Genomic DNA, 142,707 nt, shown 5'->3' on the forward strand with positions numbered 1-142,707 from the left:
TATTATAAATAAATCATTGCAATATATGTAAAAACAATTTAAAATATAAAAATTTATTAATATCTATTAATATATGTAAAAAAAACTTTTCCGGAAAATATTTTCAGGAAATCTGCCAAACAGCAGAAAATATTTTCTAGTAAATCATTTTACAGAAAAATAAAACATTTTCCAGAAATCATTTTACGGAAAATATTTTACTGACAATTAAACAGACCCTTACTTTTTATGCCATCAGATTATGTAACGACATTGGTGTCAGCATTGGTACTGATACTAAGCAGAAGGTATCGATGTTTAGGTCATAATATCGATATCTGATAAAAAGTAATGATATTTTTTTATACATTTTGAAGCATTTTAGTAATGGTGACTGGCGTTTCTTCCTCAATCTTCTTGCTTTCCACTGTTTGATTTCAACTTTCCCGACATCAACTTTCTTACTAAGGCCACATTCCATCGATTGAATCAAAATGCCATGGCTACGCCATTGCCAACTCCAGCTAAATTCCCTTGCAGCTGAAAGCTCTGTACCAGCACCACCCTTTTCTCATCTTTCCTCTGAGTTGTACCTACACCACCCTTTACTGCTTCGCTTACCATGTTTACTTCTTTTCTCATCTTTCCTCTTATTTTTCCTATCTCTAGCTTTTTCTTTAAATTTGTGCTTCCTATTGAGCTTTTTATCTGATCTCTCATGGTGCTAAACTCGGTTTTTGAAAAATAGAAGGCTTTAAGTATTATATAATATATATTCTCAGTCTATTTTGTACTGCTAATTTAAGGTTTTATTAATTATTTATGGATGCTACTTGAGTTTGTTTGAGTGTGACTTTATTGCTGGGTGAAGAAGTATGAGAGTCAAGAAAATATGTCATCACCATTACTAGATTCCATAATAAAGCTTAAACAAATATAAAAAGTATCAATACCCTCTGCTTGATACCAATACTTACAATAAGGAATCGATACTTTCTGCCTAGTATGGAACCAATTTGAATTTTTAGGGCCAGTTCTTCATTGATTAAAAAAACACTTCTGACTCCAAAAATACTTTTGGGAGAAAAGCTGTGCAAAACAAGCTGCTTTTGGCTGAAGTTTTTAGCTTTTCAAAGCACTTCTATAAAGGAGAAGCTAAAAATTTTAGTTTTTCATCTCCCAAAAACACTTTTGGTGCTTAATTACTTTTTCACCCCTCCAATAACATGTACTTTCTTTTTTTTTTCTTGGTGCCTAATTACAAATGTGTTAAAATCATTGATTAAAAATAAAAAATATTTTTTAAAATACTAATTACAAATATTTAATGGTTATATTTAAATATTTAAAATATAGTTTATATATTCTAATTAAATTTTATAAATGATTAATATTTATTGCTTAAAATATTTAAAATTTATATTTCATATATTAAAATATTAACAACAAGTTATAATAATTTTTTATATGCTTACTAAAATATAATAATATTAACTAATTTAAATATTATTTAAATGCATATTTGTTATTTGATAATAATATGTCTAAAATGGACATTTTATTTCTCAAAAGTACTCTTTAACAACAATATTAAACACTCAAATTTTAAACCAAACTTTTTAAAAATACTTCTAAAAAGCAATGAAGAACTGGCTTTTGGAAAAAAAGTCTGACAAAATTATATTTAAAAAATAGAAGTAAAATTCATATTTAGTTTTATTTTGACCAAGAAAGGTCAAACTTGAAAATGGAATTTGCTAAATGAGCCGACAGGCAAAAGGCTGCAATAATGTACTTTTGTTATTTTTCATATGGAAATTCTGAAATCCACGTTAAAAGTTTTCTATATAATTTACTATTTGTTTTGGGAAATAAAAAATATGACGACCTTTTGAATGTATTATGGATCAAACAAGGGGGCTCAAGCCATGCCTAATTTGGGGCCCAGGCCTTTGAAAGTTAGCTTATATAATACGATAAGCAATTACTATTTATGGTCTGTGATAAGTGGATACTATTATTACTGACGAAAAGGAAAAGATAGAATGACTATCATTTTTTGTACTCAATTCTCATCTACATCTTTACATTTATTTTTATATAATGTTTTTACAATTTGGATGTCAACCAAAATTATAACCATAATTCAATAATTTTTTATTATTGAATTGAGTTATTTTAATGATAGTTTGAATCGCTAATGACAATTTTAATTATGTTTATTTTTGGATAAAATTTTTAAAAACAATTTATTTTAAGAAGTAATTCTTATTTACTAATCATAAAAGAAAATTAAAAATAAATTAAATAAAATATAAAATTGAAGTTTGAAGTTTGAATAACCAAAGCAAATAGCATTAGTTTGGATATTTCTCGATATTTTACCCCAAAATTTAACAAGGAAGCAAAGCAAAGCAAAGGGGGAAGCTGCCAATTGGCCATGTGGGCGTGGTCGGTGATGTAAAATAGAATCTCTGGTCCAAAACAATGGCTTCTAAAAAGTGGGCACTCATCAAATCATCTTAAAATACTACAAAATTTTGACATCACCCTTTCCCCATTCATATAAAGTTTCATTCACCCTTTTCCTCCACGCTGCATACCTCTCTCCCATTGGCCCATTCTCCTTTACAAAGCCCCAAAACCAATACCTATTTTTCCTCTGTGTCTCTCTCAACTCACGGTACCCTCTGTCTCTCTTCTCCCTCTTCCCATGTAAAACTTGTTTCGTTTTCTTATATTTTGTTGTTTTGGGTGATTGCAGAAATGGATGCAACGATCAGTCCTGGATTATACCCTTTGCACCGTTGTAAAACTCTCCATCTGGTTCGTGTCGTTGCTGCAAAAAATTCATTTCTGTTTTGATTGATTTGGATTTAAAAGTCGATTGGCCAATCTGGTTTTTTAATAAATGGGGTTTTTTTTCTTGCAGGTGAGGCATGCTCAGGGGGTTCATAATGTAGCAGGGGAAATAGATCATGCTGCTTATTCATCTGAAGAATATTTCGATGCCCATCTCACTCCTCTGGGCTGGCAACAGGTTTATAAAGCAAAATGATCTGTTATATCATTCTGTTTTTTCCTCCAAAGAGAAACGATTGGGTTTATTTAGGATTTGTGTTTTCCTTTTCGATTGCTAAAATCTGGTGCATTAAAGTTAGTTTTTAGAGAGTTATATTCTTTAGAATATACTTTTGAACAATGCTGTTGTTTGGTTTTGGTGGGAACATTATTGCTTTAGTATAATTTCTTTTGTAACCGATATCATATCAGGTTGATCATCTGCGCAACCATGTTCATGAAACTGGGCTTTCTAAGAAAGTGGATTTGGTCATTGTTTCCCCTTTGCTCAGGTATTATAACTTTTCAATTACTTTTGTTTGTTTCTCGAGAATTTCTGTTTCGGTACTTTCTTTTTGTCCTTCCCGTCCTTTTTCTTTTACTAGTACTACTAGTTTTAGGGAAAAGAGAACTTTTTGACATCTTCTTTATTGTAGTGTTTCTTTTGTCAAATTATTTATATTTCCCTTTGCTTTTCATATAGTAAAAAATTGAAGTTTATACCATTTAGTTGGTATAGGTGGTACTGGCAGGTACTTAATATTTCAGTCTTAAACTAGTACCAATTAATTTATATTCTGTCCCCATTAAAATTTCAATAAGTTTCAGTTATTTCAATATGTTCCGGTCCTTTTATTAATATCAACTTGCACCTGTGCGTAGTAGTCCATATTGATTGAGACAAAATTTTGATATTTTAATCTAATTTTAAATTTTTTACCTTTAATTATTTTAACTTTTCTATAATTTTATTTAAAATTAGTAGTTATTAAATTGAATCTAATTAATAATTTTAAAACTTATATTTACATATAAATGCATTTATATGGATATAATTGAGATGCATTTACATATATATATATATATATAATAGGGTAAACTACACCTATGGTCACTTTTGTTTACCTTATGTTACATTTCAGTCACTTATGTTTGAAATGTTACGTTTTAGTCACTTACGTTATCGTGTTTTAACATTTTAGTCACTGAGCTGTTAATTATCGTTAATGGTGTAATCGTAAGCTGACGTGGCATGTTAAATTATCATTTCAAACAAAAACTTTAGGTTAAATTATACAATTTGTCCCCATAATTTTTCGTTTTGAGTAATTTAATTCTTTTATGTTCTTTTAACTTTACTCTTTTTTTTCTTTATTTTTCATTCTCTTCTGCTTCTCCCTCTGTTTTCCTACATTCTTTATTTCTTTTAACATACTAGAAAGTTGAATTGGTAGTGAAGAAAGAAGCATGGTATGGGTTTATGGGTTTTGGTTATAGGCAAACGATGACAGTCGACTTCCTACTTCTTTTTTCACTGCCAATTCGACTTCCTAATATGTTAAAAGAAATGGGAAAGGTATGAAAACAGAGAGAGAAACAAAAGAGAATGAAAAAAAAAGAGGAAAGTTTAAAGAACATAAAAGAAAAAAATTTAAATTACTTAAAAGGAAAAAATATGGGATCAATTGTATAATTTAACCTAAAATTTTGTTTAAAATGATGATTTAACGTGCCACTTCAGCTTACCGTTACACCATTAACGATGATTAATGTCTCAGTGACTAAAATGTTACAACATGATAACATAAATGACTAAAATGTAACATTTCAAACATAAGTGACTAAAACGTAATTTAAGGTAAACAAAAGTGACCATGGGTGTAGTTTACCCTATATAATATGTAATTTTTTTTTACCAACATAATCTATAATTTATTATGTGGAAAAATATTTAAATATATAATTTATCAAGAAATTAAAAATTAGACTATAAATATATATATGTGAAAATTATTAAAAAACGTGGTAAACCTGAAATGATACTCCAAAACATACTGGTACCGGTACATACCAGTATCAAAGCAAAAACGTTACATCCGGTATTGACTACCTTGGTCATATCCTACTTGCCTAGGCATATTTGTTCAGACTCCTATCCTAAGAACAATTGTCTGCTTCACGTAATAGGTCAGTGCAAATTCAACAATCTGTTTTTGTAAATTTGAACACTGGGAAAAGAACAGGACTAGGAACTAATCCAAAGGGAAAATGAAAACAATTTTTTGTATGTATGTAAGAATCATTGTTATTGTTTAATAGTGAATGTTTGCCCAGAAAATGCTTATATATTCATGATGTTTTTAATAATGTATACCTAGTTTATGCTTCTGGTTTTCCTCAGATTTCTCATGCTTGAGTTGTATGTTCTGGGATTATAGGACCATGCAAACTGCAGTGGGAGTCTTTGGTGGTGAGGGGTATAAGGATGGGATAGAAGTTCCTCCACTAATGGTGGCAAATGCAGGGCAAAGTGACCGTCCTGAGATTTCAAGCTTGAATTGCCCACCATTTGTAGCTGTTGAACTTTGTCGAGAACATTTGGTATGCCCTGCAACTTAATGTGTTTCTGCTCGACACCAATGCACCATACAAAAAAATGCATTTGCAACTTAATATGCTACTGCTTATATTTTCATGTGCTGTTGCATACAAGGGATATGATAGCCAATTTCATGCACAGATTGCTATCGTAAGGAACTCTGTTTTCTCCATTGAGAATGAAAAGGAGTAACCGTATATTTAACATGGATATTCAATATCCAAATTTACTTGCAAGCTTGATCGAACTCCTATGCTTTTGGAATAACCAATATCTTTTAATCATCCATTCTATTATTCTTACTTGCTGCAAGTTCACTTCCCACTTTTCTGCTTTGAAAATATGAACTTCTGATGCTCCGATGTTCAATTTCATGTCTGTATTAATGTATTTTCCCCTATGTCCTAAGGGAGATCTAGCTCCCAAAATGTATAACATGTTGCTAAATATCCATTGTAGAGATCCAAATTATGCATGAACACTTAAACATGCATTCGAAGATGCTTAGTATTAGTCACAGACTCATAGATGTCAAGACTGGAAGGAACAATCAAGGTTATGATAGGGCATAAAAAATTTGATGGTTCAGTCTTTATCATTATAGAAATGTTAATGGTTCAGTCTTGTCATTGTAAGTCATCTTTTAGATTGGTTACTTCTGAAATTCTGTACTCGGAGAATAATTGTTATTTAGATTCTGGTGTAGTATGGAAGAACCAACCATAAGTTGATATATATTATATGTTTACTTAAAAGAGTTGGTTCATGTTGTAGAATTTGCAGTTAATACCAATTGCCTAATAATATTATGCCTTTTTAGTCTCATTTTCATTGTTTCCTCATCGAACCATTGAACCACAGGGAGTCCATCCATGTGATAGAAGAAGAAGCATCAACGAGTATCGGTCTCTCTTTCCCGCAATTGATTTTTCTCTGGCAAGTGGTTGATGTCAATTCTTGCTCATTTTGCTGATATCAGCGATGATTATATAGTTTCAATTTCGATGATGGCTGATTGCAAGCATTCTTGTTTTATTTTCTCCTCTTCAGATCGAAAATGACGATGACGTTTTATGGAAAGCTGACACCAGAGAAAAGAACGAAGAGGTTGCAGCCAGAGGACTGAAGTTTCTCAGCTGGTGAGTGACCCGTTTCTCTTTCTGCTGTACAAGTTATACCTATATTTTGGACCTGCATAGCAAAGAAATGGAAATGTATGCTAAAATTGAACTGCCCCCATGACTAGATCATATAATATTTGCCGCAGGTTGTGGACGCGTAAGGAGAAGGAAATTGCAATTGTTACGCACAGCGGATTCTTGTACCATACGTTAAGTGCTTTTGGTAGTGATTGTCATCCATCGGTGAAAGACGAAATATGCAAACAGTGAGTTCCTCAAAATTGTTAATTTTTAATTCACCACTACGAAAAAGGGCGTGTGGCAATTATATGTTAGTATGAGGGAAACGTATTTCAGTAGGGATAACCTAAAACCTTAAATTTTTTTCACTGGTTAACTAGAAATTTCGGTATATCTTTTGCAGCTTCGCGAATTGTGAGCTCCGGTCCGTAGTTATTATCGATAGAAGGTATTCATGATGGTTTTAGAGCTTGAAATGGAATTCGTTTCATCACTGTGGGGCCATTGTTGAAAACTTCTTTTTCTAATATCTTTGGTTTTTTTTCTTCATTGCAGTATGATGGGATCAGATCCAGCAACCACGAACTATCCTGGAAAAATCCCTAGTGGCCTTGATCTTCCAAGTGATGTTGCTGATGAGAAGCTTCCGGATGAAGGAAAAGTGAATTAGTTTCTTCTTTTTTCGTGTTTCGAGGTGCGATCGAGCATTGAACACTCAGTTTGATTTCCTAACATGATTCATCACAAATTTACAGAGAGAGAATTTGTTAGGTACTCGGAACAATTTTTGTAAGCTCTCAATCTACATACGTTAGGCAATCTTTAAATGATTTGAAGAATGTTAGATAAAAATTGCGCTATACAGCTAAGGAGCTGTCAATTCTTTATAAATGAAAGCACATGAATTCCTACATCCTATTATTGTCCGTAAGACCATTAAATGACAACATGGAAGGCATGTTGAACCAGTCCACAAGTTTAACACCGATTTTCTTTCGAGCTGTCTGGATACATGCGGTTTCACCCTGCCCAAACGGATGGTTTAAACGATAGACATTGATATTGATTTTTCGAAATCGACTGTTGTACCGAGCACGGTGTGCTTGAGTTTTCACAATCAAGGAAAAGGGTCAAAGCTACATAATATGATTCTTATATCCTCGTTGTACCTGCTACATGAATGGAAAACTGAACGAGTAAAGGAAACTGTTTTGCATATATATATATATAGTAAATCCAAGTTTAGCTCATATATTCTTGGACCCAATTCAATTCAATAGTATTTTTTATTCACATTTTTTTCCACTAAAAACATTTTATAAAACTCTTGGATCCCCGAATTTGGAATATCTTATTTTTACGCGATTCACAGGATTCAACAAGCAATCAATATTTCACGATCAAGTGTGTAGTACTATTTGTAGTAACGGTCTTTATATATCGTATTAACAATCAAAATATGGTTGAAAGAAAAATCTCTATTTGATAGGGCTTTTTCCTATACTTAAGAATTCCATTGGACTCAGAAATAATACATTGAAAGAATATTTTAATTCTTTAAATATCAATAGGTTAATTGTTTTGCTCCTATATCTTAACGGAAAATCCAATATCAACCACTTTCGCTTTCGTTATTGGGCTGTAGCGTCACGCAACGTGGAAGCCTGGAAATTACCACAGTAGAGTTAAATTTTACTATTAACGGAAGAAGGTGACACGGAGAGCCTATCAAGAAAGGAAAAATTATAAAATTCGAAATTCCAACGTATGCAAACTTGTCCATTATAATCCATTTTATTTATTGCTTCGTAGAATAATCCTTCATTTTTTTCTCAGTTGTAGAATAATCATATTGTTCAATTTTCAACCAAGTAAAACACTGTGTTCTGGTTGCCTTCCACCAGCATGAACAGTTGACCGGTTGACCAATTTTATCTGAATATTTCATCCTATCAGAAACATTCTCGAAATTTCCTTTTAAATTCCCTCACTACTCTGGGTAAACACCCCATAAGCTTATGATTGATTTTCTTATCTTTGAATGATATCACTCTCTTTATAGACTAATTTAATAGCAAGTTCAGTTGGAAGCTCAGAAAAATCAAATACCTGCACTAGTTTCCTCCTCCTCTCTGCGCAGGCAATTACCTGGGAAATTTCCTTCGATCAGTAAGTAAGGATCATATTAATTGTCATGGTCTTTTATTCGTCAACGGAGTTTGGATTATCGTGCATGAATGAATGGGATGTGGGGAGGCCAAGTCAATTACGATGCACAGAAATAAATATGTATATTTAAATCTATACTATATAGTTTTCAACCTTGCACAGCTATTGAGGAGCTAGAGTTGTAATGGGAGATTAATTGCTGCAACAAACTTTTTCTATATTCAAGTACAGTAACATTAGCAATGCCCTTTTTTCGTTTTGTTCTTCTTTCTTCTTGTTTGGTTAATAGAATGTTAAAAGTTGTTAGCTTTGAGGTTGTCAACTAAGACGAAAGGGAAAAAAAAGTTTATATACGTTTATATACGTTGTCTGTGGGACTAATGACAATGGTTTTTCTTTTTTAAAACTTCAGGTCTCGAATTTTAATTTAATTTATTGCTTTCCTCGTGTCTAGTATACCTCACGCATTCAATATTTATGAGTCGTCTGCCCTGTTCGGTTTTGTGTTATCTTCCTCTGTTTTTCGCATCTGCAGAAAATGGATACAATTGCAGCATCTCCTCATAAAATTCTTCATCTGGTTTGTTTCTTCTGTTTTACTCTTTCGGTTTTAAACAAGCAATCAACTCAACAATTTTGAATAAAAAGATTTATGTATGAACAATTCATCAGGTGAGGCATGCAGAAGGAGTGCATAATCTAGAATCAGACAAGAGTCGTGACCCGCTAACATCATTCGAGTTTTTGGATGCTCAACTCTCCTCTCTGGGCCGGCAGCAGGTGAGTTAGAATCCGTACACAGCTCTCACACTTCAATTCAAATCTATAAATTATCCTTACTTGCTATGCTGGGATTAATGTTTTAGAGTGCATGGATTTGTTTTGAACAGGTTGTTGCTGAGAGGAAACATGTTCGTGAAACTGGACTGCTCGATGAGGTTGAAGTTGTCATTGTTTCCCCTATGACAAGGTGCCTTACACGTTTTCTCCTATTTCTCACCCACTTGATTTAACCGTTCTAAAATCCGATCGTTTACACATATCAACCGTCCTCTTTTATTTTCTCTAACGCAATACTTTTTTCCCTTTCATTGTTTCACCATGAAAATGTTTTTGAATGGCTCAACTGTAGAACATTGGAAACGGCAGTGGGGATATTTGGTGGTAAAGAGCAAGCGGATGCATTAGACGTCAGCTCATGCCAGGATTCAAATGTAAATAGCAATGAAACATCTGCGATTTTCAATAGTCGGCCACGAATTGTAGCATATGAGCTTTGTCGAGAACGAATGGTATGTTGTTGCCGTCGCAGTTTCCTCTTTTTTCGCATCATTTTAACAGCTATGCATTAATTATTGAACAGTTAATAACCTGTCAAACAATTAAGCATGGAGTTGGGCCACGTTGTCTGTTGTCTTATCCCCAGTTCCCACATGGAAGCTGCGCTCGTTGTTCGTCATTGTGTTTAGTTAGAATAAAGAGGAAAAAAAAAGATTTGAGATTCCTTTTCTTTTATTTGATATGATGATGACAAATAAATTAAAATTGATAAAATAAATAGATTAGATTTTTTTAAAATAACTCTATTTTTATTTTTCTCATCTTTTAATCAAAATCTTAATTCACCTTGTTATGGTTTGAACTGATTGTAGGGAATATTAGAATGTGACAAGAGAGCAAGTATTAGTCAGTATCGGTCTCATTTCCCTACAGTTGATTTTTCATTGGTAACTGCTATTTTGCTCCATAATTTGTCTTAAATATTTTGCAATGCCAATAACATGAATTAACATAAACAATTCACTATTAATCAGATTGAAAATGAAGATGATGTTTTGTGGAAATCAGATGAAAGAGAAAGCTACGACGAAATCCAAGCTAGGACAATTAAGTTCCTCAAATGGTGAGTTCAAAATAAAATTTTGTATTTATATGTTCAAAAATCGGAATCTTACTCTGGTATTCATTGGATTTTTTAATATTCTATGATGAAATCCAATGAAAAACCAATAACTTGGATAATATACTTGCTTAATACAATGGTTTAGGTTATGGGAGAGGAAAGAACAGAAGATAGCAGTGGTGAGCCATGGTATATTTTTGCAAAAAGCGATGATCGAACTTGTTAAGAATAACAATTTTTACCGCTTACCACTTCGAGGACATCCGATTAAATTAGAACGAAAAAATTGGTACCCTTTAATGGATGATGAGTATACACGCAGCCGGTCAGTATCCTTTTTCCCTGTCTACACCTAAACAATTTCACACATCATTTTTACATAGCTTATTATTATTATTATTATTATTATTATTATTATTAGATATAATGATAAATTTAGTCTTTAATGTTTATTTATTCTACACTTTTATTTTTACTTTTTAGTCATTTTGACCTTTAATTTTTAAAATTTAGTTAAATTGCTCGTTTTTAGACGAAAAACTGATTAAAATTTTAAAATTTTAATAGCATTGATGTGGCTACTTGTACGACAATCCATGTATAATTCATAAAAAAATCACTAAAAATTTCAAAAAAATTATCCATGTTAGCAAGAAAGTATACCTGAAATGTCACATGAGCTGCTACATCAATGCCATTAAAATTTTAACAGTTCAATCAGTTTTTCTATCTAAAAGCAAATAATTTGACTCAATTTTAAAGGTTGAAAGTCAAAATGAACCTAAAACAAATAAGGACCAAAATGACAAAATAAACAAACATTAAAGGTTAAACCTAATATATATATATTTTTGGTTACTTTCAAAACACACGTCTACCTTGGACCTTTCTTATTTATGAAGAGTTATACATAAAATATTAAAACGACCCTTAACGTATGATTGTAGCTTAGCCTCTTTTGGTAGTTACAAAGTGTTTAATCTCATGTACATTTCGTTTTTCTAAAATCATGACTTTTGTCTTTCATCAATACATGTAAAACACGTGATAAATTGTATATAAGTAAGTTTAAATTGGTAAGAACATCAACTTTATAATAGATATAAAAAAAAATTTTAAATCTCACGTACTACCAAAGACTTGCTTCAAAGTTATTTTCTGATAAAAGAAACATTTATTATTTGTTTACGCAGCTTTAAAAATTGTGAAATTCGTTCAATCGCCATTTTGCATGAAAGGTAATAAAACACTTGTTTCCATCGAATTATTAAATAATATTGTAAAAGCAAGATGAGAGAAATGATGTAATTGAATTGGAAAATTGGTAGCATGATGGAATCAGATGCGATGATCAGTAAGCAGCAATATTGTGGAAGAATTGGAAAAGAAATGCTCCAAATTAGGGATTCTAGCAACGACAAAATGGCAGTGGAGGAACTGGAAGTCACCATTTAATCATTGCCTCATCTGCAAAATGGGTGTATGATTTCAAGCTCCAACTCCCACCCTTAGATCTTATATTAAGGTGCTTTTCGAAGAAACTGTATCTACTGTTGTTTTTGTTTTGTAAGACTTTAAGGTTTAATGATCTGGAAAAAATAAACTGTTGGCAAAAACAACAGCAAATCAATAAATAAGTTAAATTCTACTGTTCTACCATATTCGATTTTAGTTTTTATAGTTTTCAAGTTTTAAATTTTCAGCTTCTAGCGCGAATCACATTCGTTAATTTATTAATTTAATTTTTCGTGAATAATATGTGGATACAATAAATTCATACGACATTATATATATATATGATAATATGTATGTCACATTATATTTTAAAAATAGTCAATTTTAACGAATGAAAATAGAAAATAGAAATATTAAAAAATAACTAAATTAAAATTATTACAATATACGTACAGTAGAATTAAATGTTTAATAAATAGAGGTGCAATTGGTGCTGCATGCAAGGTAGCTTAGGACGGCGGCAGGTCGGCTTATTACTTTATATTTGGACGGCTGTTGCATGATCTGGTTGATTGTGAGTCTAAATAATTAATTTTGTTTTGTTTTAGGGTGTATTTAGATGGGCGGTGCGTTTACTTGCTGTTAGTGTAAAAATAGTGGTGATGGTGAGATTAGATATTGTAGCAATACTGTAGCGTGAGATAAAAAGTGAGTTAAATGCATCGCACTGTACCCAATCGCCCAGTCAAATCCACCCTAAAAAAATAAAAAAAGAGATACTATTCATTCATATTTCACATCTTCTTTTTGAATTCAGCACATGTCCTGTTGAATTCAAATAAATTTAAGCTTTTTTATAGTTTATAGTTTACGTCTACAATTTTAAAACCCTTGCAACCACAATTTCATTATATAAAATAGAATTAAATTAATATAAAGTATTCATAGATAAAAACAAAAACAAAAAATTTGGTATGTAAATGAATACAAATCACATAAAATTAGATTTCAACATAGATACTCAAGAAATTAAGATGTTAATTCTTGCCAACAATATTTAAGATTTATTGACTGAGTGTGTGTTTGATAAATTAAAAATTTAAATGTTATAAAATTAAGTATTAAAATTTTGCTACTAAATTTTATAAGTACTGAATTTATATTAAAAATTATTTGGTAAATTAGTAAATATAAGTACAAAATATAATTATGTTGTTTGTTGTTGTTGTGTTATGAATTTTGAATGCTTGTGTTCTTTTATGGGATTCTTGGCGGTTGTATTTTGCTTCATTTTCTTATATTGTGTCTGTGATTTTTATTTTTTTCTTGTTCTGTTTGGAGGAAATTTTCAATATTTTGAGATTTCTTCCTCCTATTTGATCTATATAGATTCAAAAAATTATGGGAAATTTTGATTTTAAATTTTAAAAAATAATACAATTAGTAATATGAGACTTAAGGTCTATTTGGATGAATGGTGAGTTTTAACTCCAATGAGATAAAAATAATGGTAATAATAAGATAAATTATTATAACAATAAAATTAAGTATTGTAATAGTGGGATTAAGATTAATGTTGAAAGAAGTGTTTGGATTCAAAGTCAGTAGTGAAGTGAGATTAGAATAAATAAAAAGATCATCTTAAACATTAATTTACAATGTTTTATAAATAATAAATAATTAAAATTATATTTTTTACAATATTAAATCAAAAGACAAATGCGCTTAAGCACATTCAAATTCAATATTTTTTTTTATTGTTGCAATACTAATCGTGCCAATTAAACTAAAACTAAACCGAAATTAAAATTATGTTTATACATATATTTGGCTAGTTTATGTTATATTCATGATAATAAATATTAGATTGTTATATAAAACTTACATGATTATTATATAATAAAATTTATAACATATTTACTGTCTGTAAGCATATGAATATTAAATAAGCATACAATCTTCCTCTCGATCATAATTGTAATGGAAGGCTAATTAGAGCAAAATATTGGAGTGAGAAATTATTGTTCCACCTGGATTGAATAAAAGTAATGTTATTTGAAAATAACATTATACAACATTTGTGTAAAATCCATAAGTACACTCACTAAAACATAAGTTGACTCAATCCAAAAGAAGAAATTCTACTACACTCCATTCATAGAAGAATAATTGTGATCGCCCACATCGCTTTGTCTTGTTCTAATAACTGTTTACATCTTTGCTTTATTTTCATTAATTTCTTACCCTTTGTCTTCCCACGAGAGGGCAGTCATTTTTTAGTTACAAAACATGTCGTCTACTTTGTCCTATTCCTATTTTGTCATAATTGATTTAGGTTTTATTACTTTTCTATCATCAAATTGCTTCACCCTTTTCCAAAATTCATAAGCCTTATCATTTACTCCATTTAAAATTGACTTTTCCATGACTTCAGACACCGAGAGAGTAAATAAAGACTTTGGCCCCTGTCATCCACACATAGAATCAAAACGTGATTTCTTGGAAATGTTTAAATACAGATGGTTCAATGATATAGGATAAATGATTTGTTACAACATGAGGTTTAGTGCATGATCAAAATCGTAAATGGATTATTGAGTTTAGCAAATGCTTGAGAAATTGTACAATAACGTAGGCTTTGGGGTATTTTGGATGGGTTAAATCTTATCTTAGATAGAAGATTTGAAATGATCTTAATTCAAACAGATAGTTTCGAAGCTGCTACTGTCATTTAGGAATGTGCCTTTAGAATCTCAAACTCAACTCTCCTCAAAAGAATTCATCATATCTTGACAAAGGTAAAGCGGTGGAAGATTCAACATATCCCCTGAGAAGAAAACACAATTACAGATAGTCTTGTTAAGATGATTCGTAATAGAAAGTTAAGATTATTTGAGGATCTAGTTTTTTTAGTCTGTATCTTGTATTTTTCAAAAAAAGAAGAAAAAAAAAAGACTTTGGCCCTTTGATTTGGAAAATTTATTAGTTTGATTCCCTAAATTTATAATCTTATTAGTTAATTAAATGATTTCAAACTCATAATTTATAAATCAATTTTTATTTAATTTGGATTTCCTAAATAAAAATTTATTAACTTCTTCCTAAACCACTCAAACAATCCACTAAAAACAAGGTGGAAATTGGTGTTTGCATGCGCCACCAATGTTTAATTTCCATAGTGCAATGACATGAGAATAGTTAGGTTGGCCAACGGAATTAGGAGTGGACTACTTTTGTTTAGCCATTTGTTCAATATGGGAACTAATTAGTAGGCTGAAATATTGGGTTCATATGAATCATTAGTCAAGTCCTCTTGCAATTTTGGGGGGGGGGGGGGGGAAGGAGGATTAGAGTTTTTAATTTTATTTTATGGATTACACATAGTTTGTCACTATAACTGTAACATTGTAATAAATAAAATTTTAAACTAAGAGATTTTTTTTAAGGTTGAGGATTCATTCTTTAAGATTTGTTTTCATTTTTTTATATATAAAAAAAAAAGGATTTGCTTACATCTATACTTCCTAGTTATGGTGTTTTTACTTCTTTTCCCTGCCATTCAAGTTTCTAGATACTAGTTATTTAGAGGGTTGGTAGATAGCCTTTGATTATCATTAGTGCCGGTCACAAATTTATTAAAAGTGATTCAAGTTTTTAGATTTAATTATAGGAACTAGGCGAGATGGTAAGGGTCTTTTTTTATCTTAATCAGTGGTTGATGTTTTATCACAAATTTTTGATCAGCAACTACCTTTTTAACGGGTTTACAAAATATAAATAACTAATTATCAGACTCGCTCCAATAGATACATTAAAATATATATATATATATAAAAAAGAGATTTTTACCAAAATATTACAAAGAAAATAAAAAATACCAAAATAATATTACTTTTTTATTATTTACCAAAATAATACAAAAAAAACACAAAACAGTAGAAACCCGGATGCCACAGGCGGCACCAAAGGTGCCTGTGGCAGAGGCGGCACCACTTGTATTATAAGTCCAACATCCGTCTAGCTGAAGGAGAAGAAGAAGAAGGAGGAGGAGGAGGTGGTGCCGAAAAAAGAGAGAGAGAGGGAAAAAAAATAAGGTATTTTTTTTTTAAATAATGGATTATCTTGTTATTATGTTTTTTTGTATAATTTTTATTTTTTTTTGTTGTTAGTTTAGTTATTATTGTTAATTAGATTAATAAAAACTCAAATTGATGGTTTTAGTTAGTATTATTATTGTCGAAACCGATTTTTGAAAACAAAAATTTAATTGCCGACTTTAAAAATAAAACTGGAGTCGCCACCGATCCTTTATTAAGGTGTGATCGGCTCACCTTAAAAATTATTTTGGTCCACGAATTTTGAGAAAATGAGTTCGGGAGTCAGTTACGCACGAGGAAGGATTAGCACCCTCGTAACGCCCAAAATCGGTACCAAATTGATTATTTAATGTCTTAGTGTCGAAAATTTGAAAAGATTTTAAAAGAGAACTTTTAACTCGCAAACGAATCAAAATAATAAAATATTCTTATTTCAAAGAAATAAAACATCACACCTAGTAAGTTAGGGCACAATATTTTTAAATCTCCAAAATACCGAATATTGCCTTTTTGTTTTTGAAATTCTTATTTCGAGAAAAATGCCATGACCAGTAAGTTAGGACCCAACATTTTTGAATTCTCGAGAATGAGCCTTATTTGAAATTTGTAAATTTATTACAAAATAAATACTTAGCTCTCTAAATTCATCGAAAAATAATCCCAATCCAGTAAGTTAGGACACGATATTTCTCGAGAATCATGAATGCCAAATATTTAAAAATAAAAACAATTTTAATGCTTTGACGAAACTAAATATATATTTGCTTCGAAAACATGATAAAATGTTAATGCATATATATACCTATACAAAAATCATGAGAATGAATCAATAATACAATATACATACATTTTAGAAATAATAAACATAAGAATGTATAAACACAATATATTAATAAATTATGAGAATATGGATATATATAAAAAATGCCTATAATAATTTTGAATGATGCATGAATATATATTTACAAAAGTAAAAAGAATTCTGAAATCAAAATATAAAAGTATATATATATATATATATATATATATATAGAAGTTGGAAAATAAAAAATATATGTATAAAATATATAGGTAGACGTGCAATGTAAAACATGCATATATATTTATATATATTATAAAAACATGCAAGTATACTAGAAAAAAAAATGCATATATGTATTAAATAAAAGAACGACGCATGTATGAATAAAAATAATTATAATAATAATAATAACAACAAAAATCATAGTATAACATAATTATAATAAAAAATGAATAAAATAGTTTTAAAAAAAACTAAATTGAACTTAAAAAGAAAAAAAATGGGTAAATTCAAAACAAATTTAAAGACAGGACCACATTGTATATGCGCGCAATAGTGGAGGACCAAAAGGGAAATTATTCTCGCCTTCCTAAATGCTGCGCAGCATGGGACCGAATTGAGGCAAAATTAAAATGTACGGCCCAAATTTAAAACAAGTAAAAAGGTTTAATTGAAGCGCGTTGCAGAAGAAAGGGGCCAAATGCGAAATTTCCCCTTTGAAGCCAAACGCGCGGATCCTCCCCTTCGGGTTGGGTCACCGCACGGGTCAGGGCCTGGACGAAACAGCGCCGTTTCGTAGTTTCTACTTAAATCAGTTTTTCTCTTAAAAAAACAGAATGTTTGGGAGAAAAAAATTAAAACAAGCCTTCTGTTGGGGTTTCTTAACCCCCAACCCCGTGGCCGCCGCTCTTAACCCTCTACCGTGACTCCGCGTAATCGGAGACCGGAGGCGTGCCGATTTAGGTTCTTAAACCCTTCTTGACGGCTTTCGAGGGCCAAGGTAAGTTTCTTGCCTTTTTCTTTTGTTAAAAAAAATAGTATAAGAAAATAAAAATGCAAATCACCTTAAAAAAAACTTTGTATTCAAGATTTTCTCTGTATTTTTCTATCTCTTTCCCTCTGTTTTCAGTCTATTTTCCCCACTATTTTCGTATCTTTTTTACACTGAAAAATCCCCCCCTTTCAAAATCCCTTTACAATCGGTTTATATAACCGAAAAAAAGAAAAATAAAATACAAAATAAAATTATTATTTCTGTTATTGTTGCCTCTACTCTGGTGTTGGTTCCGTTTTTTCTCATAGGTACGGGAGTCGTGGAAGAGGCGCGCGTCTTGTGGAGGGTCGTCTTTGCGACATTCATGGCGTGCAAGGGTGAAATTGCTGCGGCGGCTACTAGGGTTTTTGATTTTTGATTTGGCTGAAAATTTGTTAAGCTTTAGGCTTGCTGGGCTTGTGTTTTTTTTGTTTGGGAAATGTATTTTTGGTCAATTAATTGGGCTTGCTGTTGTAATAATAGCTGGGCATTTATTTTTTTATTTGCATTTGGTTTTATTATTGGTAAGGCCGGGCAAAAATTGGGCCCTACAATTATTGTTAATTTTTAGGGTTTAGTTATTAATAATTATTGTTACTTAGTATTATTGTTAGTAAAAAACTAATATTATTATGGCTAGTTATTAGGATTAGTAAAAACTCTAATTATTATTTTAGTTAGTATGATTGTTAGTATTTTTTTCCGAATTTTATTACTTTAAAAATATACTATTTTTCAATTTTATTATTTTACATTATTTTAGTACATTATGTTTGAAATTTAAATAAATTTAGTGTGTTTTTAAATAAATTAAAAAACCCTTATTTCGCCCTTTACTCGTATTTTTCTCGAGTTTTATTACTTTAAAAATATACTATTTTATAATTTTATTATTTTACATTATTTTAGTACATTATGTTTGAAATTTAAATACATTTATTGTGTTTTTAAATAAATTAAAAAAACCATTATTTCAACCCTTTGCTCGTATTTTTTCCGAGTTTAATTACTTTAAAAATATACTATTTTCTAATTTTATTATTTTACATTATTTTAGTACATTATGTTTGAAATTTAAATAAATTTAGTGTGTTTTAAATAAATTAAAAATCCTTATTTCGCCCTTTGCTCGTATTTTTCTCAATTTTATTACTTTCAATAAAAATATATTATTTTCGTATTTTATTATTTTACTTTATTTTAATACATTATGTTTAAAATGTATTAGTTAATTATTTTTTAACAAAATTTAGTAAAAACCCTTATTTCACCCTTTGTTCGTATTTTTTCCGAGTTTTATTACTTTAAAAAATATACTATTCTCTAATTTTATTATTTTACATTATTTTAGTACATTATGTTTGAAATTTAAACAAATTTAGTGTGTTTTCTAAATAAATTTTAAAAAACCCTTATTTCACCCTTTGTTCGTATTTTTTCCGAGTTTTATTACTTTAAAAAATATACTATTCTCTAATTTTATTATTTTACATTATTTTAGTACATTATGTTTGAAATTTAAACAAATTTAGTGTGTTTTTAAATAAATTTTAAAAAACCCTTATTTCGCCTTTTACTCGTATTTTTCCCAAAATTTATTACTTTCAATAAAAATATTATTTTCGTATTTTATTATTTTACTTTATTTTAGTATATTATGTTTGAAATGTATTAATTAATTCTTTTTTAAATTTAGTAAAAAACTCTTATTTCGCCCTTTGTTCGTATTTTTTCTCGAATTTTATTACTTTTAAAATATATATTATTTTCTAATTTTATTATTTTACATTATTTTAGTACATTATGTTTAAAATTTATTAATTTAGTGTGTTTTAAATAAATTTAAAAAACCTTTATTTCGCCCTTTGCTCGTATTTTTTTCCCAAATTTTATTACTTTCAATAAAAATATATTATTTTTGTATTTTATTTTTACATTATTTTAGTACATTATGTTTGAAATGTATTAATTATTTCTGTTTTTTAATTTAGTAAAAACCCTAACTTCGCCCTTAGCTCGTATTTTTCTCCACATTTTATTACTTTCGTGAATATACAATTTCCTTTTTTCCTTTTCGTATGTTATGTTTTCTCAAACATATTTTTTATCATTTTATTTTTAATGCTATTTTTCTAAAAAACTAATTACAACATGCTAAATAAATTTCATAAAGAAAATTGTAATCAACATAGAATGTACATAACATTAATTTTATCATGCTAAATAAATTTCATAAAATATATAGGCTAAATAAAATAATAAAACACATACAATGTACATAACATAGATTTTTACACAAATATTACAAAATAATAAATTAATACAAAAAAATTACCTTATTTTTTTATTTCTTTTTCCTTCCTTTCATTTTCTTTCTCCTTTCCTTTTCTTTCTTTCCTGTTTTTTTCTTCTCCTTTCCTTTTCTTTCTTTCTTCTCCTTTCTTTTTCTTTCTTTTTTCTTTCTTTCTTTCTTCTCCTTTCCCTCTCCTTCTCCACCCACCAGCCAGCCGAATGGTCCGCCCATTATAAAGGGGTGGTGCCGCCTGTGGCAGCCCCTCCACCAAGGTGCTGTCACATCCTCAGCAGCTTTTTTTTTAACTTTTTTGTTTTTGTTTTTATTTTGTTAAATAATAAAAAATAATATTATTTTGGTATTTTTTTATTTTTTGTAATATTTTGGTAAAAATCCCCTAATTATTACAAGGTTCCAAGTTTTGGTAAAACTTAGGAGAAGATAATCCCAAGATGATGAATAAGGTAAAAGGAGGCAAAATGGAAATGTTTTCATTAGAAATAGAGAAGAAAATTATACATAAAAATCAAGCTTTTTTCTCATTGGTTGATGATGAAGGAGAAAGCAGGAATCTAAAAACCCAAGCAGCCAAAGTTGCCCCAATCAAAGGACCCATCCAATAAACATAATAAAGCTCCCAAGAGTTATGCCAATTGTTAACATATGCCCATCCAAAAGCATTTGCAGGATTCATGGAGGGTCCTGTGTAATTAACCCCTCTCCCAACAAATACCACTGTTGATATCGCCATCAACAACAGCTTAAGTAAAGGGTTGTTAGGACCCCTTACCAAAATCACCAATAGAGCTAAACATAGCCCAAATGTCAACAACCCTTCAGCTAAAAACCCTGTCTGCATATCTACTTTCAAAGAAGGTCCTTTGATGGTTTCTTTATATTCTATTGGAAGAACCCCCAGAACTGTCTTCACGCCCACCACTCCACCGGCAGCTTGCAAGGGAAAACGCACTGCCATGGAAAGGGCAGACCAGTCTTTCTTGAGGCCAGCGGCGTAGAAAGCGACGGAGGCGGTGGGATTGAAGGTGGCGCCGCCGAGAGCGTTGCCAAAGATGGTGAAGATAAACATCATAAGGCTGACCAAAAGGGCGGTGATGAAGAAAGCAGCCAAAGGGAAGGGTCGAAGGCCGAGGAAATCTACAATTTCGAGGGTGAGAATCCTGAGAAAGGGCATGCTGAAAACCCACATGGATGTCAAAAAGGCGTCCGCCATGGCTGACTTGATATCTCCCATCTTTAAGCAGCTACACTCCTTCTAGGATTTGGGGGGGGGGGGGCTTTCCTTTTTAATGCTAAAAAATGCATAACAAACAAATACCAAGATACCAACTACTACTCATCTTCGGCTTTATGTGATGTAGTAGTAATTTCACGTGCTTCTCACCGGCCTTTTTTTTTTAGCAAAGTTACCGACCAAATTATCAATAAAATAATTAATGAAAATATGTTTTAAAATGTTTTATAAACTTTGATTACTTAAAGATTTTTACTAAAATATTACAAAAAAAATAAAAATAATACCAAAATAACATAAACTTTTTTTTATTTACCAAAATAATACCAAAAAAAAACAGTTAAAAAAAAACATGTCTGAAGGAGGGCCTGCCACAGGCGGCACCATTTGTTCTTATTTTGGCCCTCTGTTCGTATTTTTTTTCAGATTTTATTACTTTTAAAAAATATAATATTTTCTAATTTTTTTATGTTATATTATTTTAGTACATTATATTTTAAATGTATTAATTTAGTGTATTTTTTATTGAAAGTAATAAAATCTGAGAAAAAAATACGAATAAACGGCCGAAATAAGAGTCTTTTTAAAATTTATTTAAAAACACACTAAATTAATACATTTCAAACATAATGTACTAAAATAATGTAAAATAATACAATTAGAAAATAGTATATTTTTAAAAGTAATAAAATCCAGAAAAAATACTGAACAAAGGGTAAAAAAGGGTTTTTACTAAATTTATTTAAAAACACAGTAAATTAATACATTTCAAACATAGTGTACTAAAATAATGTAAAATAATAAAATTAGAAAAAAATATTTTATTGAAAGTAATAAAATTAGGAAAAAATACGAACAAAGGGTTGAAATAAGGTTTTTTAATTTATTTAAAAACAGTAAATTAATACATTTCAAACATAATGTACTAAAATAATGTAAAATAATAAAAGTAGAAAATAGTATATTTTTAAAGTAATAAACTCTAGGGAAAAAATACGAACAAATGACCGAAATAAGGGTCTTTTAATTTATTTAAAAACACAGTAAATTAATACATTTCAAACATAATGTACTAAAATAATGTAAAATAATAAAAATAGAAAATAGTATATTTTTTAAAGTAATAAACTCGGGAAAAAATACGAACAAAGGATCGAAATAAGAGTTTTTTAAAATTTATTTAAAAAACACTAAATTAATACATTTCAAATATGAGGTACTAAAATAATGTAAAATAATAAAATACAAAAATAATATATTTTTATTGAAAGTAATAAAATCTGGGAAAAAATACGAACAAAGGGCCGAAATAAAGATTTTTTTAATTTATTTAAAAAACACACTAAATTAATACGTTTAAAATATAATGTACTAAAATAATGTAAAATTAAAAAATATTATATTTTTTAAAAGTAATAAAATTCGAGAAAAAATACGAACAGAGGGCCAAAATACGAACAATTAGTGCCGTCTCTGCCACAGGCACCAAAGGTGCCGCCTATGGCAGGCCCTCCTTCAGACATGTTTTTTTTTTAACTTTTTTTTGTATTATTTTGGTAAATAAAAAAGTTTATATTATCTTGGTATTTTTTATTTTTATTTTTGTAATATTTTAGTAAAAATCCAAAAAAAAAAAGTTGATAGGTAACCTTTGATTATCATTAATGCTAGTATCAATATCTGTTTTTACTTATTTTTATTTTTATTTTTATTTTGGGTTAAATTCAACTAAATCCGAATTAGAGTTTTCCCTTGTTGGGTTTCGCATCATCTTGGGTCACTATAAATGTCACAGTCCACAAACATTAGTCATGAGCCCATGACTAGGGTGCACCCAATAGCACAAATTGTTCATATAAATATTGAGCTTATTTAATACGTAAAAATTCAAAACTCCAAGATCATTTTAATTCTAGAAGGTGGGAGTTAAGAGTGCGATAAGTATATTATAAGGTATTAAAAAATAAAAAAATTTAATCACTTATAATATAAAAGTATAAGTTTGAAAAAATTTTGCACTAATGAAGATACCCTTTATTTTTATCATATTACTAAATTCACATTTAAAAATATTTATAATTTAATTTAAAATAATTAGTCCTGAATTAAAAAAGTTGAGATTTCTTTAAAAATAAATTGTGATTATTTTATCGAGTTTAAAATAAAATTATAACTTGAATAAAGTCTAAACATACTTATTTCCAATAAGTAAGGTTAAAGTATTATTTAAAAAAGTCTAAATTATTTTCATTTTTATAAGTAAACTTTATTTTCATATTTATTAGCATGATAAAACAAAATTATATCTTGAATAGAAGTTTAAGCATACTCATTATCCATAAGTCAAAATACTAATAACTAAGATTAAAATATTATTCTAAAATTTTGAATTATTTTATTTTTATAAGTAAACTTTATTTCATATTTATTAAGATAATAAAATAAAGTTATAATTTGAATAGAAGTCTAAGTATATAAATATAGATTGATTTTATCTTTTAATTATCATTTAATTAGAGTTAGAGTTATATATTAATTAAAATTTGAAATTAGATTTATAAATAACATTAGTAGCATCTAAAGAAATCATCAATAAAAAATGAAAATTGTTAGCATTAATAAGTTAAAAGTATTTCAAAAGAAATATTCGAACAACAATGACATTGGAGAACACCGAAAAGACATGTAAAATCGGTTTAATTGAGCGATAACATAATATAATATTATGTTATTTAAAAAATTAAAAGTTGTTTATTCAGTATAAAACAATTACTTTTTATATTTTCTTTTTACCTTATCATCATCATCATTTTATTATTATACATGGAGTTGTAAATAGATGAGAGAAAGATTTAAAATATATATATATATATATATATATATATATATATATAATTACCATATAAGATTTTAATAATTATTTTTATTCATCATTATTAATTGTGTTTATTAGTTTAACCTAAATATCTTTCATATTTAATCAATTTGATGTAAATATCTTTCGTGCTTATCATACATCATTATTATAATTGATGCATGTTATTTTATTTTTTTATTTTAATTTAATTTTAATATAGTTCTAAATTTTTATATTATTTTCAACTTTTTATTTATAAAATATTATTTATTTTAAACATTACTTACATTAAATATGTTATATATTATATATTATATATTATATATTTTAATTTATAAAGTTAAATGCATTTGTTCACCAGCATTGTAGGTGAGAAAGAAATCTAGTATAAATAAATGTGACACTTATTACACTTTTAATTCACTTGTGGAGTCTAAAAACTTTAATGGTGTATCAAATAATTAACCGTAAGTTATAGCTTATTAGGTTTGTTGAGTGTTTTGTGAGTCTGTCTCTTAAGGAGGCTAATTTCTTTATTTATATGATACGGTTCTTAGATGTGACGTCCTAGGTAAGCTCCCATCCATGCCAACACATACTCTATTTTAAGACTAACACGTGTTCCCCAAGTGTGAGTTCACTTGTATAGTGATGCGAATCCACCACATATGAACTCATATAAGCGAACTATGCATGCGATCACTACTGAAGTAAAGAGGATCGGGTTGGTCCCAGTTAGGTAAGCGGGTAGCGGATCAATAATGATAAACAACGATTAATTTAATTTCTGAAAAAAAGTTTAAATGGTTTAAAACTTAAAAATAATTGAATTTTAGTAGTTGATGCAATGGAGATTTTTTATATCATTGTTAATAGTAACACGAGAGAATTGAGTTTTCATGTTATTGGAGTTATTAGGTTTTAGGTTGTTGAAGTCAAATCCAAGCCCATTAGGCAAACAGGTAATGGATGTTTTAGACTCATTAATCTAAAGCAAATGCCTTAAATATGTGAATTGGAGTCACATAATTTAGTACATTGGATGGTCCAAATAATTATTTTTGGGAAAAGGGTTTTAGCTCTACCATCAAAGATACATGCTTTGGCCCAATTATGTAAATAAATAAAAAAATACCATACAATTATTTATAACTTAAAGCAAATAGGCACATTTAAATTTAATTTAATTCCTAACATGATCGAGAGCCAAAGATGAAATTTCAGTGTATTTAAGGATAAGAAAATAATGAATCAAAATCTGTCAAATACAAAGCTGGATATATAACCTTGTCAACAGACTAACTACCAGTAATACATTATACAATCGTAATGTTAAGGAGGCCCATCTCCACAACCAATGAATGAAGAGTAGGATAACGAAGAGCTTTGGTAAAAATGTCAGCTAGTTATGTTTAATCCTCTCGTGGAGTGAATGGTAGTTTGATTGTCACAATGTACAAAGACACATGAAGGATATTAACATTGAATGAGGATAACAGAGCTACTAAATATAAGATTTTTTTATTCAAACTAACGACGACCCAGGATAAATGATGTCACACTCAATATTTACGAACATTTCATTTATTCATCCACTTATAAACAATCTTAAACCTATCAAAACTTTATGCAAGTGTAGTACACCCTTCCAATGATCCATTTAACAACTAATAACGCCAAGTACATAGCTTATTTAGTTATCATCTTTTTAACTAAACTCTTGTTTCACTACTTATCCAAATTATGGTTTCAAATTAAGATTCTCATCGTAATTACTTACATTTTGATACCTTACCAATTCATAGGTATAGTTTGATTGTAAATTATTGGTTAGCATATTAATAAATAACACGGAATACAAAATTGGATATACGAAATAACATCCTCATCTAATCTGAACATTGTTGAGAATTACTAATCACACCCATTTTGTACAATTCGTACTTATTTAAACGTAAGATATAATAAGGCAAGCACTCTGATGGTGAAATTTCAAACACATTCATCCAATCCGAGATTAGCAAAAATTAATATTTTGTAATCAATCACAACATTGCTATTTTCTATTAATATGTCAACCATATCTAAAACAACTTCCTATCGGATTTACCAAGACTTTTAGTCAATGTTCTTATAGTTTCTCACTTCGGAAGGGTACACAATTTCATTCTTTTTTGTATAGTACAATCATCCTCATTTACTACTGCCACATAATTACTCACTTAAGGACCACACATTCATTTCTTTCTTTATTGCATAGTAAGAATAATCTTACCTTGACCAACCAAGTACATAATCATTTCTATTTGATTCTCCTACTAGTTACTACATCTTTTAATCATGCATTTTAATTGTTGGATTTAGTGCCACCCTACTGTTTTTTTTCAAATTTAATCACCTTTCACAAATTAATTTTCTCATTTAATTATATTATTCAACACCTAAAACATAAATGTTCATACATCTATTCACTCCATCATACTCACTTTTTTCATACCACAATCACTCATAAGTTATCATGTTTAGCTGTTTCTCTTACCAATAATATAATTGTATATTATTTCTACTGCGCTCACATGTTCCACATTTTTCAAGATTTAGGCATAAAACTCTAAACTCAATTTAACATTTCAATCAAAAGAAAATATATATTTAAGTATACACGAACCACGCCTCCTATTATTACAATAACAACAATACCAATCAAACTAAAATTCAATAAATTATATTATTTATCAACTACTAATTCTCATAAATAAAATTCATTTTACCATTTAACCCCGCATATAACATTACCATTAAATTCATCATCTACCTTTTTCATTTTAACTCATATATTATTTCCATATTTATTAATTTCTTCTTTAGTAAATCAATGTTTATATATTTAAATATTAGGCAAGTATTACTAAATGTCGTAATTCTAACATGTATAAGTTCATAACCAGTTTTCTCATAATTTGCATAATTTAACCACTTGTTACCAATTTTAATTCACATAATAATTCTTTTTAAAATTATTATTTTATTGAAAAATGGGTGATGAAACAATGCCTAAGTAGTGTGCATTGTTTATAAGTTGGGTTTTGACAAAAAATTTGTCCAATATTTGAGTTAAATTGGGGTTGAGCAGATATAAAATTATTAGGCATAATAATTTATTTAACCTTTAAACATTTCAAAAATTATATTAGCCTTTCATTTAATTTTTTTGTCTTTTTAACCCTTAAGCTTCCAATTGTTGGTCAAATCATCCTAAAATAGATGAAAAAGTTAATGTTCATTAACTTTGTTGATGTGGCATATATATCAATTGCCATGTGAATGCTAAGCCAAAAATTAATTAATTTTTTAAATTTAAAAATTCATAAAAATTATTTTAAAAAACTAAAATTATTAAAATGTATAAAAACATTAAAAATTATTTTTAATATTTTTAAAAATTAATTAATTGCTAACGTTGTGGAGTGCCACGTAGATGCCACATCAACAACGTTAACAATTAACTTTTTCATCCACTTTGGGTTGATTTGATAAAAAATACAAGTTCAATGGCTAAAAGAGGCAAAAAATTAGATGAATAGCTAAAATGACTTTTTTTTTGTAAAATTGGAAGGTCAAATAAGTCATTATATCAAAATGATTAATATCTTACTTTGACTCGACTTATGAACAGGTTTAAAATGGAGCAATTCTGATGATGGTTTATCTGATCCTGATATATAAAATAATGATTTTACCTTTATATATAATAATTAAAAAAATAAAACTATAATAATGCACTGTCGAATACATCTTGAAGTTGTCTAACTTTCGTATATTTATTAAAATGTAAAATTATCATTTTACTCTTATCTAATGTATTTTTTTATATAATAAGATTGTATTATATACTAGATATCTTTAAAAAGATTGAAGTAGAGCAGTCATGATAATTAATAACATCTGATCCGACCCGTATGCATCAACGAACGTACTCAAGTTGGTGAAGCGACTTTACTGGGTCAATGAAGTCCGAGGGATGGGGATTTTCTGTGGGCTTTCCGTTTCCCTAGTGGAAACTGCTTTGTATTTTCCACATATTTGCTAAGCAAAAATAATAAATTATAAAAAGAAATACTTTTATTTGGACCGACTGACTTAGTCGTCACTGTTGTTAACACGTGTACGTACCCAAAATTTTCCTTAAGCTAAGAGCCTAAGACCCACTAATTAATTGTTCTCATAAAAAAAATGACCGAGTAATTTCTTTTAATTATATTCACACACCCTGGCTCGTTTATTTATTTTTCTTATGATATAATATTGTTACTGTATTTAATTTCATCATCATTGTTATTTTCATATTAACAATAAATAAACGCATCGTTCATCTAAACTCACTTTAAGAATTTCACATTTTAATGGTTGCTTTGAGTCTATAATTACTAAAATTATAATGATTTACATATAATTTTTGGTAAGGTATAAATACAAAACAAATTTGGAGATGGTGCAGACTAGACCTGTCCATGGGCCGGGCCAGGCCAGGTCGGGCCCATAAAAAATTTTAGCCCATTTACTAGGCCCGGGCTCGACCCGGCTCGAAATATGGGCCTGATATTTTGCCCAGGCCCAGCCCGGAGAAAAAATATGGGGCCTGAGCCCGGCCCGGCCCGGCCCGTTTTAAATTAAAATTAAAATTATTTTTTTAATAAAATTAAAACTAATTGTTATTAAAATTAATTGTTAGTAAAATTATCAAATTATTAATAGTTAATTGTATTAATTGTTGTAATAAAATCTAACATTTGATTAGTAAATTTATCAAATTATTAATTGTATTAATTGTATTAATTGTATTAATTGTTGTAACAAAATCTAACATTTGATTAGTAAAATAAACTTGATGTTTTATTATTATTATTTTGTAACACTAGTCAAGGAAATGAAAGTAAATAAACTTAAAATAAAAAACTATTATATTTTAAAAATAAAAAATATATATTTAATATTTTCCGGGCCCGGGCCAAAAAAGCTTACCCGAGGCCCGGCCCATTTTTTAAACGGGCCTAAATTTTTGCCCAAGCCCATATTTTGGGCCTATATTTTTACCCAAACCCTCCCATATTTCGGGCGGGCCATCGGGCCGGGCCGGACAACCCGTCCCATGTACAGGTCTAGTCCAGACATTGAGGAATTTAAGGGGTTTTTGCCAACAATATTGTTGTTATTTTTATTATAAGTAATAATCTCAACCACTCTACCTCTTTAGGGAATTTTCATTTCTAAAAACAAACTTTAGACATACAATTTACTCAATCATAAACCATCTTTATATCTCCCTATGTAATGATGTTCATTTAGCTTATGAAGGTTATCATGAGCGGTGAAGTCAAACAAATTGTATATTTTTAATGAACTATATTTTCTTATTTAATTTTATTATTATATTAACTCATAATTCTACCATTTTAAAAATTTAATAATTGGATAAATTACATTAGTAACCACTCAACTATATTTTTCTTTTTGGTTATCCAACTATGAAAAGTCAAAATGACCACTCAACTATCAATAAATTTCTTTTTCAGTTACCAAACAATAAAAAGTCACAAAATAGTCACTCAACTATTCAATTTTATTTTTTATCACCCAACTATCTTGGATTTTTGGGTATTTCCATTTTACGTTAGCTAGTTATTGATTAAAAAAGACAAAATTAAAAGGTTAAGTGATTATTTTATAATTTTCATAATTAATGATCAAAAAGAAAATTGTTAATAATTGAATGACTATTGTGATCGAAAAAATTATAGTTAAATTTTATTAATTTTGGGTGCCAAGCAGCAACTACCAAGCAGCTTTCTTATCCTACCCTTAGTTACCGTAATTTGTGAAGAAATTAAATATTTGTTTAATCGAGGTTAATTTCTGTTAAAATTTAAAAAATCATGATAAAATGATAAAATCAAGAGCACATTAATTTAATTTAGGTTAAATGTTGAACATAATGATACATATTACAATTATGTAGGTATAATTAAACTAAGAAATTTAGATTTGATATATTAATAAGATGGGAAATTCTTAAAATAAATTCATTTAACTCTATTTTAAATAACGTGACCAACAATATATAAATTCGTATATCAAACATTAAATAATACACGTAATATAACAAGTAAATAGCAGTTGTTGAGAGTGGTTGACCGTTCCCTAAGTTGTCAACAAAACGGGTTTCCAAAAGAAAAACAAAAGGAAAACAGTCGCTCCACATCTATTCACGCGTTGAAAAAGGAAACCATATAATCCCTGTTTTCACGTTGCATGGATTTGATTGATAAACAAAGACATTTCATGAATTAATTAATTTTATCATCGTCAGAAATTTTAATATAAATTAAATAAAATTATAAGTAAGCCTTTCATCCCGCGGTTGGCGTTAATTAAACCAAGTTCTCAATTTTTCCACGGCTTTCCTTTGGTCCCAAACTCTTTCCTTTGATTTTTATTTTCTTCATAATTTTCTTGGCAAACAAGGCCAAGACTTGCAGTTTGCATGCCAATTTTCCTTCTACGGAATGTTTATGCATTTTAATGGTATTATTATATAAGTTAGTATCAACTAAAGATGGCTAACGAAACTGAACTAGTATTAATTGAATTAACCGAACTTTTTAACTGTTAATCAAACCGAAATATTTCGATTAATTTAGTCGGTTAACCAAATTAACCAAAATTTATATATATATATTTTGTTAAAACAAGTATAAAACATATCAAAAAATAAATTGATAATATCCATTTAACCAAATTAAAACTACATATAATTTGTATTATTAATTATTAAATTTGGTTAATTTAGTTAATTCGTTGATTACTCCATTTCTAATTGAATTAACTGATAACTGAACTTCTAAAAAATTATTATCCGACCTCCGACCGATTAATCGAATTAGATTGACTCAATTGGTTAATTCGATTTTAATCGAAATTTGAACACCCCTAATATCAACCAAAGTAATTCTGTAGGGGATGGATCATTTACACTAATATAAAATTTAAGGTTAAAATGTTAAAATATTAATCATATAAAAATTATAAAAATATGCAAAATTACTTAAATTTGACACCGGTATAAATGAGTTCCTCCCAAGAATAGTATATAATATTATATAGAATTTGAAACTTGAAAGTTGTTAGGAAATTTATATATTGTAAGTCAAATGGTAACTAGTTTTCAAAGTCCTTTCCAGTTTCATTCTTAAGTTCCATACTTTTTCCTTCTTCATACGCTCGCATAATTCCACCATTATTAAATATTTAATTAGGAGCCACATAGCCATGGTCATATGAACCAACCTAGAAAAATACTCATCTCAATTTCTCTCTCACAATATATATATATAAGTAGTTATCCCCTGCAGCGTTTTAAATAACTTAATTTTGCATCACAATAAGCTTTCTTCTATTTCCTTAGATTTACTTGACATTTGCAGAAAGTTATGAACACCACGGCAGCTCAATTTCCTTACCCATGGCAGCGTTGCAAAGTTATTCACTTGGTATGAACTTGGTTTACATGTATAATATACCAACGCCAATAAAGGGCTTTTCTTTTTTATTAAACCGTAGACGTCACTTACGAGTTTCAGGTGAGGCATGGACAAGCAATGCATAACGTAGAAGGAGACAAGGACCGTAATGCACTGTTGTCTCCTCACCTATTTGATGCCCAACTCTCCCCGTTGGGATTGCAGCAGGTAATTTAATAACCAGTGGCTTCTTATATATGGATCGTCAAAAACTTATATATAATGATCATGTTTAATCTTTACATTTTTTTTTTCAGGTTTGTAAACTTCGCAAGGAGGTTCATGCTAGAGGGCTTTTTAAAAGGATCGAGTTAGTGGTCACCTCCCCTTTGTACAGGTAAAAACATAAAATTTTCAAACTCCTTGTAGTCAAAGGTTGATGAGATAAGTTATTGTCATATATATTTGGATCCGAAGCTAACGAGCGTTGATGGTATCATAATTGTTAGGACCATGCAAACTGCTATTGCAGTTTTTGGTAATGAAAGCAGCGCAGATGAAGGGAATACTGATAATTTTTCTGCAAAACCCGGTGGTCCCGATTGCCCCCAAATCATGGCAGTTGAGCTTTGTCGAGACCGCTTGGTATGGCTTAATTAAATCTATCATTTTAAATTAAACCATGTTATTGGAGTTTTAAACTGGAAATTTCATAATGGATGCAGGGGGTTCGACCTTGTGATATGAGGCGAAAGGTTAGCGAATGTGAAGCTCTTTTCCCTTCTATTGACTTTTCAATGGTAAGGTCGTTAGCCGCCGTTATTTTATCTTTAAACATTAATTAATTAAGATGATGTCAGATAGTACAAGTGTTCAATTAATCCGTATTAAAGTATGCATATCTTATATTTGTTTTGTATCGATCAGATGGATGGCGAAGATGACAGCATGTGGAATCCGGACATTCGAGAGCCTGAAGAGGAAATTGCTGCACGGATGGTCTTGTTTATGAACTGGTAACAACAATTGGATGTGAAATCTTGGCCCGGTTTTGTAATTACTGGTTGATGAAATTATATTTAATTCCAATTCCAGGTTGTGGACAAGGCCAGAACAGGATATAGTGATTGTCAGCCATGGCATCATACTTCAGCAAATATTAAAAGTACTTGGAAATGACTGTCATCAAGCTGTTAGCTCTGCCTTATGCCAACGGTACTCACCCTTAACCATTAAATAATTTGTATTTTGAAAGCTTTCAAATGTTAAATGTTTGTGAATTGTGACTGATGATGATTTAATTTTGCCTGATCTGATCTTTAGCTTCGACAATTGTGAACTTCGTTCGGTGGTCATTGTCGATAAAAGGTAAATTATGCTTTTTTATCTTTTTTTTTTTTTGGTTTGCAAATTTTGAGTTAAAGAGCGACATTGAACGACGCCGTATCTTATGCTTAATCGCTGCCTTCAACTATTGCAGCCCAAGGGCAGTGGATTCAATGCTTTGCTCACCAAGAGATGTTGCAAAGCAGCAGCATGTGTTAAGGGAGGAAGTTTCCAACTAATTGGACGTTACACTGTTGGGCTCTCCAAGAATTCTTTAATCTGTTCATCCAATTTCTATTCTTTGATCTTTCTTCATTTGTCTTCTTAATTTTAAAGGAAATTTGACCAAAAAAATGTACGCTCAATTGTTTTATTAATAAAGCTTCCGTGTTTATTGAATTCTTCTTATTCATGTTAAACTCAATGCAAAACGGCTTTTGAAATAGACATCAATCAAAGTTCAGAGTAACATCTTTTTATCGTGGCAAACAAGGAAAACTCAAAAGGCACATATCTTCATACAAAAACTATTGCCATTTCAATCAAAAGTGTCCAATGGCATCGAAAATGGTTCTCAGAACAAAATTTCCTTTTAAAAAAATTTGTTTTCTATTATAATTTGAAGTAATCAATCATAACACTACTTGATATGATATTGATTCTAAGAAGGCTCCTTATTACTACCGAAATGTTCACCCACTGCACTATGATTTTCTTACAAACACGAAACCTACTAATACTGAGAGGAGGAGGATGATAACAGCTGCAACGAAGTAGAGACTGGGTGACTTGCTAGTTTTCTGGCTATTTTCTTTGCCGGTAATTTCTATGTTCTTTTCTTGGGTAGAGCTTAATGTCGAACAGTAAGGGATGACTACATCCCAAAAAGATCTAGTGGACACTCTAATGGCTTCTTCTTCAGGTTCCAAAATTTTTGATGCATCATTTGGAGCTTCCATGGACATCAACTCAACACAATGATCTTTTAAAACCTACTAGCGCATGAAAACAACAAATTAGAAAGCACAGAAATATGTTACCCTCCAATTAAACAAAGAAGAAAAAGAAGAAGAACCTCAAGTGTCTCTGATGGTTGGAGATAGTCACAGATATATGTACCCGCCAACCATGGAACAAAGACTCTCCGAGGTAGTGAAAGATTGCAATTTTTCCTGTACCAATTTGTTTAGCATGCAGTAGAGAGAATCAATATTGCAAAAATATAAGGGGATTAACAGGTACTCTATGAGGTGCAAGCTTAGAAATGGAGGGAAAAAAACACGTATATAGGAAATGAAAATAATGATTTAAGAATGAACACGAAAAGCATAGGCTATTTTGGAAGCCACTTGTGAACGATGCTTTATTGTAATCAATAATGCAGCCACAACATAGCCAGATCTTGAATTTAATAGCATGAAGCCATGATGGTAATAATGTACAGAGAAAAGAGGAAACTAGACATTGGATGACAGACAGCAATCAGTATTCTAACTAGAGTTAGGTTCCTTTGATAAAATAAAGACTTATCAACAGCACAGCTAATGCACCTCAAGGAGTGTAAAACGAGTTGGGAAACCGGCTTCTCAGAAGCTAAGTCATTTCCTGCTTCCTTAATTCCATTGTCGATTGGCCCTGGGTCTTCATCTGCTTCATCACAAATAATATCGAGCCTGCTTCGCAAACTCCTGATGATATCATCCTGATCACAGCCATATACAGTTGCACAAGACAATATTATAAACCCATGTCATTCAAGCAAATAAGACAGTTTGTTTTTTGGATTGAGAACATACAAATAACCTTTGAACATTAGCGTTTCAAAAATGTTCTCATCACAACAAGGTGGTTTTGAAGAAATTGGGTAATTCAATAAAGACAAAGTGAAGACAAAATATGCTATATGCTTGTGTAAAGAACATCAAATGAACTATGCCATGTCAAATAAAATAAATTAATATGCTACATGAAAAGGCTTGCATCATAATAGGACACATAAGCATAGTTTAAAGATGACATAAGACTCAAAAAGACTCTTCAGACCAAAGTTTTAGGGGTAATATGCGTCTTTTGATGTGCAAGAGAATGTAAGAATTTAGGTGCATGTGTTTGTACTGAATTTGTCAACAGGCCTCCCTCAACTAAAATCAGATAATTTCACATATTGAATTCCAAATATTATATTCTACTCGTATCCATTTGGATAAACAATTGAAATAAACTGGTCATCGTTTACATTCATCTTGCACAGAGATGGCAACATCTAATCCCTTTTATTTACCAGGACAGGCATTTCCATGTCAACACTTCAAATATCAAAACGAGACCAAGTTATCATCTAAATCAAGACAAAAAGTACAAAATAGAAGAAATGGGTTACCTTTATATCAGCAACAGCTTGTGAAATTGGTTCCTTGGAATTCAAGAATGAAAAGGAACATAGAGAGCCAGTAAAATTGACAACACCTACAACATCTTTCTGGCTGCATGCTTCACAAATTTAAACAATTATTATACGTTAGTTTTAACAGTATAAACAACATGAAAAAGACAATCAAGTTCAAAATAGAAACGGCCAGATCACCTTCAATGTACATATCCTTCATAAATGGTAGAAGCAACTCAACTTCATGCAAACCCTCTGTGGTGCATGCTTCATCATTAACAACCTAAACAATAGAATAGCATCAGAAGAAATTACCAGTTCAAAGGTGAAGGAATTATTCAAGAAGTAATGGATATTGTTCCATAATTATAAAGATTAATGAATAAGATGCCTGGACATTTAAGAGGTTGATTAGAGCAATTCTCACCAGGTTCCCATCAATCACAGCTTTTGCACCCTGCAGCTCTTTAACATAATTAGAAATTCCATTACAGAGAACATCAACAAGCGTCTCAGATTTTGATGTTTTCTCTTGATAAATTGGCAGCCTGAGTAACATATACCTTTGTTGTTCAAAAATGACTAAAGACATACTTTTGATGCTAAAATAGCTAGCAAGAAAATATCAACAAATGTATCAACTATCAAGAGAAGCAAAAATGCAAAAGTGAAACTAAGTTCCAAATTAAGCATAGCTATATGGTAGCCTAATACTTTAGCGAAAAGACTGTAAAGAAGTTATGAGGAAGCAGGCAATAAGAGATGCTAATGAAAGTTTGGCGAACCCCATATGGAACAAAGAACAAATTCAACAGGAATGATCAAGCCAAACAATAGAAATCTGGGATGGGAAAGAAGTTTGAGAAATAGATAATAGTTACCTAAGATCAAAATTGTACAAACACTTAAAAGTTTGAAGAGAAGTTAAGACCCTTCCCATTTTGAAGTCACAAGGCCGTAAGCTGCTTGACGTAATATTTGATGACAGTGTACAATTCCGACATGTCCATCTACCAAAGAAGTGTAATTTTGAGGTCAAATTAGAAATTGAACTTTAACAACTGAGGAATATCAAACATCAATAACAAATAACGAGTACAGATACAGTTCTTGTAAAGTACCTCCTTGGGCTATAACATATGTGAATAAGCAACCTTACATCAAGGTCATCCTCCAAAGTGGAAGCTGCTTCAGCAACTCCCTTCACAGTCTGCAAAAACCATTAGATTTATTTCAGATCATAAATTGGTGAAACCAAAACTTTACTCCTAACGAAAACATGCCAAACTTAAATAAAAATGAAGCAAAGATAAAGTGAAACACCTGGCACAGCACCATGGTCGAATTCTTGAAAGCGGCCTCACTTGCCCACACATAAATACCCACTACTTTGATTCCACCCACCATCATTCTTGACACCTTGATTCAACAACATTTACATAATTTAAGGGAAGAAATCGAATTCAGTTCACTAATTCAAAGTAAACAAATAAATGAATGAATAAACGCACTTGGCGAGCATGTTCAGCGACCCAATCCTTGTCAATGACCAAATTAGAGGAAGAATCAGACGTCTGAGATTTGGATTTCGATCCCTTTTTCTTGTTGTCTTTTGCTGGCTCCAAAACCGAACAAGCTGGTTGTCCGGCGTCGTTTTGAGGAGTGGGTACTAAATCGAACACGAAGCCGCGGTCCAGAGCGGAGTTGAGTTTCCCTATCACCAGACCAACCTGCATTTAAACGAGCAAAAACGAATTTAACATGAAATTCTTCAGAATTCATCGATCTCTGTAATTTTGTTTCAACGAGAAAACGAAATGGACCTGAGCCGGTTCTGAAGATCGGGAGAGACGATCCTCAGCTAGCTGGAGTTGGCTTTCTTCTCCGACCACTGCTTTCACCATGTTTGTTTGACTTCAGTGAACAAACAGATCGAAGTCGAACCACCTTAGATTTCAGAGCTTAGCAATAAGAACCGGAGAAGAAATCATGAGACAGAAAACGGCGTCGTACCGCGATCATGGACTGGAAATGGGCTCTTGGTTAGGTCTCTCTTGCTTTGTTTGAGGACATTTGAAATGGGCTTCTTTTAGCCATTGTGCTTTATATGGGCTTCATCATCAGTCTCATAAACTTCTTCTTTTCTTTTAGGCCCTGATAAATAATTTTATATTTAGGAATCTTTTTTAGCTTTTAAATATGTTACTAAATACATAAACAAATAATTAATGCATTAACCTTTGTATTACAAAGTTTGGTCTCATTAACCTAAATGAATGGACGAATCCACACGTGAAATTAGGGGCATCAGTGGGGCGGGTTTCACGGGTCCCATCTCACTTCACACTCAATTGGGTAGCGATTGATACAAGTTTCGTAGGTGGATGGGCGAGGATGGGGACAAAAGTTAGACCCTTCGTGGGTGGTGAGGCAAGTGTGGGTATGATCTTGTACCCGTCTCATCCCCACACGCCGCGCATAATGTAATAATCATATTTAACAAATAAACATTTATAAAATTTTAATTTTGATAACAGTACTCAAATCGCGTTCACTGTTAGTTTTTTTAGAATAAAATAACAAGGAGAGCACATAACAGTTTTTCACCCAATTTTAACACACCTCACTCCTTCAGTTTCTCACTTTCTCTGTTTTACAAAAAACCCTAAATTTACTCACTATTGTTCCACGCCGCAACTTGCAAACTTGAAGCTCCTGTTTAACTGATACTTATAAATATATTATATGGAGTGGGTCGTGGGATAGATATAGCAGGAATTAGATGGGTCTGGGGACCCACGTGGGTGGTGAGGCGGGGATGATTTTGGGTTTTATGCTTGCAGCGAGTCGCGGGATAAGAATAGGGATGAAAATTCCCCCACACCCGTCCCGCCCAATTGACATCCCTAAGTGGAATTACGGTGCATTTGTTGGAGGCATTGCCTGCGGCCGAAAAGATGATAAATCTCCAAACAATTCTTAACTGGCATTGCCATTAATATTAATATTTTTAATTGTTGTGATATTAAATATAACAACAATAACTTTTGTTTTACCTTGAATCAATTTCTTTCAATATAAAGGGAATGCTTCATTGTTACCGTAGCAAAATTAAAATCATCTCAAGAATTTCAAATCAATTTCTCCAAAATGGAGAGACAACCTTTTATATTTTTCAAATTTAAAATTTAATTTTATATTTTTAATTTTAAGAGTTTTATTTTTATTTTTCAGTTGTTAACAAAAAAAGTTATAATAAATTTGAATTTAACAAAATAATTTTAAAATAATATATATATATATATACATATAAAACTTATAAAATAATAAAATGTTTAGTGAAGATATTTATATATATATTTTTATGTTTACATGTCAAATGCGTATTAAAAAATTTATGAATTTTAGTGTTTGGCCGTATTTAAACTTTATCCACATTAAAGATTTGAGTCACAAGAATTGTCTACTCATAATGAAGGTTAATGATTTCCTCTTGTTAATATCAATTTGAAATGGAATGAACAAATATATCTAACATTTATGGATTAGGTGATAGTATCATTTAAATTTTAATATTTATAATAAAGGAGGATGGGTGTCTGGATTTTAGTAAAGGTGTTGTTTCAATTTTATAAAATAAAAGGTGATTTTAATCTTTCATTTTATTTTTAAATTTATGTTTTTATTAATTTATTCAAAAATAAATAGAAAAGTTGACATTTTTAACTTTCTTGATGTTGTAAGTGATTGTCACGTGGATAACATGTAAGTATTTAATTAAATTTTAAATTTTCAAAAAAATATAAATTATTTTTAAAATTAAAATTTATTTAAATTATTTAAAATATAAAAAATATATTTTTAAAATTTTAAAATTCTAAAAATCAATTAAATGTTGATGTATCATCTATATGGCAATTCACGATATACCACATGAGTAAAGTTAACAAACGTTAAATTTTTCATCCATTTTTTGGGTGATTTGATAAAAAAATACAAATTCAAATTTTAAAATAAATGAAAATTGAATAAATGATTAAAATAATTTTTTTATAAAATTGAAGGATTAAAAAAATTATTATGCCTTTAACAAATCCCCAGCTGCAATAATAGGTGACCAAAACTAGAGTTGTCTATGAGTCGGGCCAGATGAAGGCTTGCTTGAAAAATGAGAGGGTTTCAGTAAAAATATAGAATCAAAAAATAGGCTTGGGCAAAAAAAAATTCATTTAGAAAATATATCAGGCCTTGAGTAAGGTTTTTTTGGGCCCGACCTGAATTTTTAATTAAAAAAAACCTTTTATTTTTCTATTTTTTGTTGTTGTTTTCCCATTTTTTTTACTACTATTTAACTATTATGCTACTCTTATTTTATTGTTAATATTTGAATATTGTATAACACTTTTATTATTATTTTTTGTTACTATTTTAGAGGCATTTACTTGTTAAATTACACTTACTTATTTGAATATAAAGACTCTTTTAATCTATTTTCAATTTGTTAGGAAACATTTATTTTAATATTTCTAGTGTATTTAATGTATTGCATTTTTTAAAAAAAATTATATAAAAAATAAAGTTAAAAGAATTAACACGAGTCGAACCTAAATTTTAATATATTTATCTGCTCTAGACTTAAACAAAAATTTAGAATCATCTTTCAGATCGAGTTAGAATCCGACCCCACCATCACAACTCTATATCAAAACCATTTGATAAAAATAATCTTGGAGTCCAATTTTAGAATAAAAAACCGTGATGCACTAATACGGGACCGAAACAGAAGTCATCATGTTGCAAAGTGACGAAGACCTTGGAATATGGGTTGGGTTAACGAAACGGAGCAAGTTCCAAATACCAAAGTTTAAGGAAATAAGGAGGAACTAGACAAGCTTTGGAAGATTGCAGGTTTGAAATTATTAAAGTGTGTAATATGTTTTTAAAATGATAGAATTTTGTTTTGGAAAAATAAACTGAAAGCCGTATTTAAAAAATGGAAAAGAAAATGCCGAAGCAGAATATTTGTTTTTAAATCCTGCAAAAATATGAAATATGTATGAAATCAAGAAACATAAAAAGCAGAGGGTGAAAAAGTGTTTTCAAAGTCCCTTAGGTAAACATTATGATACCTACCAATGATTAGCCTTATTATTTTTCCTTTTAACTTTCTGATATTTAATAATCGTATTACATTATATCTTAATTAAATTTAAATTTAAAATTTAATCGAAAAGTAAAATCTTCCTATACCATATTTTTATTTACATAATTCCATTTAAATAATATTAAATTTCAACCTAGTCTATGCGTAATTTCCACTATTTTTCATTTTTTATTTGTATATTCTAATAATTTTGGTTTGTTTTGGCAGCATATTAGTATTACCAGATGGGTCCAGTAACAACTACACTCAGCGGCAGACCAAAAGCGAATCCTTCCCGCTGCTCCATAAACTTTCACCCCCAATACAATCAAAAACTAATAAGTCGACAAAAAACCAAAGGCTTTTGCCGTTTGTCGTGTCTCCGCAGTTGATTTCTTCCGCCCACGGGTTTTATTAAAATTTAAGTATTTATATTCACTTTTTAAGAATTTTTGAACTTTTGTGTATTCTTCTTTATCCAGGCGTCGTTGATGTCAAATAAAAAAAATGCATTAATATTATGTTTAAATAAAAATTTTGCTTTAAATTATAGCACTTTTTCAATTACATAATTTTTATTAAAATAATATTATTTATAAAATTAAAAATTTTATCATACGTGTATGCATGTAGAAATTATGTATTTAGAACATAAATATGGATTTGAAAACAACATACAATAAATAATATATATGATTAATGGATGTAATAAAATATGCATAATAAAATTAAAATGCATAAATAAATTAAAATGGAAGTTTTAATCGAGTGGTAAATTTTAAAAAATTAATTTAATTGTTATAGATTCAAATCCTACAATATGCATATTTTATTCTTTTTAAAATAAAAAGACTAAAGTATCCTCAAATAATATAAAATACGGAAGATCATTTTGTAATTTCTTAATTGAATTAATGTTCGATTGACTCCTAACACTCACTTAATCAGGAATTTTATTAATAATATAAATTATGCCATTGTTATTCTTGTAGGATTCACAAGTGATATTTTAATTAAATATTTTTTAAAATTAAATTTTTATTTAATATTATATTTGCAACTGTCACTCTTTCTATTATCATTTTTTTCTCATTATCTTCCATTCATGCAAGGAGTGATGAAAACCCGTAGGGTGTAGATGCCAACCATGGAGAAACCTTGCTCACCAAAACTAGCATAAACACTTTCAAATTTAGCCACCAACAATAACGTATTATCATAATGTCACGACCCATGTACAAAGGAAAGTGACCAATGCATGCAAAACAACCTAAGGCAACCATTTGAGCAAATTAGAGTTACTTAACTTATCAAGACCAGCTCAACTCTTTACTTGGAGCCTAGTGACCTAGTGAACCACTATAGTAAATTGTAGTTATTAGAGTAATTTTGTAATCCTAAGGATAAGATTATTGAGAGTTTAAATTCCTTATGAATCTAACGTATAGATAGGTTTGAATTTGAGTCATTAATGTAATTCAATTTGTATTATTGGGGATGTAGGGGGCTTAACTATAAAAGAGGAATTTCCCACCTCATTTCTAATCATTTTCACTTAGAGTAATTAAATTGAGAGCATTCACTTTAAATGCTTTATTAAGCCTTATTTACTTTCTCACTTGTTTCGTCAATTACTTTTTTACCATTGGTGACTCAGAATTCTTTTGAGATTATCATATTTCGAGGGTTCAGGTTAACTTATGCAAACTTGAAGTGAATTTACCGCTTAAGGTCACGCAGTTTTCTAGGCTAGGTTCGTTAAAGTGCTTAGTTGAGATGACAAATCAAACAGATTGTCAACATGTCTCACTAGAGACCCATGGGGGCAAAGAAATGTAGAAATTCAAGGGATATTATATAGGCGATAAATGGAAGAGTTTCCAAACTCAAAGAATCCATGGGTGGTGTAAAGAAAAGCCTTGAGGTGGTTGAGGGTCGCATCATAGAGTTGGACTCTATAGTATGAGCTTAAGGAGCAAATACAGGATACACCCAATGTCACTGTGGAAGAGATGTAAAGGGCTCTTAACTCCATTGTGAATATGCTGACCTAGAGGGATAATGCTCTCGAAAAGCCATGATGGAGGCTTTGAAGAAACATGTGGAATAGCTCGATGGGGAACTTGTTCTGTGCAAAGCAATTGTGGGTATTGGGGTGTGAGTCGAGACACACAAACGCAAGATTAACGTCCCTAAACTGAAAGAGTTTAAGGGGACCGGGTCTATATATTTAATTAATGTTGCCCTTTTGTGGTGGCGGCGTAGTGCACAAACGAAAAGTGAGGTGGCATCAATATTGGGACTTGGGTGCAGGTCTAGAAAGAATTCAATGAATAGTTTTACTTTGAGTATGTTAAAGATGAGGTTTGGGCTAAGTTGCGACGACTTCTGCAACAAGGCACTATTTGGGAGTTTAGTGAATTAATGATCTAGATATTTGGCTAGCGTGAGATAAATACATTTTTCTATTTCATGTATAGGCTAAGACCTTGGGTTAAGCTTGAGTTACAGTGAAGAGGTGCCCAAGATCTTACCAAAGCTATGACGACAGTTGAGTCCTTGATTGAGCTTGACATTAAAAAGGTCAAGTTTGAATCTTCATAGGCCAAGGTGAAGGGCAATGGTAGGGGAGATCAAGGACAATCCAAGAATGGCAATGTGAAGTCATGGGCAAGGAAGTTGAAGTCTAATAAGCCAACGGAGAAAAAAAGGGATAACGAGCTAGTGAAATGCTTATTTATGTGATAGTTTACACAAGATGTGAGACTACTAAGAACGAGCCAAGCTTACCGCCATTTATGAGGAGGATGTCGAGCCAATGGATGAGGCTTTGATGCTTGATTCTTTGGTACTAAATTTTGCCAAGGTAAGAAGAGGTTGAAAGTAGAGAGGGTTGATGTTTATAGACATCAACATCGCAGGCAAACAAAAGAGTGCTTTTGTTGACACATGAGAATCCTGCATATATTGCTTTAATACTTAATTATTGTTTTCACTACATTCAAATAAAGCAGCCTAAAAATCAAATTAATATTAATATTTTATTTTTATTATAATTCACACTATTGTCAATAACTCCATATCCTTACCCTATGTTTCGGTAAATAATTATAAAGGAAAAGAAATGAAATGAAGGTTAAAAAAGGTTATGGTGCTTGTTTATTTTGTCTAATAGATAAAATTAGTAAAGTAACTCATGTAAAAAATTCTAATAGGATAAAAATATATTCTTTATATTCTTTTATAAAATAACTCATGTAAAAATTAATAGGATAAAAATATAATTTCGCATATAAAAGTAACATCACTTTTTTTTCCATAGTTTTTCTCCCAATTTGAAGTAAATAAAAACATGTAACTTGGGAAAGTAAGGGAAATTCAACTCTCTTTTGCTTTCCATTGCTTAAATAAAAGAAACAATTGAACCCCAAGTTCTAGTTTATTAGTCTGGTATTCATTTTTCTTAGGAATAACTTGCGTTCAAATCATTGTTATACTAAAAAATAAATCCAAACAAGAGAAAGGTTCTTTACTTTCCTCAAAATGTAATTTTTTTTACATGTCTAAAGTTTCCTTCATGTGGTGTCAATTGAGTTAGTGCTCAATCCTCTATGTTTTTTTGGTATGTCTAGAGCAAATGGTTACTTACTTTCCTCAAAATGCAATATTTTTAGGTATGTCCAAAGTTTCCTTCATATGATGCCAATTGAGTTAAGGCTTATTCTGCTATATTTATTGGTATGTCTAGAATGAAAGGTTATTTGCTTTCCTCTAAATGCTTGTTGGGTATGTCCAAAGTTTACTTCATGTGATGTAAATTAAGTTAAGGCTCAACCTATCAAATTTATTAAATAAATCAAGAGGAAAAGATTTTCCTCAAAATGCCATATTTTTTTTGGTATGGTGTAAATTAAATTAAAGCTTAAATTGCTATTTTTTTACGAATATTAATTGACAGTCCCTCCATTTTTTCTTTCCGTAAAAGGACAATATAGTTTGCCATTGTATCTATCTTTGTTGGTCATGGTAATATTATATTATTAAACTTTATAACAAAAGAAACAAATAAAATAAATAAAGGCATTTGCTTTCACGCTTCTAAATTATTTAATCCAATCCAGCTCCAGCTGGGTCCACCACGCCCACATTGCAAAAGTAATAATCAAACCTCCATTCTCCGCTGTTTTTCATTTTTCAATGGAACCCTAAAGACTAATCCCTCGAACCTCACCAGTTTCATCCCATGGAAAACTTCTCCTACTCTTCTTATCCTGAATCCGGCGATTCTTCGCCTCGTTCCAGAGAAATTGAATGCGAAAATCAATCATGGGACGAGTCGCCCTCCCTCAATGCTACTAATAATAATGTTAATTATAAGGTTAAGTTTATGTGCAGCTATGGGGGCAAAATCCAACCGCGTTCCCACGATAACCAGCTCGCTTATGTTGGTGGAGATACCAAAATCCTCGTCGTTGATCGCAACATCAAGTTCTCTGCTATCATGGCCAAGTTATCTTCTCTTTACGGTGGGGATTCTGAGGTTTGTTTCAAGTATCAGCTTCCCGGTGAAGATCTCGACGCTTTAATTTCCGTTACCAATGATGAAGATCTGGAGCATATGATGATGGAATATGACCGGTTGCATCGTTCCTTTGCCAAACCTGCCCGGTTGAGGTTGTTTCTATTCCCGTTGAATTCGCCGTTGGTGGCGTCAGGATTTGAAGGGAGTGAACCGAAGTCCGATAGGCAATGGTTCATTGACGCATTGAATTCGGTGCAGATTCAGAATCTCGATGCCTCTTCCCCTCCTACTGTGGCGGTTCTGGCGGCAAATCCCGATTTTCTATTCGGGTTGGATAAGGTGAATGTGCCGGATTCTGTTCCTCCGGTTGTGACGGTGGCACAGGAAGTTGTTGCGAAGGATGTAACGGCGGGATCAGACTGTGGATCGGAGGACCAGCATTTGATCACGGACCCAATGGTATCTCCAGCAGAGATCCAGAGGCAAATCCATGAATTACAGAGGATGCATATTGCTGCTACACAAGAACAAGGCATTTTGCAGAGAAAAATCGATGAATCAAATGCTAGAGCTTACAATACTCAAGATTATTCAAAAATGTTGGATAAAATTGCCACTTCACCGGTACCAGTATCAACTCCGCTGCAAATGCCAATTCAAACGGCGTATTTAAGCTCTGCTGCTTATTCGGTATCTGCGACCGCAGCCCCCGCAAACCAACCAGTTTACCTCATTCCGACTCCTGCAGCCGGAGTTTATCAACGGCCTCCGACAATACAACAGGTAACTGTACCAGCTGGTCAACCTTACTACGGGGTACAGCGGGTGTTTCAGGATGTTTACCGAGAGCAGTCGGTTTACAATGCGGTTCCATCCACGAAGGTTGGGGCGTACACTGAGGGAATCCAAGTTATGCAGCAGACGGGTGGGATGCCTGAATCAGGATATGTACAGGTGGGTTATGATGGGGCAGGAAGGCAGGTGTATTACACGGCGGCGCCATATCAAGGGATGCCACAAATGGCGGCATCTGGTAGTGTCCCGGTGTTAAGTCAAGATGGTAAGGTTGCTGCGAATGCTAATGCTCCTCCTCAAACTTCTTCTCTGTGATTTCAATTAACAATTTGCCAGTATCGTTTTGTTTATCAAGTTATAGTTATAATATAGTACTTTGAATAACAATAAATATTTTTATAGGTTTTGGTGAATTCTTCGATGTTTTATGGAACTTTTCAACAATTTATTTTAAAAATTTTCGGGTGATGTTACCTTTGACATTGTTTGATGTGTATAAGAAAAATGGATTTTCATAATGGCAGTAAATTAAGTTGCTGATTTCCTGATTAGTTTATTGCAATCGGGCAAGCTCCTTTCAGGTTAAACAAATCCTTAAAACCCTGCTGAAAGTAGAAAAGTAAATATTTTACATCGTCTTAACAAGTTCATTACTCCGATGTTGTCTGTTCTTTTGGAGAGAATTACGGTTGATGCTGGGTGTTATCTGATTGAAGTTTTAATTCAATGTTTGATTGTTAATCCATGTTACTTTGGGATCTTCAGAATTTTGGACCTTCTAAGGATCTGGATTGGGTTTATTACTGTATTTGGGCGGCGTATATTTGTAGCTATAGTCTTGCTTTGAACATTCTAATCAAGTTACCATGTCCCGACGCATCCATGTGATTTTGTTGTTTCTTCAATATGCATCATCCTTCATTTATACATATACTTGCTACCTTCCCTACGACGGCTACTAGTAATTGCTTCCACGCCTCCTTCCATAACCAGAACCTCTAGTTCTAACACTTACTGCTCTATATTCCACCGGTGTCGTGTTGTCTGGGGTGGCCATATCGGCATTTGGTATTATACACCTTTTCTCCTCCTATTCTCAAACTCACGATTAGATTCATGGTTGATTTTTAAAAGTAACTGAGCACCTGTTGCAGGAACCTAACGCACGCTGTGTGGCACTTAATTATTGGAGCTTTTCTCATTGTTTTTCCAAGCCGTCATTTATAAATCTCTACAATGACAGTGACTCCACCGTCACCCCCTTTTGTGACTATTCATTGGTCTGATGACGAAAAGTAAGATGAAGCTTGTTTCCATAACGCCAGGTATAAATAAAAGTTAAGCAAAGCCACAGCCTTCCCATGGAGAACTTTACAGCCACCATGAAATGGCCGTTCATTCTTGCGGTTATTAATCTCATACTACTATTTTTTTTTTCTTTCAAGAAAAGCAATCATGTAGAGCCACAATTTATAGATAAATTTGGGGTCTCCAATATGAAATAAATCTGGACGTGTTTGAACCATGTTCAGCATGTAGGATACCATTTGTCGAAGCAAACAAACATCAACGAATACAGAATAAATGAACTAATTAGATTACTCACCCATAAATGGCCCGGTCTAAGGTTCCTCTCAACCTTGGCTGTGAATCTTAGTTGTTGTTTGCCTGCTGCAACAAAGATCCAAGCTTATGGCAACAATTTGTGCATCCACTCATTCTACTTCTTGTTCATTAATTTAGTTTCGATGCTGAATCAAACTTTATACAGTCTGGGACCTCTTACCTAAAGGAAATTCTAAAGCTCAAAAGCATCCTTGTACTTTTTACAAGACAAAATGATGTGTCGGATTTGAAAATTATCCTGAGAATTTGGGTGACCCTATTTGAAGCTTTCATGAAATGTTACATCTCTTTTGCTTGAGAAAGGTTTCGTGATATAATTTGAGAAAGGTTTGCTTGAGAAAAGTGGAGCATAAAACGCTGATTCTCCGACCTGAATGTGTGCATCGAGGAAAAGACATAACTTCTTTCTTGCTTGCTTTGTTTATGCTAAGATGCATGACATATATTTTTCATTTATTCTTATGCTATGATGCTTCTTCTATTGATAATATTATTAATGCTGGATGATAATGTGAGAAGCTAGGATTGGATTTATTGGAAAAGCCTACTGGCTTGGGGTTAGATGCTCCCTTTATTTTATTTTTGTATTTGACTTGTCTTCCAGTTTGATTTTATTAATGAAATTGTCTTTTTTTTCAAATAAAAAATAAAAAATTTAGGCAACTATTTTTTAGTGTACAATTAAAATGTTAGCACTCATGTGCATTATATAAACACACATTATATTAAAAGAGAACTGTTCAAATAAAGATTTAGGGTTTAGGTTTACAACTTATTTTTTAGAAATTTGAACTTAGATGAGTTAAATAAATAAACATTTATAAATTATTGGATCAACCAGGACCGGTATAATGAGACTCGAGAATTTTAATAATAATAAATTAAAGAAGATTTAAAATAAAAAAGAAAAAAGTGGTAGTTGAGGCCTCTTCCACTTTCTTCCCACCTGAAACTTCCGTCTAGGGAGACATTCCCCATCTTCTCCACTTCTTTAATCTTTTATCTTTTCTAGCCCTGACAATATTTTTTTAGGTTGAGAGGGTTAATTAATGTCCAGTGACCTTGATCAAGATAATGATGTAGAAATAAAAATACAATGATTGTCTAATCATTAAGAAAACTAAGATATTTAATGTAATTTTTATATTAAAATGTAAATTATCATTCGACACTGACTAAATTGATAATAACTAAACACGTGGCTAATGTTTCACAAATGATCTTCTTCCCAAGACAATAATTAAGCCCATGGGGTGTGCATCAATGTTGTTCTCCATTCTCTTTTCTTCCCTCTAATGTTAAGAAATAGGACTTCTAAGGACTAGTTTGACAATGCTTTTGAAAAATTATAGAAAAGTATTTTTGAGAAGTGTTTTTAAAAAATTTGGTTTAAAATTTGAGTGTTTAGCATTACTTTCAAAAAGTATTTTGAGAAATAAAATGTCCATTTTAAACATATTATTATCAAGTAACAAATATGCATTTAAATAATATTTAAATTAGTTAATATTATTATATTTTAGTAAGAATATAAAATATAACTTGTTAATATTTTAATATATGAAATATAAATTTTAAATATTTTAAGCAATAAATATTAATTATTTATAAAATTTAATTAGAATATATAAATTATATTTTAAATATTTAAATATAACCATTAAATATTTATAATTAGTATTTTAAAGAATATTTTTTTATTTTAATTAATAATTTTAACACATTTGTAATTAAGCACCAAGAAAAAAAAAAGAAAGTACTATGTTATTGGAGGGGTGAAAAAGTAATTAAGCATTAAAATGGTTTTTGAAAAGCACTTCTGAAAAGCCAACAATTTCAACAAAAAACAGTTTGTTTAACACAGTTTTTCTTCCAAGAGTATTTTTAGAGGCAGAAGTGTTTTTTTTAAGCACTGCAGAACATGCCCTAAGTAACAATATAAAATTATGAATTCTCAATGGAACCAACAACCCTTACTGCTTGTCTAATGCTTTTGGTCATTTATGTTTTCTTAAATTATTATTAATATTAGAAATTTTATCACGTAAAAATAATAAATTTAAAATATAAACACTAGTCTAAGAATAAATTACAATAAAAACTTATAATTTGAAATTGATTAATAATAACATTAGAAATATGCACAATACTATAATGGAAAAATTTAGATTAAATTATGGGTAAAACGAAATTTAAACACATAAAACATCAAATTAAGAATATTAAATGAGTGCAATTGTTTATCATTGTATTAATTTGTCATTCTTTATTTTAGCATTGATCCAAATAATGGCCGTTAAATTTTGATATTTTTATGATAAACATATTATCACGTATATAATATCATGTCAATTTCTTATTTTCATATAATATTAAAAATACGTTATTTTAGTGAATGAATTTAATAACTACCATTTTAAATCGTGATTGAAATGTCAAATTTCAAAAAAGTAAAATTAAATTTTTTTAAATATGAATTAAACTCATAATTTTTGCATAATACGAAATTAATAATAAATTTTGGCCGAACAAATCTAACCGCTAATTAGGATTAAAATTTGATAACTATAAAATCAAAATTATTCAAATTAGAATATATAAAAGAAAATATAAATAACTTACATCAATTTAGTGAAGAAATTTATAACAGTGTAGATAAAAGGGTAAGATTGTTAACTAAATTAGACCATATAATATACCAAAAATAAATGCGTTGTAAATAGAGATTTACTATTTGAGCCATATTGAACCTTTAAAGATAATTAAATTGTTTTAAAATTGTTTTTCATAAATAAAATTTAATTTCGAGATGTTATTTAAGAGAGATTAATTTTTATTATTATTGCTTTTGGTGAATTATAATAATAACGTAAAGTTCGCATAATAAATGTGATAATTTAGACTGAATTTAACTTAATATATATAAGTAATTTATGGAAAAGTTAGGATTTCTAATTAAATATTAGTAAGTGGAAATGTAATTTCTGTTTCTAGATTTTATTTTCGAAAATGAAAAAACAAAAAGGAAAGCCCAAAAGTTGAGTCCATTAGATGACTTGTCGGCTGGCACCAGCTATGTAAAAAGGTAGTAGTCAGTTAGTCACCGCTAGGCGCTAACTTCCTAAAAATTAAAAAAAATATTCTATTTCATTTATCTATTTTCATCAACTCGTTTATTGTTACTTAAATTTAATATTTAATTTAATATCGAAATCATATCATATGATTCAATAAATATTTGATATGTGTATTTCAATAAGTATTTAATTAAAATAAAATAACTCATGTACTAAATTAAATATCAAAGTAAAATTCATGTGCTTAATTGAAAAACATTTAAATATTAAAATGAAAAAAAAATTAATTATCAATTTAAATATTAAAACAAAAATATACTAAATTGAACATAAAATTTAAGTAGCAGATGATATATTAAACATTTCCTTTTCAACTGTAACACTGGAATGTTATTTATTAGTAGTGTGGTAGTTTTAAAGTACAAAAGGAAAAGCTAAAAGCTTCGCGCAAACGCTTTGATTGATGTTTGCTTTACCTTAAACTCTTCCCTTTATTGTCCTTTTCCGTTTATCCTTCTGTTTGGTGAGAGAGAAAGTGGGATGCGGAGACTGAGAAAATCGGAAGAAAATTAGCGATGGTGGTCAGAAAAGTAGGGAAGTATGAGATTGGAAGAACAATTGGCGAAGGAACCTTCGCGAAGGTTAAGTTCGCGCAAAACACGGAGACCGGCGAAAGTGTTGCCATGAAAGTCCTCGATCGCAGCACCATTATCAAGCATAAAATGGTCGATCAGGTCAAATTTCCATCTTTTATGTTACTGGAATGAAATTTCGGTAAATTTATGAGAAAGATGATGAACTTGCAACAGAATAGTAGTTTTATTTATTTTTGTCTACTTTCTTTTATGTAATTTTACTGAATCAAAGGTGAAATCGGTAAATTATCATCGCTCAAATAGTGGCCATAGTTATCATTTCTTATAATTAAGCTTTATTATGATTTGAAAATTTGAATTTTTTTCAAGTTAAGAATCATGACTTTTGTTTTCCTTTTATATTTATTAATTAATTCAGATCAAAAGGGAGATATCTATAATGAAGCTTGTTAGACATCCTTACGTTGTTCGTTTGCACGAGGTAAGTAATTTAGTAGCATCACTAGACTACTGAATTTTTAATATCTCTCATGATTGGTTGGTTTCTAACAGTGTTAATTTTATTTATTTATTAGGTTATAGCGAGTCGAACTAGGATTTATATCATCTTGGAGTTCATTACTGGTGGCGAATTATTCGATAAATTAGTATGTATCTTATAAGAAAAGATCCAATTTTATCGGGTTTGTTTTAAGGGCGGATGGTAAATTGGTAATCTTGCAGGTTCATAATGGTCGTTTTAGTGAAGCTGAAGCTAGAAGATATTTCCAACAGCTTATTGATGGTGTGGAATTTTGCCATAGCAAGGGAGTCTACCACAGAGATTTGAAGGTGTTCTTTTTCTTAACGATCGAGTTGCTATTTTTCTTTGCATGGTTTCATAAATTCTGACTTGTTGGCTTCTATATACAGCCTGAAAATCTTTTACTTGATTCCCAAGGAAATTTAAAGATTTCAGATTTTGGCCTTAGCGCGTTGCCAGAACAAGTAAGAAATTAAGTGAAGAGTGAACTTCTATTTTCGCTTCCTCCCCTAACATCAAAATAGGCTGACAGAAATATATAATGATATTGGTTGTTATTTGATTATATGTATATTTAGGGAGTTAGCCTACTTCGGACCACGTGTGGAACTCCCAACTATGTAGCACCAGAGGTAAAATTATAGGATAGACAGCTTTTATGTTGAATGCGCCTAATTTAAATGTTTATTTTCTGTTGTTGTCTTGCTTATTAAACTGATATTTCATTTTTGTTGCAGGTTCTTAGTCACAAGGGGTATGATGGTGCTGTGGCGGACGTCTGGTCTTGTGGGGTCATCCTTTATGTTCTGATGGCAGGTTATCTTCCATTTGATGAGCTTGATCTCACCACACTATACAGTAAGGTATGAACGTTTTTATATTCACTAGTTTATATGAAATTAATGAAAGAAAATTTTCATTTTGACTTTATCATTTATCAGTACTGCATAGCTTTTTTTAATCTGCAGATTGAGAGAGCAGAGTTTTCTTGCCCTTCTTGGTTTCCTATGGGGGCAAAATCCTTGATTCATAGAATTCTAGATCCAAATCCTCAAACTGTAAGTACTTGTTGTCCGACAATTTTGAATTGCTTGGGCTGCCTAATTGCTACAATAAGTAATAAGGTTGTATAAATTAATGGTGTGGTTTCAAGGTATATGAAATGATGCCTAGCTATCGTGGAATGCACCATAAAACCTTTATGTCTAGCCCGATCACAAGTATACTATCACCTTTCTGATGGCTTCGGAGGAGCCATTATTTATTTGGTGTTAGTGTTCTGATAGCGCTCATGCAGAGCACTTTATTTTGCATAACTTTTAACCAGTAGAATCATGAAGGATTCCAATTCTGTTCTCTTTTGAAACTAAGTGCATTGGCACCTAGCACCATACGGTATTCTTTATATTGATATATTTGTTTCTGTAAATATAATAATGGTTTCAATATGGCTAGTCTCTTTCTCCCCTTCTGCACAGCGAATTACAATTGAGCAAATCAGGAGTGATGAGTGGTTTAAGAAGAGCTATGTTCCTGCCAGACTTCTCGAGTATGAAGATATTAACTTGGATGATGTAAATGCTGTTTTTGACGATCCCGAGATTGATAAGGTATTTAGCAGCTTTAATATAGTTAAATATGATGTAAAGGTATAATTTGTGTTTTCCCGACAATAACTTCAACCAAGTTTCCTTGTATGCATGTGCCTAAATTGAGTGAGTTTGTTTGAATGTTTCACTGTGATTCAAACTCTTATTTCCTAATATTATACTGTAGGAAGAAAGAGGTGATGAGCCATCAAGAAATGAGAATATGGGTCCTTTGAATCTTAATGCATTTGACTTGATCATTCTCTCTCAAGGCTTGAATCTTGCAACACTTTTTGACCGTGGGAAGGTATAGTTCTTTAATAAATAGTCAAAATTGCATTTCTACCTCTTTTGACTAGTTTTTGAAGGAACTAATTGTTTTTTATGGGTTTTTTCCAACCAAACAGAATGCTTGGAAAAGCTGCTCAGTTTTTTGTTTTTGCTTTTTGATGTCTAGTGCTGTCTGTCTATGAGCAGTAGTTTACTATCAGGAAATCATATATGGCGATTTCTAAATATCTTGTATTTGGGATATATTTCCTTGAGGCAGTCCAATACATGTTTTTTCCTTCCATTACTAAACTATATGAATGCGTTATTCTCCCTGTCAGGACACCATGAAGCACCAGACAAGATTTGTTTCACGGAAGCCAGCAAGGGTTGTTCTGTCTAGCATGGAAGTTGTTGCTCAATCAATGGGCTATAAGACACACATTCGCAATTATAAGGTAGATGACTCGGGCTATTAACAATTGCTTATTTCAGATTTTGCTCTTTATTACAATTTACATATGGCTATTATGCATGCTAGTAAGTAAACAAGTTCTCTAGTTCCTTAACAATTGTTTCATTCCTTCTGTTTGCCAATAATGTCATCGACTGGACTGGAGAATAATCTTGTTAAATCTGGTCATGTGTTGATTTTTTCAGATGAGAGTTGAAGGCCTTTCAGCTAATAAGACTTCTCATTTTTCAGTTATCCTCGAAGTAGGTTTTTGATCTCAACTCTTGCTGAATTCTTCATTAGCTTTTAAATAATTTTGTTTTTCTCCCCTATTCCCCTGATTGCTCTCGGGAATTCGAAGGTTTTCGAGGTTGCTCCCACGTTTTTGATGGTGGATATTCAAAAGGCAGCTGGTGATGCCGGGGACTACCTAAAGGTTAGTTACCTTGTTCCACTTGCATGCCGAGTGTTGTTTGGTCAAGTAATCTGCTTATAACATTCTTTTTTGACACGGTTTTTCGGGATATCCTTCCGGGTCAGCCTTCCCTCAATGCCCATCCCTCCCCCCTTGAATATAATCTCTCTTTCGCTCTCTGTTTTCATTAGCATTCGGATTCGAAAATAAAAAATGCACCTTCGTTTCACAGTTCTACAAGACATTTTGTAGCAACCTGGATGACATCATATGGAAACCACCTAACGAATCAAGCAAATCAAGGATCACAAAGTCCAAGAGTAAAAGACGTTGAACATTGCCCGTATTTTGAGTCCATAATCACTATGTATACGTAGGATTACAAGTTACAACCTCGACGTTGACGTAACGGCTTACCTAACCCTTCCAAACTCCTCTGCAGCCCCAAAGAGGAATAGGAAAAACATATATGTATGTATAGTATTTATCTGGACTTTCTGTGTGCTTAATGTTTGTAAAGCTTTCTTTGATTTGATCCATAATTTATTTCCTTGAGCAAAATGCTATATGTTGCAACCATGCTGTAAACACGCAAAGTACCCGAGTTTATCAAATGGAGAATGTCATTTTACGGTTCCTCAAAATTATAGAGCATTACGAATGCCAAATTTTTACTTGTAGGGCCTTTTAGAGTACTCATGATTTTTTTATTATTAATACTCATGAATATTAGATATATACGAATTTCTATGGAACGAATCCAGCTCTATTCATTTTCAATAATAAATTAAAACAATTTAATGCAGCTCGTTTTATTTATATCATCATCATTATTATTGAAAAAGCAAGCTGGATTTGATAACGAACACATAAAATTTAAAATTATTGGAACAAAACCTAAAATAAATTGCCTGATGCTTACAACTTAATGAAACGGAACATATTTTTGTAATAATTTGTGCAATTAAATAATATTGAATAAGTTTATAATTTGAAAAATTATTTGGTACCCAATTAAATTTCTAGACTCCACAAATAAAGTTAGAGGTTGATAAGCGTCCTATAAAGACATATTAAAATATTAAAAGAATAATACTTAAAAAGAAGGCATATATATATATATATACAAAATTTATAATAATTTATATGATTTGATTAACATTTTATGTAATTGGAACTTATTTTCACTCTATAGAGTACACGTAAAATCTTCCCAAGCTCATTAAGTTAGACATTTGGTTCGGGAACAGTAGGAAGCCGAACCTCTAGGTTTGGTTCGAACCTAGGTCGAACGAGAGACTATCCAATCATAGACTGTTAAAGGGACAATGGGCATCAGTTTGGATTGAAGCTAAATAATCTTAATATAAACCTCTTCAAAATTTTAAATTAGAATATGTACAATGTCATCCGATTATAATATATTTCTTTTGGGATTATCTCATAAATAAATTTATGAGAATTATAATTAAATATCACATTAATATAAAGATTATTAAAAAATATAATGATAAATTTCACTTTCAACATTTATATATATTTTAATTTGATCCTAATATTTTGCTTGAGTTAAATTTGATCATTAACTTTTTTAAAGTCAAATCATTTTTAACAAAAATGCTAACTGAAATATTTATTTTTCAACAATGTTTGCATGACAATTCGCGTGATAATTCATGTGTACTTAATATTGGCATAAACTGTTTGTTTTATATGTTACATCAATAAATAATTTGAAAGTATAAAATATTAAAAATAAAAATTATAAAAGTTCATAAAATTTTAAAAATGAAGCACACATGGATAGCCATGTAGGTTGTCATGTTTAAGCATTTAACGTTTTGTTTAGTATTTCGTTAAAATAATTTTTAATTTTTAAAAATGTGAGGCTAAATTTACATTTAAAAAATAATAATGATTAAATTGATAAAAGATATAAACATTAAGGTCTTAGTTGATCATTATGTCTTAAAATTGTCTTCTAATTTAATGTAATTGAAATAAAAATTAATTTTAAAATTATTCTAATAAAGAGATATTTATCAAGAAAATAATAAAAGAAAATATTTAATACATTGCGAGTTTTTAAGTTACATAAATAAAATTAGAGAGTTGATAAATATTCTACAAATTTTAAGATTATAAAATAAAAATAATGCGGATGTACCAAATATTCATTTATAGTAAAAATGATAAAAAACGAAAATTGTGATAAATGATAATAATAATTAAAAAAAGGGTAACTTCTTTTATCATTATTTGGGATTGAAAGGTCATCATATTCATAAAAAACCAAAAAAAAAAAAAAGAAAGAAAGAAAAGAAAAGAGGATTGAAAAGTTAGCCACACTAATTAATGAAGGGCAATTTTAGTAACTTCGTATACATCCAATCTTTTCAGTATCTTTTTATTGAAAAGACGTACGAACCTATTGAGAGAAAATTAAGCTTTTAAACTTGAAGTAACGAAAGAAATTGAAGTTTATATTATTTTATTATTTTAAATATTTCTATCACATTCAAATTGAAATTTATTTTGATTTAACTTAAAATTTTAAAATCTTGTTTGTCCCACTTTACAAAAGTCAAATTTTATTGTATGAAAATTACAGATTTAATCTTTATACTTTAATTTAATTATTTTTAGTGTAAATTTATTTGAATTTTAATTTTTAATTATAATCTAAATGATAACCATTAAATTAGGTTATAACGAAAAATAGATGAAGTATAACCTAATTTTATAATTAAAACTAGGTCATACGTCAATTATAATTTTTTGAAGTTGAAATCGGAATTAATTAAAAAATTGATGTATTATCTAGGTTTTTTTTTTCTAGATTTTCATTGAGAAGAATGATGAGGTAACTAACCGGTGAGTAAAGTTATTTGGAATCTATGGAATTTTAGAATCTTTAGCCGCTGCCTGCACCCTGGCTGGTTGTCTTACAACGTCGTCAAGCTACCTCCATGAACAGTGAAGTGATTGCCTCCCATAATTCATTAATTAATCAGACACTTTTTGAACGAAACGGCCTCCCTTCTGTGATTTACTTTTTATTTTATTTACAAATTGATGTCAAGCTTTGCCAACCAATTAAACAACCACCATTTATTACATCATATAGGAATCATCGTTCAAACAAAAGTAAGAATAAGAACTTGCCCGCCCCATCATTATCCAATTGTTTGACTCTCTCAATTACTTTTGATTTAAATTTAAATTTAAATTTAATTTTAAAATTACAATATTAATATACTGGTTAGATATAAAATGTTAGCTTGAATTTGATGTTGAGTATATCTAAAATATATTATACAAATTTTAAATATATCTATATGACTTATCGCATGATTAGTTTAGAAAAAAAGTGTAAATTGAGTAGTAAAATTGTTAGAAATGTAACATTCATGATCATTTTTAATTTTTTAATTTTTAATTGTCTATTTAGTAATAAATTTAATTTTTTTGTATTTGTCAAATCCATATTTTTATATTTTTCAAGTATATATCTAGCTATTTTATTTTTACTATTTACCTAATAAGCGGAAATCAAATCTAAAATTTCGCATCCATATTACCAAGTAGAGCTAAAAGGAAATGTTCTTAAAATTTAAAGATACTATGTATAGATTTTAGATATATTATTGGTGAAGCTAAAATTTAACCCCAAAACTTAATTAATAAAAATCCATACAATAATGATTTAATTCAAACATTTAAAAATTTAAACCTATTTAAAATTTAAGCTACGGAGACGTAAAATTAATAATATCAATAATAAGAAGACAACTATAGGTATAGTGGACATAAGGTGGTACTATTTAAAGGAGAGTCACAAACATATAAACACCCAGTAAAAGCAAAATATTTCCTTTAATTTTCCTTAGGACTAAAACATGTCCTATAAAAGTAAATAAAAGAAAGTGACATTGATGTTCTAAACAAGAAGCAGGCATTGCAGCTAAGCTAAACTCATTCAATAGTTTTTTTTCTCTTTAGTTTTTCGATTGTTTCTCAAAAAAATGGGAACTACGGAAATTGAAGCAACACCAAAACTAGCTGAGGAAGTGGTGAAAGAGGAGGGTGAAATGGACGAAAGCGAGGTGTCTCCGATTGAACAAGTTCGTCTGACAGTGCCCGACACCGATGACCCTTCGCTCCCTGTATGGACTTTCCGTATGTGGTTCTTGGGTCTTTTCTCTTGCGCCCTCCTTTCCTTCCTGAACCAGTTTTTCGGCTACCGAACCGAGCCGCTCGTCATCACCCAAATCACCGTCCAGGTGGCCACTCTTCCCATCGGACGCTTCATGGCTTCGGCTCTTCCCGCCACTAAGTTTCGTATACCTGGGTTCGGTTCGAAGGAATTCTCGCTTAACCCCGGACCGTTTAACATGAAGGAGCATGTTCTAATAACGATATTTGCTAATGCTGGAAGTGGTTTTGGAAATGGTACTGTTTATGCTGTTAGTATTGTTACCATAATCAAGGCTTTTTATGGAAGGAGCATCTCTTTCTTCTCTAGTTGGCTTCTTATCATGACTACACAGGTTGGTTTACTGCACTTCTTTTTGACTTTGAAGTTAAAAGAAGACCTTGATTATGGTATATATATCATATATGTTCGACTGTTTTCAAACAAAAGGATTAACTGATACTATAGATTGAGAATCGAGAATTTTTCAAGTTTAAATATTAATTTCCATTTTTTATGGCAAATAATATGTAGGGAAAGAAAACACAAAGATCTATCTATATATATATATACACATTTTTTCTAAGTCTAGCTAGAATTCTACTGCAGTTCTCGACGTGGATTTTTTTTGGATTCTCACATTTTAAGTTTTTATTAAGGCTTAGCATTTCATGGAATCAAGTGAAAATTTTTGATTTTATCGAATTGATGACTTTTATTTTATTATCCTAATTTAATTGAAAATTTTTCGTTGAGTGAATTTATTTGAGTTAAATTAAAAATTAAGCATGTCAAATTAAAATATTGTTATAATATAATTAATTTCATATTAGAGCACATAAATTTGAAATCATATATATTTGAAAATTTTTCAAAGCAAAATAATAATAAAAATATTTAGTATGATAAACTTGAATCATTAATTAACTTATTTAGATTCCAAAATTGTTATTCTAATTTTTTAATTTTTAACTTTCTTTATAAATATTTTATATTTTTTGAAATTTTATAATTTTTTAAAATATAAATTTTAGATTTTTTATAAATATTATGAAAATTTGAAAATAATTTTAAATTTTATTGTAATTTTTGTTGAGAGGTAGACTAATATGTTATTAGAATTATTCGAGTTATTAGAATTGTAAAATTCAACTCGAAACTCTAATTACCTATTCGAGTCTCGAATAACTCGATTCGATTAACTCAAAATTCAAATTTTTTTTATTTTTTCGAATTAAATCGAGTTTTGTTCACCGCTAATATAAACTTTAATTTATTTGGTTGTTGATAAATTAAGTTGTGGTGTGTTATAAGTGCAGGTTATGGGATATGGTTGGGCGGGGATACTGAGGAAGTATGTGGTGGAGCCGGCGCACATGTGGTGGCCCTCTACCCTTGTTCAAATTTCTCTCTTCACGTAAGTTACTTTGGTCTCCTTCCTATACATATATATATATATATATATATATATATGTTGCATGTATGTTGACGCTTTAATTGGTCAATATATATTTGTTATACCTCGGAAACATCTCACATGGAAATAGCAGTAATACTTCTATTTTCAGTTTGCTTCAGCATTCAGTATTCTACTTTGGAAAGGCGATAATTGGCATATATATATATATATATTATATTGTACACTTTTCATTTTTTAGCTACAAATTCAAAAAGTTATTGTACTGTACACTTGTGATGAATATGACATTGCAGGACTTTACATGAGAAGGAAGAAAATAAGGATGGCAAGCGCCCCATAGCACGAGTGAAATTCTTCGTGATTGCATTAGTGTGTAGCTTCTGCTGGTATGTTTTCCCAGGTTACCTCTTCCAAACCTTGCAAAGCATCTCTTTGGCTTGCTTGGTCTTCCCCCATTCGGTAACCGCCCACCAAATCGGCTCAGGCATGAATGGTCTCGGCATTGGGGCCTTCACACTTGACTGGACAACCGTTGCCTCTTTCTTGTTTAGCCCGCTTGTTTCGCCCTTCTTCGCCATTGTAAACGTCTTCATAGGATATGCCTTGATTATATACCTCGTGATGCCGGTATCTTACTGGGGACTAAACCTATTCAACGCGAAAACATTTCCCATTTATTCATCGGACTTGTTCACCGCACAAGGTCAGGAGTATAACGTTTCGTTGATTGTTAACAAGAAGTTCGAGATCGATTTCCCAGAGTATGAGAAGTTAGGGAGGGTCCATATGAGCACTTTCTTCGCTATCACCTATGGATTTGGATTCGCTACTATTGCTGCCACCGTAACACATGTGGCCTTGTTCTATGGAAGGTAAAAATTATTTGGTTATTTCACAAGGTGAAACTTCATTCTTCTATTTGATGTTCATCTTTTAAGTAAAAAAACATGTTGATTGCAGGGAAATTTATAGTCGATATCAAGCTTCTTCAAGGGAAAAGCCTGATGTTCACACAAGACTGATGAGAAACTACAAAGACATACCTTCGTGGTGGTTTTATTTGCTTCTTGCCGTCTCAATTCTTCTGGGCCTTGTACTCTGCATCTTCTTTAAAAAGGATGTTCAAATGCCTTGGTGGGGACTGTTATTTGCTGCTGCACTTGCCTTCTTTTTCACTTTGCCTATAAGCATTATAACAGCTACGACTAATCAAGTAAATTAAGATGGGAATTTTGCTTATCAACAAGGATTATATTTTTTTTTCAAAAAAAAAAAAAACTCACCTAATTGATGAATGTTTATGTTCTTTACCGGCAGACACCAGGGTTGAATATCATTACAGAGTATATAATGGGAGCAATATTGCCTGGACAACCAATAACCAATGTTTGTTTTAAGACCTATGGGTACATTAGCATGGCTCAGGCTGTCGCTTTTCTTAGTGATTTCAAGCTCGGTCATTACATGAAAATTCCTCCAAGATCAATGTTTCTGGTTCAGGTATTATAGTTTATCATCTGTATACTTAAAAATTGTTTTTTCAACTGAATCTTATTTGGATAATTCTCTTACATTGCTCGATTGTTGGTTGCATTTGCTTCTCAGTTCATCGGAACCATGTTAGCCGGAACGATAAACCTTGGAGTGGGCTGGTGGCTTCTATCTTCCGTCGAGAACATATGCCATAAAAATCTTCTCCCAGCAAATAGTCCTTGGACATGCCCCGGCGATAAGGTCTTCTTCGATGCATCGGTCATCTGGGGTTTGGTTGGACCAAAACGAATTTTCGGCTCACTGGGGGAGTACTCAACTCTTAACTGGTTCTTCCTAGGAGGACTATTAGGACCAGTTGTAGTATGGCTGTTGCACAAGGCATTCCCCAGTCAGGCTTGGATTCCCCTTATCAATCTGCCAGTGCTTTTAGGCGCAACAGGCAACATGCCACCAGCAACCCCATTGAACTATACTTCCTGGATTATCGTTGGAACTATCTTCAACTTCTTTGTCTTCAGGTATCGAAAGCGATGGTGGCAAAGGTATAATTACATTCTATCAGCAGCATTGGATGCAGGGACAGCATTCATGACAGTGCTGATTTACGTTGCACTGGGTGTTGAGAGTAAGAGTTTGCACTGGTGGGGTGCTAGTCCTGATGTTGTCCCGGAGCACTGTGATCTAGCAACTTGCCCTACCGCTAAGGGTATATTGGTTGAAGGGTGCCCAATATTTTAAGCTTCGTGCTCTGTTAGAGTCTGCTACTTTTTTAATTAATGTTCTCAAGGTCTCAGCATGGCAAAGAATTTAAAAAAAAAAAACTCAAGCATAATAAAAGAATTTGGTTGCAGAAAAGAAGATTCTAATTAGTATACAACATTTTAAGATTATTGCATGAATCGAAAGAAAACCCAGTTCAGTTATTTGGATAATTTATGGACAAGTCTACTCATATATATATTTAAATATATTATAATAAAAATTATTTTTGATGAAAGTAAAATATCATTATCTTTAATATCTATTATTAAATATTAAATATTTTATTATATTTAATAAAATTTAAATAATGAATATTAAATATTTTAAATTTAAATTTAAATAATTATTATTTGATAATCGTATTTTCATGTTATTTTAAATTTAAATACTCTTTCATTGTTCAATAACACGTGGTGCTCTCGCATTTAAATTGTGTATATATGTTTCAATAATTCGATCTTTGTCTTGATTATATAAATATAAAAATTAAAAATATAATAATATTAAAAATTAATAATTATATTGATTAAAATAAAATAATAATATTTTCTTACAATTTATAATTAGACGTTGGATATGTGTCTATGATCCAAACGAATTAAAAGCGTCGACATTTTTAAAATATGTGGCATTTATCAAATTAAATAAGATTAATTAATTTAGACAATGAAATTAACTAAAAATATAATATTATTAAATTAACAATTTATTTAAAATAAAATATCTTTAAACTTATTAAAAAATAAATTACCTCATTTTATTTGAAATCTTTGAGATGATGAAAATGGAATAAAATTAATAAATTAGTAAGGATAGAAAAAAGAGAGAAGAAGAATTTGAGAGATTAGGATAGAAAATTAAGGAGAAAGAGTTTCAAAATGAAGAAAGATGGATGAAATTGAATAGAAAAATGATAAGCGGAGAGATTTATTTAGGGTTAGAGTTTGGGAGCCGTTGAGTGTTTTTAATTTTCTTTTCATTTTCAATTTCTATTTGTTGGAGATTCAACTGTTTATATTTATTATTATTTTTTAAAAATTTCTGTGTAGAACATCGCTGCTTAAAATCAATTTATTTCCTTAAATTTAGAAAAAAAAAATCTATTCCCGTTTGAAATCTGAATACCACTAATTTATCCTGTTGGAATCTTATAGAATTTTAGAATTTTTAGCAGTTTGGTCCAGTAATTGCACCCTGGCTTCTTGTATTAACAACGAAAAGCTACCACGTTTGTAAACTGATAGCCTCCCATAACTGATGTTAAACCTTTACTTTGTATTAACCCACTAGTTTGTAACTTTGCCAACCAGTCTCATCGATTTAAACAACCTCAATAACCTTTGTTACATCTTACAGAAATGATCGTACAAACAAAAGTAAGACAAAACGCTTGCCCGGCCATTCAATATCGAAGAAGTTGACTTTAAAACTATGTAATTTTCTTCTTGTCTTATATAAAACTTCATTTGAAATTTTGTAAGAATTTCGGTTTGAAAAATGGGTAATTATATCAAGATAATAAAAATAAAAGGGACATTGTTGTTTTAAACAAGAAGCAGGCATTGCAGCTGGTTAAGACTTGTTCATCATTTTCTTTTTTTGGTTTCTCTTTCGTTTTGATTATTTATCACTATGGGAACTGTGGAAACTGAAGCATCACCAAAACTAGCTGAGAAAGTGGTGAAAGAGGAGGGTGAAATCGACGAAAGCGAGCTGTCTCCGATAGAGGAAGTTCGTCTGATAGTGCCCAACACCGATGACCCTTCACTCCCAGTATGGACCTTCCGTATGTGGTTCTTGGGTCTTTTCTCTTGCATCCTCCTTTCGTTCCTGAACCAGTTTTTTGGTTACCGAACCGAGCCGCTCGTCATCACCCAAATCACAGTCCAGGTGGCGACTCTCCCCATCGGACGGTTCATGGCTTCGGCTCTTCCCACGGCTAAATTCCGCATACCTGGGTTCGGATCGAGGAAATTCTCGCTTAACCCCGGGCCGTTCAACATGAAGGAGCATGTTTTGATTACGATATTTGCTAATGCTGGGAGTGCTTTTGGGAATGGTACTGTTTATGCTGTTTTAATTGTTACCATAATCAAGGCTTTTTATGGAAGGAGCATCTCTTTCTTCGGTAGTTGGCTTCTCATAATTACAACACAGGTTGGTTTACTCGACGTTTTTTTGGCTTCAGGGTTCAACGGTAAGACGTAAAAGGAGATATATAGTATAATCATGTATATATGAGAACAGTTTTCAAAGAATGGTCTATAGAATGAGAATTTAGAATTTAGAAAAAAAAAAAAAAAAACAAGAGATAAGATAATATTACTACTGTTATTGAAGTGGTTCTTTGGCTAATTTCGTGGTGCCTTAACTGCAGGTTATGGGATATGGTTGGGCGGGGCTAGTGAGGAAGTATGTGGTGGAGCCGGCGCACATGTGGTGGCCCTCTACCCTTGCTCAAATTTCTCTCTTTAGGTAATTATTTTGGTCTTCCGATGCATATATATTATTAATTTTTTATTTTTCAACAATGTATCAACTAGCTTGTAGCTTAATGATAAAAAACTTCTATATTTATTATCCCTTGGAAATATCTCACATGAAAGTTGCAGAAAATATTTCTGTTTCAGTTTGCTTCAGTCTTCGATCTTCTTTTTATCTCTAAGGCATTCAGTATTCAACATTAGAAAGGCGATAACTGGCGTATATATTGAACACTTTTGCATTGTTTTAACGTTGTACTGCTGTTATATATTCCAGGGCCTTGCATGAAAAAGAAGAAAACAATGATGGCAAGCGCCGCATATCACGACTGAAATTCTTCGTGATAGCATTAGTGTGTAGCTTCTGCTGGTATGTTTTCCCAGGTTACCTCTTCCAAACCTTGCAAAGCATCTCCTTGGTGTGCCTGGCCTTCCCCCATTCGGTAACCGCCCACCAAATCGGTTCGGGCATGAGCGGTCTCGGCATAGGGTCCTTCACGCTTGACTGGACAACCGTTGCCTCTTTCTTGTTTAGCCCACTCGTTTCTCCCTTCTTCGCCATTGTAAACGTCTTCATAGGATATGCCTTGATTATATACCTTGTGATGCCAGTATCTTACTGGGGGCTAAACCTATTCAACGCGAAAACTTTTCCCATTTATTCATCGGACTTGTTCACCGCACAAGGTCAGGAGTATAACATTACGTCGATAGTTAACAGCAAGTTCGAGCTCAATGAGGCGGAGTACGAGAAGTTAGGGAGGATCCATATGAGCACTTTCTTCGCTGTCACCTATGGATTTGGGTTCGCCACTATTGCTTCCACGGTAACACATGTGGCCTTGTTCTATGGAAGGTAAAAACTCTTTTTTTATTTCACAAGGTGAAACGTCATTGTTCCATTTGATGTTCATCTTAAGTGATGAAAACCATGTCGATTGTAGGGAAATTTATAGTCGATATCAAGCTTCTTCGAGGGAAAAGGCCGATGTTCACACTAAGTTGATGGGAAGGTACCCGGATATACCTTCATGGTGGTTTTATTTGCTTCTTGCCGGCTCGATTCTTGTCAGTCTTGCACTCTGCATATTCCTTAAAAAGGATGTCCAAATGCCTTGGTGGGGACTGTTATTTGCTGCTGCACTTGCCTTCTTTTTCACTTTGCCTATCAGCATTATAACAGCCACGACGAATCAAGTAATTTAAGATTGCAATTTTGCTTATCAACAATGATAATTTTATTTTTCAAAAATTTGACTTTGAATATTTTTTATGTTCTTTTCCGGCAGACACCAGGGCTGAACATCATTACAGAGTACATAATGGGAGCAATATTGCCTGGACAACCAATAACCAATGTCTGTTTTAAGACCTATGGATACATTAGCATGTCTCAGGCAGTGGCTTTTCTTAGTGATTTCAAGCTCGGTCATTACATGAAAATCCCACCAAGATCAATGTTTCTGGTTCAGGTATTATAGATTTATAGTTTATTATAGATCAATTTCTCTGCATTAACTTCCATAATTCTCTTACATCGCTCCCTTGTTGGCCGAATTTGCTTATCAGTTCATTGGAACCGTGTTAGCCGGCACGGTAAACCTTGGAGTGGCCTGGTGGCTTCTAACTACAGTCGAAAACATATGCCATCGAGATCTTCTCCCAGCAAATAGTCCTTGGACATGCCCCGGCGATAGAGTCTTCTTCGATGCATCGGTCATCTGGGGTTTGGTTGGACCGAAACGAATTTTCGGTTCGCAAGGCGTGTACTCATCACTTAACTGGTTCTTCCTAGGAGGGCTTTTAGGACCAGTTGTAGTATGGCTGTTGCACAAGGCATTCCCCAGTCAGGCTTGGATTCCCCTTATCAATCTGCCGGTGCTTTTAGGCGCAACTGGGAACATGCCACCAGCAACCCCATTGAACTACACTTCCTGGATTCTTATTGGAACTATCTTCAACTTCTTCGTCTTCAGGTATCGAAAGCGATGGTGGCAGAGGTATAACTACATTCTATCAGCAGCACTGGATGCAGGGGTGGCATTCATGACGGTGCTGCTTTACTTTGCGTTGGGGATTGAGAATAAGAGTTTGAACTGGTGGGGTGCCAGTCCGGATTTCTTTCCAGAGCACTGTGATCTAGCAAGTTGCCCCACTGCAAAGGGGATATCGGCTGAAGGGTGCCCAATATTTTAAGATTCATGTTTTAACATTTGTACCCTGTTGGAATCTGCTACCTTTTTTACTTAATTTTCTGAAGGTCTCAACAAGTCAAAGAATAAAAAAAACCCCTCCAGTTTAATGAAATGAACATGGTTGTAGATCAGGAGATTCTAACTTTAAACTTTCTGATACTAAATAATTTTAAGATGATTGCATTAATCAAAAGAAAATTGGATCCAGTTATTGCGTGAGTTGGTCGCTGTTTTTTATTCCTTATACATGCAAGTAAAACGTTACACTATGTTGGGATTTGGAAAAAAAACATTTTTCTCGGTAATTTGCTTTTAATTAAGAGAAAGAATGAAAAAAGAAATTGAGAATCTTCACTTTTCCTCACTTTTCTCTATTTTTTAGTATCTCAAATTTGAGGTAAAGTGGAAAAAGAAAGAAATTTGGTAAATTTTTATATTATGTGAAATTTTATATTTAACCTTTTTTAAAAATTTTTTCAAAACTTTCATTTTCTACCTACAGACCATTTAACATCAAACTTATCCCTTTCCTATTAACTTTAATAGAGATCAAACATTTGACTATTCATTATTATTCTTGTAAGTCTGAATATTAGTTAACCATGACAAAACATTTGGGGCAAAATAATCAATTTTTTAATTTTATGATAGCTAATATTTTACATTCTTTTAGATTATTAACCTCTTTTATTTTAATTTGTAATAACTTTATTTTTAGTATTGGGTAACCCTTTAATTATCTTTCTATATTTTATTTTTTAATTTAATTTAATTATTGTTATTGTTGTTTATGCAAAGTATAAAATTAAAAGTTTCATTCACAATAAATCATTTCCATTCCTTTCCATAGTTTACCCAAATAAAAATATATATTAAAATCACTTTCCTTTTATTTCCTTTATTAATCTTAATTATTCAAACAAAAACAAATTTAATCTTTCCTTTCTTTAACTAATATTTGTACTCATCCTCTTAGCAAATTTCTTTTTGTCATCTAATTATAAAAAGTTACAAAGTGGTCACTCAATTATTCAATTTTTCTTGTTTGGTCACCAACTATTCGATTTTTTCTTTTGTAGTCTTTAGACGTTAAATTACTAATTATGAAAAGAGGACTTGACAGATTTTAAAATTGACATAATAACAACTTTAACTCTCAACATTTATACATTGTGTCAATTTAGTCATGATTCCAAAAAATTAACCTTTGACATCTACACATTGTGTATTTTTTTTCAATTTTACTTCTAATTGTGACATTGAGGGTTAATTTTAAAAGAATATGAAAATTATTATCTTGGATTTCGGATGTTTCTATTTTTGTATATTTTCGATCAAATTTAATTAATAGATTTTTTAACTTTTTAGATGAAAGGGATACAAAGAAAATCAAAATTAAAAAAACCTAAATTACTTAATGAGTAAGTGTTGATAGTTAATTTTTTTAAATCAAGACTAAATTGATACAATGTATAAATGTTAAGAGTTAAATTTGTTATTATGCTAATTTTAAAAGTCATCAAGTCATCTTTCATCAACCATTTTAACAATTGGTGACAAAAAAACTTGAATAGTTAAGTGATCATTTTGTAACTTTTATTGTTGGTAACAAAAAAACTATGCATAATAATTTATTTAGCCTCCAATTTTACAAAAAAAGGGTCATTTTAGCCTTTATTTATAAAATATATATTTTAATATTTTTTAATTTACAAAATTAATTTCTAATATGGTATATGCATGACATTCCACACATATATGTCACACCAACAAAATTAACCAGCACTAGCTTTTCCATTCATTTTAGGAATTTGACAAAATACAAATTCAAGAGTCAAAATAAATAAAAATAAATGAAACGATAATTTTTTATAAAGTTAGAAAACCAGAAAAATCATTATACATCTAATTGAAGGAGACCACTAAATTTGATTACAAACTAACAACGTGTTTACAAGTAAATGCTAAAAAAGAAAATGAGATTACAAAAAATTCTACTAAAAATCTAAAATGCTTTAAAAATAAAATTTAAAGTCTCTAAATTTCTCTAAAAAATGATGAGAATAGCTAAAAAAAGGCATTTAAACAAAGGACTTTCGAGCATGAGCGACATCATGTGATTTTATAACATTTCCTAGGGTAGGTTAAGTGAGTTTTTTATTGATAATTTTGTCATAAATAATTAAAAGCAAAAAAATACAGAGAATAATTTAGTAGCTATTCCTGGCATGTGATTGGTATGTCTTGCCAACTCCAATCCCGATGAATGTACAAATTAAAATGCAATCCAAAAATAATGTTCGACAGCTAGAATTCTTTTTCAGGTTACAAATAAAATCAAGGAATATTTTTAAATTTAATTTAGAATGATCTTTACAAATTTAAATCAAAATAATTTTAAAATTGTATAACCAAAATATCTTTAGTTTTAAATAAGAATAAATAAGATTCATACATAATAAAATTTAAATTAAAATAAATTTAAAAAATTACCCATATTTTATATAAAGTGAGACTTGAAATTGGAATTTAAGCTTAGGATTTTAAATAAAACCTAGATTCCATATAAAATAGGATTTAATTAATAAAAATTTGTATTTAAATTTATATGTCAATAAGGTCTTAACTCAATAATAAGATTGTCCAATTAAAACCCATATTCACAAACATAACTCTAATTAATTTTTTATTTGCACGATACACGAGTTAATTATATTTATTAATAAAATATATTAAACGTTTCTCATAATTACTCATTTATGTTTATAGATTATACATATACGGATAAAAATCAGCAAATATTCATAAACTAATAAGTCATATTATTATAACATACCAATATTAACAATTATACACCGAAGGTTACCTAGAACAAATTTATCTTGTGCCTTGCAAGTTTATAGAACTGCAACATAAGTCTTGGAATAAATAATAATATGAAATCTTCTTGTACCATGCAAGTTTATAAAATGTAATATAATAAAGCTTTAATTTAACCAATTTAATATATAAAGACTTTTTACCCAATTTAGTATATAATGACTTTTTTAGTTGATTTAATAATCTTCTTTATAAACGGTTATTGAATATATGTATATACATGTATTAAAATTAAATAACTGAACATAAACATTGTGTAGCAAGCTCATCTTCCACTTCAAAGAATCTTCATACATTATCTCTATTTGAGGATTCATCAATGCCATGCACCTTCAAAATGGCCCTACATTTGTAGGTAAATTACGACATCTAATCATAAAATTATTGGATTTTTACTTACTTCAATGATATAAAAATAATTTTGGTTTTAGTTTTCCAGGCTAGATCTTAAAGATGATGAGAAGGATACTTTATTTTATGAACTTTAATTGTTGCACCTGCATGGAGATTTATGTTTCCAAACGTTTAACTTAATTGCCTTTCACATTTTACGCATCTTTCCTTTATACCTTGATCAATATTTTATAATTGATAGGCTCTCGATCTAGCTTGATGGTTTGGTTTACTCGGTTCAGACTAATTGAAGGCCACGGGTCACAATATTTTACTTAAATTTATAATGATTAATTCATTTTTCATAAATTATTAATATAAAATTATTTATGTATTCTTATATATATTTTAAGCTACAATCTATGTTGTAATTTTAAATTTATCCAATTTGTTATTAAATGTTTTTTTAATAAAATTCATACTAATTTTTATATTCTCAAATTTGATGCATGTGAGCCTACATCAATGAAATCTTCTCCCAATAATTATAACATTAAAATTATCTTTTATTTACTGTAATCGATTTGGTGGGAAAAGAGAACAAGCTTTGATTTCTCTACTAATTTTTTAGGGTTTTTGTTTTTCTTATTTTCCCGTATTTTTATGATTATTTTACTTTTTGCAATCTGTTTTACAATATCTTATTAATAAACGAATTTTAAAAAAAATACCATTTTATAAAAGTTTACTTGAAAAATTAGATATTAATATCAAATGGTAAAATGAATATTTAAATTTTCAATAAGTAAACAACTCCATATATTGTTTTGTCATTCTTTTAAATAAAAGTCCGTATATTTCGCTAATTTTTACATTTCCAAAAATTTGTTATATCAAAATATAATCACCGTTTTATCCATTTTAAATTACAATATACAATGAATTTTTTAATCTCAATATTATTTTAGAAATAACAACAGAATAATAGACAAGATGAACCTATGTATCTCACGGATAAATTATAAAATGCCGAAACATTTTTAATATCAAAATATAATTTTATATTTTTATATTTTTAGGCATATAATATATGCGGTAAATTTTTATCTATTTATTTTTTTAAAATAACAATTTAATATTACACAACAATATAAACTAGCTAAATACCTAAAGTGGCCTTGTTTTAGTGAATTTGAATTTTTTAAAAGAAAAGAGCTTGATACATAAATTTATCCCTAAAGCATACCTCATCTTTCCACTTTACTACTTAAAATAACAAAACTACCTTTTTTTTTGTTTTTGCAAAAAAGTAATGTTTTTGAAAATATCCAAAAGAAAATAACATTATTTTTATTATACCGTGATTATATTTTTCCTAATTAACCAATACAGATATACGTATATTGATATAGGATTCACATATATATTTTATACATTAAATCGGGATGAACAATTGAAATAAAATAATAATTGATAATTGATATAAAATCAGCATTTCTTACAAATGTTTGTGTATTTTACCATATATGATATACTACATCAGATTAATTAGAAAATTTTATATCGAAAATGATTGCTTTAAGCTAAAATTGAATGAGTATAATAAAAAAAAAACCGTTTATAATTAATTGTCACAAGTAAATAATATCCTTTGGATCAAGAAACCGTCCACATGCATTTGTTAAAGATTTTTCAAAGCCATTATAAAGCTTGTTGGTCGCTGCTTAATGCAGTATTCAAGGGATGGATAATGGATTCAAGTAAAAGAGTCCCATAGAGTCTGCGAAACCATTCACATGTGAAAAATGGCTTCAGAGATCCTCCCCCCCATTACCAATCCGAAAAATTCCCCCCCGCCGTTAAGAATATCTCCCGCTTTTTATCTTTCTCTCACTAACAAACCCCCCAAAAAATAGAAGAAAAATATTTTTAAAGAATAAAAATAAAAAGTCTCCCCACACTCTCGATGTCGTCTCTCGAAATAGGTTCGGCCAGAGTCGGCGACGTCCTCGTCGTTTCGGCGGCCGATAACGACGATGTTTCCCCCATCGAAGAAGTACGTCTTACAGTTTCTAATGACGACGACACGACACTCCCCGTTTGGACATTCCGAATGTGGTTCATCGGACTCCTCTCTTGTGTTCTCCTTTCTTTCCTCAATACGTTTTTCAGTTACCGGTCGGAGCCACTCCAGGTTACCATGATATCCATACAGGTGGCGTCGCTCCCTGTGGGAAAGTTTATGGCGAGAGTGCTACCAACCACCAAGTTTAAGATCCCCGTGGTAAACAAGGAGTTTACGCTGAACCCTGGTCCGTTTAACGTAAAAGAACATGTGTTGATCTCTATTTTTGCTAATGCTGGGGCTGCGTTTGGTGGCGGGACGGCTTATGCTATCAGTATCGTGGATATTATCCGGGCTTTTTATCATAGGAAGATCGGTTTCTTAGCTAGTTGGATTTTAGTCATCACCACACAGGTTTAAATGCCCGTTCTTTCGAAAATAATACGTTGTTCTTGGAACTCCTCTTTTGTTTTACTTTTTTCCAAGTCTAAAATTGAAAACATATGGGCAGGTTTTGGGGTATGGATGGGCGGGGATTATGAGGAGGTTCGTGGTCGAACCTGCGGAAATGTGGTGGCCAAGTAGCCTGGTTCAGGTTTCTCTTTTCAGGTAACGGTGTCGTTTTCGTGCTTTGTGGTATGCCTCTTCATCGTAGTGGCGTACTGAATTTTTAGACTTTACCCTGTGTAAAATTAAATTGAACTTTATGGTTACTAGGAGTAACACATGCACTTGATAGAGTTTGCCCTGTGTAATCATCTTATCTTTTAGAGTTTCTCTCTCTCTTTTTTAACCCAAAATAAAGTTTGAATTTCATGGTTCATTATTTCAATTTCAATTAATTATAAGTGTTAGGTCTACCATTTAGCCGAAAATTAAAGTGATGAAAAATTGGAAGAAAAGAAAAAAATTCATCAAAATGCTCGGATTATTGGAAGAAAAAATCAGCATTTTAAAAATACATCATTTTGAATTAAAGTAACTTTTCTCTTATTTTCTCTTCATCATTAAGATGAACATGGATCTCTATTATTTTCATTCTTTTCATGTTTTTCTCCTAGTAAGTTAATTTAAATTTTATATTCTCTTTCATTTTACTGCACACTCTTTTCTCTTTTCTTTTTTCAACTAAACATTCTTTCCAACTATATGTGTTTATATCATTATTTGCATTAATAGTGATTATTATTTTATTAAAAAAATTAAGTCAGTCAAAAATTTTCAAAAGAACTTTTTATTGTATAGAATATCATGGCTTTGCAATAGCTTGTTTTTCCTTGCCAATGCTTGAAGTCAATGAAAAAGCTCATAAATTCTTCAGGGCCATGCACGAGAAAGACAATAGCCGCAAGTCCCGAGGGAAATTCTTCTTGATTGCACTTATTTGCAGCTTCTCCTGGTACGTGTTTCCAGGCTACTTGTTCCCCACATTGTCAGCCATTTCTTGGGTGTGCTGGGCATTTCCCAAGTCCGTAACAGCCCAGCAGATCGGATCGGGAATGCAAGGGATCGGCATCGGATCGTTTGCAGTCGACTGGTCGGTCATTGCTTCCTTCCTCGGCAGCCCTCTGGTGACCCCTTTCTTCGCAATTGTTAATATCTTTGTAGGCTTTGCGTTATTCTTGTATGTCGTACTTCCGACTGCCTACTGGGGACTTGACCTTTACCAAGCTCGCAACTTCCCTATTTTCTCCTCACATTTGTTTAATCACAAGGGGGAACCATACAACGTATCAGGCATTGTAAACCAGAATTTCGAAATCGATATGCCGGCATATGAGCAGCAGGGACTTGTAAACTTGAGCGTCTTCTTTTCTCTCACTTATGGCATTGGCTTTGCTGCCATTATATCTACTCTTTCACACGTAGCTGTGTTTAATGGAAAGTAAGCGACCGAAAGCTTTTAATCTTATAGCTTCACACCCGACTTTTTGGATTGGCCGTCTTTTAACGTAAAACTTTGTGTTGAATGTTTGGAACAGGGAGATACATACACAACTGAAAGCTTCTTTCAAGGGAAAAGAAGATATTCATACAAGGTTAATGAAGAAGTATAAGAGCATACCGAACTGGTGGTTTTACCTGTTGCTCGGGTTGACATTGCTGCTTTCTCTTGCGTTATGTGTTTTTATGAAACGTGACATCCAAATGCCTTGGTGGGGACTTATCTTTGCAGCTGCCATTGCTTTAGCTTTCACTCTTCCTGTTAGCATCATAACTGCCACTACAAATCAGGTAACAAGCTCTCACTTTTGTACGTAACTCTTCTTTGAAGTACTCATATCCGACACATTCCAAATATGGTCCTTCAAATATATAAGAAGAGGCTTTAAAAAATTTGAGTATATCAATGTCAAAAAATACATACCTATATCCGACATTCAATATTCGAGTATGAGTAACATAGCCCATAGCATGTTAATTGAAGTACTGGAAAATCGTATAGTTCTGAGTTATTGCGTGATTTCCCTGAACAACTTTTGTATCTTGATGATCTGCATTTGCTGAGTGTGGCCCTTTCTGTTGCTAGTCACCAGGACTGAATATCATCACTGAGTACATCATGGGTTACATTTTACCAGGAAAACCAATAGCCAATGTTTGCTTCAAAACCTACGGATATATAAGCATGGCACAGGCAGTTTCCTTTCTTAACGATTTCAAGCTCGGCCATTACATGAAGATTCCACCAAGATCGATGTTTGTAGTCCAGGTATGTCTCAAAAAGAAATCGAATGTTTAAAGGAAATAAAGACATTTGCAAAAGACAAAACGTTGACAATTAATTGAGTGTAGCAGGCAATAATTGCTGATAGACATGATTTTGACAATTTAAAAGATAAATATATATAAGAATAGAACAGGACCTTTTGTATAGGGTATATTTGCTAATTCTCTCTTCTTCGTAAATTGTGTTGTATTAAAAGAGCATTGGGACTGTGATAGCTGGAACAGTGAACCTTGCAGTGGCATGGTGGCTGCTGACCACAGTTGAGAACATATGCCAGGATCACCTACTTCCTCCCAACAGTCCATGGACATGTCCCGGTGACCGAGTCTTCTTCGATGCATCGGTTATCTGGGGTCTTGTCGGACCGAAAAGGATCTTCGGTCCCCTCGGGAACTACTCTGCTCTCAACTGGTTCTTTCTTGGAGGTGCCGTGGGGCCTGTAGTGGTATGGCTATTCCACAAAGCTTTCCCTAACCAGAAATGGATCCCACTGATCAATCTTCCAGTGCTCTTGGGAGCAACAGCTGCGATGCCACCAGCCACATCATTGAACTTCAATTGCTGGCTTATAATTGGATTCATCTTCAATTACTATGTTTTCAAGTACCGAAAAGGTTGGTGGCAGAGATACAATTATGTTCTCTCTGCAGCACTTGATGCTGGGTTGGCTTTCATGGGAGTGCTCTTATATTTCACATTGACAATGCACGGAATTAGCATATCTTGGTGGGGAAGTGATGGCGAGCACTGCGATCTAGCTTCTTGTCCAACAGCAAAAGGCATAGTTGTAGATGGTTGTCCAGTTTTTTAGATTCATTTCAATTCAACATCAAATAATTTAGGCTTCAAGAACTCTACATTTTTATAATTAGCACATTCTCTAGAAGAAAAAGAAAAAAATAGTATTTGTTTAAATGTTTTAAATATAGTCATTTTATATTATTTTCTTCTCTGCATATAATGAGCTTACAAATCACAATATAGAATAAAACTGAAACATAAGTGGAAATAAAAGGAAAAGAAAAATGTAATATTATACATATGATATCTATATATTATCTATATACATTTTAACGACCCAAAAAGTCACTTCACTTGTGAGCAACTGATCTTGATACAGGAGCGGCATATCTGGAGGAGAACCCACGATATAGAGAACCCTGAAGATAATCATCTCCATTGCAGTCGTCGAAGTTATGAGCATAACTTAAAGGGTCGTACCTAAACCCACCAACTGGTCTTGGTTTCCTTGGCATGAAAGCTGCCGTTATGCTATTGCCCAAAGCTTTTATTTTTCTTTTCGTGCATGGGAGCTTCAGCTTGAGCCGACCCCAGCAGGAAAGCAACCCTTCTTCCTTGGTTTTCCTCGAAGCTGAACTCTGCTGCATGGTTTGCTTGAGCTCTTTTCAAGATAAACTTTATTGCTTCAGAGTTCGGAGTGGTCGATGAATAAGAAATAAAGGTTTGTGAGGTCTCTAGATTTTGTCTCGTTTCATTTAGTTTGGATTTTGAGTGTGTGGTATTAGAAGAAGAGCATTGGTCAAAAGGATCAGTACGTGAAAATGCTCTCCTTTTGGATTTTAAGGGGGAGGAAAAGGCAAAGAAAGAAAGGTGAAACTGAGAAGTAATGCAGACAAGGAAGGTGAAGAAGGAATCTAAAATGAGGAAGAGATAGAGTGAGTGAGGAATGATCTGTCGCTATTTCTTTTCGCCAAGCGATATCGAGTACATGATAGAAGGTGTAATAAATCTGCACCATTGGCTACGTCGACCATGACCCCTACTCACTTTTTTAAAATTAACGCGTACATTGCCAACAAACAAACAAAGAAAAATTGATAGGAGGAATATATAAAAATATCGAACTTTACATAACAAGAATATTAATCCATCAATTTTTTTTTTGTATAATTCAAAAAAGGATTATCATGTATATGGAAAAGTGCATATCTTCTAATAACGGGAAATTTGACCGTGACTTGGAGTCTAAAAGCATAACTCTTAAGTTTATATTTAAAAACACAATGCATAAAATATCTAGTTAAAAGAAGTGATGATTCAAAACCGATTAAAGAATGAATTAAACCAATTAAATTGAAAACTAGTAGATTGATCAATTAAATTTAATCTTGGTCGTCTTACTTTTATGGTTTTCTTGTTTAGCAAATTTGGAAGAGTATGAATTTATTTATATTCCAAGATATAATTTAGATCGCTAATGAGATTGTCAAGGTTTCACTTAATTAGGCACAACAATATGAGTTAAGCCTTTGGGGGATCAACGCACTAGCCATCTTTTTGACTCCCATGTAACCTTGGAAGGAACGTGGATGCATTTATCCATTGATGGACCAATGGTAAGAGGTAATGGGAATGCTTTGATTGGGGGTATGTTGTGAGATTAATATGGGAATTGGATTTTGAGATTTAATCACTACTTGAGAAGATGTACAGCTTTTGAGATTGAATTATACGGCATTTTAAATGGCTTTCTTGTTCTACCCAGCAAAGGAATAAGAAGGGCCATAATTCAAACAAATAATCTAGATGTGGTCAAAGTTTTGCAAGATAATGCAATGGCCGACTCAGGAATCACTGTGCTTAGGAGGATCCAACAGATTATAAGAGCTGAAGGTCAATGGCGGAAGAGATATGTTCCTAGAGAATATAATCTAGTTGCCGATTGCTTAGCTAAGTTGAGTTTAACATGGAGGTCAAGCCTATATAGATTATTGATGTCGCACCTATCGAAGTTCCGCAATTCCTTCAACAAAATAAAGCTAATAGTGTTTTCGCTCAATTTAATTTGATATAATTTCCTCTTCAATTATCACCAAAAAAAATATATATGTAAAAAATACCATTACCAATAGAGACTTAGATGCCAAATCCTATAGTAGCCCTCCTTAATTTTTTTTCCTCATAGAAAAACAATATTTCTTTTACTTTAATGGTGAACATAAAATTGAAAGCTTTTAAAGGGAAAAACAATGGGTGGATATATACCACTTGCTTTAAGCCATGGCCAATGGTCCCTAAAACCATGTGATTCAAGGGTGCAGACATTTCTATCCTCATCTGTTTCAGTTCGTACTATCTTTTCCTAGTGCCACATGTTACTATGCCCTACACTCGTCCAGTCACAACTGCATTTTTGCTTTCCCCTTTATCCAGTTATTCTATGCCCGTATCCTTGCAGAGGGCCTGAGAGATCACGCACTATCAGCTTTTTTTCCCGTGTTTAAAGCCGTTGGTATCAGCCAGAAAGATCCACCATCGTTTTGCTTTAGGATCAAATAGCCCAAGACAAAGGTATGACATTGTTTTTGCTAATGAAGTTGCTGATGGCAATCAGGAAAGTAGCATGCCTCCACTGCTCTGCTCAGCTGATAGAAGATTGGCATGGCCGTTAGGCTGTTAACTATATCTATCCACTACTTGCATCTAACAGAGTGCGAAGAAGCCCGTAAATTTATGGAAATAAACATCACTAATTCACGATACCAATCATTGCAGATTAAATGCCTCATCATGTGTAAAGGGAAAAGAAAGCACCTAAAAGATTTACATTTACAAAATAGTGATGTAATGCCTTGAGAAGCAATGAAATGTCGTGTATCCATAAAGCACCATCAAAGAAATCAACTAAATGAGATTATATTAAGCAAAAAACATAACTAGCACTTCAGCTGCAAGTTTACTGAAAGCAAGTTAATTTTGTGTGTTTAATATATTTATTTATGATCAAATTTTGAATAGAATGCTACTAAGTTTGTGACTTCATGTTTAATTTTGTCAGGACACAATTGGAATATCGAAGTTCAAATAAATAAGCAAATTGGGCTAAATTAGAACGGAAAGCAATAAAATGGGCCAAATTAAAAAATTACAGAATTAGTGGCTGAATAAAAATCAAATTACGAATTTGTTAAACTCTATGAATAGAAAATATATATATATATGATTTTAGTTGGTTGTTAGGTATAATCTTAGGAGGAATCGTGCTAAATTTGGCATATAAAAAGTGTATAAATACCTTGTAATGGGGCATTAGAAAAAAACACTGAAATATAATTAAAAACAATTCTTTTCTTTTTCACGCATAAGTAGCTATTCAAAGTTTAATGCCATTTTTTTTCCATTTACTTATTTTTGTCCTTTTCTCCTGTCACCATTACGTTCAAATCCACTTTTAAACCTCAATTGAGTATGATTAATTTCATGTTCAATTAAACCTCATTTAGCCTTAGGCCGGTATCATTCCTATCGAAAATCATGAGATATGAACTTGCCCTAAAATCTTTCATCACGGTATTCATTATCTCCTCGACAATGGTGTCAAAATTTGATAGGCGTCGAAACCACCAAATATAATTTTTTACGCTCTAATTAAATTAAACAGTAGTATAAAGTAATAGGGTTGATCTCACAGGGACTAAGATTCCTAATTTTCCTATTTAAGTAACCAAAGTCTAGGCAACTATTTTGCCACGACCTGTACGTGTAGAGCTAAAAAATAAATAAATGAGGAGTTCAATTGATAAAGAAAAACAAGTATAAAATAAAATGGAATTATAACAGAATAGTTGCGAACTTCAAACCTTGAACCCTGAACTCCAAAATTAAATTCCGAACCCCAAGTTCAAGGCTTAGGATTTAGGATTTGAGTTCAAGGTTTAGGGTTCGAGTTCAAGGTTTATGGGTAAGATTGGGATTCATGGTTCAGAGTTTAGGGTTTGAGATTCAAGGTTTAAAATTCAGTATTCATGGTTCAAAGTAAAAAAAATTACCAAAATTATACGTTAATAACATGGAAAAAATTATTGAAATATCATCAAATAATTAAAAAGAGATCATGGATGATGAGATAGAAAAGTTAAATCCGAAAATTTTTACAATAAAATTAGGAAAATAATTTATCAAAAATTAACAACTAAGAGAAGAGTGCCGTAATGATAGATGGAACGGAATAAACATTTAGGCATCACAATAGACAAATTTAAAGCGGAAATATCATATTAATTTTTTATTGAAGTATAAAGGTAAAATTTGTTATTATCCGTTTTAAAAATAGGAATATATTGTCAAAAATGGATCTATATTTACCGACCAAAGAGGACATATTGGATTTTACATCTTTGCTAATCTTCCAATGAAAAAATAGGCATCACGTTTTATTTGGCCTTTTAATTAAATAAAAAGTATTTTAGTTTTTCATTTAGTTGTTTATCCTTTTAATTCTTAAACTTATGTTTTTTATTAAATCACGTAAAAAATGGATAGAAAAGATTAATATTTTTAATTTTGCTAATGTGATATACATGTAAATTGGTACATGGATGACATGTGATCATTTAATTTTTTTAAATTTTAAAAATATAAAAATTTAAAATTTAAAATTTATTAAAATATATAAAAAATATTTTTAAAGTTTTATTATTTTTAAAAAATTAATTAAATGCTTATATGTCATTCATTGACTATCCACATATATGTCATATTAATAAAGTTGACAAATATTAATTTTTTATCCATTTTGAAGTAATTTAACAAAATAAATATAACTTTAAAAGCTAAAAGGCGAAAAAGTTGATTATGCCAAAAGGAAAAGGAAAAAATCATGAAAAAGAGCAATCTTGTGTCTTAACACTTGAATTTAAAATGGACTGTGTGCATTAAATGCCTAAGCTCTACTGGCGAGGTAATTTGATCCTTTTAACACCTATTTGCTATTCCTTTATTGTATCTGTCCCCTGTTTCTATGAAGATGTTTTACAATTATGGCATAAAATATGGAAAAATATTGGAGTATGTAAATGTAATTGATTCGATCAAACAAAATGTATGTGCGCAGCCCCATGTTTCTTAATAGGACACCAAATATAAGAGACATAAGCTAAGCCAAAGTTCTAAGTTGTTTTATTATTTACCAGGAATTTTTTACTGATTTAAACATTAGAACTTGCTTAGCCAGAATGAATTTTTTTAATTGGTTCAGTACTCATTTACATTTTAGTAAGTGCCAGAATTTGAATTTTATCTACAATCCCATTTGACCTATCCAAAAGAACACTAGGACTTGCTCTAAAACAGAAAGTCTGATGTCCCTCTAATTTACATTACAAGTTTGCTCTCCACTAGAAAACCAGTCACTAGATTTTAGTGGTGATAGATATGTTGAATCCCTCGAGAAACATAAAGCAAACCTTTTAGAAGGGATAAAATTATTCATGCAGATATAATTTAGTCAGCATTAAATAATTGGGCATCAATTAATAAAGGAATTTAACTTATATTAAAATCGGTGTCTTGACTTTTTCCCTAATTGATAATTTGAAAATTTAACCGTTAAAAAATAAGTGTTGAAAAGTTAAAACTTTAAGTAGTTATAATTTTGTTTGGTATATTATTTAAATATTTTAAGTGAGAAATATAATTAGAATTTTTATAAATACAATTTTCAAATTAAGAAAAAGTTATTCTATATTTCATCCTTACTTTTTATGCATTTCTTATTGTTTTAAATAAAATAAAATTTTAAATGTAAATTTTATAAGATAATATAATATTAAAATAAATAAAATTGATTGAAAATGTTATCTATTAAGCGATAACTAACTCTTATTACTTATCAAATTTCACATTTTTGTACTAAAAATTTTATCGAATTGTTTTTATTTTAAATTATCAAAGATATGTAAAAATTTAAATCATTAAAAATATTGTTTTTCAGTTAACTTAAATTTTTCAAAGGTGTTTGAAATTTTATATTCTTAGCCTTTAACCAACACTAAAACCTATTTAATTTTTGGGTAAGCTGCACCTAAGGTTATTGAACTATTAGTAATTTTACACTTTAATCACTCAACTTTAAAAACTATAAAATGGTCACTAAATTATCTAAAAGCTTACACTTTGATCACTCAACTTCAAAAGGCTACAAAATGGTTAATGAAGTATTCAAAAGTTGTTGGAACATTTTCAAAATATTTATAATGTTCCAATAGTTATAATTGAAAAATTACAAGTGATCCAAAAAATTATGTCACTTGGTTGTTAACCAAGAGTGCTCACTATTCATGGTGATGAGTTTTATCTCTTGTTACCAAAAATTATGTCAATTAATAATAAAAGGTCATGAATATTCAAGTGGATATCTATTGAATAGTTATATTTATTGCTAAAAATGTGACTTTCCATTTGAGTAGTTATGTTCTATGAAGAGACATGAGACCTCCTATAAATAAGAGCCAACTTTTATTTGTCTGACACACCAAAAATATACATCAAAAGTTTCTTTCTATTCTCTCACCATCTTTTATATTAATAGATTGTTCTATAAAGAATTATTGTAGAAATTCTCCTTTCTTTTTACATGAAAATGTTTATGGATAAAATTCAATTCCAATCTCTCTACTTTTTAGATTATAAAAATTGTTAAATTTCAATTTGATCATTATATTATGCTCAATTTTAAGATTTAATCTATATATTTTAATTTTGACATGGTTTGATACCTCAACTTTTACAATGTCATTAGTTAATCTAAATATTTTATTTTAATTAAAATAAGGGTAAATTATACCAACAATCACTCAACTTTGATGCAGCTGATAAAACAGTCACTCTGATTTCAATTCAATAACTCAACTTTAAAAAAATAACAAATCAGTTTTCGTACCATTTTTCGTTACAGACATATCGAAAAGTTAACTTGCCATTTAATTGGCCACGTTGGCATCCTAGCTGTTGTTTAAAGGGCTAGCTGGGCAGTAGAAGAAGTAGAAGAGAAAGAAGAAGAAAAAGAGAAAAAAAAATACAATCTAAATAATGTTTTTTATCCATGTCTTTCTTCCTTTATTGTTTCAAAAATTGGAAAAAAATGGTAATTATAATTGCTAGGGAAAATCCTTACTGTCTACCATTTTTGGTTCCCCTCCGAACTTCGTTCGCTGCTCTGTCATTGATTTAAGAAACCCATAAAACCACGACAAATGCTTATTGGTTTTGGATTCAATTCCTTGTAAGTCGAATGGCCTAAGCATCGGGAAAATGTCTGAAAGGTTGGGTTCTCCCATCAATCCCACAAATTCCTCTAATCGATCCTTAATTTCAAGCCCAAGCTTTGCTTCTTCTCCATTCAACGAACCACTCCATAGCATGCTAATCGTAACGCTCAACGTTATTAAGAATATTTGTTTGCTAAGGTTGATGGGTGACTCGACTTTTCCATGGATATTCTTCAACATTTGTCGAATCTCTCGTCAGCAAAGTTCGTAGTAGGCATTGAGGCCTTTGTTGGTCATGATTTCACATACGACAAGCTTACGTAGCTTGTGCAATTTTGGGTTGTTGGACCTCCACACAAAGTCGAGTCCACCGAAGGTTCCGTTTATGGCTGCCATCAGAATGTCACGGTTGGCAAAGATAGCGTCGTGGTATTTGAGGATTTGTTCTGCGATTGATGGTGAGCTTATGATGATGTAAACTTTTTTTTCCCCAGCTAAAGCTTGATGATGGGGCTTGGCGGCGACGGCGAGATTGTTGGGATGGAGAAGAAGAAGCATAAACATATTAGGTTATTCACGCAAAAAGTAAAAATATTAGGTCACTTATTAAAAAAAGGGAAAAAGAACGTGGCAAGTTAACTGGCCACGTTAGCTTTCCCGTTAAGCCTATGACGGAAAATGTTAATGGGTGACTGATTTGTCACTTTTCGATAATGTTAGTGATTGATTTGTTATTTTTCGAAAATTGAGTCACTAAATTGAAATCAGAGTGATTGTTTTGTCAGCTACATCAAAATTAAGTGACTATTGGTGTAAATTACCCTTAAAATAGTGATGTGATTTTTTAAATATTGTTAGCATCATTAAATTTTTTTATCAAATCCAGGCTTGTCATAATGTTATTTTTTTGTTATATGGATACTGAGTTTATTTTATATTTTTTTCAAAATGCCACACCAACACAAACAAATTCTAACAATGTTAACAAATGAACTTGAATTTTTAAATTAGAAATAGAGATATTAACTTTTTAAAATAAAAATATGAAAATTAAACTCTAAATATATGAAAAATACAAAAAATTTAAACAAATTGTAACATTTAAATTTTTATACTATAATTTAATAAGAAAATAAATAATTAACCCAACACGAAACTTGAATGAAAATCATACTAATATATATTAATAATAAATTTAAAATTTTGGGACCAAAGCCACGTGGATTGCCATGGCCATCAGCCATTGAGATATAATATAGATAACCAAATGAAAACTTTGCATACTCTCTCCGTTCTCCAATGAGTAATTTTACTTTATAAGTCGAGTAACTTACCAACTTCGCGAATAATTCCACAGTATCACAGTAAGAAGCACTCTAGCTTTTCACGGTCTACCTTTCCTTCAAAATATCTGAACTTCTCCTAAATATCTTCGGCCTTTTATCAATAAAATAATTCTCCTACATTTGAACCTCATCTCAAGAACCTGACACGTGTTCCTGACAGGTCGGAAAGCTCGAATAAATACTTTTTTATACAAATGGAAGTTTCTTTTGTTGATGCTTTCCAAGACTCAAGAGAAAGTCAATAGAAAAATGAGCCTTTGAGATTTTAGGGAACTTTAACATACACGTGCTAAGTTCCCGTTCGTTTAATTGGACACGTTGTAAGGCCTAAAATTCTTATGGTTATAGACGATTCATCGTTGTATGTGTCTTTTGTTGACACCTGTCCAGTTAGTTTGCCCATCTTTTTCGGCCTTCCCTTGGTTTGCTTACCTAACCACGTCAGCCAATTTTCTTAATCTAATTGTGATTTTAGTTCCCATTAAGCTGAAATTTTAAATTTTAAATTTATACTTTGATTACTAATTTATTTTTTATTTCTATAATACTATTAGTAGTTTTAAAGTAATAATATATTCGATTTATATAAAAAATATATTTATTGAATACAATTGATTTATTTTTATGTGATCTAACAATAACCACTAATTATATTATTAATTTAAACCAGTTAAATAACATTATAAAATTAAAATTTAAAAATAAAAAGAAAATATTTTTAAGGAGAATATTTTAAATCTTGATTAGACCCTTCCTTTTCTATTTAATTAATGGCATGTGAAAACAGGAGATATTGGCCCTACAAACTTAAGGTTGATTTTCAATAGTTGTTGCAGTTGAAAAATATTTTTTAAATATTTAAAATAATAATTTAAAAAATAGTAAAATGTGCAATTAAAAATGTAGTTTGTTAATTTTAGTATTTATCATTGTCACCAAAAATTGTGGTTGAATATTTAAAAGTTTATTTTAGATATAATAGTGAAAAGTAAAAATTAATTAAGTTATATGATATTTAAATAGTTTAATATAATTATACATGAAATATAATTTTAAATATATTTTAAGTAATTAATATAAATTATTCGTAAAATTAGTGAAACATAAAATATTATTAAAAATAAAAATAAAAATGATATTAAAATAATAATATATAACATAATTCATATAAATAAAAATATTTTAATAAATTTTAAATACCTAAATCTCATCTTTTGCATGAGAAACATTTTTTTACCCGGAATTTTAACTCCAAAAATTAACTATCTTCTTTACTTATGCGGGAAAGAAATATTTTAGCTTTCCCTCGCAATAAAGAACGCAGCCTTCATGTAGTGGCTTAACCAAAAACGCGGATCATTATAAAAGAAAAAAAACTAATTACCTAAAATGTTTGATTAATGAATAATTTTATTTAATTAATCAGGTAAGAACCAGATTAAGTGGGGGCATCCTTTCCTTTACTCTCCCCCACATTACCTTTTAAAATTTTTTTTTTTAAATCCCTCCATCTCTCATCTGCTACTGCTTTAGATATTTTTTTCCTTCTTCGTGTTACTCTTCTTCAGCTTCACTAGCTTCTTCAGGTATAATTTTCGCGGTCTCTTTGAAAGAAGCAGATCTAGTTATTTATCTGGTTCTCTCGTTTTAATGTTTCTTTTTCTGGTTTACCTAAAATATTCGTAATCAGATCGTTGTTTTTGTTTTTGTTTTGTGGTTGCATTCTCAGCTTTAAACGTGAATGCTGATTCTTTTTTCTGTTGAGTAATTTGTAGTTTTAGATTTTTGCGAACTGTTATTTTGCTTTGATTCTGAATTTGTTAGTGATGGCAGTTCAAAACTTTGTTTTATAGTTACTTTTGTTAAAATCCGTTTGGTTACCGAGAAAGTGATCGAAAGCGAAAGCGATAGGAGAATCGTACTTTATGTTTAAAACATTTTTACGATAATCTGTTTTTGACATATTTTCCAAGTTTTTCTGGTAATGAACTGGAGAAATCGAGTGTTTTACGTCTACGGTAGAAATGCTGTTGTAAAATCTATTGCTGGCATTTTCTTTCTCATTATTACATTTTATTTCCTAAAACTCATTTCTGCAGAAACTTGACATTTTGGGACCATTTTCAGGTTACATTAAGAGAAACTTAGGAGAGCTTTTTATTCAAAGCAATTTAGCTTTTTGGCCTTCCAGGTAAATTTTACTATTACTCTTCTTAAAATTTTTATATGTGATATCTTTTATTTTAAAAAAAAAATCTCTCGCTTGCTTTTTAATAGTGTGTTAGTACGGTTCGCCTTCTTTTAGTTTCGATTGGGTCACTAACAAAGCAATTGTATGATTATATCACCATAGCTTCAATTTAAAATTTTGTATTACTGAATGATATTTGATTACCCCTTTTACATTGAGATGCGAAAACTATGTCATAGCATTCACGTTTTCGCACAGTTTTCATCTTCTCTCTTTTTTCCCCTTTTACATATTAACATTCCACTTGGTTTCTAATCGTAATATATTTTATGCTTTCTCTGCTGGAGAATCATCTTTTTTAAAGGATTATAAGGTGCATAGTACTATAGTCCATGGTTCTTTCAATAGAACCAAAAAAAACAAAAAAAAACAAAAAACATATAAAATATTGTGGTAATGGCTGTCTTTATTGTCATGCTAGATTTTTTTAATACCTACAAATGCTGGTCATAAACACTTGTTGAAAAATTAGAAATTGCTTTTTAAATAGGGTTCATGATTTGTACCGTGCATCAATATTTTGTATGCATAGGTTTTATGTGTAGATTAGCTTTATTGGCTGTATTAGCATTTTTTTTTTGCGTGTGTGTTTACTAAAGCCAAACTCTAACCTAACTAAATTTGATTTTCCTTGGAAGTTTTGCCGGCACAGGCGGAGGAAGGTGGGTTTCAGTGCTTAATGACCAGTTTTCAATTTGAGCTACGTTATTGAGTTTCTTAACGATAGTTTCTATAGATGCTTTCATCCCTTCAATGGAACTGCTGATGGGTTATTTGTTAGCCTTCCCTCTGGTATTCTTCAAATTTTTTACTAGATATTACTATTAAGATTTCTTCTCCATAATTACAAAAAAAAAAAAAAAAATCTACGTGGAACTTGAGTTTCACAAACTTTTAACTCAATGTTAAACTTGCTGGCTGCTACAAGGGTGGAGGAATGACATTATTGGATAAGTGATCTTAAGATGTGATGATTTTCGGAATATATAGCTGGAGGGCACCTTTTATGCCTTTTTCCTCGCATTCTTATCAATATCTTTAAATTACTGAATCTTTGGTATTTATTGGAAATAGACTCTTGTTTGTTTCAAATTTTGCTAGTTCTAGATATAGTTATAGGAACAAGTATTCTTCTTCTGTTTGAACTGTTAGGTATGTATTTATGGTTATGATTTGCTAAAGTGAAGTTTTGGAGTAATATCAAATCAGTGGTGGTACATATTTATAACAATATAATTTTGAGATGATATTGGTATCTAGATTGAAGTGTCATATCATGATACAAGAAGAGATTTCTCCAGTTGGAGTGTAAGTGGTATTTGCTATGTTCTACATAACCAGTAGGAGACGTATAGTTGTATCTCTTTCATTCTCATCTCCTTCCGATTAAGTTGTTAGAGTTTAGATTAATCTACAATGTGCTGATCTTGTAAGGTAGAGATAGCAGCACTAGAGGATTTATATTATCAATAATCAGTATGGTTATTAGCAGAGTACTACTCGGTAGCAGCTAAACATTGTTGCCATAGACTTTAAATGACATCTACCTCTATCAGGTTCTTTAAACTGTTATTTGGCTCCAATAATACATGTTAAGATCATACTCGGCATAATAATATACAATGTTTAGACAATAGCCCATCTTACTTTTATATTCTTTTTTATTCTTATTGAAGGGAAAGAAAGAAATTCGTTGTTATTTTCTTTTAAAAGGTAGCACATATGATAACTATTAAATTTTTTTTTTACTTTCCATTGCTTTTTGTTAGATATGCAGGCATTTGTTTTGTTTGCGCCTGTATATATATATATTTTGAATCTGCTAAACATTTTAGAAATTGTTAAATATAATTGATGTTCGATTATTCTTATAAAGAAAATAAAACTGTAATAGTTAAAAGGTTCAACTATTATTTTTAGTTAAAGTGCTTATATTCCAACCAACGCTAACAGAATTCAGTTAACAGCGTGTATACAAGCCTTTCGGTGAGTCCTCAATTGAATTCTGTGGGATTCATAATTGATTTTTCTCTTGACTCTTTATCATGTCTCTTCTTTTCCTAAGAAGTCTTGGTCCAAAAGTTTTCTTCATTGTTTAATACACTAGCTTATTTGAAGTTTCCAATCTTTCAAGCAATTGCTGACCTTGTTTCAAATGAAGAACAATCATCTTCATCAAGATCACAACTTATTTCTTAAAGATTCAGCATGTTGTGTTAAGAATTACAATATGTGTAATTATGACGCCAATTTCTTAGTAGAATGTACACTTATCTTAAAGGCAAATGGTGATTAGGGGATTGAATTTTGCCTTGTCATATGAGTACAAAGTATATTTGGGTTAAAATTAGCAAAGTAAGATTATAAAGAGAGCGATGGGGTATATTCACTATATAGGTTGGTAACGGGTTATTACTAATTGTCCAATTCCTTAAGGTTGAAGTGGATTTAGGTTATTCACCAATGCCTGAGGATTCTTGTTAAATGTTTTAACACTTGTGGCAGAACTATTAATTCTCCATCTTATTGTTAAGTCCTTACATTAGTTCCTTCAGATTTATGATTACTATATGGAAATACTTGTTTTGCCTTCTGATATGGGGAGAAGATGACTTGATGAGGTCAAAAGGTTTACTAAATGGAGTAATGCCCTTTTTTCTAGCTAAAGTTATAAACCTGTCTTTTGTATGGTCAATACGTATGTGGCTGTTTAGGCATGTTTATGTGATTTGGCATCTCTAGATCTCTTGGAACACATAGTAACTGAGTGGAAGCGAGCAAAAGGATTGATGTAGCTGCTAGTCTGAGATTAAGGCTTACTTTAGTTGTGTAGTGGAAAGGCAACAAATTCTCAATAGATTGTAAAAATTATTGTGTCCTAATTTCCCTGAAAAAAATGCAGACTATCCTAATAACTAAATTTGTTCTTTAAGCAGACAACAGCTGAATCCTGCACTTTCCAGGCAAGTGTAGAATGCTGGATACGTAACATGTCAAACCTTCAAATGGCTCTGATGGCTGTGATTTAGTATAGGTGTCTTGCAGGCAACAACTTCAAATCATTAATTTGCAAAAGATAGAGTTTCAGAAATATCAAGCTGTAATAAATTTCAATATGCATGAGCTGTGCTCAAGTTTCCTTTACAGGCCCTATGCTTATCCCCTTCCTCCAAAGAACCAGAAAACATGTCTCATCATAAGTGTTGGAATTTTGGAGGAAGGGAAGAATTTACAGTGACGAAATTATAGAATCTCATAAATTTTTTATGGTGATTAGTTTTATCTCTATATGTTGGAAAATTATTCTGCTGCTTTAAGACTAGTCCTACTAGTTCATGTTTATGGGTTCATCAAGCCTTTGCGAAAGGGTGATGATCAGGTAATTAATGTTTCCTTTTTTTTCTTGTACGTTAATGTTAGGTATGAATTTATTTCTTTGGTTTTTTCTCCCATTAACTTCCTGTCTTTTTACTATGTTAAGTTTCATGATGAATAGCTTGGATTTCTTTGCGTCTAATTTTCATGTTCCCAATGGAATTCTAAGGTATATGTTAGATATGTATCCAGGCTGGGTACTATTTCTTGATGAATAGGTACTTTGGATCTACTGTAGAATATAGCTAAACTTAATCTGCAAGGCACATATTAAGCTCTATTTTGATCTTGCTATACTTGCCTTTATTTTACTGATCAAAGTTAGGTTATTTTGATAGTGCATAATTGTTTGAGTGTTTTGTTTTCGACATGTTGCAACCCTCCTCCTTTATCCGGGCTTGGGACCGGCTGTTTCACAAATATTTAGTGTTTCCACAGGCGGAGTTATTGCAGAATATGCTTATAATTCCTTGTTAAATATACTGCCCCTTGTTATGCTAACTCTATTTTTTATGACATATCTAGATAGTATTGGGTTGTGTACCTTTTGAGGCTTGTATGCTGTTCAATTTTTCTGTGCTATGTTCTGACAGTTGCTGACATTAAATGCAGCCTTAGTTACTTTTAAGGCCCATCATTTTAGCAGGTAATTCTGCCAGCTGCCTTTGTTAATGCATCTTCTATTCGAGCAGTAAAATAGAAACATTACCCTATCGTTTTCTTATTTTGAAATTTCACTCATCCTATTTATATATGTTTATGTTTCTTAATATCGCTCATATTATCAAATCATGGTATGTATAAAATACTGAAGAAACTTGGTTTCACCTTCTGTCATATAGTCTTGTTTGCATTGTAACAATGGTATTTTCTTTGGGTACCCTGAATTGGTGTTCTCAGACAGTTATATGAACCATTCTTTATGTATTGCAGATAATGGCATCAGTTTATTTTAGAAATTTGAGTTGCACTAAAACTATGGAGAGTCTTTTAAGTGTTGTGCTGCAGATGCTTCTATAGTTCAATTGTTTGTAGCTTCACCTATGTAAATATTAATATCTTTCTGAAGCACCTTGTTGCTATCATTTAAGTGCCATGACATAACTATATTAAGATTTTTCATGTTAAATCAACTTAAATAAGTGTTAGTTGTGGTCTCCATTGGAGTTATCTTTAAAACTGGGAAAAAAAAGGTACTATATTGTCCGTTTCTCCTTCATATTATATTTCTTTATTACACTTAATTTATCTTTACATAACTAGCTGCTTTTTTTTATCATCACACTCATGCTAAATTTCATTTGTTTAATCATTTTCAAACCAATTTTTCTTTTGGCTGAATGATCAATGGTTTTAACATAAAACATCTTACTATGAGAGGCATAACTTTTGGAACCAGGAGCTATTTGTTGATACAAATTGAGTGACATCCAAGCCCACTTTAATGCATCTTCTTTTGCTAATGCAATTGCAATCTGCTGGGTTACCATGCAAAAAGCTGGAGATCAGTTTGTGGCAAAGTAATTGGTTTTTTAATAAGATTCATTTACTGTATGAAGGAATATATACCCCAATTTTGTAGCTCTTGTTGGTGTTTCATAGTTTTGCTGCTGTGGCTGGCTTAGCTGGAGCTGGACAGGCACATGTACGTCCTCCCCAATGCTTTGACCATTTGTGACTACCAATTCTTTGTTTGCACCATTGACATCCCTTGTTCCGTAAACCTGGATGAGAAACTTTTCTGTTAAGGTTGGTTTTTAGACATCTCATAGATGACAAATGTTAATGGCCGAATCTTTTTAATATCTCTAGGATAATTTATATTGTTATGAGTCATTCAAATTTATACCTTCTTATATAATTCTGTGTTTTCTTGACGAATTAGGTTTACCTTCTTATAGAGTTCCACATTTTCTTGATGAATGAGATTACCCTGCAACAAGACAATGCAATTTAGGCACTTTGAGCTAATTCAGTATGATAGTAAGTAGTTGAATGTATCATTTCAGGGGTTACCTTTCTGGTCAGTTCTTGAATTTCATCCATTAACATTTGGTCCTACAGCAGTGGAGGAAATGTTACCAAACGGCGTTTGCTTTATTTGGCATGCTATTTTGAACTTAAAAACTGACGTGACATGGAAATAGAATTTTCAAACCTTCTTCATACGGACACCACGAAGGCTCATTTCCAACTGGCTCTCCAATTTCTGTAAATCTTTTACGGTCAATCCAGAAAGTTCCTCACCCATCATTTGCCTGTTTTGACGTGCAGGAGCATAATTTCAGTAAACAGGATTTGTTTCGTAGACAATAAAGCTTTTCATAGGCATACACAGGAGATGCAATGGACCTTTTATTTCTTGTCTATTATTGGGGCCATTTTTACTGTTGGTGCATTCAATGCTTTAAGGTTAGATATAGATCTGCCTTTTTTAGAACAGAAGTTTATGTCTAGGACCATCAGTCTGTATGTTATTGAAGAACAATTGATTCATTCAATCTGATCTTCAAAGATATGAACCATAGCATAAAGGATAGAACCCTCCTAAGCATAATTGCATCATAAAAGGCTGGAACAGAGTTACAACAGGTTGAAGGAGAAAGCTATTTTGCTATTCATGTAATTGGTTGAAACGCAGGAGACTGTCTATGTTGAATTGAATCATGGGCATATTTTTTGTGTACTGCAGATTGCATAATGTAAAATTGGTTTCTGATTCTGCATTTTTGGCTTAATGTACTCTTATTCACGTTTGATATAGTGATTTATATGGTATAAAAATTAAAATACCTGTGATTTTCTTGCAGGTTTTGCAGTTGTTGTCTAAGAACTGCTGCCTCCCTTTGCCATAACTGAAAAATAAGATTTTGCAGTTGTTGATACAATGGTACGATTCAGTCACAGAATTTATTGCTCAAAGTTTGAATGTGCATATTAATAAATTCAACAATGAAACATTACCATAACAATGCATATTTATAGACCTGACACTGCTATAGATGTAAGGTAATTCACAAAAGAATCAAACACATTTAGGTCCAAGGCTCTTGCTAGATTCTTTTTTAAATCTTGTAAAGGAAGTTGTGTTATGTATTAAATTAATGAGTTAGTCAAACCAGGATTTTGATAGTTTAATTATTTGGATGATAAGTCACTTATCATGTCCTTGGTGTACTTGTCAAAGTTATGCACACTATCAGCTACTTAGTTCTTTCTCTGGATGCTTGATTCATTTTTTGAATCCTTATCAAGCAACTTAGCTAGTAAAATTAGGCTGTTAGGGCCAGCTTTTCAAAATCCCATGGGAAATTTATATCAACTGAGAGTCTGACAGATGCTGTTTATTGTAGAAATTGCAAATTGCAAAAATTGTTCTTGAAGTAATAGAGCTTCTATTTGGAGATTAGAGAATGCTTTTGGCTTATATCACTGGTAAAAAGTTTTAAGGCATATAAAAGAGATGGAAAAATGAATGCAAAAGTAGATAGATCATAGATGAGTCTCTGGATTGATCTAGAAGCAGTAAAATGTTTAAAGGCATAAACGAGATGGAGATATGAATGTGAAAGTAGATAGATCATGGATGAGTCTCTGGATTTGATCTAGATTCAAGAAATACAAGATATATTTACCCTTGGAGTATGCTGTTGATTTGGAGCTGTTTGTTGATATGAATTATTGGATTAAGCTTATGCATTTTTTGATACATAAAAGAGATGAAGATATATCTTCTCAAGAAAATTGTGAGATCTAAACTTGAGGGGAAGATAAAATAGGCTTTACTACTGTCAACTCTTGTACTGGAGATTTCACCATGGTGAAGTACAATAATTTTTCATGGACAAGCTTGTATGGGAGAGTTCAAGGCTTCATCATCTACTCCAATCTTCAAAGAGTAAGATAGGTGCAGAGTAAATTTCCTATCGACAATGGCTTTCTAAATTAAGAAAATATTCTTCTGTTTACATAGGAACCTTAGATAGCTAAATGCAATGTTAGTAACTTTTGCAGGTTGAATGGCATCACTATGAGACAGGATCAGTTATATGCTTTTCACACTCTATTGCACTACATTTATGTAAGGTGTTGCCTTGTTCCAGTATTATATGCATACAGTATATTGATCTTCTACCCACCAAGCCTCAAAAAGATCCTTCTGTGATGACTCCATGTAGCAATTTGTGGTAGGAATCTGGGCTACTAAACATAAACATAAAACATGTAAGTTCAGCATATTACTAAGAACTATAGACAACATGAAGACTAGTGGATGATTTTACCACAAATCCTCTCATTGGAATCTTACTGGTCAGAATTAAGACCTGCTCAAACTGTTCAATTATCTATGCTTGGTCTGGACCTTTTTTTTTTTAATTTTAAAATAAATTCTCTTTCGCTGAGCTAAAAGTATGTCCTACACTTGTAGAGTTTCTAGACATCATCTCACCATAGTATTTCCTTTTTATTAGTTTCAAAAAGTCACTTGCTAGTTGTACCCATGGTGTATCATTTGAATATAGTATTTATCTTTTGGCAGCTGTTTCCTGAGGTTTATGATGAGATTGCCTGTCTTCTAGAAATTAAAAGTCCCAACCTCAGAAGAAAAGAGTATTTTGGTGGGTATAATGACCAACAAAGGTTTAGTTAAATCTTAACATAGATTTGAAGAGAGCAGAGCTTAGTTTTAAAATAATTCTGGTATAATTTGATGGGAAGCATGAACAGAAATTAATTTTTTATGTTGCCTAGCCTTACTGTGAAAAAGGTCTTAGAATGTTGGATTATTCAAACTGATTCCTATTTGATGCCCCTGGTCTCACCTGAAGCTAATAATTTGCTTCCTAGAACCATATTTAGCTGATTTTTACCATGGGCCTTGTTTCATTTCCTTGATGTCTTCCATTTATATCCTATTGGTTCTCTTTCCAAAACCCTGTAGCTATAAGAAAGACACAGCCCTAGCATCGCAATTTAGCCTATGCATGCAATTAATCATTCTCTTATTCCACCACTCACAAGAGGAGTTAATGGTATGCATTCAAATCAATTATTATCTTTTAGGCACTGGTGCTGCCGACTTTTGGTCTATGATTGCATAAAGTCTAGACCTGAACGTAATGTCTAGCTATAAATTTTGCATGCATTTAGTGTCAGCATCTTATACCCACCGCAAACCTGGAAAAGAAAAAAAAAAAACTGCTATGTTGCTCTACTTGTTCAGTGAAAACAGTGTAAGTAAAGTTGGGAATATTGAACTTTGCACATCACATATCAAGGTATGCTTGTTAACGTTTGGTGGCATGAAGTGGAAATTTATTCAACCTTTCAATCTTACCTTCTTTTCCAGTAGAAGCTAAAAGCATGCAGACTCACTAATTTATTAAATTATGCATTCGGCGTGCTCTGAAGGTAAAATACAATAAATTTGAAGATTTCAGTACCGAAGAATACCTTGACTTCAGAGGTTGGATTCTCCGGTTGTTGATGTTCCTCCTTTGTTTTGTTGTATCGCTCGATTACTGATTTCATGCTGGCAAAAATAGATTCGACTTGCATCAGAAAATCCGTTATTTCTAAAGGCTTGAAAGAGAGAAGGAAAACAGACAAAATGATAACACATAACATCCAAAATCACCACACATGGGCTCTGGGAAGTATGACGATATCTTCAGTCAACTTCACTGCTTTTGTTATCTTCCTTTTATATAAAATTGATATCATCTGACAATTTTGTAATTATATTAGTCAACCATAGCTCCCTTCCAGAAAGACATACCAGCTGCTGAACAACTGAAGTTTCAATCTTAAGAAGTAAGTTCCCGTTTTTGTTGAATATGAAAGTTATCTCTCAACTGGTCTGAGTGTTGTTCTCTTTCATGCTTGCTTTATTTAATCTTGTACTTGGCTGTTCAACTATAACATTAGAACTACAGAGGCTGCATTCTTTTAATCTCTACTTTGCCACCTTGCATTTCCCTCGTAACTTTGTTTATGAATCTAGTTATTGAAGAAGTCAATATTTGAGAAAAGATCATTGATCCTATTGTTATGCTTTAACTCTCCATTTTAGGCTTTAGGGTAGGGTTTTACACTTGGACTTCATGATTGCAACATATGCATATTTCTATGTCACCCAGACTTGGGGGTGAGTATTGGATGGGATATCTGTCCCAAAAAAGTATACTCGAATTATTGTTAAAGTTTTTAAGCTGCTATAACATCATGTTGAACTTTTTGTCATCACATTTGTTATTTGATCCCAAACTCATCCATGTGCATGGTAATATATGTTAGTATCACTTTTAATGTAATATTTTCCAGAAGCCTACCCCATAGTTGTGCTTTCAGTACAAGCAAATCTTCATCAGAAGTTTTGGCATTCGGACCTGCACTGAGGTTTTCTTGTTCCAAGAATCCTTTGCTCCTATATAGGTAATAGTGCCATTTTGGTAAAAACTTTTAAGTTCAGAAATGGTTGGATTACTCACAATGATAGAGGATGAAAACATTTAAAACTCATGCAGTCAAGAGTACGGATATAAACAAGCCAATCCAAGCTCAAGCTAGAGCCAGTTTTATTTTTATTTTATTTTTAAAATTCAAGTTTGATTCGATAAAGATCCAACAGTTCAAGGACATGTTTACCTGGTAAAAGATGTACCGAATTTCCTACGTTTAACTTCAAACTTGGTTATTTGTGTATGAGTTAGTATAAAGATTATTTAGTATAATAAAAATGAAAAATATAATATTAAAATTTGAAAGCTTGGTTAGTCTTTCGAGCCTACTAAAGTTGTGCATTAGATTAGTCATGGCTGACTTCATCGTTTGGCTTGTTTGAAATCTTAACTTTGAATCTAATTTTTTTTTGGGGGGGGGGGGGGGCGCATTGTTATATACTAAACTACATCATTCTTTCAAAAAGTAATTTTTATTTTTTCTTATCTTAAGATGATATTATAAATATTAAATATATATTTCATTCATGTTAAATAATGTATTATATTTTATAATATAAATTATATATTTAATTTCTTTTTATTATAATATTATATTTAATATATAGAAATACTTTTATAAAAACCCAACAGTTTCTCATTTTTCCGTCTCATCACCCACATCTATCATGTTCTTCATTTGAAAAACAAAACCCCAAAAGCCAATCTTGTCCAGATCTCAACCATCGTCTTATGTTGTAGGTGACGGTGGATCGCCACCTTCCAAATCCAAAATCATTCCAAATTTTAGCTTTTATTCTTTTTGACCTCGTCCTTTTATATTTGGTTAAGCTTTTGCACTTACACTTTTCATAAATTTAGAATTTAAATTTTATCTTTTAAATTTCAAAATTTAGATTAAATTGTTAATCATGTTAAATCTTTTTGTTAAAGTTGTTGATATTGACATTTTGAAATATAAAAAAAATCACATTATAATAATGGAATTAAAACATGACATTGTAATGAACTTAAATTTAACAAAATGATTTTAATAGTTACCTATTGGACTTGAATTTTAAAATTTAAAAATCAAAATTAAATTTCTAAAAATAAAATACATGATTTAATTTTCATTTTACAAATATATATGATCTTATTGCATATTATAACTTTTACATTTCTAATTAATTTTTCTTTAACCCCTTCAAAATAAGTATAGATTTGCAAAAAATGTTACAATTTTTCACCTCATTGGGATTCACCACCTTTTAACTCTTTGTGTTGTTTTATTTTTCTTTGACTACTTACTCTAAGCCTTAATGAAATCCCAAAACTCTCTAAAACAATTTGCTCTAAAAAATAAACCTCTATCCTCTTCTTAGATTCTTCATTTTTTTGGTTCGTTATTATATTTTTGTTGCTTTGGTGTTGAGATTTTTGCTTTTGTTTGTTTTCTTTTTTGTTAAGGCTATTTTCGAAATGAAAATTTTAGATTTATTCAGAATTTGTTTAGAATAGTCATTCAGTGGGTGCTATTCTGGGACTTTGTTTGGTGTCCCACAAAAACCAAAATCCTCACATAAAGTTACCTTAATTTGTTGATTAACAAATAACTGCAAAAAGAGTTCTAACCTTAATTTGGAGAAGAGTGAAAAAAGGATAAAAAGAAGAGGAAAATAAAGAAAGAAGAGGAAAAGAAGGAATTAAATTTGACCTAAAATATCATTTGATATAATATTAATATGCCACATCAGCTTGTCATTACCTCTTAATAAGAATTAATGTGATAAATTGATGATATGCTGGTGATCATTAATTTTAAAATTTGACGATCAAAATGTAATTTTAAACAAACATAAGTGACTAAATATAAAGTTTATTTTAAAATAAATTTTTGATTTCTTGAAACTTGTTTTTCAAGTTTAAAATATGTATTAAATGAATGGTTGTTTTCAAGTTTAAAATATGTATTAAATGAATGGCTCAAATTCTTTAAAATATTATGAACAGTTGAATTAGAGGAAAAATATTTTTTTTGTCAAAATTTACATTTCGTTTGAGAACATAGAGAAAACATATAAACTTAGACGATGAGACATATCCTAAATCAATTATAAACAAGACCCAAGCTAGACACCACATAAAACAAGTCTCCCAATTGGTTCAAACGTGAAGGCCTAAGAGGGAACAACACCTCATAGCGGTTTCAACCATTAACGATGGAATCTCGAAAATGGGCATGAATCCCTTCACTAAGAAGCTTACGAGCCTCCGACCCGAAGGGATTCACCAAACTTTGTAAGCAAAAACATAGGGAGACGATAACACTAAATATATATATATAACACAAAACATCAAGTGATTTTTTATCTCAAGACAAGTAAATATAAAAACTAAATTAGAATTGTAATATTTCATGTCTCGAGATAATAAACCTAAAGGTTTGAAATAGGGAAGCCATGTCTCGATACGTAAGAGGTCAAGTCTTGAGACTTTTTAACTTGGAAGCAAAAATAAGTAAGGGAAGCTTATCTTGGGACATGACTTAACTGTCTCGAAACATTTTATTCAACTTTGATATTTTAAGATTAGATTTGAATCCTAACATTGAATAAGACCCATATGATCCCAAAACACTATGTATGTAATGTTTTAATTAAAATTAATGCGTAACTTTAGTATTGCAAGAAAAATGGTGATTGTGCTACATTTTCTCAAGTCAATATAATGAATTGAGTTGCTCTACAACGCAATGCAACATCATGTATTTGAATTCAACAACCAGATCATATGTGGGATGTCATACCATTTATGCTAATGGTTATTACCTCACTAAATTTAATTATACAAATAAGATACACTTTTTATTACTCAACTTTTCTTCATTTTCTTTTAGATTTTTACTAATATTTATTTAAGGGTTAATATGTAGTTTATTTCTTGAACTTATCCAAAGGTACTTGGTTAGTATTTGAATTTTTTTTTGTATTACCTAAACTTGTACTCCATCACACACATTGTCTCAATTTCTTAGCAACATTAATTTTTTAAAGGTTAATATGTAGTTTGCCACTTAAACTTGTTCAAAAATTATAATTTTTTAAATTAATTTATACTTATAAAATATTTTTAATTTTTTAATTTATGTTCACCAAGTGTTATACTAAAAGGCTATCACATGTCACTATAGAATTGGCCATCAATGCCACATCAACACAAAACTAACAGTATTAGTGAGAAAGTATCAACCTGAGTGACAGAATGCAATGTTAAGTATCAACTAGGTAAAAAAAATTAAGAACCAATTTAAGTACTTTTAGTTAAATTTTGAGGCAAACTACTTATTAATCTTGTATTCAAATATGATGCTAAAGTTATTGAACGTTGCATAAAAATTCTTTTAGACAAGTGTTTAAGATCAATTTTTTTGCCGTCAAACTATCACAAATTTGATAGTTAATATAAGATGAAGATTGGGAGCGTGAATTAGGTTTCTCTCTTGAGACAATATACACCCTTTTGATAATAATAACTGTGTAAAGGAGTTTTATTACATATAGCATTCTAAAATATAACAAACTTAGTCCCTCATTGTACACTTTAGTAACTTGTAAAAGTTAGAAAGTAGCTTCCACACTTTTTCACTCAAATAATTAGTACTCTCAGAAAAAAATTAACAGCTAGAGTTGTTATTTTATCCATTATTAATGGAGTTTTTTAACTTTACTTGAAATATTTGAATTGGATTAGACTACACCAATCGATTAACCGATTAGACCAAGAATCTGTCGCGGTACCAATTTGGAAAATGACTTTGAATTAACTAAATTGGAAATCAATACGAATCGATTGAATCGACGGTTGAATCGAGCTTTTATTTTTATTTTTATTTTTTAAAAATTTTAATATTTTTTAATGGGACTAATTTAATTGATTGGACCGACGAATCAATACCGATTCGACTACTAGTCTAGTTTGAAAACACCTATTTGATTTATTTTATTTTTATTATGAATTATCATTTAATATATTAATAATGAAATTTTAACCTTTAAAGTGAAATTAAAAATTGTCATATTTTATTTATACTTTTTAAATTTTTAAATATAACTTAAGTATATTATCAATTTTTCAAATGAAGTTAAAAATCTCAATTATTGGTACACATAATAATTATCTTTTAATATACCCTAAAGACACGACAATATTTTACCCTTTATGGAGTTGTTTAACTTTTACTGCAACGAACAAATAATTTTTCTTAAAAGACAATTAAAAGTGAAACTTTTCTTTTCTTGGAACTCAAGCATTTAATAGAAGTTGAAGTATTTATAATACGAGACCACAAGTTGAAGTATTTAATATTTTTACATAGAACTAAAGCAACCATTAAGTTAATAAAGCTTACCTACGTTTGATTTTAAAACTTTCTTTGCCATTAATGAAATCATTTTTTATTAAAAAGACGTATTGAGATTTTTAATAGAAAATTTTCAGAAGAAACGAAGTAGTAAAACCGATTTCTTAGTGAAGGAACAGAAACGATTAATATATAATATAGAATTTTTTAAATAAAAATTAAATTGAATCAAAATCTTTTAATAAAACCTAGAGCAAGGGATCTTTATGCTTATTTTTCGCCATCATAAATTAGCATCAATCTTACTGTTGCATGATTGAAACTTGATGGTAAGGATAAAATAAAGAATTTTGTTTTACGGAAATTGAGATAAAATTTTATATTCTTATGTTAAAATTAAGTTTTTTGTATTAAATTTTTTAAGTTAAATTATTAATTTTTGTAAATGAATCAGTATATATATATATATATTTTCATTTTAATCAGGATTCAATAATTCTTCTTGCTCTTTGCTGGTCTTGTTATATACGAGTACCAACTTATTTCGAGTACTAACTTATTTCGGCGTTCTATTTTGAACGTATTATTATTTTAAAAATATTTGATATATATAATTTTTACAAATATTAAAGAGTTAACTTAAATAAATCTTAAATATAAAATACTCATAATTATAAAATGTTGTCAGTACAAAATGTGGGTTTAAGAGTTAAAAGAAGTTATAACTTATAAATAATTTTAAACATTGTATCAAATATATATACTCTTTAATAAATTTCACGAATACAATTCACCATTAAATGAATCCAGAATAAACAGGTAAAAAAGTATAATTTCATATATTAAACAATAAAATATTCGATATTAAGTATGTAATAGTCTATCATTCGATAAACCCAAAAGAAAAATAAAAAATTAATTTTTTCAATGATAGGGGCAAAATCAATTGATAAGTATCAACATGACCGGTACCTATTAAAATTTACACCAAAACAAAACTTAAAATTTGTTGGTTCAATTCAGAGGCGTAACTAAGTGGGTTGGTAGGGACCCTCGTTCAAGGTTTAATTTTAAAAAATTATTAAAATAATATGTCAATAACATGAAAAATATTGTTGAAATAATATTAAATAATTGGTAAAGAATACAAGATGTGACGTCTTTATTTTATACAATCATTTCCTTAATACACATTGTAATTTAATTGATTTTTAATACATATCGCATAATCTATTGGTTGAGGATAATAAACTTAACAAAGTAGATTAGATATCAAGTAACGACTTGTTAAAATTTAGATATCTTTAGATTGCAGCTACGTACAAATATCTTATTTTAAATAATCAAGAGATTAAAGTTGCTTAGCAATTAGAATCTTACATAAAATTATATGAAGCAAAATTTTATACATTCTTTTCTTGTAAAGAAAGAAAGAACAAACTATAAAAAAGATTTTTCCTAGCATATCATCAATGGACCTATTTTTGCAATTCTTTTTCATAAATAAAAATCCAATGTCGAAAATTTTGACGTAATAAAGTTAGGTTGGCAGTAGTTCACCAGCTAAATGCTTAAAACCTTTGTACTTGCCAATGACTGGCTTTTTAAATTTCAACCATGATATCCAAGAAAATCATATATAGGGAAAACCCCAACAGCTTTTTCTTGTTCCTCTAAAAAGAATTAATAAAGAATGGCTAAAGAGAGGACTTACTCTGACAAGATTTAAAAAACAAAAGAACAAGTGGTGAATGTGTTTGAAACCCGTCGATGTCAGCCAAATTTATCTATGGGTAATATAATAATATAGTATTTAAATTGTATAGTTAAGAATCTCTTAACGTTTTATATGATTATAAGATTGATTTCTTTCAAATATTAAATTTCATAGGAATCTTAAATTAATCTGCAATATTAGTTTATGCAAATGTTAAGCTATTGTCTGTTTAAAAGAATCACGCAAGATTTCCGTTTTTCTATAATAAATTTCCTTCATTCATAATTAAAACATCTTAGGCGAAGAAAGATGATTAGTTGTTACCTCTTCGTAAGTGCCCATTACAGTGCTACTACCTAAGACGATGAAAACAAAATGAAGCCCTAACTTAACTATAATACAGAACTCAGTTCTGAATATAACATGATTCATTCTGCACTCTTTAAAGAAATTTTAGATCAAAATAAAGTTAAAGGGATAATTACATTTACATATTCGTATGTTTGTGTTGCAAAGCATTATATATTATATAAAATTTGACACATTCATGTATTTATATTGTGTTTTGTATTTTTGTTTCATCATTTTTAATTATATTTCACTTATTTTTCATATTGTGGTTAAAATTATCATATTGTTATAATAAGGTTCCTTTGATTTATAACATTTTATTGGAAAGAAAAAGGAAGGAACCAGTGTTTTTACTCTTTGAAATATTATCAAATTTCTGGAGATCCGGTTGGAATGTCTACCCTCTGATCCTTCTTTCTTTTTTGTTTTTTCTGAAGAAGCATGTTGTTCAGTGTTTTCTTCATTAGATGCTTATTAATAACGAACAAGACTGACCACCTTGGTGCAGCTCTCTCCACCCTGGGTTCGGACGATTCATTTTTCCTAGATTAATCTTATCTTATATATCTACAAAACCCTATGATAATTAAGATACAGTTCAATCTGTAGATTAGTTTGTCTTGGATTCTTTTCCCTCTTTTCCTTCGTTTATTTATCAAATACTGTTGTTCTCTAAAAAGTTTTAGAGAATTGATCAGCCTTGTCTTGAATCTTGATTTCCTCCGACAAACTAATGGAGAGAGTAAATGAATTTGAAAAGTTATCGCTAATGATTGAAAAGGTGAAAAGAAATAATAGTGTAATGTTGTACCTAAAACATATTTAAGAAGTTTTTGTTTTTTCCTTTTAAGTTTCTTACTATTTATAGGATATCATAATGTGTTATGTTTACAAAGGTCCAAGTAATCATATAGGTTTCAGATATTTTATTTAAGTAGGTTTTTTTTTTGAAAGGTATTTAAGTAGGTTTCTTAATAAGTGTTTAATTGTTTTTTTAATAACAAGTGTTTCATTCTTTTAAAACCATTAAAAGCATTATATTTCAATATTATTTTTATGGTATAAATATTATTATCAATTTCTAATAAAATTATTATTTATTTTCATATATAGTTTTTATCTACAAAATGGGAGTTTCAAATGTTTGTTTTTTGTTTGGTTTTGTAGTTTCAATTGTCAGTTGTTTTCCTTGCTAACTTTTTGGATTTTCTGATAACTTTCTGAGTATCACAATTATCAAATTTTTTATGTTGATTTCGGTGTATTGATTGCTTTTATTTATTATATCTTCGATTAATTAAATTGGGGCTTATAAGCTGAAATAGCCAAAAATTCCTATGAAATTCAAGTTAAAAATACTTCACTACCTATGTAATCATAAAATAGAAAGACGATTAAGGAAGTTAGTTCAGTTGATAAGAGAAAAGCATTTTTTTTTCCCTTATCAATTTAGGGTACGATTTTCATGAGGAGCAGTCTATAGGTAAAGAAGGCACTAGTAGAGAGCCTCCTCAAAATGTTACTTAGAAGATTAAGAGCAGGCAAATACTTGAAAATTTCAAAACGAATTATAAAAGCAAAAGAATGTACTGATATAGAAAATAAATAAATAAAAATAAACAGCAGTCCAATTAAGGAAATAAATTTAATTATCTCATTCCTAATTAGAGTTTCAATAACTTGCATTATCTTTTCTTGTCTTTTATTGGCCTTCTAGTCTTTATGATTTAAATCACCCTCTTTTGCTCCTCCTTTCTTTTTGAGAATTCCCTTCTAGACATGATTTTTGTTATCTCACTTCAAGCAAACTCAGGTAATTTATTACTACTACACCTATCCATTTGCTTATAATGACCTCATAATACCACACAGGCCTTGCTAATTTTGCTATCTTTGCACTGATCAAATTATCGCAACAGCCTCAATCAGTGTGTCATTATCGATCATCACATTTATCATATACCTATAAGTTAATCTGTATATATGTTCATTTCTGCCACCCTCCATAAATTAATCAACTTGCTGCGACCAGTTGTTAGCTACTTAACTATATCATATCCAGCCGGTCTACGATCAATATACTGAGGCTCTAAATTATATGCATACTCATAAACCCTATTTAAAGAGGGACTTAAGAACAAACTTATGCAGTAATGCTTCACTGGGATAATAAATTCTACACTGGCTTCGATTGTACCAACCAGTGTGTACTGTTCCAATAATAAATTGAAACATCAAACTCCGATAAAAATTCTAGGATTTTGGTATAAGTTGTATCTTCTTGATCATTTTTTAAGGTCTTGTTTATTTTAAGTTTTCAAACAATAATACAATGTCTTTCTTTTTTTCATAAAATTTATGATAAGACACTTTAGACAGTATAACCTAGCTTTGCTTTTGCAACATGCATCGAGCTTATCTAATTAACTTTTTTGACATGGCAAAAAAAAACGGTTTCCCCAAATATTTCATTGCACAAACGCATGGAGCTTTTAAAGTTTGGTTCACTTATAATCCCTTCAGATGTAGGTGTAACTAAATATTCATTATATACTTTTTTTTTCTTTTGTTTTTAAACTGTTGACACCATCATCTACTCTTTTTCTCTTTCTTTTAAGCTTCTTTCTTGTTTCTTCATGCATTTTCAAGACAATTAGTAATCTAGATGTGGGTTCGAGATATCCCTAGCCTGACCCTTTTCACCTAAGATTCTAAGGTTTCTTTAAGTCCTTCAGCTACATATATCATTCTAAATGTCTTCTATAATTATAACTATAAGATATATAGCAATGCCCGGACCCCTTGCATTTAATTGGAATCCTCACTGACAAATCTTCGAAGTTTTACATTACAAAGCTTTTATAGTTTTTCTCTCTTTTCCTACTAATTTTAGGTGCTGTCATGATTATATATGATGTCTAAATAGGAGGGAAAATAGCACTAATGTTTAAGGTATTTTTAACTGATAGAAATTCAATTCATAAGAGTGTCATATAGGGGGCATAGTACTAACATTCAACTTTTTTTGGCTTTAGTTTTTCAACCACGCATTATGATTAATTATAAGCTATAGGGATTATATTCACTCACATTTCAAAAGTGAATTTGACTATGCAAAAAAGATGATGAGTTAAGTTCCTCTATAGTTGTTTTTCTTTTTTGGCCAATAGTTCCTCAAGTTGTTTATGAAACAAAAAGTAGAATTCTTCTTAGTACTCAGAAATTTTAGCAAACTGATCGAAACCTCGAAGTCAAGCAGTAAAATTAATTACTATCTCTATAATCAGTGATTCTACTCCACTTATGAAACTAAGTATATATACGCTCACTTTCAACAAATTCGCAACTCAAATTCAACTGAAGTCATAATAATATACAATCTAAGACGAACAATCAAAGGAAATTCTAGCTAAATTCACACAGTGAAACTAATCCGTAAATTTTTAATCATAAAATTATAAAATCAAAACTAAAAACTCTAGCATTTTAATTTCCCTATCATTTTTCAACATTTTACCGTCACATTTAATCAAATATATATACCAATTTTTTTATGAAGAAACGTACAAATCTCATCTATGAAAATCAAATAATACTAGCTAGCATGATAATCAAGTAGGAAAAAAAAATCAACGACAATAAGAGATCTTAAAAGAACCTGGTGCTAGCGAAATCGTAGAGCTTTCCGGTGCTGGAGAAAATCATTACTCCAACTTCAGCATCGCACAAGATCGCGAGCTCTTTAGCTTTCTTCAGCAATCCATTCCTTCGTTTCGAAAAAGTTACTTGCCTGCTCGTCGAGTTATCGATCCTCCTTATCACTATTTTCCCTCTCCCCATAGCTTTAGCTCACCGCAGCTTTCAAACAATTAATCTTCTCTAATTATTCAAACAAAATTTTGAGAAAAAATCGAAAAATCAACACTCGATGTTCGATTAGAAGAGAGAGAAGAATAATGAAAAGCTATTAAGCAAACCAAAAAAAAATTAAGAGAAATGCAATGGAGGTTATTTTTAACTATTTTTGAAAAAAACGCTTGGAGAGGAAGTGAGGAACGGGATAGGAGACAAACCGTAGTTTCAGAGACGTCGTTTTGCCTTTTGGTCTTTTAAGTTTTAGTATGGAAAAACAAAACCAACTATATAAGGAAAGTTTTTGGGGGTGAAAGCAAAAACCAGCTGTTTTTGGCATAAAACCGCTAGTGGTTTAGAAATGGATTTCGGACACGTGTACCAATCAGAGACGGAACTAATTTGTTTAATTGCTTTGATTTGTGAGAAAAGAGCCGTCCCTCGTATAGATCACTGACGCGTGGGTCTACGAGTACATTAGACGCTAGGCCGTATTTCCTCCTTTCGGGGAAAGGAAAAATTAACAAATTTTCTTGGGTTAAAAAGAAAGGGTAAATTTCATTATTAGTCACTAAATTATGGGTAAATTTTTGTTTTGATAATTTAACTAGAAAACAGTTACAGTTTGGTTATTGAACTATTACAAAGTTTTTATTAAGTCAACGGATTGATAAGTTTTAAAAAAAAGTTTCGCCAACGACCTCCAAGTAACGATTTAACAATCGGTACAGTGAATCAATACCCATCAACAAGTAAAAGAACATACCTTAGATCTAAGTTGATTTGATAGTCAATGTTGAATATCGAAGAAAAATTGTTTGGATTTTGGTTCGTAGCTTTATAACGTCTAAAGTTGTTTCATGAAAAAAAAGAATGAACTGTAAAAGAGAAAGAGAAATAAAACTTTCAATTGGTACAGTCAATGCGAACTGGGAAAACCATATAGCATCAAATTTAACAACTCGATTATTTGAATAAAAACTTTTGAATAGTTCAATGATCAAATTGTAAATTGTGCTTTGCATAGGTATTAAATCAAATTATTAAAAGTTTTAATATTAAATGTAAATTGTTTAAAATTATATAAAATAATTATAAAATAATTTAATATGATTCCGTTTAATTAATATTTTTTAATATCATAAAATATAAATTTTAAATTATTAAAAGTATAATATTGTTTAATAATTATTAATAATTTGGTTTAAATATAATATAATAACATATTTAATATATTAACAATAGGGTATTAAATATAACATAATATTGTTTATAATATTGCACTTGTATTAAATATATTATATTAATAATATTGACGTCTAATTAATAATTTATTTAATAATTTTAATAATTAAATTAAATCATAAACTTAATTTATTTTAATTATAAATATTAATTATATATAACATTTTAATATTTTTGTTTTATTATATATTTTGTACAATCATGAATAATTTATTTAAAATTAACATACCTAAATAACATATTAACAAACTATAAATGACCTAAATAATCTAAGTCGTTAATATATTTTAATAAAGTTATCTAAATATTATCTAAACAACAAATTATCTAAATAATTTTAATTCAATTATCATAAGTGAACTATGCATTTTCTAAAAATTAAAAATAAATTAAATAAATTGAACAGACTAGCTGTACCTACCGTTTCTTTTTTGGAGTCAATATCAGCAATGCAGTTCATCCAACGATAAACCTAATTCGAATTAATTATAGAGCTATGACACAATCAAACACAAACGAACAGAATGTTGAATTGAATTGTACCAGTCTCTACTGGGGTTATTAATCATTTTGTACTTGCTGTTTTATTTTCCAATTATTTCTTCAATTAAGAAAAAAGAGTAGTAGAATACTAAATAATGGGTAATTTTAATTTTAAATTTTAAACACGAAGAAATAAGAGTTATGAATGATTTAAAACTGTAAAAAAAAATTCTATAAAAAGGAACATATGAGAAAAATAAAGGAGATACATATAATTGTTTAGAAAAATACCAATTTCAAGCAAAATATCAATAAAAATATCAATCAAAATTACACCTCATGAAAACCTTAAACTCTAAATTTCGATGAATGTTCTCAGGTGAAGACAACTCTGAGGTTGAGTACAAAAAAATGGAGACGGCGATAATAATGTGCTCCATCGAGTTGTGATGGACTCCTAATATAATGATAATCTAGAGCATCATTTGATTCACATCGAGCCACGCTTGAATTACTTCTTTTTTGAAGCTCTCAAAGTCAATGGCGCACATAAAAGTGGCTAAGAAGTACATTGTTCTTTTGTTTTATAATTTAGACTATTAGATATGAGTTTGTAGAAAAACTCCATAAATATGCATGAATTTATATATATATATATATATATATATATATAGCATATTATAATAAAATTGCATAGATATTTTATTTTAATAGATACAACTTCATAAATATTAACATGTTTTTAATCATTTTACTATTTTAATAAATAATTAAATGCACAATATTTTTTGGGTATATTTATATTAATATACATGTGTATAAATATGTACACAATGTATTTTAGTTAGATATTACATATATTTACCCGTATATTATTCAGGTATTATTTATATTGAATATATACTCAAAAATGTAATAAGTATAAATTCACAATAATATACCCTAAATACACATATAATATCAACTATTGATTAATATATATATATATATGCAGGTATATTTAATCATTTTAATCAATAAAATCTATATAAATGCACATATATTTATTAAATATACATGGATAATATCCACTTAATTATTTATCCTTAAAAATATTTTTTAATTTTTAATTTAAAAATATAATATAAAATGATCGTAAAGATAAATAATATTTAATTACAATAAAGATAAATAATATTTGTATTAACATTAAATAATATTTATATTAAATATTAAATATTATCTTTAAGATAAATATTATTTATCTTAATATTTAAAATTTTATTATCAGATATTTAAAAATTAAAATCATAATTATGAATTAAATTTAAATTTTATTTAAAATTTTAAATTATGAATTAAATTTAAATTCAAAATTTAAATTAGATTTAAGTTAACTATATATAAATTTATTAATTTATAAAAATACAAAAATCTATATAAATATCCACAACTATGATATAAAATTATTTTAAATAATAGTATTTTAATTTTTACTATAATTTTAAATTTAGTTGACTATTGTATACATATAATTTATTCATTTATTCAAATACATTCTTAGTGCAAATGAAAATAATTCAATAATTAATTTGGTGGGATTGCATATATGTTAAGAATTTTTATTTTGTTTTTAAACGGTATGATTTAATATATTTATCATATTACATTAATTATCAATAAAATTAATATTTATACGATACAATTTCATAAATATATTAAAATATAAAATCAAGCTATGCTTCACTCAGTATACAAAGTTACAAACTAGCATATTATATTACAAAGTTCTTAAATTTATAATGTATTCATACAAAATTTCCATATATTACAACGGATGAAAGAAAGCTTTTGTGAACAGGAAAATTGTAACATAAACCCTCCATATTTTTTATATATAAATTTGTGTTCTATAAGTTATATTTTCATAATAAGTCCCTTCAATTTTCTTATATTCAATAATTCAATTTATAATTTTACATAAACCACTGTAAAATTTTAAATTGTTTAAAAAAGTGTTTTTAAGTTTATCACTATTTTTACAAATCGAATACCCAACTAAGACTGAAATAAATTTTTAAAATATAAATAATATTGCAATAAATTGTTCAATGGTTACAATATCTAAATTTAATTAATAATCTACTTTCACCAACTAATAATTAAAACTAAGTTACAGATTATACATAAAATATACTTTTCACACAATATACTGTTACAATATTTATAAAATTATTTTAAAATATTATTTATTTAAATTTAGTCTAATACCATTTATCATAGTTTTTAAAATTAAACTTATATATTATTATATTTTAATTTCGTAACCATGTTAATGAGACATTTTGGATTTTATAAAAACTTTAAGAAATAATTACATGTAATTTAACTAATACTACAATCAACACATGTATCGAACAAGTAAAAAAACTAGTTAATATTAAATCTCATCACACTGCGATGTGGGTGAATAAAAATATTTTATATTTATAAAATTATTTCTACACATAATTATAGATGAAGTGATAAGAGGTTTTATTTTAACTTGTTGATCTCGTTTAAATAATATTTTTAAATTATTTTATTTAAAAATTATATAAAATATGAAATAAAAATACTCCTATAATAATATTAATTATCCTTTGAAACACAATAAAATACTTTAAACATATTTTTTATTACTTTACCTTCGAATTGTTCAAAATCAATAATGAATGTAAAATGCAATAAAACAAAAACAAAATAGCAAACTTCAATGTTAAATTAAAATACAATGATAAATTTGGTTTATTTTCAAAACCACAACCATAAATATCAAAGTAGAATATAACAACAAATTTCAAAGTAAAAATATTATGGAGATTCATTGTATTAAAAGGTAAATTGTATTTTATTTTTTAATTCAAAAATGATAAGACTAGTCCATGTAAGTTAGATTAAATAGAAAGTTGGTCTTTATTTTAAATATTTTATTTATTTTAGTATTAAAAATGATCTTTATATATGAACACGATGTATATGTGACACGTCATTTATCGTTGTCTAATAAATCTATCAACCACAAGTGCAATTAGATGAATTTTTATAATAAAAAAATTATTTTTAATTTAATATGCAAAAATCTATCTATCTACCCGTATTTTAAGTAAAATAAACAAAATAAAATATAATTCGACGTTTGAGTCCCGCGATGCGCCTCTAGAAGAGTGGCGAGTGGCACTAAAGTGACGATGGAAGCGGTACTTTTCCAGAAAGGACAACCGCCTCATTATCTTATTTTTGAGCCATATGGACCACCGATGCAACAAATATTTAATATATCATAATTTATTCATTTTGCTATTTTAAGACTTTTTTTTGTTCGATTTTATTTTTAAGACTATTTTAAGACTTAAAAGGAAGTCAATTGACTTGCATTTATTATATTCTACGGGTGCGGTTTTTCCAAGATCAGTAACTTTGCAAAGTTGAATTTGAATTTATCAACTTGTGGAAACTTTTCTTTAGAAATAAATTTGGAGATATGTAGTAAGCTTGAAAAGTAAATGAATTAGTTTGTTTTGTTTTATTAGTATAATTCAATCTCCTGAAATTCAATTACTTAAGTTTTAAATTAAATAATCAAATTTAAAATGGATCCATCAAATTTAGTTTGATTTTAACGTAAACAATTAACAAATTAAATTGAAAATTACTTGAATTTGAAATGAGAGGTATCAATAACTAGTATCAAAAGTGATAATCACATAAATTTATTTAAATTCGTGATGATTCAAATTTAAAAAAAATCAGACCTCAAATCTAAATAATCTAAACTCAAAATGACCTAATCTCAAATAATTTCTACTCTAAATTTATTCAATACTTTTTATAACATATATCAAGTATTAATTAACTACTAAATATTACTCAGGTTTATATAGTCAATTTTATGTGGGAGAATAACTGGTGATTACGAAAGTGTCTTGAATTTGCTGTACAAATTAAAGTTAAGACTGTTGGTAAAATTTTAGGCAATTTGGTGAGACTTTATTTGCAAACAAGGAAAAGACTGAATCTTTCCAATTCATGGGGTGACATCAAATAATATTCCTCAGCAGTTAATTTCCTCCAACCGAGCATCTTTCTTTTTTTTCCACAGAAAGAGAAAGGCTAAAGAACAAAAGAAAAAATCCCAGAATAGGTAAAATTAGGATGTTTGGATTTATAATTTATTTGGCAACTTGTCAAGCCACGATCCATGTCTTCCCAAATAAGCATTAAAGATTCAAATTAGTTGTCCAATTAAAGTAACTTACTTGAAATGTCTAGCCCACCACCTTAGAAAATTATTTAAAAAAGGAAAATATATAATGTAGGGAGGAAAACACACCTAACACGAATGGTAGTGGGATTGGCACAGTTCCAATTTAGTTTTAAGTCAAATCAAAGCCATGATCATGAAAATAGAATATGATCAATATATAGATTAGGTTTAGTAGAAAATTTATTTTTTACATTTTTATATCCTTTTGAAAGAGTATATATCTTGATAAATAAATAAATATTATGCTAGTATAATTATGCCATTTTAAAAGAATAAATTATGACATACTTTTTCTTTTCGAAAGCTAAGGCAAGAAATAGAAGATCTATCTCCGAAATATAAGAATTGGGTTTTTTATTTATTATAGAAATTATTCATAAAAGCAGAATCCAATGCAAATTAAATTATAAATACACTGCAATAGCATTTTTAAAGAGAAATCGTAATAAAAACGATATTATTAGTTATGAAAATTATCCAAATCTAAATTTATGTATGAATATAATATGTTTTTTACAGTGCCTGTTGGTGCTGCTTGATACATTGGTGTTATCGCCTCCAATGATGATCCAATCATTAGTTTTTTAAAGAAATTAATTTTTTGAATACCGTCACTGTGTCAAGTGGCACCAGTCTTTATTTTTCAACATACTTACTAAAAATACAGGCATTTAAAGAAAAAAATGAATTTTTTTAATGTGTTATAATTTTTTAGTGGCGACCACCAAACTGCTCAAATAAACAGACAACATCGACACATGCACTAAATTATGGACCCTAAACTCTTCATTAAGTCCTTTAGCCTAATCTAGGATTAGATGGGTGGCTGAATGCTTCCCTTTAAGCGCCAATTATTTCTCTTATTCCACAAGTTCCACACAAGAACCATAAAATCCAAAAAAGTACTTTAATCCATTAGCCGCATAACTCGCTCTAGCCAATCAATTCCGCAAGCCACATCACCATTATACTGGAAAAAGCTAAGGTATTATATGAGATAGACAATTCTGAAGAGTATGTAAAATTGACTCCACCAAAGTACCACATTGCACATAACTAGGGTTAGTCCCTTGCCTTACCGATCCATACTTTATTGCCATAGACAACAACTCATGTCCCACTCTTCATATAAACACCTTTACCTTAGGTAACATTTTAAACTTCCAAATAGCATTCCCAAAACAGTTATATGGCCCAATTCCAACATACCAAAAAAGTAATCATGAGTAATTAAATTTGGTAGTATAAAATTTTGTGGAGAACAACCTCAAACCATCACATTGCGCGGTTCATTATGTACGATTGAAATTGAGCAAATCATGCATGTCACCTCTCTTCTAAAGAGGCCCCTCATCCTCCACGCACCCCATCCATTCCTATATTGTCAAAACAACCCATCAAACATGACATGCCCCAACATCAGTTTATTATAACCTTCATACTTAATCGTCCTTCCAAACTCGAATTGCATTATCTCTCCCAACTTTCCAAAAAAAAAATCTCCTAATTTCCTTGAAGTCGCAAGGATGCTAATATAAAGAAGCTTTCCCTACTTGTTTCAATTTAAAAATATTACCATCTGAAAAATATTTTGTGCTAAAAATTCGAAAATAAAGAATATCATTATGATGAATTTAAACATAACAAAATTAAATTTTTGTAAAACCCGAAATCCTAAACCTCTCATTCCAATCTGAGGGTGGTGGATCTGAGGGTTATAAACTATCTTATAACTAAAAATAGTTTATACCCCACTTAAATAATAAAAAACATTAAATTTATTTTTCCAAATTTATTTTTCAGTGCAAATAGACCCGTTATTTCACTTGATAAGATATGAAAAAACATTAAATTTACATTTCCAACAAAAAAAAAAATTTGCCATGATTACGTTAACCATTTTTTATATTTTAGCTACGTAGGAACTCGAATTTCAATAGTTTTGAAAGGATATCCTCGTCATTTCAGGCAAAGATTAGGTACATACCTGGCAAGGAAGGTGACGGCAGGGGCAAATTGAGTCATTAAATTGATCGAACTTGGTGCGCGTCACCACGTTTCGACAAATGTGGGGAATTGGAAAGCATTTTCCTTTTTTTTTTTTTTTCAGATTTTAAGGTTTCCTAATTTGGAAAACTGGACACCGTGCAATGAAAAGAACAAAGAAACAACGAGTTCCAGGTTCCAAGGCGAAAATATCCATAAACCTTTTATCTTTGCCAACGAAGAATCCTGAAATATGCTCTTCGTTCCCCTTATTTTATTTAGATTTTTTTTAAGGTTAGATAATTAATTTATATGAGAACAGGCAAACACCTGAATCATCTCTTTTTGATCTGTTTGATTTCAGCTAAAAGCAAGTTCCCAGGTTTTAGAATTGCCAACCCATTAGCTCATCTGAAACCCACCAAAATCTTCAACTTGTCTTAAACTAAAGTATTAAATTTATCAATTTTTCATCACAAAAGTTGCACCTGCACCACACCATCTTCGAATTCTTCCATTAATAAGAAAATCCTTATTTTGCGTGGGAATGTGTAAAAACTTGTAGTTCCTTGCTTTTTTTTTTTAGGTAAACAAGAATGGATATTATATATGTTTAATTATAGTACTACATATATTTGTTTTACAAACAAGTTCTAGTATTAGGAATAGTAGGTGTTACCCACACTGAAATTTAAATTCAAATATATTAGAGAGCATATCTTAAAGCTTATTAAAAAAACAAAAGAAAAGAAAAATATAGTAATACATGATCATGTTGGTATGACATATTGATCATTTTCATTTAATTATTGCGTAAAATATTGAGTTTTTGGTTTTTTGGTACGGTTACCAATAGATAATTTCTTGTTTCTATTTTAAAGTTATTATTAAACCATGTGAAAAGAACTGAAAAAGGGGTTCAAAGAGAAATGTGCTTATTTATTAGAAATAAAGAGGAGGGAAGAGCTGATGATGGGGTTAAGGTGATGAGGAAGTATTGCCATCACATAGATGCTCCTCAATATGCACATTAACTTTTCTTTATTTGTTTTGGTTATCAGTTTTTTCCGATGATTATGATTCAAAATGTAATGATTATGAATCCAACTGTTTGTTCAATAATATAATTAAATTTGCATATTACGATAAAATTATTGGTGACATGTCATAATCAATCATCAGTTTAATATTTAAATACTCATATGCTATTTTTAATAATATGGATAAAATAACTTAAATTTAGTGAGGATTTAATCCCTTTTAAAAAAACAAAATTAAACGTATTCTTTTACGTCAATCCATGGTGTGTATTCAAGATTTCACTCTTAATTTTTCTTCCTTTAAAAAGTAATTAAGTTATTATATATTATATCAAGCTATTAGACATTAGTGCACACAATGCTTATTTGTAATGATCCTTATAGTCAAAGAATATTTAGATAATGTACCATGAAAATAATATTATTGGTGAAGGAGACATATATAACACTTTAGCATATTAAGAAGGAAAGAAAAAGCTTCAATGGATTAGCTAACATGAAAATTGATAAAATGAAATATGCTATAAGTTGAATTACTTGTTGTAAATTTTGAATTTAGTTTATTTATTTTATTTTTAAGAAATTAGTTCTTATTCTTTTCAAATTTCAGAATTTCGATCTAATTATTTTTTAAATGATTAATATCACCTTAAAATTCTTCTTTCAAATTTGTTGGTGTGATATTTTAAAATTAAATAAATACTCATTTAAAACAGTGTAACAAAAAAACGTTACAATAACAAAAAAAGTATTAACAATCGATCTTGTATTTTTAAATTTAAAAATAGAAAAATTAAATCCTTAAAATAAAAACAAAAACTAAATTTCAACTGAATTTTCTTACTTCATGAAACAAACTTAGTTAAGAAATTAAAAAAACCCAAACCATAAAGTAAAAATTATAAATATAAAAATGTAATAGTAATTTGATTTAAAAAAAATAAATTTATATAAAATCGTTTTCCGCTCTTATTTTCAACTGTTTCTAATTTCACTCGCCAGTATTCCTTATATTTTCTCTAGTAATTATTTTTTATTATATATAGTTTCTCTATTTAAGTTGCTATTATGATGATGATGTTGTGAATATCCATGGAGATCCATCAGTTGCAGGCAATTAGTCAACAGTTTCAATGTCCTATGCCGGGAAAGGTAATGCAAGTTGAGTTGGATCGCAAATTTTGCGGGTTTTAAATCAATAAATAATGATATATCCAGGGTAGCAGGTTATATATTAATTATATACATATAGCTACTTAATTAAAATATCTTATTATCTATATCCACTTTTGGAACATGCTGATTGCATGTTACATTATAATATTGATATACATTTTGATGCTTCTTTTATATTTAATTTAAATAATTAGATTTAAGATAAATAAATCATTTAATTTATTCATAGCTATTCTCGAACAAACTTAAATAAGTAAGAAATAATCATTTTCAAATAAAAATGTAATACGTATTTAATATTTTAAAATTCGAACAGTACATCTCTATTTTTTTTCTGCTACTTTTCATCAGAAAAAGAAAAGAAAAGAAAAACCCTCTGTTTTCAGAAATCACGTTACACCTTTTGTTAATCCTTAAATAGTTGTCATCCATGTCATATTTTTAATCAATTCAGATCCTAACCTGCATGTTAAGAATTTTTTTAAATTATAATTTATATAGTTATCAAAACATGATTGATATAACACTTATTTTTGTTAAAAAATGTCTGCACCAAATAATATATTTTAAATTTCCTTCGACATATAAGTTGATTATATTCCAAGCAAAAGCTGAAGCGAATCGTGATTTTTGGGTAAAAGTAATTTAAAAGTATAAGGACCAAAATGCACTACGTTATAGTATAGGGACTTGAACAACATTTTTACCGATTTGTTGATGATTAAACGTGAAATAGAAAGATAATAAAGTAGTGTCGGCGTTAATAGCTTTAACATTGATCATCTTGGCGTCGGCTCAATAAGTTAAAACAGAAAGACAAAATAAATTTATTTCTTTTGAAGAGTTTCAAGACATATTAGTAAGGTAATTGTGTTACAATATCTTTATGATGTTTTACGAGTATATCAAAAGAATTAAAATTGAAGTTCCCATGGATCGAACGAACCAATATTATGTGGATATTATATATTATAATATGAATGATAATGTCTTCCACTAAGCTTGTAAGTTGTGCAGAAATTAAACACAGTCCTAGGATTCTTTTTCAAATATGGATAATTTTAAATATAAATGGAACCAAAATCTGAGATCATCGGAGTCGCCAAATACACGTGAACATCATGACACCAACATCAGCAATATGTTGGCCAGTTCGATCGAGGGGTTTAAGGAGTTTTCAGAGACTTTCAGTCCAATGGCAGAATTAAGGATAATTAAAACCAGAACCACAACCCACAAGCATATAAGGAAAGTACATAATTTGAAGGGCCAACTAATTTATCATTTCGCTTATTTTAGGAACAAGTGGTGTTTTTCTTTTTATTTTTTTATATGTACAACTTGTTAGAACTCGATTGCTCCATTTCTTCTTTTCTTTTCTTTTTTTCCCCAACTTTTCGTTTGAGAATTTCATGCATTTTCGTTTGTTGATACTTTTTTTGAAGAGATAAATTATTTCATATTTTATATATATTTTAAATAAAATAATTATAAATTATAAATTTAAGGATCAAATATGTGTTCAATGTGTTAAAATACTAATTTATTATCATTTCACCTATTTTCATTATTGAATAAATTTAAAACAATATTTTAACATAAATTATTTTTTCAACTACACCGTGAGTGTATGAAAAATTCTTATTATTTATAACAATAATAATTTGTATTGTACAAATTAATGCAATTATTCATTACTTTATGCATAATTTTCAATTTATGGGTTAAAATATTTATAACAATCTTAACGAAGTTTAAAATTAATTAAGTGATGTTCCTATAAGCATTTATTAAGGAATAGTCATTAAGGATCTGCTAATAAGTGCGTAGTTTTTCTAAATTTAGTAAAATTTTAAATCCAAGAGACATAAGGTGACATACTCATGATATACATCCAAATATATATATATATATATATATATATATATATTAATTATGACATTGATTTTCTTAAATTAAGAAAAACAATATACTAAATATAAAACACTTTCTTTAAACTATAAATAAATACATCGAAAATAACTTATATTATGATGGTTTTAAAAGTGTAAGAAAAAATGTAGCTTTTATATTTTTTCTCAATAAGTGCAGCTTTTTATGTCAATAAAATAATTTTGCGCCATACCATTTAAAGGCATATAGTTGTTATTATAATTCCTCTACACCCAAGAAACTTTCTAACTCATTTGGTTATAATAATTTCATTTTAAAATAAAATTAATTATAAAAAGTTGAAATTGATCTAACACTTATTGCAAAAAAAATCATAAGCTCCAATGCTTTACTAATGACAATTGTAAAGAATATTTTGAAATAGACAAAACAACTAAAGCACTTGATTAATATAAAAACAAAAATATTTCAATTTTTTAGAATTATTTAAATACTTTTAATTTTAAAACACATTATTAGAATTAAAATTTAGTTAAGGATTCCATTGAATGTGGATGTCATTTGCTTCTATAACACCAACTCAATAATAAAATTATTAAAATTCAAATTTTAATTATAATACATTTATTAAATAAAATATATCACTTACTCTTAAAAAATATTTGAAATATTTGTTTTCTTTTTATCTCCAATTACAAATAACTACCATAAAAAATATCGTATCATTTACTCTTTAAAAACATTAACTACTAATATTTTTCCTTTTATCTATAATAATAAATAACTATCAACGAAAATACGCAATCACTTAAAAATATTTTTAATTATAATTTATTTTAAAAATACAATTAATTTAATAAATACTATTATTTTGAAAAAATTATCCCTTTAAAAGGGATTTTGAAAAGATTATTGTTAATATGAATTCTAGTAACAATTACTTCATACATTAAAACAGTTTTTTTTTTGTGGATATCAATTTAATCAGTACAAATATTTGTGAGTAATATATTTTATCCTCAAGCCACCTTATCTTCTAGGGTTTGAAGACTGTCTGTAAGCTCAAACTTTGATTGGACGAAGCCACGTGAACCATGTTAGGGTAATTAATCCAAAAAAATTTTATGCTACTTTGAGAATGCACCAATGGGAATCCTTTGACAATTGCTTTATTACAACTAAATATGAAGGACAAGTGTCAAATCCAAATCAAATGATGTTTGTGCATGGACCAATGACAGGCTAGGTTTATTCACATTATGATTTGGATTTTACTTTAATCAAACTCATAATTGAGGGAGTTGTTTTTTTAAATACTGGTTACCTACACAAACGCGGTGATAACTACATATTTTATTCACACACAAAAAATTCAAATTCTTAAACAAAATTATGAATTATGAGGATTTGTCATTGAAGATGAGAAGGTAAAATATATACAATAAAGTTATGAAAGACAATTTATAAGTATAATGTGAATTTATGATACTACACCCTAAATTCTTTAAGTCTTTAAGAAATTTTTAGGGATTCAAAAATAAATAAGTTAGTTATGTAACTTTACTAATATCTTATTTTATATAAATTTATCTTATTTATATTTTTAAAATTGAATTAATTTGTATTTCCACTCAAGTCAACCAATCATGTTATTTATTTATTCCTATCAATCATTTTATTTATTTATAATATAAATACTAAATGATCTGAAACACAAACATAAAAGTTAAAAAGATATATTGGGAATAATATTTATGGAATCAAAATAGTATAATTATTACTTTACAATTGCTTAATAATATATTAAATATATAGCATCAAATATATTATGTAAAATAACATTAAATGCGTAGTGTTACACATGCTCCACCAAAAGTATCTCTGCAAGTATACTTCGTCAGTGGTTTGTCTTGCTAAGGGAGTTACTTCGATTCGCGCATGCTTCACCTAAAACTAAGGGTACCCTACTCAACTACCATGAAAACCCAACAGCCATACTAAAAATTACAATTATCATTTGTGAACCACACATATATGGTAACTTAACCACATCATAACATATTGTCAATCTAACAAAGATTTACTAAATGATAAGTCCGTTTATAAAAAGAAAACACGTTGCATAAAGAAGTCAACACAATATATAAATGCATGAGTTTATAAATGTTTTTGGAGTTACCACCGGATAATAATGGTAGATGAAGACCCATAGAAGACATTTTTTTTTGTGAAGGAAGACAACTCATTTTGTTACGAGGTCATACCTTTTATACTAAAAAAAGTTGGTACAACTTTTAACATTTAATCAACAAACAATTCAACCATTGAATAGAGCATAGTGTCAAAGTATATGTCGATGATACATTGATGTAAAGTGCATCCATATGGAATAACATGTAAAGAACCTACAAGAAATGTTTGCTATTTTGAGAGCCTACAACACGAGATGAATCCCACTATAAGTGCACTTATGATATGGGAGCTAGAAAGTTCATTTGATTCATGAAATCCATTAGGGGGAAGCAAACCCTAAGAAAATCTAGTCCATCCTAAATCTCGCATCTCCCAAAAATGCAAAAGAGGTTCAATAACTTACATGCAATATCATAGCGATGAACACATTTGTGTAAAAAATGGTAGAAAAGTGCCTACCTGTTAGCTCGATAATTTAACTCGAAATCACCAAGAGAGTGGGTGAATTGGCCTCTTAAAGATTTGTGGTTGCTAAGAAAATGATAGAGACAATAAACACTTCTATTTATAGTGGTTCGGCCCTAATTTCCTACTCAACTAACTTAGCTTTTCACAACTAAATTTTTTTCCAAATTCACTAATTTGATAACCTTTGAGGACAAGGTTTAACCTTACAATCTCCCTTAAGATTTCTACCCAAAATCTTAAGATTGCAACTCCCTTAAGGTTTCTACCCAAACCTTAAGACTTAAACTCTCTCAAAGAGTAAATACAAATAGCAAACTAAGAAGTAATTCTTACTAGATTAGAACGTTTGCCAATTAAGCACAAATAAACAAGTATACACTTGAGCTAAAGAATAACATTTAAGGCTCACAAGTGTGTACAAGGAAAGTATGAAATAATTAAGCACTAATGTTATATTGATTGATCTTTAGGCTTGATGATCTCTCTAGTTATTGTAGGACCTTTGGAAGATGGTATTTATACCCTTTAATTCATTTTCAACCATTGTGGTTGTTGGAAACATGAATAGAATTATTGGTGATAAAAATACCAAATCATTAAATTCACCTGCAACAAAAAGTATTGGTACTATTAACATTTAATGTCTGATTCAGTGATCGTTAAACATTTAATGTCTGATTCAGTGACCATTAAAGTTAGTTTACAACGATACGAAAGATAATTTATTGATACCTGGTAAAAGGCATCGATACTTTTTGAAAATGTATCGACACTTTTTGTAATTGATTGAGAACATAATGTCAATTTAGTATCGATTTTAAAATGGGTATTGATATTTTGAAAACTATCGATACGCAGGCCAAAAAGTATCGAAGAGTACTTGAGTTCTTCCCTTGCTAATTTCGCGATCTTTTGAGGTCTATCTACATTTGTACTTGGCGGCATTAGATGAGACAATGGCAACAGTCTTGGTAAAAAAAGAAGCGGCCCACTAGAATATTCTTTATTATAGCAAGGCTCTGTAGAATGGCGAACTTAATTATCCAAATGTGGAGAAAATAGCGGTCACTTTGGCAGTTGTAGCAAGAAAGCTTCTCCAATGTTTTCAAACATATCTCGTATTAGTGTCATTAGACCATCCTCTTAGGGACAAAAACATAGTGAAATTTTCAAGTAGAATGGTGAAATAGAGTGTGGAATTGAGTGAGTTTGGATTGAAGTTTGTACCAAGAAAGGCTATCAAAGCATAAATTGTCACATATTTAAAATCATGCTTGTAGAAGAATTCCAACCAAACCAAACAACAAAGCATGCAAATTCTCCTTCTCCAGTGTTTGATACACTTTCTTTCAAAACTTCTCTTAGCTTGCTACAACCACTTCCTCCTCCCTTTTGCGGCTTTCCACCCTTAGGGTTAGGCTTCGATCTCCTTGCCACATTATTATATCAACAAGTTATATTTGAAAGATGTTATGTAAACTATACAATTTTCGGTGAGGATTTTTCATGATATTGTATAATTTTAGATAATTATATGATTGTAACAAAATTAATTGAGATACAGTTTACCAAATAACTAAATTTAGGTAAAAGTATTTTTGTTACAATTTAAGTACATTGCAACACAAAATACTAGTAAAATATTATTTTAATATCATGTAACAAAATGTGAGTTTTGAATTTGTAATTCTACAGTGAAAGATTCTAATAAAATTAGGTGAGTTTTTTCGTTTGAAAATCATGCTTCTATTTTGTTTTGTTTGGTTGTGTTTGACGTTTATGGGCAAATAATGCGAATTTTATTTTTCAAATATTGACCTTTCCTTAGAAAGGTGAGATTTATAAAGCAAGATATTTGTTTTTGTAAATGACCATGACTAATGATGGTTCCACTTCAAAAAAATGCTCTTTCCCCTATGGATATGCCAAACCAAACCACTTAAATACTTTTTAATAGAAAATAAAACTGTTGAAGAATAAATGCATATGAAGTTTATTTCCAATTTAAACATTAAGGAAATAAAGTTGAATAGTTGTTTGTCAAATTTTATTTATAACAGTGATTAAAATTTTCATTTAACACTTACATGATATGGATCTAATCTCAGTTATTTTTAAAAGGAACTTTACATTAAATCTAAAAATCAAACGAATTATATTTATATAATTTGAAATATTTTATCTGAACATTGGCCCGAGTAGACATGTAATCCTAACTTTCTTATAAGTTCGAAAAAGAATCCCACTTATTTACTTTTGTTTACCCTATAATTGGAGCTTTGAAATTTAACGTACCCTAGGTACACAAAAAAAAAAAAGTGTTTACTTAGTTTAACAGATAAAGTTGATCACTTATTGAGTTATTTTGGATTATGATGAACATGTTACTCGTTTTAATTAATTGCATAAAAATGCTAATTTTTTCTTGATAAAATTATTTAATTGTATATAGTCTTTTCTTTTAAGGATATAATTTTTATTGTTTCTAGAACAATTCACCAAACCCATATGATTTAAAAGTATTTTTAAATAGTAGAACAGATGGGGCATTCTTTATATACATTTCATGACTATCTTAACAATAAAATGCATATTTATTTCGTTCGTTTATACTTATTAATAATAATTAACTAATGGCGTTGAACAACCATATAATTTGGTGCTAAACGTTGATTTTTAGCAAAAAATACTTAATTGCAAGTTGAAAGATTAATCTTTGTCGCGGCATGCAGTCAAAATGACGGAAATTATGAGTTTTAATATCCGTATATTTTATTTTCCTTCAAAGAGAAAATCCATATATTTTAACTTTTATTCTATTTATTAGTTGATTATAGATACTCTTTTTGTTGTTTTATTAATTATGACTTAAAATAATAAGCCAGCCCACATGCAATCACCAAATTAACTTTTGCATTTTCAAATATGAGATATAGTTTGAATAAATACATAAACTATTAAATATTAACAATAAAGGGCAAATATTATTCTATTTTTTATTTTTATGGAAACCATTAAATTTTTTCTTGTCGTCACTTAAGGTGCTTTTAATTTGCTAAAACTCTAGCAGATGCTTCAACGCTCAATGTGATTTTGGAGTATCAAAGTAAATTTAAAAGTTGATTACAAGAAAAATAAATATTTATAAATATATATTTAATGTATCGGCCATACATAAAAATCATTTTATAATTTTTTTGTTATTTTATGTTGATAATTTTGTGTAGATATGCGAATAAGAGAATTTATGCAATCTTTTCATAGAGTTAACTTTGAAGGGCTTACTGCTGACGGCCTAACTATAAAATATTAAGTCCACAAGATTTGAAAGCCCAAATTGCAAATAGTCGTGGTACTCACCGCCCTTGGAAGGAGCGTAGGGAAAAAGTTGAACGGTGGACTCCAGGGGTGGGCCCCAAAGTCATCATCTAATTCGTTCAACCAAAGTATTAATCAACGTAATTCTCTCTCTGTCTTCGCTCGATTTTTTTTTTTAATTTTCCTTTCGTATAAATTTTGGGAAAAATAAGAGAAAAAAATTAAAAAGGAAATAGGAGAGTTTCCTACGAAAATCAAGGGCTTGTTTTTTGCAGGTTTAATTACTAATCTTGATTAAGAAATTTAATTATCACATCTGATTTCCCTCTCAATTTTATTATCTTTAATTGATCTAGGATTTTCTTTTTGTCGACCAGAGATTTTTGAAAGGATCGCTATGGCAGTTGCTTCGGACGAAACCACCCGCATATGCAATCACTGGTATTTTTTATTAGTATATTTGCAGACCATTTTCTAGAATTAATTTTTCATTTGTTGAGTTTTCGACGCAATCTTCCTGATCGCAGCCCTTTGTTCCTTTATTCTTATATCAGCTCAGAATTTGCGTCTTTCTGCTTAAATTTGTTGTTATTTTTTCTTTCTTTTTTTAATATATTTTTTTATTGGCGTTGTGGAGGAATTTTTATTGCCTGATTTGTCTAGAATCTGTGTAGTACGATATTAATTCATGCATAAAGAAATTATTAGTAATTTAAGTTGACCAAATCAAGCTGGAAAGGGAATGACTTTAGTTGAATTACATGCTTTGATGTCAGTGAGGACCTAAAACATTTTTATTTGATGCGTTTATGTCTTCGTGGTTGTATTAGTTAATCTGATCATGGCATTTGTCGTGCCCATAGCTAAAAATCCTTTGAATTTTGAAAGTTTGGATGTGATTATAGGGAATGTTAAACATTTTAACTTAATTGTTGGTGTTTTTGAGATATTTCTTTGTTTTGCTAGTTTTCTATTATCAATAGTTTTGTAATCAACTTGATGCTAGAAAGTGTGTGCGTATGTTGAATAAAGCTTGAAGCTTTCACTTTTTCCTATATATCTGAATGCTCGCAACACGTAACGACATATTTGAAGTATGCTTACATTGTTAGGAAGGTGAGTTGTGGATGAAAGATTACCGAGGTTTGTCTATTACCTTGCTTTCTTGCAAGATAGAAGTGCATTATCCTTCTGAGTTTTGTTTTGATGTATGTCTCTGTTTTGAAGTGGTTGCTAATTTATTTGATGTTAGAATGATGTGTTTTGCAATCCATTTTTACGAGGATGGAGTTCCTTTTACTCAAATAGGTAATTATTTTGGAAATTCCCCCGCTTTAAAAGCTTGAATGAGTGCTTTTCCTTTTTAATGGTTCAGTGACAGGGCCATACCTTCTTCAAATATTGATTTGCACTATGCTCATTGTTCTCGTAATCTTGAAAAATGTAAAGTTTGTGGTGATATGGTTCCAAAAAAGCATGCTGAGGAGCATTTCTTAAACACACATGCTCCGGTAAGTTCTTTCTAATTGTTCTCATTTGAATTGTTTCTTTATCTTGCTTTTTCTTATTTATCTTCTTTCCCCGTCGCTATGATGGCTTTTTGAGTGCTATTTGAGCTAGAGCAATGAAATTGTTCGAACCTTGGAGATGGCTCAATAAACAGAAATAATACGCAACATTCAAATGTACTGAAATATTGGAACTTTTCTTAGGCCTTTATTTTTTCTCTTTTAGAATGAAATAACTAAGTTTTTGCTTTTGCATATTCTCCTTGCCAAAATATCTTATTGGCCTAGGACTTGTGGTTTATCTGACAAAGATAATTGATAAAGCCGGTTTAAAGTGGTGGATATTTGAGTTAATATTCCCCCCTTTTGAACCCAAGTTTTCTCTTTTGGGTTTCAATCGTGGGTTTGTCAAGGGAAGACTTTTTTCTAAGATCATAACTATAAGGTAGAAATTATTCAACCAACTGATAGTTAAGTTTAACTGTTTATTGTCAATGAAGGTCTGAATTATTGTTTTTGATAAAAGTGAACTAAAAGACAAACACAAAGATTCTAATTATTCCTTTAACATTGATAATGATGGAAAATGCAGTCAACCACAAGTTTGTTTGGCATAGGTTATCGTTTCTGGATTCTGTTATGCTTGTGTGTCTGTATCTAATGTGCAGGTGCAATTGCAATTGCACATCTACTGTTAAATCTAACTTAATGCAGTTGTTAACATTTGTGATGTTATTGACTCCATATATGTCAAGCAGGTTACCTGTTCCTTATGCAGTGAGACAATGGAACGTGAAATTCTACCTATCCATAAAGGTGAAAATTGCCCCCAGAGGATTGTTACTTGTGAGTTTTGCGAGTTTCCTTTGCCTGCTATTGATCTGGCCGAGCATCAGGTGCTACTTCTGAATCATTTTCAGTGAGAGGATTCCCACAATATTTGTTAGGTGAAACTGTTATAATCTTGCCGTTTCTTTGCTATTTTAGGAGGTATGTGGGAACCGGACAGAACTCTGTCATCTCTGTAACAGATACGTTAGACTGAGAGAAAGATATAACCATGAAAGTCGATGTAATGGTATTCCAGAAGACCATGTCGGATCTTCCAGGTATACATGCTATAGTTTACTGTTGGAATGTTCGGGTAGGATTCAGTTATTGCGTTTTGACAATTTTTTTTATACTACTAAGCTTGTTATTGATGCCCTATGTTGTGAAGTTATATTTTTGTCTTCCTAGTATCTAGCGCAAGTTAGCATTTTGTACTCATTGCAAGTTTCAGTCTAGAAAATTGGTAACTAAGTTAACGTATGGGGATTTATGTTAAAAGTATTCATTGAGTTAGTTCTTTGGGCAATTGTGTCTATGCTTCATTCAGGACAAATATAGCGAGTTAAGAGTTTTTTCTTAGCTTGTTATTTTATATCAACATGGGCAGTTTAAGCTTGTGATTGATATCAATGGTTGTATGCGCCATGTCATTATTGTCTTTTTTCTACTCCCTTCCATTAAGCTATGTTGCTCCCACTCTTTAACTTAAAGTATTTGTGTTCAATACTTCTGGCTGGTGAACATGGGTGGGGGGGTATGATCCTTCAAGGATCCTCCAATTACACGGAAAAACTTAAAAATACTGAATGCATCCTTGTTGGGCAAATATCTTTTTGAGATTCTAATCTGAATCTGAGTAACATGACCATCAATCACGAGAACCAAGCCCCTAGTAATCTAGGAAATAGTGCATATTTAACTTGTGTTCATCTCACCTGGATATGAACCTAACCTATTTCTATTTCGGAAAAGGCCGCTTGGTAAATCCTGAGATCGATTGTGATGATGTTTTACTGTTTTAACATTGGGCACACACGTCTTTATTATCTGAAAACCATATCGGAATGTAGCTCTTTTTTTCTGCATTGTCTGAAGAGAATTGTACCGTGTATGTGGGTTTAATTTAATGGATTGGGACCTATGTTTAGGAATGTTAGGCCAGTTGAAAGGGAGCAAGGAGCTCGGAGAAGGCAGCCGCCAGAATACTCACGGAAACGACTTCTATTCACCATTGCAATAGCCGGGATTGCTGTTTTATTAGGATCACTTTTTTTCCAGAAGACGATGGAGACTGGTCCAGTAGTTTAGCCGAGTAGAGGATGCTCATTGGCTTGTGTAGATCAGCTGGAGAGGTTACATATTTCATTTCTGTATCTCCGATTATCCTAGAGCGTATACCATTGTTACTGTATTAACACTCAATTCAGATTCTGATAATCTATGGACTATCCCATCGCCATATTTGCTCCTTTCCTCTGAATTTATGTACATGAAAGATGACACTGTTGCCTTTCTTTTGTAATTCCAAATTATTATCTCAATAATAATGCTAAATGTATCGAAAATATTTTAACAAGTTGAAATCCTTTTCTTTTGCTCTTATACTGATATGTCATTGCTTGCAATGTTATCAACTAAGGGTGGTCACGTTATATGTTCGAGCCGTACAAGTCAAACTTTGGATTAGGGTTTTCCACTTTCAAGCTAGTCTAAATTAGTATTTAGAAATAATTCTTAAAATTAATTAAAAATATATTAATATTAATATAAAAATTAATGCCCTGGTAGAGAAGCTCTTCAATCTCTGATCATCTTTGTCAAATAGTCTAATTCCATTATGTTCCTCTTCTCAACGAATTTTTTTTTTTTTGACATTTTAGATTGAGTTTTTATGACCTAGAATTCTATCACAAACTCCTAATTGAATTTAGTACTTTGAGTCTCTTTTTTGTTGATATTTTTATTCCCTTTTCTATGATTTTATTTTGTTTCTTTGCTTTTATTAGTATTGTTTGGAGTTACTGAAACAAGTTTATTTGCTTTTTTCTTGGTTAGAGGTGAGCTAAGGGGGTTTAATAGTGGCTTTACTAGAGATTGACGCTTGAGTTATTGTCGGTATTGTTTGAATTATCAGGTTAGGAAATAATAATGTGAAAATTGAGCGAGTAAAGTGTAAACTTATAATATAATGATGAGTTTATAACTTTTTTAAAATTAAGTGATCAAATTATAAATTTACTAATAGTTGAGTAACTAAATTGTAAATTTACCCATCCCCACATCCAGGTAGCACTAGGGGCATGTGTCATGGACCACGGTTCAAAGTCCATGACCATTGCACAAAGAATGTCTATAGAGGTCAATCTATTAAATGAGGCTCATTTGACCCACTGGAACTAGCTTGATTTGAAGAACAAATAACGAAGTACCTTAGAAGATTGTAGGAAATTATAATCTGATAAGATTTGCTTGTGTAATCTTTGAGGATTATGCAAATCCCTTAATTATAGATAAGTTTCGATTTTGACCGTCGATGTAACTCAATCTATACCATTGATTTTGGGGAGCTTAAGTATAAATAGAGGTTTTCCCCTCATTTGTAATCATCAATTGTATCATATTCTTTTGAGTTAAATAATGTAGTGAGATAATTCTTATTTTGCGAGATTTGGGTTGATTTAGGCACATTTAAAGAGAAAAAATCAAGATCGCACGAATTGTAGCTCCGTAAAACATGCAGGGCGCATTCACCCCTAAAATGGGAATATTGTTACATTATCCCTTTAGACGTTGTAGTTTTGTGAATTAATATAGTGGTAAAATCACAATTTGATGCCTCAAAAAATTATCTTTTAATTTTGGCCCCTAAGAAAATTTCCTCCCTTCCTACATTTGACGTCCATTAGCAACTCAACGAGCTAATGCCAAATTTGTAATTTTCTTAAATTAATATCTAAAATGTAAACATAATAATAGTTGAACGACACCATGCATTTTTTAATGTATCTCTCAAATAGTAAGGGCACATTTAATCAAATTATACCAATCGCCATTATTTGTTTTTCGCTTGCTACTTTTTCTGAACTTATCCTTCCATTTTTCTTTTTCGCTCTTAATATGATGTCATGGCATTTTATCCAATTAAAAAAGAAAAAAAAGTTCTCTCATTCAATGTGTTAAACTCTCTCCTAAGTTTTAGTTTTAAAAATATTTATAAATATAAGAAAAATTTATGAGAATTTGCAGTGCATTCTAAATATATATAAAATATTTCTATCCTATAATGTAATATTATTTATTTAATTTTCATTTTCGTATTTGGCCTAATTCAGTGAAACTTAATTTCTCACTTTGATATATAAATTTCATTTGACCCATTTTGATATTTAAAGTATTATTTCATTATAATTTTAGTCTAATTATTAAGGTAAGTTAAAAATGGTGGCTATTTTAACCAAAAAACACTAAATATATATTTTATGTATCTCTTATATATTGATTTATATTTTATAATTTCTTAAAGTTTATATATATATTAAGAAGGAAATTTTAATATATTTTTTACAAAAAAAAAAAAACCGTCACATTTTATCGGCTAAAACAACCATAATTTTTTGTTAAACTTCTTTTAAAAATTGGACCAGAGTGTAAATTAAGCGTTTAATGAAACAGAAAGGTGTTCGTTTTCTATTTCCATCGTGAAATCAAACACGCGCCTTCAGAGGTTAAACCCTTACCCGCCACGTAACTGTCTCCGGAGAACAATCGCTATAGCAACCGCTACCTCTCTCAATCGCCTACGGCGGTCGCTTCAACTTTGAAATTAATTCCGATCAGCCCATCACCGCCATCACCGCCGTTTCTCTCTCGTACGATGGAACTTACAACCGCCTGATTCCGTGACAGACTGATCGTCCATGACGAGCACACTGCGGAGAATCATAGATTGTTTCAGTGACTGTAGTGGCTGTAAAACATGTAAAGGAAATGCAAGGCAAGGTAATTCAAAATTCAAAATTCTTATTTTCAATTTTATCGTGACTGGAGATTTTTATTTATTTTCAAAACTTCTCCTTGAAATGAAAATGAGGTACATCTTCAATGAAGAAAGGGAGTGGCAATAGTAAATGCTCGACGTGAAAGCAGCAAATCCAAGTCTTGATTATTGATAAAGATCCTATATTCAAAATTTACATTTATGTTTAGACATTTCTATTTATGATATGTTTGCTTTAGGCTTGTTACTCTTACATGCTTATCCTAGTTTAAGAAGATATTGGTTTGTTATCTAATCAAAAGCCTCAAGAAATTTCTATCTTTTTCATGGATTTTATTTCTCTATTTGGATAAAAATTTTAATCGTGTCATAAAACTGTTTCTTTTACCCTTTGTATTTCCAGATATGTTGAACATGAATCAGGATACAAATTGTACCCCAATGCTGACTCAGGGAGTCCGACTGCATATTCAAGACCGTTATGTAAGTTAATTTTGTTGTCTGATTTTTCAACTTGGATTCCAGAAATTGATGGAATTGGATATGCGTCAACACATGAATGGTTGGCATCTTATGGAGGTTTACATTTGACTGATTTTGAGTTGGTTGTGATTGTGAATGGTACTTTGTGCAGGTTGTGATGGATAATGGCATAGTTCAAGTCTCACTATCAAAACCAGGGGGTATTGTTACGGGAATACGGTATAATGGGATTGACAATTTGCTTGAAGTTCGAAACAAGGAAACTAATAGAGGGTGTGTAGTATTATAGCTACTTTACTTTTCCCCTAGTTGTTTCTGCTTGTGATGGTTAATGATCTATAAACATGGAACTAATTTGGAGCATAGCAATAAAAAAATTAATTAATAGGAAATTCTGAACATGGAATTAATGCAATTAAATCAAGATACTAAGTTAGACTATGCAGTTTAAGGGCAAAGAACTTCTAGGAATCTCAGGAATATTATAAGCAATTTTCCGTAGTCCTCATATAGAGGGTTTCTTACATACTTCCTTGTGTATTATATTATTTTTCTTTCTTAATTAAATCATAGCTAATCAGACCTTTTCTTCCTATTTGACTGAAAATTTCTGATTGTAGGTACTGGGACCTGCACTGGAATGAAATAGGAGGCAAGGGAATATTTGATGTGTATGTACATTTTCCTCTTGTCTGCATATATGACACATAATGTAACAATGCAACCTCCTTTCATTAGGACAGATTTTGATTTCAAGAAATGTCTTTCTTACTATTTGGAGTGCCAAATGGCTTTCCCATATATTTGTTTTTCAAAGCAAGATGGATAGGAACTACATTGCAATAGCATTTATATATATTTGACTGAGAAAATTGGTTGATCCAAGAATTCTGAAATTATACATAATTGTTTTCATGCTAGCAACATTCTCTGCATAGCATGGTTTCTTTCTCTATATCTCAAGAGTTTTGTCATTATTGTTAGCTTGCGGTTCCCTTTCAGACAACTACTTCTTCTTTGCTTACAAAGTTTGGTTCCTACCATTTCCCTTTAGGTCTTCTCATTAGGATCAGCTAAAACTAATTCTGATTGAGTACACTTGATTTGTTGATCATAAAATAGTTACATCATGGCTAGCTAAAGTGTGAAGGAAGAGTTATTGCATTGCAGGATCCAAGGAACAAGTTTTAGAGTTATAGTGGAAAATGAGGAACAAGTTGAGATCTCATTCACAAGAACTTGGAATCACTCCCTGGAGGGAAAGTACATTCCCCTAAATATTGATAAAAGGTCCTTGCTTAAACCATATATTGGTTTGCTACTGAGATTTTCTGCAAAAAAATTATTAATTTTGATAATCTTTCTCCAGGTTTATAATGCTTCGTGGTTCATCTGGCTTTTACTCCTATGCCATCTATGAGCATTTCAGGGAATGGCCTGGTTTTGAGCTTGGAGAAACCAGAATTACTTTCAAGCTCAGAAAAGACAAGTAACAAATTCATAGCATGTTCTTCCCTTTAATAATTACGGTGCTTAAATAATGGATTTCTTTAAAAAACCTACAATTTCAAGTGAAAATTTGAAAACTTCTTTTTCTTATTCCCGACATGCTATTGTAAGAAATATGCCTTCTATTCCTGTCAATCTGGAGTTTGATTCAATTATGGACAAAACTTAGTAGTTAGTTTTCTTGAATTTATTTTGACTCTATTGATTGACTCGCTCAACTATAATTTTCCATTTTAAGAATTATGTTTCCATAGCAAGTTAAAGATAACTTCCAGTTATTGTTTAAGGCCGATGCAAGCCACTAATCCTAGATAGGTTATGAAATGGATTGAAGTGCTGTATGGGACCTCAATTTGATTCAAATATAAGTAGAATCTTTTAGTCATCGATGTATGGTTTGTAAGTGAAGTAATTTTGACTAACTAAAAATTGGTTGATTGTATGGACTTCTGAGTTTATCACAGGTTTCAATACATGGCTGTAGCAGATAACAGGCAAAGATACATGCCCTTCCCTGATGACCGATCAAATGGACGAGGCATACCTTTGGCTTATCCAGAAGCAGTCCTACTTGTCAATCCCCTAGATCAGAGGCTAACAGGAGAGGTACTTCTTCCATCCTCATTCTCCTTGTGTAATTTGTCTGGGCCATTTTCTCCATTATCTGCTGTAACCGCTTTTCAATTAAATTGTTAAACAATTTACAAACTTAATTGAGTCCAATTTGGCAAAGTTTAAATGTTTCTTGTCCTTGTTAACTCGAGATTTCTAGCCCTAGCATGGTTAGGTATTAGAATTGCTTTTTCCAAACTTAATTGAGTCCAATTTGGCAAAGTTTAAATGTTTCTTGTCCTTGTTAACTCGAGATTTCTAGCCCTAGCATGGTTAGGTATTAGAGGTGCTTTTTCCATATGTGTGCGCACACAGGAATATATGTTGTTTGATATAACTTCTTGATTTATAGGTGGATGACAAGTACCAGTATTCATGTGAGAATAAAGATCTTCGGGTTCATGGTTGGATCTGCTTTGATCCACCTGTTGGGTTCTGGCAAATCACACCAAGTGACGAGTTTAGATCTGGTGGACCTCTTAAACAGAACCTAAGCTCACATGTAGGACCCACCACTCTGGCTGTAAGTGCCTCGTTTTGGACAACAGTATTTAGTACAATTTTGACATCACTTTGTTTTTATCTCGGCATGTTATTCGCTACCATGATCATAAACTCAAGTTACATTAACTCTTGGCCTAATCTGCAGATGTTTCTTAGTTCACATTATGCTGGGAAATATATGGTTCCACAATTTGAAGCTGGGGAGCCATGGAAGAAAGTTTTTGGCCCTATTTTTATGTATTTTAATTCCGCAGCCTATGGAAATGACCCACTTTTGCTGTGGGAGGATGCTAAGATCAAGGTTTAATATTGGAATCTCCATATACATTTTTCTGTGAAACAAGCTGAAATGCTTTGTATTTTTGTATTGACATTTTTTTGGAGAAGATAATTGTATAATTGATCTACAGATGATGGTTGAAGTTCAAAGCTGGCCATACAGTTTCCCTGCTTCGGAGGATTTCCCAAAGTCTGAACAACGGGGTAATGCTAATGGCAGAATATTAATCCAAGACAGGTATGCATGCAAAATAAATTTTACATTTTCAATCACTTAGTTATCAGAGATTCGTAGAGCTCATGCGAGAAACATGATTTAGATGGACAGACTTTTCAATAGATGCTTCTTTATCAGAAAAGTGACAAGATTATTCATAGCAGTCATGTAATATCAAGAATAACTGCAATAGTCACACTGTGACTGTTACTGCAGTTTCCAAGTTTGTAAAGTACAAAAATGGCTAAAATGCTTAGATGTTCAAGAGTTCCTCTTTTGTGTTCAAAATGAAACATTGATTCCTATTCTAGTTTTTCTTTATAAGTAAATGTGATGACTACTTTTTCTTGTTAGGCAATTCTTACTTGTTCATCAGCAACTAATCTAGCTCCTGAATAATATGACGTATTACTCTGTCTAGGTATATCAGCAATGACTGCGTAATAGCTAGTGGTGCATATGTTGGCTTGGCTCCTCCAGGAGACGCAGGATCATGGCAAATGGAAAGCAAGGTAAGATTGCTTGAACTCATATTATAATTCCATTTAGCATGCAAAAGTAGCTGATACCTTTGTCCTTCATTCCTTTTCTGTTGACATTTAAGATTTGTGCTTGTAGTTTGTCTTGAAAATGCTAGCAATGTAACAAATCACACTCTTCAATATATTGATTTTGCTATTATACTTCTGATTAGAACTATCAATTCTGGACCCAAGCAAATGAGAATGGCTTTTTCTCTATTAGAAATATACGCCCTGGTGACTATAATCTGTATGCATGGGTCCCTGGGTTTATTGGAGATTACCGACACGAAGCTGTCATTACCATAATTTCAGGTAACTGTTTGTCATACTTTGATGTAGTAATTAGTTTGCTAATATCACAAGCATGATATGCTTTATGTAGTACAGGTTGTAACATTGAAATGGGTGATGTGATATATGAACCTCCAAGAGATGGACCAACATTGTGGGAAATAGGCATCCCTGATCGGTCAGCTGCGGAGTTCTATGTTCCTGATCCTGATCCGAAGTATATCAATAGGCTTTTTGTCAACCATACTGACAGGTTAGCTGCACTCTTTTGCAATCTCAAAACTATTTTATGAACTCAAAAGTTTTTAGGTTGAGCAGAACCAATTCTTTTGCTTTATCCTTTCAAAGGCTCAATAGTATTTGTCCTATCAGTTTTTTAAAGAATTTTTTGCATATGATCACACCAGATTTGGGAAGAAAAGTCTCCTGCCTGGAACCTTCTCTTATGGAGATCCTCTCTCGAGTTTACTTATTTGATATGCACAGTCCTAAGAATTTGCAGCTATGCGAACTCCTTAATATGTTCTCAGTTATCATTTTCTGTTCCTCCACTGGTAGGTTTAGGCAGTACGGGTTGTGGGAGAGATATACAGAACTATATCCTGAAGGAGACTTGGTTTACAAAATTGGTGTTAGTGACTACAGGAAAGATTGGTTCTTTGCACAGGTGGTCAGGTACACTGATACAGCTTTTAACATCATTTTTTGTTTTAGTTATCTGTCATTTTCTCAAGATTAGAGAATTATTTTGAAAATTTTCAGGAAGATAGGCGATAATGCATATCAAGGAACTACATGGAAAATCAAGTTTGAACTTGATAATGTTGATTGGAATGGTATCTACAAATTGCGAGTGGCACTTGCATCAGCTACTCTAGCTGAATTGCAGGTAAAAAACTACACTAAATTGCTGATGTGTGATGCCAGTGAAAGTCTTTGGTCATTTAATTCAGTTATACAATAAAAATCACTATTTTCTTTTATCAAAATCTTTCTTTCACTCTAGGTTCGGGTTAATGACCCAAATTCAAATCGGCCTCTGTTTACAACTGGACTGATAGGGAGGGACAATGCAATAGCGAGACACGGGATTCATGGAATCTACAAGCTGTACAATGTGGACATACCTGGTACTCGATTTGTTAAAGGGGAAAATACCATCTTCTTGAAACAACCAAGATGCAACAGTCCTTTCCAAGGATTCATGTATGACTACGTCCGTTTAGAAGGTCCCCCAACTCCATGTTAATTCAGGATTCTGTTCATCACTTTTCTATATATTCATCGTTACCATTCATATATGTAGGATCCGTATAATGTTATATTTGTGAATGATGATTAGTGATGTATCGAAAAGGAATAAACTACAAATTGATGGAAGAGAGCCAGATTTGTCCGTAGCTAAAATATTTTATACATATATGTAATGTACTTGTTTTATGTAAAAGAATAGTTCCTTTTATCAGAAAATAAGCAGGTGCTGATGTTTCTGGCAAGATTGGTTTCTTTTCTGGATTTCTTTTGCGATCTAAACTTCTTAATGTTTTTGAAAAACCAGCCATTGCAAAATATAATCAAAGTCATTAACTACGAACTAATTTTTGTACCCAAAAGAAATGAATTCATAACCCTTTAGTTATATTTATTATAGGAATAATAAGATAATAAATATAACTTTAGAAACATCCTAACTTCAGCATGATGCTGGGGATTGTTTTGTACTTTCGAAGGGAAAAAAAAAATTGTATTTTGAACTTTTATATGCTATACCAAAAGGTTTTGTATTTTCTAATTAAAAAATTGAGATGACTCGAGCACTTTATTTTTGTTTCAAATTAAGTTTTAAGTACTTGAATTGAATTCTCAAGTCTCAAAGCAAAACTAGAACTTTTTTTTTTTTGTAATTACTCGATGGTATTTATAATCTTTATCCCTTGTTGTTGTTTTCAAATTGTAAAATCTAATTTTTATTTAAAAGAATATAGAGCCATGATGCGCGTAGGAGCCATGTTATTTGGAAGCTCAAGGAAACTCTGTGTACCCAACTGCGGCATGTAAACAGGAGCTACTTAAAGTTAAGAAATTGTTTCAATATCATTGCACCTTTGTTTGCCATTTTTTTCGAAGCATTCATTTATGGATTTGATCTTTTGCCCCTTTAAATGGTTCCTTGATTTTTGGCTGATACACAGAGTTTCCTTGAGCTTCCAAATAACATATAGGTCCATGTTGAGTCACGTAAAGAGGTTTTTGATAATTGAAGATGCGCAGATTTCCTACATTAGCTTGGCTTGTTAGACAGTTACCATGTTTGTCGCCTTAAGTAAACCTCACACTGAAACATTGGGACCCAATCATGTTAAAACTTGCAAGTATGCTTCGATTTCTGATTTCTTCAAAATCATTATAAAAAACTTACCAACTCCAGTTTACTATGAATGAAAGAAATAATGGTTTCCCAAAGTCAAAAACAAAAAGTAGGTGAAATAGATTTCTTTAAGCATTTACCAACTAACTTATCCAGGAGGGTTTCTGATTGTACCATTAGGCATGAAGTTTCACCAATGTTTAGTGCTTATATATATGGTTTTGCATTTTCCTCTTCTTTCTCGGAAAATTCAAAGCTTTGCTGAAGTAAGTTCCAGAGCTAAGATTAAGAAAACCATGTCATCACCAGGGGTGCAGCTGTATATTCAAGATCACTACGTAATTTAATTATTTTTCTTTCTTTATTATAATGTTTTATTGTAATACTTTTTTATCTTTTAGGTAGGGTGAAAAGAAAATTAAAAATATAAAAATAATAAAAATGAAAAATATATATTTCTTTCCATTAAAGTACTATTTAAAAATATTTTTTTAAATATGCATAACTTTGTACACTTAGGTCTCACATTTTCTCTGTCACTCCAAATTGGAATTATTTATTTTTATTCGTCGGATAAAAATTTTCCTATTTTCCTTTTCCTCACTTTTCTTTTCTAGTAAAGACATTCAAAATTAATTTCCTTTTAATTTTTACTCTGTCAAGCACCCATAGTTCTTCTGATCAATGTGCCGGTTTGAAAATGGTTAGAATAAAGGTACAAGCTATGTTACGTAGATTTAGGTATAAGTGTAAATACGAGTATATGTTCCACATGGATATATTCAATTTTTTTTCCGTTTCTTTTTTAGGTATTAAAATAGTATGATTTGGAAGGTCATATCATTCCTCTATCCAAATCCAAATATGCATCAGGCATAAATATTTCAAGAAAAAATAAAAAATCAGAGCAACATAAGTCACAAGGGTAATTTGATCAAAACTAGCAATGCCCCTTAGAGGCTAAGAAAGAACTTCTTAGCCAATGTACTTGAAAAGTTTGAACAAAGTCCTGTTTAGTTATAAACGAGATAATTGCTGCAGGTGTTGATGGATAATGGAATAATACAAGTGACGATATCGAGTCCTGATGGAATTGTCACCGGGATACAGTATAATGGCATCGACAACTTGCTTGAAGTTGAGGATGAGGAAGTTCATAGAGGGTAAACATTGCCTCATAGCATCACCCATTGCTCTGTTTAGTTCTTGTCGTCCATTATCTTTTTTTTTTAAACATTGTTCTCGTTACAAACAACTTATTTCCCTATGCCATTGGCAGGTATTGGGATCTAGTTTGGAGTAAAACAGGAAGTACAGGGACAACAGGAACATTCGATGTGTACGCCCATTATCCCGTTCTTATGAAGTGTTATCCCGATTCTTTATTTTTCTCTATATATGTCCCACATATGTGTCCAAATACAGGTTTAAAGGAACAAGTTTTAAGGTTGTAGTAGAAACCGAGGATCAAGTTGAGGTCTCATTCACTAGAACGTGGGATATCTCTCTCGAGGGCGATGTTGTGCCTTTGAATTTAGACAAACGGTCCGTGCTTGCACCAAATATAGTTGGAGGCCATGCATACAAATTGTCAATCAACAAAGGCAAACTAAAACGATTTGTAATGATGGGTTTTTCAGGTTCATAATGCTTCGAAATTCGCCGGGATTCTACTCGTACGCCGTTTTCGAACACTTAGAGGAATGGCCTCCATTCAATCTTCCGCAAGTCAGAATTGTATTCAAGCTCAGAAAAGACAAGTAAAAAGATGGAGGCCATTACATGGACTCAAATGTTATTAGTTTGACATGTTTGCAAAAAAAACTATGGTTGTCATCTGAAATATTGCATACTTTGGTACTCAAATGTTAGATTTCATTACATGGCCGTAGCAGACAACAGGCAAAGATTCATGCCCCTGCCGGAAGACCGGTTACTAGACAGAGGTCAACCTCTGGCAACCCCGGAAGCTGTCCTGCTTGTCAATCCGGTGGAGCCGGAGTTCAAGGGAGAGGTAAAAATCGATAGGCCTTAAAAGTCTCACATCATTAGATATTCATTTAGATTAATATATTTGGTTAATGTCGTATATGAGCAGGTTGACGACAAATACCAATATTCATCTGAGAACAAAGATCTAAAAGTTCATGGGTGGATATCATTGAACCCCCCTGTGGGATTTTGGCAAATTACTCCCAGCAGTGAATTCAGGTCTGGTGGACCTATCAAACAGAACCTGACATCCCATGTTGGTCCCTATTGTCTTGCAGTAAGTGAATCAATTAGCTATGTAAAGTATTAGTTAATGTTCTAGACATGACAACACAGTTCTCCAATGTTGGTAAAAGTACAATAGATGTCCCTCTATTAACACTCTGATTGCATTTTGCTCTTTTTATTAAAAAAAATAGGTAAAATAGTCATTATATCTAAATTCAAAGAAGAAATTTGTTATTTGTATTAAAATTTAATTAATTTGTACAATTAAAAATTGACGCGGCTGACAAAATAACTTATAGTGTCATGTGCAAATGACATGCCATGTGTATCTCATGTTGATGTACAAGGATCGATTTTTAACAATAAAAATGAATGGAATTTTTAACATAAAGATCAATTTGCTCTTGATTTAACACACATGGACTAATTTGCTCATTTTTTTAGTAGAGGAAAAATGCATTCTCACTCTTAGTATGGGTGCCTCCATTATACTTTTACCCTCTAATGTTTCATAAATCCCTCCGATCTTGGCAAAGGTAGGATTTAATCTCAAGTCAATGAACATTACAATGAACCATAGATTGGATTCTATTTGGTCCTTAATGATGATATACCTAATTGCATCAACTCTGTTTCAAACCAGATGTTTCTCAGTGCTCACTATGCTGGAGAAGATTTAGTGCTGAAGCTCAATCCAGGAGAGCCATGGAAAAAGGTTTTTGGACCAGTTTTCTTGTATCTGAACTCTGTCTCAAGTGAAGACAATGCCTTTTCCCTTTGGGAAGATGCTAAAGACCAGGTTTGAATAAGAAAAAACATTGAATCTTACCTTGTCTTTTTTGTTGGTACCAAAAAAAGAAAACTTATACAATTAGACCTTCAGATGCTAAGGGAAACCCAGAACTGGCCCTACAGTTTTCCAGCATCAGAGGATTTTCCAAAACCAGATCAACGGGGTAAAGTATGCGGCAGATTAGAAGTTCAAGACAGGTTCCATTTTCTTAGTTTATGTCATTTGCTTGTACTAATATCAATTGAAGTTCTATAAAGCTATATGAAAATCAACATTATTCAGGTATGTTAGCTATGAACCCATCCCAGCAAATGGTGCTTATATAGGCATGGCACCACTGGGCGATGTCGGCTCGTGGCAAAGGGAATGCAAGGTGATCAAGCTCTAAACCAGAAAAAAATTCATTACTTGTTTCACAAGCTTCTAATTATATATGTAAAAGAAATGGTACCTCATATCAAATGTTTGGCCAGGGTTATCAGTTCTGGACCAGAGCAGATGAAGATGGCAACTTCACAATTGATAAAATAAGGACTGGGGAATACAATATTTGTGCATGGGTCCCTGGTTTTATTGGAGATTATAAATATGATGTTGTGGTTAACATTACAGAAGGTTTTTCATTTCTGAATCATGAAAAATAATGAACTATATTGAATTGTTGTTGTGTATTTTATTTCATATCCAATGATATGCAATGCAGGCTGTGACATTAGTCTGGGTGATCTGATATATGAGCCTCTGAGAAACGGTCCTACGTTATGGGAAATAGGCATCCCGGACCGTACGGCAGCCGAGTTTTACATTCCGGATCCTGATCCCAAGTACATTAATAAACTTTATGTCAACCATCCTGACAGGTTAGTTGAATTACGTTGATTTATTTAAGGTATCTTTGAACTTGTGATAAAATAGTACATTGCACCTTTAAAGAGAGAATTTAGATTGGAGTCTTAAAAATGACATTGTAAACCATTAACCGGATTAATTTTCTTGGTCATAAACAAAACATATTATTGAATTGAAAGAACTGAATTCTCTTGGAATTCATTGGAAAATTCAAAATGTATGTGATGGACAGGTATAGACAGTATGGGTTGTGGGAAAGATATGCTGATCTTTATCCAGATGGAGACTTGGTTTTCACGGTTGGAATCAGTGACTACAAAAATGATTGGTTCTTTGCCCAAGTTAACAGGTTCACCTATTCAAGCTTTATTTTCCCTTTTTTATTTCTCTCTTAAAATATTCAATACATATCCGATCATTGATATAAGAATATTATCACATAACCCTCTGGAAACCTCAAAAATACATTAAAAAAACCGTAAACAATGAACTAGTACATATCCATATCCATAACCGACACACCGGAGTTCAAAAGAATCATTAAAGTATGTTTAACCGTATAACAGGAAGAGAGAAGACGGTACATATCAAGGAACTACATGGCAGATCAAGTTCCTGCTCAGAGATGTTGATCATACCGGAACTTATACATTGCGGCTGGCTCTAGCAACTGCTCATCTTGCTGAATTGCAGGTATATACATGCAGAACCA

At 30.6% G+C, this 142,707-nt stretch overlaps 14 protein-coding genes and 1 long non-coding RNA gene across 30 annotated transcripts in view; 12 read left to right on the top strand and 3 right to left on the bottom strand.

Moving 5' to 3' along the window:
* Positions 1-2,507: 2,507 nt before the first annotated feature.
* Positions 2,508-7,474, top strand: LOC105770896 (phosphoglycerate mutase-like protein). Its single transcript, XM_012592259.2, has 10 exons — positions 2,508-2,662; positions 2,744-2,805; positions 2,912-3,019; positions 3,253-3,332; positions 5,259-5,421; positions 6,281-6,355; positions 6,470-6,558; positions 6,687-6,806; positions 6,965-7,009; positions 7,117-7,474. Exons 2-10 carry the CDS (start codon positions 2,746-2,748, stop codon positions 7,229-7,231), a joined length of 855 nt encoding a protein of 284 aa, XP_012447713.1. The 5' UTR covers positions 2,508-2,662; positions 2,744-2,745; the 3' UTR covers positions 7,232-7,474.
* A 1,075-nt stretch (positions 7,475-8,549) lies between these two features.
* LOC105770811 (phosphoglycerate mutase-like protein) lies at positions 8,550-12,292 on the top strand. 6 transcript variants are annotated; one of them, XM_012592156.2, is made up of 10 exons: positions 8,550-8,730; positions 9,266-9,310; positions 9,403-9,510; positions 9,621-9,700; positions 9,863-10,022; positions 10,383-10,457; positions 10,545-10,633; positions 10,779-10,958; positions 11,827-11,871; positions 11,962-12,292. In XM_012592156.2, the coding sequence occupies exons 2-10, from the start codon at positions 9,269-9,271 to the stop codon at positions 12,086-12,088; spliced, it is 906 nt and encodes a 301-aa protein (XP_012447610.1). In that variant the 5' UTR covers positions 8,550-8,730; positions 9,266-9,268; the 3' UTR covers positions 12,089-12,292. The 6 variants fall into 6 exon arrangements, with proteins under 6 accessions (XP_012447610.1, XP_012447612.1, XP_052487145.1 ...); XM_012592158.2 differs by having other exon boundaries at positions 8,567-8,734; XM_012592155.2 differs by lacking the exon at positions 8,550-8,730 and adding an exon at positions 8,741-8,955.
* An 8,481-nt stretch (positions 12,293-20,773) lies between these two features.
* LOC105771287 (aquaporin SIP1-1) lies at positions 20,774-21,601 on the bottom strand. The gene has a single exon (XM_012592711.2). It carries the CDS (start codon positions 21,563-21,565, stop codon positions 20,840-20,842), a length of 726 nt encoding a protein of 241 aa, XP_012448165.1. The 5' UTR covers positions 21,566-21,601; the 3' UTR covers positions 20,774-20,839.
* Positions 21,602-31,855: 10,254 nt separating this feature from the next.
* On the top strand, positions 31,856-33,639 carry LOC105767615 (phosphoglycerate mutase-like protein 1). Its single transcript, XM_012587187.2, has 9 exons — positions 31,856-31,969; positions 32,060-32,167; positions 32,257-32,336; positions 32,449-32,584; positions 32,665-32,739; positions 32,867-32,955; positions 33,035-33,154; positions 33,263-33,307; positions 33,420-33,639. The coding sequence occupies exons 1-9, from the start codon at positions 31,910-31,912 to the stop codon at positions 33,502-33,504; spliced, it is 798 nt and encodes a 265-aa protein (XP_012442641.1). The 5' UTR covers positions 31,856-31,909; the 3' UTR covers positions 33,505-33,639.
* A 121-nt stretch (positions 33,640-33,760) lies between these two features.
* On the bottom strand, positions 33,761-37,638 carry LOC105770248 (uncharacterized). The gene is made up of 11 exons (XM_012591360.2): positions 37,475-37,638; positions 37,163-37,381; positions 36,975-37,070; positions 36,773-36,861; positions 36,533-36,661; positions 36,079-36,199; positions 35,850-35,934; positions 35,646-35,755; positions 34,816-34,967; positions 34,341-34,437; positions 33,761-34,257 (listed from the first exon to the last, which is right to left on the bottom strand). The coding sequence occupies exons 1-11, from the start codon at positions 37,553-37,555 to the stop codon at positions 33,970-33,972; spliced, it is 1,467 nt and encodes a 488-aa protein (XP_012446814.1). The 5' UTR covers positions 37,556-37,638; the 3' UTR covers positions 33,761-33,969.
* A 7,300-nt stretch (positions 37,639-44,938) lies between these two features.
* LOC105769803 (uncharacterized) lies at positions 44,939-47,636 on the top strand. 3 transcript variants are annotated; one of them, XR_008196334.1, is made up of 3 exons: positions 44,939-46,376; positions 46,877-47,179; positions 47,266-47,636. XR_008196334.1 is itself a non-coding variant. In XM_012590681.2 (2 exons), exons 1-2 carry the CDS (start codon positions 45,038-45,040, stop codon positions 47,271-47,273), a joined length of 1,347 nt encoding a protein of 448 aa, XP_012446135.1. In that variant the 5' UTR covers positions 44,939-45,037; the 3' UTR covers positions 47,274-47,636. The 3 variants fall into 3 exon arrangements, 2 of the variants coding, with proteins under 2 accessions (XP_012446135.1, XP_052487647.1); XM_012590681.2 differs by lacking the exon at positions 46,877-47,179; XM_052631687.1 differs by lacking the exon at positions 47,266-47,636 and having other exon boundaries at positions 46,877-47,214.
* A 3,579-nt stretch (positions 47,637-51,215) lies between these two features.
* Positions 51,216-55,305, top strand: LOC105770128 (CBL-interacting serine/threonine-protein kinase 8). 2 transcript variants are annotated; one of them, XM_012591186.2, is made up of 14 exons: positions 51,217-51,548; positions 51,829-51,891; positions 51,986-52,057; positions 52,134-52,241; positions 52,323-52,397; positions 52,512-52,565; positions 52,671-52,796; positions 52,902-52,991; positions 53,412-53,543; positions 53,710-53,829; positions 54,134-54,250; positions 54,453-54,509; positions 54,608-54,682; positions 54,894-55,305. In XM_012591186.2, the coding sequence occupies exons 1-14, from the start codon at positions 51,390-51,392 to the stop codon at positions 54,993-54,995; spliced, it is 1,350 nt and encodes a 449-aa protein (XP_012446640.1). In that variant the 5' UTR covers positions 51,217-51,389; the 3' UTR covers positions 54,996-55,305. The 2 variants fall into 2 exon arrangements, with proteins under 2 accessions (XP_052487698.1, XP_012446640.1); XM_052631738.1 differs by lacking the exon at positions 51,986-52,057 and having other exon boundaries at positions 51,216-51,548.
* A 3,305-nt stretch (positions 55,306-58,610) lies between these two features.
* Positions 58,611-62,679, top strand: LOC105771153 (oligopeptide transporter 4). The gene is made up of 6 exons (XM_012592565.2): positions 58,611-59,211; positions 60,176-60,273; positions 60,570-61,148; positions 61,237-61,489; positions 61,594-61,776; positions 61,882-62,679. The coding sequence occupies exons 1-6, from the start codon at positions 58,687-58,689 to the stop codon at positions 62,506-62,508; spliced, it is 2,265 nt and encodes a 754-aa protein (XP_012448019.1). The 5' UTR covers positions 58,611-58,686; the 3' UTR covers positions 62,509-62,679.
* Positions 62,680-64,164: 1,485 nt separating this feature from the next.
* LOC105765950 (oligopeptide transporter 4) lies at positions 64,165-67,304 on the top strand. Its single transcript, XM_012585236.2, has 6 exons — positions 64,165-64,689; positions 64,910-65,007; positions 65,293-65,871; positions 65,960-66,212; positions 66,305-66,487; positions 66,585-67,304. The coding sequence occupies exons 1-6, from the start codon at positions 64,165-64,167 to the stop codon at positions 67,209-67,211; spliced, it is 2,265 nt and encodes a 754-aa protein (XP_012440690.1). The 3' UTR covers positions 67,212-67,304.
* Positions 67,305-72,373: 5,069 nt separating this feature from the next.
* LOC105771180 (oligopeptide transporter 2) lies at positions 72,374-76,161 on the top strand. The gene is made up of 6 exons (XM_012592593.2): positions 72,374-72,902; positions 73,000-73,097; positions 73,810-74,373; positions 74,471-74,723; positions 75,019-75,201; positions 75,416-76,161. Exons 1-6 carry the CDS (start codon positions 72,390-72,392, stop codon positions 76,028-76,030), a joined length of 2,226 nt encoding a protein of 741 aa, XP_012448047.1. The 5' UTR covers positions 72,374-72,389; the 3' UTR covers positions 76,031-76,161.
* Positions 76,162-91,401: 15,240 nt separating this feature from the next.
* LOC105769561 (MADS-box transcription factor 23) lies at positions 91,402-107,189 on the bottom strand. 5 transcript variants are annotated; one of them, XM_012590269.2, is made up of 8 exons: positions 107,145-107,189; positions 106,730-106,950; positions 95,655-95,733; positions 92,994-93,055; positions 92,359-92,458; positions 92,217-92,258; positions 92,050-92,133; positions 91,402-91,924 (listed from the first exon to the last, which is right to left on the bottom strand). In XM_012590269.2, exons 2-8 carry the CDS (start codon positions 106,909-106,911, stop codon positions 91,733-91,735), a joined length of 741 nt encoding a protein of 246 aa, XP_012445723.1. In that variant the 5' UTR covers positions 106,912-106,950; positions 107,145-107,189; the 3' UTR covers positions 91,402-91,732. The 5 variants fall into 5 exon arrangements, with proteins under 5 accessions (XP_012445723.1, XP_052487147.1, XP_052487150.1 ...); XM_052631187.1 differs by having other exon boundaries at positions 106,730-106,929; positions 107,145-107,171; XM_052631190.1 differs by lacking the exon at positions 107,145-107,189 and having other exon boundaries at positions 91,402-91,675; positions 91,770-91,924; positions 106,730-107,138.
* Positions 91,803-94,888, top strand: LOC105769562 (uncharacterized). The gene is made up of 3 exons (XR_008196095.1): positions 91,803-91,949; positions 92,086-92,612; positions 93,011-94,888. It is a non-coding gene; the product is annotated as an uncharacterized LOC105769562 (long non-coding RNA).
* A 17,969-nt stretch (positions 107,190-125,158) lies between the features above and the next one.
* Positions 125,159-128,932, top strand: LOC105770484 (uncharacterized). Of its 2 annotated transcripts, none has more exons than XM_012591702.2 (6): positions 125,159-125,285; positions 125,388-125,451; positions 126,386-126,521; positions 127,277-127,414; positions 127,506-127,627; positions 128,498-128,932. In XM_012591702.2, the coding sequence occupies exons 2-6, from the start codon at positions 125,408-125,410 to the stop codon at positions 128,655-128,657; spliced, it is 600 nt and encodes a 199-aa protein (XP_012447156.1). In that variant the 5' UTR covers positions 125,159-125,285; positions 125,388-125,407; the 3' UTR covers positions 128,658-128,932. The 2 variants fall into 2 exon arrangements, with proteins under 2 accessions (XP_012447156.1, XP_012447155.1); XM_012591701.2 differs by having other exon boundaries at positions 125,188-125,285; positions 125,367-125,451.
* Positions 128,933-130,998: 2,066 nt separating this feature from the next.
* Positions 130,999-137,261, top strand: LOC105769433 (probable rhamnogalacturonate lyase B). 3 transcript variants are annotated; one of them, XM_052631638.1, is made up of 16 exons: positions 131,001-131,348; positions 131,750-131,829; positions 131,981-132,102; positions 132,450-132,500; positions 133,000-133,119; positions 133,199-133,318; positions 133,803-133,944; positions 134,303-134,473; positions 134,600-134,755; positions 134,865-134,971; positions 135,372-135,462; positions 135,645-135,786; positions 135,862-136,018; positions 136,330-136,440; positions 136,528-136,654; positions 136,772-137,261. In XM_052631638.1, exons 1-16 carry the CDS (start codon positions 131,267-131,269, stop codon positions 137,012-137,014), a joined length of 2,022 nt encoding a protein of 673 aa, XP_052487598.1. In that variant the 5' UTR covers positions 131,001-131,266; the 3' UTR covers positions 137,015-137,261. The 3 variants fall into 3 exon arrangements, with proteins under 3 accessions (XP_052487599.1, XP_052487598.1, XP_012445515.1); XM_012590061.2 differs by having other exon boundaries at positions 131,002-131,348; positions 136,324-136,440; XM_052631639.1 differs by lacking the exons at positions 136,330-136,440; positions 136,528-136,654; positions 136,772-137,261 and adding an exon at positions 136,173-136,309 and having other exon boundaries at positions 130,999-131,348.
* A 1,065-nt stretch (positions 137,262-138,326) lies between these two features.
* The window catches only part of LOC105769432 (probable rhamnogalacturonate lyase B), a 4,733-nt gene continuing 352 nt past the window's right edge, over positions 138,327-142,707 (top strand). Inside the window, exons 1-14 of the mRNA XM_012590059.2 lie at positions 138,327-138,471; positions 139,175-139,296; positions 139,413-139,472; positions 139,559-139,678; positions 139,774-139,893; positions 140,006-140,147; positions 140,232-140,402; positions 140,997-141,152; positions 141,237-141,343; positions 141,429-141,519; positions 141,620-141,761; positions 141,850-142,006; positions 142,228-142,344; positions 142,562-142,688. Coding sequence (XP_012445513.1) covers positions 138,349-138,471; positions 139,175-139,296; positions 139,413-139,472; positions 139,559-139,678; positions 139,774-139,893; positions 140,006-140,147; positions 140,232-140,402; positions 140,997-141,152; positions 141,237-141,343; positions 141,429-141,519; positions 141,620-141,761; positions 141,850-142,006; positions 142,228-142,344; positions 142,562-142,688 — 1,755 coding nt within the window. The 5' untranslated portion in view covers positions 138,327-138,348. The remainder of the gene's footprint in view (positions 138,472-139,174; positions 139,297-139,412; positions 139,473-139,558; positions 139,679-139,773; positions 139,894-140,005; positions 140,148-140,231; positions 140,403-140,996; positions 141,153-141,236; positions 141,344-141,428; positions 141,520-141,619; positions 141,762-141,849; positions 142,007-142,227; positions 142,345-142,561; positions 142,689-142,707) is intronic.

Source organism: Gossypium raimondii, chromosome 5 (genome assembly GCF_025698545.1).
Source record: "Gossypium raimondii isolate GPD5lz chromosome 5, ASM2569854v1, whole genome shotgun sequence".
NCBI lineage: Eukaryota > Viridiplantae > Streptophyta > Magnoliopsida > Malvales > Malvaceae > Gossypium > Gossypium raimondii.

Excerpts from the sequence above, each read along its gene's own strand:
- LOC105770896 (XM_012592259.2), top strand. The coding sequence starts at position 2,746 with ATGGATGCAACGATCAGTCCTGGATTATACCCTTTGCACCGTTGTAAA. Across the intron at positions 2,806-2,911 it reads GTTGTAAAACTCTCCATCTG|GTGAGGCATGCTCAGGGGGT; the intron begins GTTCGTGTCGTT and ends TTTTTCTTGCAG. Across the intron at positions 5,422-6,280 it reads AACTTTGTCGAGAACATTTG|GGAGTCCATCCATGTGATAG; the intron begins GTATGCCCTGCA and ends ATTGAACCACAG.
- LOC105770811 (XM_012592156.2), top strand. The coding sequence starts at position 9,269 with ATGGATACAATTGCAGCATCTCCTCATAAAATTCTTCATCTG. Across the intron at positions 10,458-10,544 it reads CTACAGTTGATTTTTCATTG|ATTGAAAATGAAGATGATGT; the intron begins GTAACTGCTATT and ends ACTATTAATCAG. Across the intron at positions 10,959-11,826 it reads GATGAGTATACACGCAGCCG|CTTTAAAAATTGTGAAATTC; the intron begins GTCAGTATCCTT and ends TTGTTTACGCAG.
- LOC105771287 (XM_012592711.2), bottom strand. The coding sequence starts at position 21,565 with ATGGGAGATATCAAGTCAGCCATGGCGGACGCCTTTTTGACATCCATG.
- LOC105767615 (XM_012587187.2), top strand. The coding sequence starts at position 31,910 with ATGAACACCACGGCAGCTCAATTTCCTTACCCATGGCAGCGTTGCAAA. Across the intron at positions 31,970-32,059 it reads GTTGCAAAGTTATTCACTTG|GTGAGGCATGGACAAGCAAT; the intron begins GTATGAACTTGG and ends TACGAGTTTCAG. Across the intron at positions 32,740-32,866 it reads CTTCTATTGACTTTTCAATG|ATGGATGGCGAAGATGACAG; the intron begins GTAAGGTCGTTA and ends TGTATCGATCAG.
- LOC105770248 (XM_012591360.2), bottom strand. The coding sequence starts at position 37,555 with ATGGTGAAAGCAGTGGTCGGAGAAGAAAGCCAACTCCAGCTAGCTGAG. Across the intron at positions 37,071-37,162 it reads TCGCTGAACATGCTCGCCAA|GTGTCAAGAATGATGGTGGG; the intron begins GTGCGTTTATTC and ends TGTTGAATCAAG. Across the intron at positions 35,756-35,849 it reads GAAGGATATGTACATTGAAG|CATGCAGCCAGAAAGATGTT; the intron begins GTGATCTGGCCG and ends AAATTTGTGAAG.
- LOC105769803 (XM_052631687.1), top strand. The coding sequence starts at position 45,038 with ATGGAAAACTTCTCCTACTCTTCTTATCCTGAATCCGGCGATTCTTCG.
- LOC105770128 (XM_012591186.2), top strand. The coding sequence starts at position 51,390 with ATGGTGGTCAGAAAAGTAGGGAAGTATGAGATTGGAAGAACAATTGGC. Across the intron at positions 51,549-51,828 it reads AGCATAAAATGGTCGATCAG|ATCAAAAGGGAGATATCTAT; the intron begins GTCAAATTTCCA and ends TAATTAATTCAG. Across the intron at positions 54,683-54,893 it reads ATGCCGGGGACTACCTAAAG|TTCTACAAGACATTTTGTAG; the intron begins GTTAGTTACCTT and ends TTCGTTTCACAG.
- LOC105771153 (XM_012592565.2), top strand. The coding sequence starts at position 58,687 with ATGGGAACTACGGAAATTGAAGCAACACCAAAACTAGCTGAGGAAGTG. Across the intron at positions 61,149-61,236 it reads GTGGCCTTGTTCTATGGAAG|GGAAATTTATAGTCGATATC; the intron begins GTAAAAATTATT and ends TGTTGATTGCAG. Across the intron at positions 61,777-61,881 it reads GATCAATGTTTCTGGTTCAG|TTCATCGGAACCATGTTAGC; the intron begins GTATTATAGTTT and ends TTTGCTTCTCAG.
- LOC105765950 (XM_012585236.2), top strand. The coding sequence starts at position 64,165 with ATGGGAACTGTGGAAACTGAAGCATCACCAAAACTAGCTGAGAAAGTG. Across the intron at positions 65,872-65,959 it reads GTGGCCTTGTTCTATGGAAG|GGAAATTTATAGTCGATATC; the intron begins GTAAAAACTCTT and ends TGTCGATTGTAG. Across the intron at positions 66,213-66,304 it reads TAACAGCCACGACGAATCAA|ACACCAGGGCTGAACATCAT; the intron begins GTAATTTAAGAT and ends CTTTTCCGGCAG.
- LOC105771180 (XM_012592593.2), top strand. The coding sequence starts at position 72,390 with ATGTCGTCTCTCGAAATAGGTTCGGCCAGAGTCGGCGACGTCCTCGTC. Across the intron at positions 74,374-74,470 it reads GTAGCTGTGTTTAATGGAAA|GGAGATACATACACAACTGA; the intron begins GTAAGCGACCGA and ends TGTTTGGAACAG. Across the intron at positions 74,724-75,018 it reads TAACTGCCACTACAAATCAG|TCACCAGGACTGAATATCAT; the intron begins GTAACAAGCTCT and ends TTCTGTTGCTAG.
- LOC105769561 (XM_012590269.2), bottom strand. The coding sequence starts at position 106,911 with ATGGGGAGAGGGAAAATAGTGATAAGGAGGATCGATAACTCGACGAGC. Across the intron at positions 93,056-95,654 it reads ATCCAACCTCTGAAGTCAAG|TTATGGCAAAGGGAGGCAGC; the intron begins GTATTCTTCGGT and ends CTTATTTTTCAG. Across the intron at positions 92,259-92,358 it reads GTGGTGTCCGTATGAAGAAG|GACCAAATGTTAATGGATGA; the intron begins GTTTGAAAATTC and ends CCACTGCTGTAG.
- LOC105770484 (XM_012591702.2), top strand. The coding sequence starts at position 125,408 with ATGGCAGTTGCTTCGGACGAAACCACCCGCATATGCAATCACTG. Across the intron at positions 127,415-127,505 it reads TTGATCTGGCCGAGCATCAG|GAGGTATGTGGGAACCGGAC; the intron begins GTGCTACTTCTG and ends TTGCTATTTTAG. Across the intron at positions 127,628-128,497 it reads GACCATGTCGGATCTTCCAG|GAATGTTAGGCCAGTTGAAA; the intron begins GTATACATGCTA and ends ACCTATGTTTAG.
- LOC105769433 (XM_012590061.2), top strand. The coding sequence starts at position 131,267 with ATGACGAGCACACTGCGGAGAATCATAGATTGTTTCAGTGACTGTAGT. Across the intron at positions 131,830-131,980 it reads TGCATATTCAAGACCGTTAT|GTTGTGATGGATAATGGCAT; the intron begins GTAAGTTAATTT and ends TACTTTGTGCAG. Across the intron at positions 135,787-135,861 it reads TGTCATTACCATAATTTCAG|GTTGTAACATTGAAATGGGT; the intron begins GTAACTGTTTGT and ends TATGTAGTACAG.